The 144,179-nt window shown below is 40.9% G+C and overlaps 5 protein-coding genes and 2 long non-coding RNA genes across 13 annotated transcripts; 4 read left to right on the top strand and 3 right to left on the bottom strand.

Moving 5' to 3' along the window:
* Positions 1-30,184: 30,184 nt before the first annotated feature.
* On the bottom strand, positions 30,185-39,977 carry LOC112843546 (uncharacterized). Of its 2 annotated transcripts, none has more exons than XR_003215968.1 (2): positions 38,556-39,977; positions 30,185-34,304 (listed from the first exon to the last, which is right to left on the bottom strand). It is a non-coding gene; the product is annotated as an uncharacterized LOC112843546 (long non-coding RNA). The 2 variants fall into 2 exon arrangements; XR_003215969.1 differs by having other exon boundaries at positions 30,185-33,886.
* A 2,666-nt stretch (positions 39,978-42,643) lies between these two features.
* Positions 42,644-43,219, top strand: LOC109196446 (GTPase activating protein 1-like). The gene has a single exon (XM_019350443.2). The coding sequence runs from the start codon at positions 42,696-42,698 to the stop codon at positions 43,080-43,082; it is 387 nt and encodes a 128-aa protein (XP_019205988.1). The 5' UTR covers positions 42,644-42,695; the 3' UTR covers positions 43,083-43,219.
* A 16,910-nt stretch (positions 43,220-60,129) lies between these two features.
* mfsd2ab (MFSD2 lysolipid transporter A, lysophospholipid b) lies at positions 60,130-74,791 on the top strand. 2 transcript variants are annotated; one of them, XM_025902348.1, is made up of 15 exons: positions 60,130-60,397; positions 63,238-63,487; positions 63,595-63,717; positions 64,680-64,804; positions 68,698-68,821; positions 69,154-69,232; positions 69,316-69,491; positions 69,611-69,701; positions 70,058-70,176; positions 70,401-70,484; positions 72,027-72,110; positions 72,247-72,359; positions 72,461-72,604; positions 72,833-73,009; positions 73,102-74,791. In XM_025902348.1, exons 4-15 carry the CDS (start codon positions 64,794-64,796, stop codon positions 73,154-73,156), a joined length of 1,257 nt encoding a protein of 418 aa, XP_025758133.1. In that variant the 5' UTR covers positions 60,130-60,397; positions 63,238-63,487; positions 63,595-63,717; positions 64,680-64,793; the 3' UTR covers positions 73,157-74,791. The 2 variants fall into 2 exon arrangements, with proteins under 2 accessions (XP_025758133.1, XP_003458535.1); XM_003458487.5 differs by lacking the exon at positions 63,238-63,487 and having other exon boundaries at positions 60,131-60,397.
* Positions 74,792-76,971: 2,180 nt separating this feature from the next.
* LOC100702946 (SOSS complex subunit C) lies at positions 76,972-78,221 on the top strand. Its single transcript, XM_005463559.4, has one exon. It carries the CDS (start codon positions 77,188-77,190, stop codon positions 77,497-77,499), a length of 312 nt encoding a protein of 103 aa, XP_005463616.1. The 5' UTR covers positions 76,972-77,187; the 3' UTR covers positions 77,500-78,221.
* A 770-nt stretch (positions 78,222-78,991) lies between these two features.
* Positions 78,992-84,573, bottom strand: LOC112843471 (uncharacterized). The gene is made up of 3 exons (XR_003215828.1): positions 84,559-84,573; positions 83,018-84,488; positions 78,992-80,845 (listed from the first exon to the last, which is right to left on the bottom strand). It is a non-coding gene; the product is annotated as an uncharacterized LOC112843471 (long non-coding RNA).
* Positions 84,574-84,875: 302 nt separating this feature from the next.
* yars1 (tyrosyl-tRNA synthetase 1) lies at positions 84,876-90,387 on the top strand. The gene is made up of 14 exons (XM_003458484.5): positions 84,876-84,981; positions 85,592-85,665; positions 85,748-85,894; positions 85,983-86,158; positions 86,276-86,405; positions 86,548-86,628; positions 88,049-88,141; positions 88,259-88,394; positions 88,501-88,586; positions 88,675-88,810; positions 88,891-89,009; positions 89,099-89,292; positions 89,391-89,532; positions 89,648-90,387. Exons 2-14 carry the CDS (start codon positions 85,609-85,611, stop codon positions 89,756-89,758), a joined length of 1,608 nt encoding a protein of 535 aa, XP_003458532.1. The 5' UTR covers positions 84,876-84,981; positions 85,592-85,608; the 3' UTR covers positions 89,759-90,387.
* Positions 90,388-90,449: 62 nt separating this feature from the next.
* Positions 90,450-133,377, bottom strand: nhsl3 (NHS like 3). 5 transcript variants are annotated; one of them, XM_005463556.4, is made up of 11 exons: positions 133,041-133,377; positions 132,046-132,451; positions 131,112-131,159; positions 99,231-99,389; positions 98,985-99,028; positions 98,740-98,875; positions 96,445-96,552; positions 96,194-96,357; positions 95,913-96,083; positions 92,360-95,780; positions 90,450-91,964 (listed from the first exon to the last, which is right to left on the bottom strand). In XM_005463556.4, exons 2-11 carry the CDS (start codon positions 132,275-132,277, stop codon positions 91,924-91,926), a joined length of 4,524 nt encoding a protein of 1,507 aa, XP_005463613.1. In that variant the 5' UTR covers positions 132,278-132,451; positions 133,041-133,377; the 3' UTR covers positions 90,450-91,923. The 5 variants fall into 5 exon arrangements, with proteins under 5 accessions (XP_005463613.1, XP_005463614.1, XP_005463615.1 ...); XM_005463557.4 differs by lacking the exon at positions 131,112-131,159 and having other exon boundaries at positions 133,041-133,376; XM_005463558.4 differs by lacking the exons at positions 131,112-131,159; positions 132,046-132,451; positions 133,041-133,377 and adding an exon at positions 121,134-121,659.
* Between the last annotated feature and the right edge of the window lie 10,802 nt (positions 133,378-144,179).

Raw genomic sequence — 144,179 nt, 5'->3', positions numbered from 1 at the left:
TCTCTTTCAGCGAGCAGCCCGAGGAAAATCCAATTTTCTCTTTCGGTAATGGCAGCTGATCATTGAGAGGAGAGCCCTTTTTTCTCTCTTTTCTCTCCAACAAAATAACCGTGGCGTGAGTGTGATGGTAGTCCCCACAGTCAGTGGGAGAAGGTGTGCTGAGGGCAAGAACATTGTGTAGTTGAAACAGTAGCATATATACACAACAGCATATACTGTAATATTTGTGATGCTTTTAAAAAATATACCACTCTTGATAAAAAGTGGAATATTTGGGGAGATTTTCTTCATTGTCCAACATTTGGCTTAAAGCATCTTCTGAATGACACACTGTTCAGTCTTCTGTTTATATTCATTGAACCTGTTTGGCTCTTTACTTGTCTGCTCATCCTTCAACCCCCCAAACCCTCCTCCACTCCCCCAGTTTGCAACCCCAGAAGCAGCAATTGTCTCCCCCCCGTCATCCCTGCTGAGGAAGACACAATAGTTAACATTAACAATACCTCCTCCAGGCAGCTCCTTCTACAATGTAACCAGGCAGCCACTCTGTGTGTGTGTGAATGTGTTTGTATCCTTGGCTCATTGTGTGTGGGGAGCATATGGCCTTCTGACATCACAGGCAGAAGGTCAGTGGCTCAAAGGAATTCAAATCATTCTGGGAATCTTCCTTTTTTCTTTTTCCTTTAACAAATTTAAAGTGCCCGTACTTGAAAGCGCGGGCACACAAGGGCACACAAGGGCACACAAGGCCATTCATTCAGATGGGCTTTTTTTGTTTGTTTGATGCACTAAGGTTTTAGCCATGTTAGCCTTCCCTCTCCTTTTAGCTTTGTTTTGTTCTCCAGTAAAATGAGAAAACAGCTGGAAATGCTACATTATGTGTACCATCTGTGCAGCTCAACCACAGGAAACTGGAAATATCACACATAAGAGGTGCGACACTGAGCCTGATTAAATATGACTAAAAATCAAAACAAAGGCATGAAATATAAGTCAGTCTGAAATATGCTCTCAGACTGTGGGAAACCCCAAAGTTAAAATATAATGTGAATCATTGCAGCTTGTGGACACAGGCTATTTCCATTTTCTGATACTTTATACTTGGCCATATTTTATCCATATTTTCTTTCGTTAGTAGATTTTATTGTGAGCCAGCTTCGTGGTAATAGTGCTTAAAAGGACATGTATGGTGCTCACTTTTATTTGGTGCTTTTCCAGTTTCTGCTGATGACTCAAGGTGCTTTTAACTGCAAGTCACATTTTCTAACCATACATTCATACTTTATTCTGTACACTTCAGGCACTTTATCTACCTCACATTCACGGCCAGTTCAGAAGTACCAATTAATCTAACACGCATGTCTTTGCAAGATAGCCCGAGTTCCAGGCTCCAGCTGACTCAAACAGAAGCCTTCTTGATGTGAGGCGACAATTTTATCCACACCACCAGCTTTATCTTTGCACAATTCAAAGAGTTTAACTCTTTACCCCGTCATGTTTTAGACCTGCCTATAGAGCAAAATGATTGGTTTTGCATCAGAAGTTACTGAGAGTGGTCTCCTTTGGAAAAACCCGGAACGTGTACTAACGGTCGTCAAACTACGTCTTTATTGAGGTGTCAAAATTTGTCGTTAAGTGTAGAAGGGAGGTCGTCGAATGTCGTGTTTATGGGGGGAAAGAAAGAGTTAAAATAATTGTTATCTTATGGTGGAACTAGCGTTAGCTCCAAGCTGTTTTAGCTCCTCTCCCTTTAAGGTAGCCTTTCTTCTGATTCGCAGACAGCAGGGTGTAGGTGTGTGCATGACACAACCATATTACACATTAAGTGCTTACATTTTTGCATAATGCTTTCTTTATTTGCTAACATAAAGCATCGTGTGTTCTATGATGTGCTGTAATAGACGCAGAGATGCACAGAAATTTGTTTTAATAAATACAACATTAGTTCAAATCTACTTGCTAAAACATAAAAAGCAGCCTTGACTTTGTTGAGCTCGAGCGGTGAGAAGCGTGGAGACTGTGCGAGCCTCTGTAGGCATGCTTTTTATTAAACTCATCAGGTTTAATTAAGTGGGAGGCATGTGTTACATCTTAACTGGAAAGATAGAAAAATTCTAATGTTTTTGGCCAAATATACATGTATCTGTGAAAATGTGACTGATGAGCAGAAACAAGTGAAAAGGCGGCAATAAAGAAATTCAGCAAGCTGGGAAAAAAGGAGACAAAGATAGATCAAAAGTGCTGAGTTTGGATAAAGTGACTAATGGGGGCAGGGGTCATCAGGCCCCCAGGGAGAGGCTCTCTGATGGTGGGCTCTCAGGTGGCAGGCTCTCGCCTCGGGGCTCTGGGTGGGATTCCATGTGTCAGTCCTAGCTAGTGACAGATGCTGCTCTCTGTCTCTGAAACAGGAAAACTAAAGCCACTAAGCATCAGGCGATACTGTAACAGCAGGAGGAGGGGCGTTTACAACAGGAAGGAGAGATGAAAAGCCAGAAGTGTGTAGGGGGGTGGGCCATTGTTGTTGTTGTTGTTGCAAATTTTAATTTTTTTCTAAAAAAACCCGTTTGAGGCTATCATTTTTATCCGTGCACATGTTTGGATGTGTTGATGGTAAATCCAGCATTGCAGTTTATGTGGTTTCCCTTGAGTTCTCTTTAGCAATTCCACTCCCTTCTACTGACATGGAGCAACTATGGTCAGACTGTGCTGCTGACATAAAGAGATGTGTGTTTGTGTGTGTGTGTGTGTGATGGCAGTAAATCCATCCACGATCAGGTTGTTATCATCCAGCCTGTACCTGGGAATATTTTTCCAGCCTTGACACTTTCTCAGCGAGCAGTTGGAGGGGGAAATGATAATCATGGGTGGATCTGTGAGATTACAGCAGTTTGCTTGCATGTGCCTGAGTCTCTTTCTGTGCACTTTTCCATGTCAGGTGCATGTTTTTAAGCCAGCGCATGCACGCCTGTGTGTAACTGTTCGGTTTTGTCTATGCGAGGTTCCCGAGTGTGTGTCCCTGTTTGCATGTTTATGCCTCCCGCCTGACTTTGGTTGATGTAGTATCCTCCGGGGAGGCAGGTCCTCAGATCGCGCCTGCCAATCACGGAGATTGATCGGTCTCGCGCCCCTCCCTCTCTCATTCCAATCCGATCTCCCTCGCCCTCTCCGCCCACTGTGAGCCCCCCTGGTGATTAATCACTCACTCACTCAGACAGGTAGCAGTGACATCATCCAATACTTCCCCCTCCTCTGCTGAAAGAAACACAGTGAGGCCCGGTGGTCAGCTCAGCGATGAAAGGAGATCAGATAAAATAATCCTCTGCAGCGGTGCATGAAGAAGTTGCACGTACTTTCTCTTGCATTCATTTTGCAATATTGAATTCAATTTTAATTAAAAAGCACCACATCACAACAACACCTCAAGGCACTTTATATTATGAGGTAAATGCTCCACAATAATGCAGAGAAACCCCAACAATCACAGGACCCCCTATGAGCAAGCACGTGGTGACAGTGAGAAGAAAAAACTCCCTTTTAAATGAAGAAATCTCCAGTATAACCAGGCTCAGGGATGGGTGGCCATCTGCCGTGGCCGGCTCGGGGTGAGGGGAGTGGTGTATGAACACATAGTGAGTGAAAAAGCAACACAGTCCATCATGGGAAGCCTTTCAAGACATAACTAAGGGAGGACAAAGGAGTTTACCAAGGTTTTAAAGGCATAATTTGCGTTGTGGGCTGGGAATAAGGTAGATGAACAAGATCATTCTCCATATTGTCCTGAACATGAACAAAAAAAGTACTTAAAGAGCAATCCAAAACAACACTTATCACATCTTGGCCATTTTATTCTTGTAAAATACAAACATTCTTTACATCAGAACACAGACTAATTAAATAAATAATGATTAAAACCACCCTAATAAATAAAAACTGCTTTACATGCTTGTACACTAAAGCTTAGCCCTGAAAATATCTCACAAACTTATGGTGACCTTTTCATACTTCAGCTCTGGTTTCGGGCTCAATTTTATATTTAACATAAAATCTTAAAATGTGACTCTCTGAGACCCGAATCTATAGAAATAGGTGCCTATATGGTCACTGTCCATGAGAAAGTCATCTGGTGGTCAGCTGAGTGCCTGTGTAATACATAGAAAAGGAAGATAAGGGAAAAAGTGTATCTGACTGGGTATTATATCAGTAACATTCACAAAATTAATGCCCACTTGTGTGATTTTTGCAGTATTAGGGTTGTCTGTTGCATATAGGTTGTTTCCTATTGATGACTATTTGTGGGCCTTTCATTTGTTTTCAGTCTGGACTATCTGGAGAAGGATGTTTATCTTGTATAGTCTCTGATTAACTGAAACAGACGCCTATCACCACAACACAGACCTTTACTGCTCCCTACTGGCCGTGCTGTCTCCCTGCACACATGATCAGTCAACAAGTATCACTGCAGTGTTCAGTGATTTATAGGCTCATCGAACATTCATTAGTTACAGCTGTCGAAACACGAATACCTAATCAGCTAATCACATAGAAACAGCCCAGTACATTTGGGCCTGTAGACGACCTGTTGAAGTTCAACCTGAGCATCAGAATAAGGAAGTAAGATGATTTAAGTGACTTTGAACACATCACGGTTGTGGTTGGTTTTAATGAGGAAACCATCAACAAGCTCTGTGTGAGTTAATCCAGACTGAACTGATTTGTTCTTGTACTGTGGTTCCATGCTGCATTCACAGAACCTGTCATTGGACAAATACTCCAGTTGGCGGAACAAAAATGGAGACTGTGAGGAAACACTTCACTCTGACAGCATCCATCCACTGGTGTTTAACAATTAGAAGTTTTAAAACAGACTGAGGTGACACGTTTTACGGTAAAACAATATTTCATATAAAGAAGAAACTATTTAAGCTGGGGTTTATTGTGTTCAGTGCTGAGATCCAGCACATCTTTTCTGACTCGGCAGCTTAGATAGATTTGAAGTACGAACAAGGTTATCAAAAAATAAGGTAACAAGGTTATTAGGTAACAATTAGGTAACAAGGTTACCTAATTTTTTGACTTCAAAGTAGCAGAAGCTGATGCAATTCAGTGATTCAACGTAGTGATGCTTCACCTTTTGGGATGATTCACAAATATTCCAGCAGGTGGTAGCAAAGAGGCAAAAAGCTAAAGAGTGAGGAAAAAATTTCACCCAGTGTAAAGATGTTCCACTGCACATTTAATCCCTGTCATATCTCAGTACAAGAAAAAGAAGCACAATTTCAACAGGACCTCTCAGTTTTACTACATGATAAACAAATGCTGCTGTAGTAAATGAAAGAAACCTGTCAGTGCGACTCTTTGGGCTTAAACTGAAAGAAATAAATGTGTAAAATCACAGAAAAAGTTCTGGCAGCTCCAAGTACCCAGACTGCCCTGTAATTATAAAGGAGAAAGTGTTTTGTTTTTTTTTTAATTTACAAAAAGAATTTTGTTTTGTTTTTTAAGGTTGTGGAACCACTGTGAAAAAAAAGAAGAAGAATTTACCTGCTTATCTGTTACTTTATTACTTTGGTGTAGTATGAATGACCATGAGGGAGGTTTATATCAGGAAGAAACAAAACAAACACAGTCAAAAGTCCAAAATGTATCTCTTCCTTCATATTTTGTCCAGTGAACCAGATTGGAGTCATTGGCAGGCCGATTTTGGCCCCCGGGCCTTATGTTTTGACACCCCTGGTCAAGAATACATTGCTCTGTACTACTACACTAAGCAGATTTTGAACAGTGGCTAACAACTTTAGATGGCAGGCGCTTTTACAGTCACATGTTCGTAAAGTCTGTAGCAGTGTTAAAAGGCAGTGAGAGAGCGTTTTACTCCAGAATGATTGAACCTCTCCAGACGACCAGGAAATCAGAAAAATAAATAAATGTAAAAACAGCAAATCATGACTCATACATTCTTTATTCCTGTTAACAGTCCTGGAGAATGTATCCATAGATAATCATTCTAACATTTTAAAGATATGTAGAATCTTTAGATCATCCCACAACTGCTCATTTAATCCATTAGCTGTGTTCACTCCCACTCACTCACTGACTCTCTGCCTCTAACTGATGGCTGCACTTTACAGATGCTGGCTTCAGAAACGCTGCTCCAGAGAAGATATATGGTCTTGTAGAGCAGGAAGTAATGGCTGAAATATCTCTAGAGTGATTAAAGAGTTAATGGCTAATGATTTGAGATAATGCTTTTCTACTGGAGATAAGAAATACAGAGGTGTGTTCAAGGCCCTTTTGGAATTAAACCCAGTAACAACAAACAGGTGATTAGTGACCTGTGTAGGGTTTGAGTTCTGTTAATATGTACGTTTTTCTATACACACAAACGCAGAGTGCATTTACCTGCACTAAAAAACGAAATTGGGTGGTTGTTACATTTACTAGAGTCTAACTTGTAATTTGAACAAAATAATTTCATGGTTCCATGGTGAATGTAATTAAATCTTGTATGAAATTCAACAAATTAATTTAATCTTGTTGACATGACCTGATACAATCTAGCAAGAGTGGTTAGTTGCCTGGACTCACCAAATTCCCAAGACCACACGAGCTTTCAAACCACAGGAAAATCACTGGGGTTATAAGAGGCAGAAAAGCATGAGTTCAAATCCAAAGACGTGTCTATATGTTACTTGGTGATTCTACACATATGTATGAATGCTTGTCTGTCTCTGGCTACGTTCACACTGCAGGTCTTAATGCTCAATTCTGATTTTTTGATCAAATCAGATTTTTTTGTCTGCTTGTTCACTGTACAAATAAAATGTGACGTTCACGATGTCTTCTCGGGCGCTTCTCCGGCGCTGATAATTGGCGTCTGTCTTGTGTCAGTGACGTAAAACACGGATTTAATGCCACATGACCGTTCAAACAGCAGTCGCTTTCTGAAACATCAGATATGCATCGGATTCAGTACCACATACGAAAGTGACCTAGATCGGATTTGAAAATATCGGATTTGTGCTGTTCACACTGTCATACCATGATCGGATATGGGTTGCATAGGGTCAAAAAAGTTAGATTTGATGTGCTTTCGCCTGCAGTGTGAACGTAGCCTTAGTTAGCCCTGCGACAGACTGGCGACCACGTGTCCAGGGTGTAGCCTGCCTCTGGCCCTGTGACATCTGGGATACGATCCCCCACCCTGATGAAGATAAGAGGATGACAACTATGTGAAAGTTGTTATGAATCCATTAAACTTTTATGTTAACCAGACTCAATACTTTGTTGAACACTCCATAGAAATAATTCTTTAAATCAACTTAAAATGATCGTGGAAAGGATTTCCACATTAATAAATTGCTTTCTATTAAAGTAAAAATCTGTGACTTCAGATCAGGTTTGTTATGTTTCAATTAGGAATGGTTTTTTCAGTGTTGTTCTATTACTGTTACTATGCTATTTTTTCTCAAGGATGGTTTCTATGGTGGGATGGTCTCCTGGAGATGGGCGAGTAAGATGTACTGCCAACACAAACACAGTGGCATCACCCAACTAGGTTAAATTTCATGTTGTAATTAAGGCCATTCTATCTTGACAACAGTGAGTAAAGTTCAGTCTTCTGTTGCTTCATTCAAAACATTTTCAGCTATCGTGTTTACAGACAGAAGGACACGCATGTGTGCAAATGCTACCAAAAACACGGCCTCCTTGGTGGCGGTAATTAAACCATCAGCAATCCTGTGTTATCCCAAAATGTCAAATGTCCCATTAAAGACATATTTGTCTGTGTGTGTGTTTTTATTCTTCAGCTTTACAAATTAGCTGACTTTCCACTTCATAGTGTACTAATCTCAGTCATTAACAGATTCTGCGTATGAATGTGTACGGACTGTGCAAAAGTCTTGAGCCTTCCCTCATTCTTTCCCAAACGGAGTATGTCATCAGTTCTGTTTGTTTGTTAGCAGTTAATGCCGCAGTTTTCAAGATATCATGTTCAAATTTTGTGTGACGGTAGATCCCAATAACTGCTCAAGTTGAGTTAATTTTGGTGAAAATCAGTAAAAACTTTATATTACCCACAATTTAAACTTTACATCAATATAGTAGACATTGTGAACGTGAATGAATAATGGCATTGTAAAGCGCTTTGGGTGCCTTGAAAAGCGCTATATAAATCCAATCCATCATTATTATTATTATTATTATTGTAAGTGTCCAAACTCAAAGCTGACCTTGAAAAAAAATTCAAGAAACCATATCAAGTAACATATCATATGAAAAGGCATGTATAGGGCTGTACAACGCACTTGCTATTTTTTCAATACAAGGTCACAATGATGCCATAACAGGTTGATGTCAGCATGTTGTGATAAAAACATCATAAGACATCGAAGTTTTAGTATAAGCCTTGGACTTTTTGGGTGCGCTCTCTGAGTGCTCATCTTTCTCTATACAAGTTTTTTTTTTTTTTAGCTATTTACTGAAACATATTCCAATTATAGTTATATAATGGACATGGACATAATTGTAGACTCTCAGGTTTCATTTGAGGGTATCCACTTTTCAATTGGATGAAGGGTTTATGAGTTTCAGCTCTTTAACATGTGCCAGCCTACTTTTAAAGAGATTGACTCAAAAGCTTTTTCATGGGCAGGTGTGGGCATTTCCTTCGTTATGTCATTATCAATTAAGCAGATAGAAGGCCTGGAGTTCATTGGAAGTGTGGTGCTTGTATTTGGAAGATTTTGCTGTGAATAGACAACATGGAGCTCTACATGCAGGTGAAACAAGCCCTGCTTAAGCTGTGAAAACAGAAAAAACCCATCTGAGAAAATGCTACAATATTAGGAGTGAAAAACTCCAGTTTGGTAAATCATAAGAAAGAAAGACAGCACCGGTAAACTCATCAACTCAAAGAGACCTGGACTACCATGCAAGACAACAGTGGTGGATGATCACAGATTTATTTCCATGGTGAAGACAAACCTGTTCACAGCAGCCAACCAAGTGAACAACAGTCTCCAGGAGGTAGACATATCGATATCCAAGTCTACCGTAAAGGGGAATGCACAAAACCAATTACAGAGGGTTCACTGCAAGGTGCAAGCCACTCATAAGGCTAAAAAATAGTAAGGATAGATTGGACTTTGCTAAAAATAACAACAACAAAAAACCCCAACAACAACTAAAAAAATTCAGCACAGTTCTGGAAAAACATTCTTTGGACAGAAGAAACCAAGTTCAACCTCTACCAGAATGATGGCAAGGAAAAAGTATGGAGAAGCCGTGGGACACCTCATGATCAAAGCATAGAACCACATCGGCTGTAAAACACGAGACTGTGATGGTTTGAGCATGCATGGCTGCCAGTGGCACTGGGACACTAGTGTTTATTGATGATGTGACTCAGGACAGAAGCAGCCGAATGAATTCTGAGGTGTTCAGAGACAAACTGTCTGCTCAAATCCAGCTAGATACAATCAAAGTGATTGGGCAGAGTTTCATAATACAGATGGAAAAGTGACCCACAACATACAGCCAAAGCAACGCAGGAGTTTATTAAAGCAAAGAAGTGCAATAGTCTTGAATGGGTAAGTCAGTCGCCTGATCTTAACCCAAGTGAGCATGCGTTTCAGTTGTTGAAGAATAAACCTCAGACATAAGGGCTCACAAAACAGCAACTGAACCCCACTGCAGTAAAGGCCCAGCAGAGTATGTCCATGAGTGTTGTTCATGTGTTAATGGAACAGATTTGAGCCCTAAGAAAAGGTCCCGTTCATTCAGATTATTATGACTATTACTATGCTGTTTCTTTTCTCTGTGTTGGTGGGATGGTCTCCTGGAAATGGGCGAGTAAGATGTACTGCCAACACAAACACAGTGGCATCCCCCAACTAGGTTAAATTTCATGTTGTAATTAAGGCCATTCTATCCTGACAACAGTGAGTAAAGTTCAGTCTTCTGTTGCTTCATTCAAAACATTTTCAGCTATCGTGTTTACAGACAGAAGGACACGCATGCATGCACATGCCACCAAAAACACGGCCTCCTTGGTGGCAGTAATTAAACCATCAGCATGAAATCCCATGTGTGTATATAAATATATATAAACACAAAACAAGTTCATTATGAATCTGTTTAGAACTTTTGCCAGTTTGGTGCATTGAAAGTGGACATAACAAGTGACGGATGGATTGTGCTGTTAAGACCCAGAGATTTTTAACTAATGACCAAACCTCAGATTATGCTCCTTTCTGACCATAATTTAATAAATGAACTTTATCTTGTATTCAGTTCAGTGTGACTTTGAAACAAGAGAATAAGCCCATGAAGTAATCAGGAAAGTGTTTAGTGAGGCCACAGAAAAAAGGGACTGATGGACATTTTTCTATAGATATTAACGCAATAAGAAGTCTTGTTCTCTTGAACCAATGGCTTCACATTTCAGATTGCTAAGCCATGTCTAGCTTTCTGTGGTTTGCCTGTTCACTATAACTCTTGCATTTGATTTAGCGACACATTCACATCCACCCTTCTTACCTGAAAACCATTCTGTCAGACTTGGAGGAACTGCTTTCCAGCTATTTAACACTCAACTGCAATCCACCTCAATGCTGCTCGAGGTCTATGAAGCTTTTTTATGTTTATTTGCATAAGTAAAAGATGGGTTAGTATGTTGTGTGAACTACGCCACGGACGACAGGATTTATAGACTTTGTTCATTTGCAATGCCCATATCAGATGGACATGTTAAGTGCACCTAGAATACAGACAAACACACACTCAACAATAAATACAGACTGCAAAGTAAAGTAGACAGAGTATTACACTGAGCAGCATATCATAACTGATCCTTCTTCATTCAGGCGTGCATAGAAAAGCAGCCCACAGGCAATAATTTGTTTCTTTATACAAGGTTACTACATTTGATGAAGGTCAAACTTTGTCTGTCGATTGTGTAAGGATGAGGCTGAGCAAGCCGTGCGTCAGCAAATATTTCATTTATTTATTTATCCATCTGATACGTGCTCTGCTGGTCTATAAAAACAAGGAGCGTGAGACAAGGAGTGCAGAAGCAAGGTGTCTAGACACAGGTAAGCCTTCACGTCTAACTTCAATAATTTTTCATTTCTTTAAATCAGTCTTGTTCTCAAATTACTGATGAATCTGCATTTTTACAGCATGCTCGTATAATAATACTAGCAGTAAATAATACTAATTTCAGCAAATGATACTAATAATGCTGCTAATCCTGATACTAACACAAGTAGCAGTATCAATAACAAGTACTACTTGTAGAGCTACTGCCATAGAAACTCTTGCTGCCACTTATACTGTCTGGCTGCAGACAGAATCACAGAGATGTATCTCAACACTACGGCGGTCTGAGGGGATAGAGACGTCATTATCTACTTAATCACTTTCTATATAATAAAATAAATGTTTAAAAAACAAATAAAATAATAAAATTTAAAAACAATAAAAATACTAAGCTAGCTGTTTTTTCTCTCCACAGCCTTCTATGAAGTCATGGCCTCCAGACTTTGTCTCCTCCTGCTGATCTTGTGCGGTCCGAATGTCGCCCAGTGTGGCCTGAGGGTGTACAATGTGTATGCCAGAGGTATTCGCCCTGACCCGGGCAATAATAATGGAGATGGATACGTCAGGATGTCCTGTGGCCCTGTATCCACGACAACACATGTTGTCTTCAACACCCCAAACCCAAATTGGCATGAAGAGTTACACTATTATGGAGCTTCACCAGGTAACTACCTGGAGCTTAGAGTTTATGACAAAGATGTGATGTTTGACGACCTGCTGGGAATCTGTGCTACAAATATACAGAGGGGAACTCGTAAGCAATACTGCAGTCTCTCAAAAGGTGGATATCTCTATTTCACCTACACCCTCAGCTAAGAAAGTCATTGTGCTTTTTCTGATGTCTCCATCTATCAAATTGGAGAAGGGTTCCTTTGCCTTTGTGTACTATTGGCCGTTTTACTCAGCTTCTAACTGTCAGTACAACAATGAAATAAACTTTACTGCAACAACCAGACGTTCTTGTTCTTTCATTAACATTAATCACACAGATAATCCACAAACCAATGAGCAGCAGACAATGACTATATGAATGATCATTTTTCATTCTTCTACTAAGTACAAGTTTTATTAAAAATGTATTTTTAGGGATAGAGCAGAGGAGAGCAGGCAGAAAAACAGAGAAAGAGAACAGCGGGAATGACACGAAGGAGATGCTCCAGGGCGGAGCTGAACTTTGGCCCCTGAAGCTTTTTTGGCAATACGGGCATCCGCAAGTAGACCTATGTTGGGGAGGGAGAAACGTTTCGTCACTCATCCAAGGGACTTCTTGAGTCTCAGCTGACTGCAGGTTTCCCCAACCTTATAAACAGGGAAGGAACATAACCGTTGATCAGTCGTCTTTGATCAATGGTCATGAGAATTTACATATTAATGATCAAGGAACTGCCCTCCCAGCCCACTGTTCCTTCAGTGGTGCTAGTTTCAGTCATTATGCAAATGTACTGTTTATAAGGTTGGGGAAACCTGCAGTCAGCTGAGACTGAGGCCAGGTCCACACTAATACGTTTTCGTTTGGAAACGATTCTTTTCTCTCCATTTCGGCCTTCCGTCCACACTGAGACGGCGTTTTTGGTCAAGGAAAATGCAGCGTTTTGAAAACGCTCTCCAAAGCGGATAGATTTGAAAACGCCGTTTTCCCATTGCAGTGTGGACAGCGAACCCGGAGCCTTTTCGAAAACGATGACACATTTTAGTCATGTGATGCAGTCATGTGACCAACTAAACTAAGATAGTGGAGGGCATTATACAACAGTTGTTTTGTTTGCACTCAATTTTACAGCCCTATTAAAGATTAATATCCGTCTGTACATGCTCCAGATAGCTTTTCTTCAAATTCTTTAGTTCTCAATCATACAAACTTTGTACATTTGTGTTATTTGCAGCAACTCCACCTCACTGTTAGTAAATTTAAAAAACTCGGTGCTTTTCCTTGACATTAGCCGCGATGTCTCAAAGAGCTGGAAAGTAAATGCATGCGCAGTACTACAACGTAAGCGTTTTTGGCCGTTTCAGTGTGGACACACAACTCTTTGAAAACAACTGAAAGCGATAGTGTGGACGCGGAGTGTGTCAGACGAAAACGCTGTTTTCAAATTTATCCAGGCCAGTGTAAACATAGCCTGAAGAAGTGACTTCACAAAACGTTTCTCCCACTGAAAACGCTACGTCCAGATGAACAGAATCAACCTTTGGGATTTACTTACCAGGATGATTGAGCATGCATCAAAAAGAGTGGTAGCAGTTGCCTGGACTCGTGATATCACAAGAGATTTCAAACCACAGGAAAATGGATTTGCTTAGAGTAAACGACACATTTACATTGATCACATGTCCAGAAGGCAAACGCACAGTGGAGGCCAAGTGGGTTCATACAATTAAAGAAAACTCAGAGGGGACTAAAACACATAAGGCTTGATATGATGCAAAAGGCTACAGCCGAGTGGCAGGAACAGACTATAAGGAGACTTTTTGCCACTGTGAATATGACGTCAGTCCGGAGCTTAATGCAACTGACTGCCCAGTATGACTTGGAGCTCCACCTGATGTTAAAACAGCTTATTTGCATGCTCCAATAGACTGCAAGGTTATGTGGTACATAACCACGATACTGGATTGAAATGTCTGACTGCAAGGGTAGATCAGCTCCATGTGAACAAAAGCCAGACTTTGATGGTGATGGAGAATCTGCTGATTCAAAGAAATATCGTGAGATTGTCAGCAAACTATCACAATACCTATCTGACCCAAAAGAACAACACTGGATAACAGCTAAATATGTGTTGAGGTGCTTAAAGGGAATTATGAAACATGGATTGTGTTACAAGAAAAGGCAAGAAAAAGCGAGCAACTTTGACCTATGTGATGCATGAGTGCGGACGTGTCTAATAAAGTGGCGTCTTTTTCAGTGTTTCACCAACAACTGAGTCCACGCGTTATCATTCCTCCGTGAAATGTGTTTATTAGACCAGTATTCCTTCCTGCACTGACTGCACCGACACGTACAATCTGCAGTAAATTGTGAATCACAGACTTTAATTAACATTTGTGTGATTCATTTAAATATTCTTCTCCCAAAGGTGAAATGCTTACAAATACATACGCCGTAAGGCCAGCCGCAACAACACAACTTTCAGTCACACAACTGACTCTGTGCCTCTTTTACAAAAGCTGCAGATTTTAAGGGTCAAAAGAAGGCTTTCTACTAAAACTGACCCTAAAGCACACGTTTATGTGCTGTGTTCAAGATCAGCGTCACAGACACAAATTTTCCAGCAGGTGGAAGCAAAGTGGCAAAAATGTAAGGAACTCACCCCCAGTCAGTCTACTGGGATGTCAACCATTACATTGTGAGCCACATGCACTCATAAAAACTGCCCTTTCTGTCAGTGTGAAGAGGTTTCATTGCACATTTAATCCCTGTCATATCTCAGTACAAGAAAAAGAAGCACAATTTCAACAGGACCTCTCAGTTTTACTACATGATAAACAAATGCTGCTGTAGTAAATGAAAGAAACCTGTCAGTGCGACTCTTTGGGCTTAAACTGAAAGAAATAAATGTGTAAAATCACAGAAAAAGGTCCACTGGAACCATTGTAAAAACGGAAAAAAAGAAGAAAAAAACAGTTTCTCAAGTATGCAGTGAAAAAATGGGAACTTTGCTCTCATTTACCTGCTCATCTGTTACTTTATTACTTTGGTGTAGTATGAATGACCATGAGGGAGGTTTATATCAGGAAGAAACAAAACAAACACAGTCAAAAGTCCAAAATGTATCTCTTCCTTCATATTTTGTCCAGTGAACCAGATTGGAGTCATTGGCAGGCCGATTTTGGCCCCCGGGCCTTATGTTTTGACACTCCTGGTCAAGAATACATTGCTCTGTACTACTACACTAAGCAGATTTTGAACAGTGGCTAACAACTTTAGATGGCAGGCGCTTTTACAGTCACATGCTCGTAAAGTCTGTAGCAGTGTTAAAAGGCAGTGAGAGAGCGTTTTACTCCAGAATGATTGAACCTCTCCAGACGACCAGGAAATCAGAAAAATAAATAAATGTAAAAACAGCAAATCATGACTCATACATTCTTTATTCCTGTTAACAGTCCTGGAGAATGTATCCATAGATAATCATTCTAACATTTTAAAGATATGTAGAATCTTTAGATCATCCCACAACTGCTCATTTAATCCATTAGCTGTGTTCACTCCCACTCACTCACTCACTCTCTGCCTCTAACTGATGGCTGCACTTTACAGATGCTGGCTTCAGAAACGCTGCTCCAGAGAAGATATATGGGGCGTTTATCAATATGCGTACTTGTGCGTACTTGCGTTCTCGTGTACTCGTGATACGTCATCAGTCGGAGACCAAGTACTGTTCCAATTCGAAGTACGCATCAAGCCGAGAACGCGAAAAAGTCCCGGATGTGTTCTCGCTCCGCCCGTTTTATCGAGCATGCATCGGTGTGGACTTGGGACAGCTATATATCCCAGAATGCATTTCGTCCAAAACTCAACAGCGGACTCCCGGCACATCGTTTTCACCCCCCCGTCCGCCCGCCCGCGGTCTTTTTACTACTCAGGTTAAAGAAACCCCAGCAGCTGTCTATAGTATTGAGTGTCCACTAAAATAAAAATAAAAGCGTTCTAACATCTCACCTGCTTGTTTTTATTAAGGTATGTACACGTATGTACATGTACACTATTTTTATTAATAGAGATTTCACTACTGAGGTTAATAATGATATATAAGTCACTTAGATCACTTCTAAATGTTAATGTTTGGTTTATTTCAGTGTTTTATTTGTTCCTGAGTAAACCGGTTTGGCTGTGATTAAAGTTAAGCTTCATAATATGTTACTCACAGTTAAATTAAGAGGGGACGGCAGTAAAAACTCCGGACCTGTGACATCATCACGTACGCAGGTGTTCCAATTGTACATGTCGCGAGTCCGTGCTCGCGTTCTCGGCGGGTACGTACTCCCGTGCGTTCTCAGCGGGTACGTACTCACCGAGAACGCGAGTACGTACTCGCGTACTTGGGCATTGATAAACAGCCATGGTCTTGGAGAGCAGGAAGTAATGGCTGAAATATCTCTAGAGTGATTAAAGAGATAATGGCTAATGATTTGAGATAATGCTTTTCTACTGGAGATAAGAAATACAGAGGTGTGTTCAAGGCCCTTTTGGAGTCAAATTGTTAAATGTTGCCACTATTTTCCTTAAATTTGGTTCAAACTATGTGATCAAAGACATTCCCTTGTTTCTGACCCCCTCCCCAGCCTGTTGAATGGTGGGAGAGGCTATAGTGTTTTATTATAGGGACACATCCTATGTGAGGGTTCTGTTTTCTTGTTTAGTAAACTTCCTGCCTTTATAACCCTTTTGGTGAGCAGGAGGTCACACAAACGCATCCCCAAACACAAACACACATACAAACATGCACCTACACACACACACACACACACACATTCTCGCACATGCATACACACACATACAGTGCCTGACACAATAGGGGGAGGGGGGTTACAATGGATGTTTGTGTAAACTGTGTGTCACGGGAATAAAAGGCTGCAGGGGAAGCTGGTTCTTTGGACTCGTTTGACACCGAGGGCAGAGGATTGCTGCCGGCCGGCTCCCCTTGCTAGCAAGTAAAATCAATCGATTGCTGTTTGTTCCCCTTTGTTTCTGGAGGCTGTAGTGTTTTATGATACGGACACATGGAAATAGGACCCAAATGCAAACTCACGGGAAAACAGGACTGAACTCAAAATACAGCTTTATTGCTGACAAAAGATGACCAAAGATAACAGCGATACAAAATAACATGAAACTAACCTGGGAAGTACTAAGGAACAGACTTACGAGGAAACACACGAAGGGGCACACAGTCATGAGGGAGAACGCGACACTGACACAGAGAAACACAGGGCTTAAATACACTGGGAAATAACGAGGGGAATGAGACACAGAAGGGGAGCACAGCTGGGAGAAACCAGAACTGACGAGACGAGGGAGCAAAGTAGGAAACACTCACATGAGACATGGACCTTCAAAGTAAAACAGGAAGTAGCACAGACACGAACTAGACTAGGGGAGACGGAGCAACTAAGAAACACAGAGAACAACAACAAAAAGACAGAGGGCAGCTACTAAATACTCAGAGAACTAAAGAGAATACAAGAAAGCCAAACTAAGACACTGGACTAAAAAATAAGCTGGGGGAACAAAGGGAACTAAGATCATAATACAAAAAACTCAGACACAAGAAACTAAAAACACTGGGTCACCGACTCAGGACCGTGACACACATCCTATGTGAAGGTTCTGTTTTCTTGTTTAGTAAACTTCCTGCCTTTATGACCCTTTTGGTGAGCAGTAAGTCACACAAACGCACCCCCAAACAAACACACACACACTCACTCACGTGCATATACACACACAGATCCTTCCCATGCTAGCATGTGAAAAACCGGTTGAGCTGTTCGTCTTGCTTCGTTAAGTCTGTAAACCAGCAGGGCCTGTGGAAGCACAGACCCAACATTTATTTGGTCCTTCTAAGCTGGATACCAACACATCGCGTCCACCGAGGAGGGGGAGACGAAACGCTGAAGTCTGCTAGCAGCCAGGACGTCCGGGACGCCTGATGAAAGCCCTGGTACTTAATTTTGTGGCCAGGCCGGTGAGTTAGCGTCTGACCTCCCCTCGGGTTGGATGGCGATTGACAGGATCCAGAGACTCTTCCCGTGAACGCGAAGCAACACAAACACTAAGTAGAGAAGGCCTTATGCGTCCCCGTGACTGTGCGTGTAAACGCAAGTCCGGGGGAGCGCTGGTCGCGCGGGTGCACGCGGACCTAAAACAATAGAGAGCTGCTACGTGACTGTGCGGATTTACGCAGGTATGGGAGTGCGCCAGCTGTGCGGGAAGGACAAAGGCTATTAAAGAAAAGAAACGGCCCCGTAGCTGCGTGGTTTCACGCAAGCACGGTACTGCGTCGGTTGCGCGGATCCACGCGAACCTAGAGAAAAGCGGCTCTGTAACTGTGCGGGCAGGACGCAGGTCCAGGAGCGCGCTAGCTGTGTGTGCAGACGCAAGCTATAGGTCTATTTTGTGTGGGTGTGCGCGCGTGTGAGTGAGTACGGACCAGACGTGGTCTGTGTGTGGCCGATTGTTGTCTTGTAATGGGGAATAAACTGAGTAAGTCTGCCTTGAATCGGGATGGAATACATTGCAAAGTATTCACCGGGGAGCACGTAGTATGTAGATCGTTGAAGAAAGGCTCAAAGTAGAAAAAGTGAGTGTGAATGTGTCTGACGTCACTGTGTGTGTGCGCGTTCCAGAAGAGTGTGTGCGAAGCAGTCTCCAACTGGGGAAGAGGTGATTCTGCAGGTCACCAACTAAACCAGTGGACACGAAAATAGTTGCGTTGTTATTTAAAAAATAGTAACAATAATATGAAGAGTGTTTGGTGTTTCTCAGCCTAAAACAACTACAATCTCACTTTCTGTTTTTAAGAAAGGAGAGTTCAAAAACCAGAGAGAGGAGATGTGCGTTGTTTAAGTAGTGATGAGAATGATGAAAATGTCTCAGTGTGTCACTTGCAGGTGAAGAGCAGACCTGGATCAATTTTCCACATGCAGCAGTTGGAGGAAAATTATAGGTTAAACATCATCAGGAAACACTCAGGCCGAGTTTAGGCTGAATTGTTTTACAGCTTCACTTCTGTGTTCCTCATCCTGAAAAAGCAAGCCTTATGGAAGCTAACCTCTGCCTGAAGACAAGGAGTGCAGTTCCAGAAGCACAGGCATGAACATCAACAGTTGACAGCAGGCCAAAGCCAAGAGACAACAGCAGTGTCCTGAGTGAGAGACCCAGCAGCAGCAGTGTGTGCAAACGGCATCAGAGAGAGAGAAAATCCATCACCTGGATGGATGGAGATGCGTTTCCAGCAAGCTGCAACTTCACTGTGTGTGAACATGACTTTTGAGGAGGCTGTCTGAGTGACATTTGCCACTTTTGGAGTAAAATGGCGAGAACACAGGACAAAGCTGAAGGGAACTGACTGCCATTGGACTGCAAAGTGGGAGAGGAGAACGGAGTGGAGGAAGCAGGTGAGAACACAGAGGAATGCTGTTATTTAGTGTGGGAAATGAAAATTTGGGTTAGCAATCCTGGGAAAAAGGAAACTGACTGCTTTAACCTTCCTCTTGTGTTAGCTTTTTGTTATCATCTCTTATGTTAACGGGTCGGTTTTGACCCGTGAATTAAATCAGCTATAAAATACACTAAAAACAATAAGTTATCATCCAATTTGTTTCTCCTCTCTTGGTTACCTTGTTAGGCTTCCTTATCCATGAAAATGTTGGTTTTAATACCTTTGGTGTGGGCCTCTGGGTCTTTTTTTTGTCACAATACCCCTCGATTTCAATTACAAAAAAATTGTAAAATTAACCTCAAGTAAATCATATTAATAAATAAAAGGTTTTTGTGTTACCTGACTATTACTGAGGAGTATAGGACACATCTCTTAAATAAATCTGTTTTATAGATTTTTTCATTTTAAGATTAATAACCAAAATGACATCTATGGTGTTACGGGTCAATTGCGACCCATAGATATTTACATCAAGAAAAGACAAAAAATGTTTTTTTTCAGCAATAGACCTTTAATATAAACTGAAAAAAAGAAAAAGTCCACTCCTCCTTTGTTTTGGTTATAGTCGTGGGTAATTGTGGGCTTTTTATCACTTCGTGATGATACAGCTGTGTCTTTGTGAAGTTTCCTTTGTGAAGTTCCTGTCCAAGGTCATATCTGGTAAAAAATAAATAAATAAATAAAATAAAATATCACAACTGATATTGTGATCCTGCAGTCCACTGCTCATATTGAGGACCACGCATTTTCACTGGTTCTTCTCAGGGATGCCACTCACAGCTTCGACTGTGAAAATCTGTACATTCCAGGCATAGTTGGTTTTTGCATCACAGGCTGCCCAGATTTTTCTGCCGTATTTCCCTGGCTTACTGGGTCTGTATTGCCGGAAGGGGCATTTTCCTCGAAAAGTGGACAACACGTTTATCCACTGTGACCTCTGGTCCTGGGATGAACATCAGCGGAAGAAGCTGCACCCATCTCTCCCAGACATCCCTGATTGGAGCAAGCTTGTCAGACCTCGGTCTGGTCTCTCTGTTGTCAAACCCAAGGTCTCTTGAATCAAAGAGATATCAAATGTGTGAAGTGACATCGTTGCCCAGAAAATATTTCTGCCTGCCGATGTGTCCCATAGACTATCAGTGGCCTCATTGCAGCATCTGTACACTCCAGCAAGAAGAAGAACACATCCAGGTATTCCTCATCAATATCTTTCCACATGTCGCCATGGACTTTTTTTCCTTCAAAGGTTTATCATAGTAATGATGATTCCTTTTAGTGACAATGGCATAAATTGCTCAAAACATCTCTTGATGTCACTGACTTTGGTCAGAGCAAAGCTTGTGATTCCAGGGGTCATTTTGATGACATTTGCAGCAGCTGCCCTGCTCATGAGGTATTGAGCTCCAAAAGATCTTACCATTTTTGGACTTGAATCTTTCAGCAGGAGTAGCTTCAGCACCAGCGACCTCCACCTCTGATCAGATGTGTCTGTGTCTTCTGGATGATACTCCACATTGTCTTCCTCCTTAGAAACCTGCCCATCTGAATCGCTGTGCTGCTCTGTGTCCTCTCCTTCATTTTCACCAACAATATGATCCAGAACTTGGCTCACTGTAAATCTTCTTCTCATTTTTGTATGCTGTAAATGTGCACTCTGGAAGTCAAATGGCCACTCAAATGAGTCAATTCACCTCACATGTCTTGACATGCCATCTTTATTTTGTTTTGTTTTTGTTCAGGTATACTGGGAAAACACGCAAAATAAGAATCCCCTAAAGCTCATATGATTAGGAGATGAGCTTGGTGTCAGTGTTTTAGCTGATAGTTCACTTATGATTTCAGTTTTGGCTTTAATTATTGCTTTATACTCATAATATTATACCTGGGTCGAAACCGACCCTAACAACACAAAGGTCATAATTTCAACTAGGGCATTTTATAATTTAGTGAAAAGATTTTTTTTTGTTTTATTTTGTAGAAATAGAGGTTCCTGACAAAGTCAAAAACCCTTGATACAATAAACAAATGTATGTGTTTTTCTTATGCATTTGAAATTTAAAATGGGTCGGTGCCGACCCTAACACAAGAGGAGGGTTAAGTTGGAAACTTGAGAACGAGTCTGGACCCCAAAATGAGAGAGGTACACAAAAACACACACAAACAGAAAATGCATTAACCATACTAACCCCACACATTACAATGAAACTCATGAAGACCAGACAGCATCTAAGCAGCTGTTTGTCATCTTGTCCAAGTCACTTAGTAAGATGAAAAGTGATACATAGACTAGTGGACGATGCTGATGAGTTGTCTTTTGTTACAAAGTTGAACCTGCCAATTAGGTTTGGTATGATTTACCCTCCTGATATGGAGAACATGTGTCATAACTTAACAAGGCCTTCTTTTTTCCTTTTTATTTTGTTATTTTCACAGTGCACTGAAAGCTTGGTTGCTAACATCTCTGTCATTTAAGCAGATCTGAACAATTTGAAGAGGAAGAGCTACACAACATGTTGTTGGGAACGGTCGCAAAGTGAGTTTCTCCAAAATTAAAATGGGCTCAGGAGAAAGTCGCTTATTTGGGACAATCAGAAAGCGAGTTTAAAAGGATGTTTAGAAGGATTCAGAGAGATAATCCAGTCTAAATTCTTTTTCTTTTTGAAATGGCGTCATATTGCTGGCACTAGAAACTTAATGTGACGAGAGATTCTACTATCAGCAATGAATGAATGAATGAATGAATGAATGAATGAATAAGCAATGAATGAAAAATAGGGAACTGACTGGAGTGGTAAAAGCTGACAAGAGTTGACTGACTTGACTGATTTGACACCACTATGCAAGGTTAACCCCCACTCAGATGTATCTCTGTGTGTGTCTTTTGTTGCAGGAGCAGGAGGAGACCAGAGGAGGAACTCTGTGAACTCTGCAAATTTAACCTTTTAGCTGTAATTTTTCTGGGTTTTTGTGTGACGGAAACTGTGTTTACAGGTTGTGTGTTGATTATGCTATTACACTGTGTTGTTGAGAAAATGGTGGATATTACAGGGGAAATGTGAATAAAGTGTGAGACATACTGTGTTTGAAACCAGTGTTACTTCTTTTTGCAGCAGATTGTTAACTTTATGGCCTTTTTACAGCACCTCTGGAATCTGGTGACCTAGGCCTGACCTCCAGGATGCTACTGCTAATATTTGTTTCTCTTTAAGAGGATTCAGCACAGACACTCACATCCTGGGCCATCTGACCTCAGGAAATCACATGATGGGGTGGGGCTAGGTTTCACAATGAGCTCACCCGAAACCTTGTCTGATTGTGACCCACACCCGTGTTCATGCCTTGGCTCATGTGATTAGGTAGAGGATCATCAGGGGGTCCTTTTGTCCCTATTTGGAGAGACACTCCCACCACAGGGTTTAAATCTGGGACTCTCCGCCATTTGACCTTAGAACTGAAGAAGCGTCTCGGATGAGAGATGAAACGTCTTCAAGCAACTTAAAGATGTAGCTTAGAACCTAACCCCGGATGGGTCCCCCATGACTTGACAAGTGTTAACAGGTGGTACAAGTGTTGAAGATTTATCATTTGAAGACCTTCTTAAACGAACTTGTACATGAAAAGAACTCACAAGGCAAAGGGCTGGCAATGACCTTGTGACCTCCAGTTTCCTGTGTCTGTCCTTGTCTATTTTTTCCAGAGGGACAGAGAAGCAAAAGTGCCACTGGAGTGGTGCAGCACACACACACTCCCACCCAGGGAGAGACACACACCCGTCATAATTTCCATGCTAAACACAGATAAACTCTGAGGTTCTTAGAGCACAGTTATACACAGTAAGCTGTATGAGGTCTGTTGGGTCTGTGCTTCCACAGGCTCAGCTGGTTTAGACTTCTTCCCGTTAACGAAGCAAGACGAACAGCAATCGATCGATTTTACTTGCTAGCAAGGGGAGCCGGACGGCAGCAGTCCTCTGTGTCAAACGAGTCCAAAGAACCAGCTTCCCCTGCAGCCTTTTATTCCCGTGACACACAGTTTACTCAAACACCCATTGTAACCCCCCCCCCCCCCCCCCCCATAGTGTCAGGCACTGTATGTGTGTGTGTGCATGTGCGAGAATGTGTGTGTGTGTGTGTGTGTGTGTGTAGGTGCATGTTGGTATGTGTGTTTGTGTTTGGGGATGCGTTTGTGTGACCTCCTGCTCACTAAAAGGGTTATAAAGGCAGGAAGTTTACTAAACAAGAAAACAGAACCCTCACATAGGATGTGTCCCTATAATAAAACACTATAGCCTCCCCCACCATTCAACAGGCTGGGGAGGGGGTCAGAAACAAAGGAATGTCTTTGATCACATAGTTTGAACCAAGACTTACAAATTTAAGTACAATAAAAACAATTTGACTCCAATAGTCCCCCTTTTTGTCATTTCTGTACTTACATTTCCACTTATGCACCCTTGTGTTTGACAGTTTCAGTGTCGGCTTCATTCACACACAGCTCCTCACGTCATTCACCTCCTATCGCTGCAAAAGTTCACACTTGATACATGTACTAAATGTGCTAGCAATTATCTTACTTCTCATTCATCTCATACACAGTAAACTGCATCCTGCAAGTAAACAAATGAATGTCAACAGTCAAAACACTAATCAGCATTTTCAAAAGAATTCCAGCTTTGTGGTGCATTTCTCAGTGTATCATTGTCCATATGACCAGAGCCCAAATGTCTGCAGAATAGATCAAGATCAAGATCAAGTTGTTTATGATCTTCTCCCCCCTTTTTGAGTCATGTCCACGCCCATGGCTCAAAACTTCAGCTGTTCATGATGCAAATGTAAACAAAAGCCCCTCTCTGCAGAGTATCAAAGTCTGCATGGCAAAATGACACACTTTAGGTGATCTTCATGGGAAAGTGCTGTCAGTAATTTCCCAGTCTCCTGGCATCTGTGCTGTTCACAGAATCACAATTCCATCGCTGAACTTCCTTTTTCCGCCGTCGAATGGAGCTTGGCATGCTCCCTCATCCTTCTGCTTCCCTGTTCCAACGCCGCTGAAGATTTAGTGTAGAGCAAGTCTTACACCCTAGTTGTCTTCCTCAACGTCAACGTCGAATCTCTTTCACTCCTTCTGGTTGTTTGCTGTTCAAAGTCTCCTCATGACGATCTTCTGGAAGCCCAGTAGCACAGCTCTCTGCGGGATGTCTGCTGTGCTGAAGATGATCTCTGCTCCTTACTGATCCTCCTGAAGCCTCTCTCCTGGCCTCAGCTTCCATCTTGTGGACGATCTTCTTCAGTTACTCCTTCACATGGTACCTGCAATTTAAAAATTGACACCCCTCTTTTGCCACACGGCCCTTGCCATGTGTCAACTCCACACAACTAGACATGGACAAGAATGTTGCACATTGCCTCTGAAAAATTCCCCAGGGCTTCTCCCTTGGAGCAGCTCCACTCCAAACCTGTAACCCTGTGTCAAAGAAAAACATTAGCCAGTGGTTAAATGTTAAGCTTGTTTAACTCCCAGCTCCACCTGGAGCCTGTTTCCTTGCCTGTAGGACAAAACCTGTAAGTTGAAACAAACTTCACATTTGCAAACAGCTGTAGCTCATAAGAGCAATAAAGTACTCAGCATCACAGAGACAAGTATCATGTGCAGGTTTATTCTAAATCATTAAACCCACTACTTTTTGCCATAATTTGCTCCAAATCATATATCGTCCCAATTTATTCCACATTATAATCAGTGACTTTCCTTAAGTTTGTCACTCACTCATTTCAGCACTATGAGCTCAATAGTGGTCAGATAATGAGCCCCATGTAACTATTCTATAATCACTGCACATCTGTTCAGTTGTCACTTGTCTGTCTGTGCTGAATCCTTTACAAACAGTCTTAAAGAGAAACAAATATTAGCAGTAGCATCCTGGAGGTCAGGCCTAGGTCACCAGGATCCAGAGGTGCTGTAAAAGACCATTAAGTTAACAATCTGCTGTAAAACAAGTAACACTGGTTTCAAAGACAGTGTGTCTCACACTGTATTCACATTTTCCCCTGTAATATCCACCATTTTCTCAACAACACAGTGTAATAGCATAACCAACACACAACCTGTAAACACAGTTTCCGTCACACAAAAACCCAGAAATCCTGTAAAAAAAATATTAACCAATTGTGTGTCCTGCTATAAATCACATGATTAACCCTCTGCTGTAGAAAAGTAATGTAAATGTTAGCGCTGTGCAGGTGTATACACATTTTCACTGTGAGCAATACTCGGTCATGAATAACACACTGCTGGTAAATTCACTGACACCCAGAAAAATTACAGCTAAAAGGTTAAATTTGCAGAGTTCACACTCTGTCATGTGACCCAAAGTTTCCTCCTCTGGTCTCCTCCTGCTCCTGCAACAAAAGACACACACACATCCATACATCTACCCCTTTGTCACATTTGGGTGGGGGTTTACCTTTCATAGTGGTGTTAACCCTCATAATGTCCTCCCGATTTCCATACACCTGTTGTCCTCAGGGGTCACAAATGACCCCAATTCATTTGAGTGTTTTTTAAAGGACAAAGTATAAATTGTCAATCAATTCAGTGTTACACCTTAGTTTAACTTAAGACCAACACATGACCACAAAATTTACACCTCATTTTGCAATTTAGGGCCACCAGACCTTGTTTACATAAAGTATAGTCTGTTTTCAAGTGAAAATGAAATGAAACATTGAATTAATTTGAATTTGTGTTATTTTGAATATTTGACTTATCACAGAGTAGTATATATCAAAATTTAGTGAGGTTGTTGTTTTTGAATCATTTGAATTTTTTAATGGCAGCAAATAATCCCACCTGTGGTCCTCAGGGGTCAAAAATGACCCCAGTTCATTTCACTGTTTTTTAAAGCACAAAGTAAAAATTGTCAATCAATTCAGTGTTACACCTTAGTTTTACTTAAGATTAACACATTAACACAAAATTTACCTTTCATTTTGTAATTTAGGGCCACCAGACCTTGTTTACATAAAGTATAGTCTGTTTTTGAGCGAAAATAAAATGAGACAATAAAATATTTAAATGTTTAGATTATTTTGACTATTACAAAAATGACCCCATCTGGTTTAATTGATACTTAATTAATATGAAGTGGATTTTTCACCCACTTTTAATTAAAAATTAATTCAAACATTTCGACACTGTTTATTTATTCCATTTCAAATTTAAGTCTGGTAAAACCTCATTTAAATGAACTTTTTCTTTGTTTTGGGGTAAAAAAAATAAGTTAAATGATCAGTTATTGTGATTATCGTTTCACAACCAGAGTCGGTTTCTTTAACAGATTATCACAGATGGGTATATGTCAAAGTTAATTTAGAAAGCTGTTTTTAATCTACAAGTTTTTTACTGGCAGCGAATAATCACATCTGTTGTCCTTTGGGCTCAAAAATGACCCCGTCTGGTTTGACTATTTATAAAGGAAAGGGTACCACTTTACAGTAAGACTCCCCTTATAGATGGCTAATAAATAGTTTATAGCTATATTATTAATTAATCTGTAAATGCTTTATAAACCGTTATTAATGGTTTATTATGCATTAGTTAAGGGTGAGAAAGAAAAAAACCTGACCGGTTTCTTGCCAAATAGTGAGCCAAATGTGTTCACCTATATATTTCATCTAGAGTTGCTATATTAAACATTTCAGACTAAGTTACTATCTTGTAAGCACAATCAGCATGTGTAAACATATTTTTTACCATATAAAATTGTACTTTATAAATGCATTATAAATATCCACAACTATCAATCGGAGCTTTGTTGTAAAGTGTAAAGCATAAAACCATTTATTAATGAAAAATAAACATTTATAAATAACAAAAGTGAGTCTTAAATGTATAATGTCACCATTTATAACACTTAGACCTAAATTACAATCAGTGCTTGAAATAACATTTGACTACTGTCAAAAATGGCAATGTAGAGCCTTGTTGTAAAGTTTAAAACGTGTCAACATTTATTTATGACCAACAAACATTTCTGAGTGTTACTGGGCATTACTATAAAAAGTATAAAGCACCAACAGTTATTTAGCATTGCTAAACTTATATACAAGCCTTTCAAAGACAGCTAAAACTATATTAAGGAAACAAACCCCATCCCTAAATTCACCACTGGCATAAAACAAAGGAAAATTATAATAATTATAATATAATAAATTATTATACCTTAACTGAAACTGCACAGCTGTATTATTTAATCTACAAACATTTATACAAATCAAAACATAAAAAACCCAATAAAATAAACTACCAGGTAAATCTCTGAGTTGTGTGGAAACTCAACACATATGTGAACAGATCTTTGAAAAATGGGTGATTTTGCAGATCTTTTCTTCACTTCAATATGCTCAAAACAAACAAAACCACTTAACACAAATTAGGGTTTCAGACAGATTTCCCTCTTCGAATTGGAAGCAAAGTACCAGCCGCCTTCATACTTTCTATTTTGTTTTTTACTTTATCACTGCCTTGAATTGCAGCCTCACATCGCTTAGCAAAAGCTAGTACCGTCTCTCCTCTAGGCCTGTTGGACAGTAGCTCCTGGTAAACATTGGGGACCGCAATAGCAAGCTCCCCAACTAATGAAGTGGACACAACAGTGTTCCTGTCGAGCCCATGCTTCTGAAAAGCTTTGGTCATGGTCTTCGTCTTTGGAAATATCCTACAGAAATGTCCTACAGAAATGTCCTACAGGTTTCGTCCCTGTAGGACAAAACATGTAAGTTGAAACAAACTTCACATTTGCAAACAGCTGTAGCTCATAAGAGCAATAAAGTATTCAGCATCACAGAGACAAGTATCATGTGCAGGTTTATTCTAAATCATTAAACCCACTACTTTTTGCCATAATTTGCTCCAAATCATATATCATCCCAATTTATTCCACATTATAATCAGTGACTTTCCTTAAGTTTGTCACTCACTCATTTCAGCACTATGAGCTCAATAGTGGTCAGATAATGAGCCCCATGTAACTATTCTATAATCACTGCACATCTGTTCAGTTGTCACTTGTCTGTCTGTGCTGAATCCTTTACAAACAGTCTTAAAGAGAAACAAATATTAGCAGTAGCATCCTGGAGGTCAGGCCTAGGTCACCAGGATCCAGAGGTGCTGTAAAAGACCATTAAGTTAACAATCTGCTGTAAAACAAGTAACACTGGTTTCAAAGACAGTGTGTCTCACACTGTATTCACATTTTCCCCTGTAATATCCACCATTTTCTCAACAACACAGTGTAATAGCATAACCAACACACAACCTGTAAACACAGTTTCCGTCACACAAAAACCCAGAAATCCTGTAAAAAAATATTAACCAATTGTGTGTCCTGCTATAAATCACATGATTAACCCTCTGCTGTAGAAAAGTAATGTAAATGTTAGCGCTGTGCAGGTGTATACACATTTTCACTGTGAGCAATACTCGGTCATGAATAACACACTGCTGGTAAATTCACTGACACCCAGAAAAATTACAGCTAAAAGGTTAAATTTGCAGAGTTCACACTCTGTCATGTGACCCAAAGTTTCCTCCTCTGGTCTCCTCCTGCTCCTGCAACAAAAGACACACACACATCCATACATCTACCCCTTTGTCACATTTGGGTGGGGGTTTACCTTTCATAGTGGTGTTAACCCTCGTAATGTCCTCCCGATTTCCATACACCTGTTGTCCTCAGGGGTCACAAATGACCCCAATTCATTTGAGTGTTTTTTAAAGGACAAATTGTCAATCAATTCAGTGTTACACCTTAGTTTAACTTAAGACCAACACATTACCACAAAATTTACACCTCATTTTGCAATTTAGGGCCACCAGACCTTGTTTACATAAAGTATAGTCTGTTTTTGAGCGAAAATAAAATGAGACAATAAAATATTTAAATGTTTAGATTATTTTGACTATTACAAAAATGACCCCATCTGGTTTAATTGATACTTAATTAATATGAAGTGGATTTTTCACCCACTTTTAATTAAAAATTAATTCAAACATTTCGACACTATTTCTTTATTCCATTTCAAATTTAAGTCTGGTAAAACCTCATTTAAATGAACTTTTTCTTTGTTTTGGGGTAAAAAAAATAAGTTAAATGATCAGTTATTGTGATTATCGTTTCACAACCAGAGTCGGTTTCTTTAACAGATTATCACAGATGGGTATATGTCAAAGTTAATTTAGAAAGCTGTTTTTAATCTACAAGTTTTTTACTGGCAGCGAATAATCACATCTGTTGTCCTTTGGGCTCAAAAATGACCCCGTCTGGTTTGACTATTTATAAAGGAAAGGGTACCACTTTACAGTAAGACTCCCCTTATAGATGGCTAATAAATAGTTTATAGCTATAGTATTAATTAATCTGTAAATGCTTTATAAACCGTTATTAATGGTTTATTATGCATTAGTTAAGGGTGAGAAAGAAAAAAACCTGACCGGTTTCTTGCCAAATAGTGAGCCAAATGTGTTCACCTATATATTTCATCTAGAGTTGCTATATTAAACATTTCAGACTAAGTTACTATCTTGTAAGCACAATCAGCATGTGTAAACATATTTTTTACCATATAAAATTGTACTTTATAAATGCATTATAAATATCCACAACTATCAATCCGAGCTTTGTTGTAAAGTGTAAAGCATAAAACCATTTATTAATGACTAATAAACATTTATAAATAAGAAAAGAGAGCCTTGTTGTAAAGTTTAAAACATGTCAACATTTATTAATGAAAAATAAACATTTATAAATAACAAAAGTGAGTCTTAAATGTATAATGTCACCATTTATAACACTTAGACCTAAATTACAATCAGTGCTTGAAATAACATTTAACTACTGTCAAAAATGGCAATGTAGAGCCTTGTTGTAAAGTTTAAAACATGTCAACATTTATTTATGACCAACAAACATTTCTGAGTGTTACTGGGCATTACTATAAAAAGTATAAAGCACCAACAGTTATTTAGCATTGCTAAACTTATATACAAGCCTTTCAAAGATAGCTAAAACTATATTAAGGAAACAAACCCCATCCCTAAATTCACCACTGGCATAAAACAAAGGAAAATTATAATAATTATAATATAATAAATTATTATACCTTAACTGAAACTGCACAGCTGTATTATTTAATCTACAAACATTTATACAAATCAAAACATAAAAAACCCAATAAAATAAACCAGCAGGTAAATCTCTGAGTTGTGTGGAAACTCAACACATATGTGAACAGATCTTTGAAAAATGGGTGATTTTGCAGATCTTTTCTTCACTTCAATATGCTCAAAACAAACAAAACCACTTAACACAAATTAGGGTTTCAGACAGATTTCCCTCTTCGAATTGGAAGCAAAGTACCAGCCGCCTTCATACTTTCTATTTTGTTTTTTACTTTATCACTGCCTTGAATTGCAGCCTCACATCGCTTAGCAAAAGCTAGTACCGTCTCTCCTCTAGGCCTGTTGGACAGTAGCTCCTGGTAAACATTGGGGACCGCAATAGCAAGCTCCCCAACTAATGAAGTGGACACAACAGTGTTCCTGTCGAGCCCATGCTTCTGAAAAGCTTTGGTCATGGTCTTCGTCTTTGGAAATATCCTACAGAAATGTCCTACAGGTTTTGTCCCTGTAGGACAAAACCTGTAAGTTGAAACAAACTTCACATTTGCAAACAGCTGTAGCTCATAAGAGCAATAAAGTATTCAGCATCACAGAGACAAGTATCATGTGCAGGTTTATTCTAAATCATTAAACCCACTACTTTTTGCCATAATTTGCTCCAAATCATATATCATCCCAATTTATTCCACATTATAATCAGTGACTTTCCTTAAGTTTGTCACTCACTCATTTCAGCACTATGAGCTCAATAGTGGTCAGATAATGAGCCCCATGTAACTATTCTATAATCACTGCACATCTGTTCAGTTGTCACTTGTCTGTCTGTGCTGAATCCTTTACAAACAGTCTTAAAGAGAAACAAATATTAGCAGTAGCATCCTGGAGGTCAGGCCTAGGTCACCAGGATCCAGAGGTGCTGTAAAAGACCATTAAGTTAACAATCTGCTGTAAAACAAGTAACACTGGTTTCAAACACAGTATGTCTCACACTGTATTCACATTTTCCCCTGTAATATCCACCATTTTCTCAACAACACAGTGTAATAGCATAACCAACACACAACCTGTAAACACAGTTTCCGTCACACAAAAACCCAGAAATCCTGTAAAAAAATATTAACCAATTGTGTGTCCTGCTATAAATCACATGATTAACCCTCTGCTGTAGAAAAGTAATTTAAATGTTAGCGCTGTGCAGGTGTATACACATTTTCACTGTGAGCAATACTCGGTCATGAATAACACACTGCTGGTAAATTCACTGACACCCAGAAAAATTACAGCTAAAAGGTTAAATTTGCAGAGTTCACACTCTGTCATGTGACCCAAAGTTTCCTCCTCTGGTCTCCTCCTGCTCCTGCAACAAAAGACACACACACATCCATACATCTACCCCTTTGTCACATTTGGGTGGGGGTTTACCTTTCATAGTGGTGTTAACCCTCGTAATGTCCTCCCGATTTCCATACACCTGTTGTCCTCAGGGGTCACAAATGACCCCAATTCATTTGAGTGTTTTTTAAAGGACAAATTGTCAATCAATTCAGTGTTACACCTTAGTTTAACTTAAGACCAACACATTACCACAAAATTTACACCTCATTTTGCAATTTAGGGCCACCAGACCATGTTTACATAAAGTATAGTCTGTTTTTGAGCGAAAATAAAATGAGACAATAAAATATTTAAATGTTTAGATTATTTTGACTATTACAAAAATGACCCCATCTGGTTTAATTGATACTTAATTAATATGAAGTGGATTTTTCACCCACTTTTAATTAAAAATTAATTCAAACATTTCGACACTATTTCTTTATTCCATTTCAAATTTAAGTCTGGTAAAACCTCATTTAAATGAACTTTTTCTTTGTTTTGGGGTAAAAAAAATAAGTTAAATGATCAGTTATTGTGATTATCGTTTCACAACCAGAGTCGGTTTCTTTAACAGATTATCACAGATGGGTATATGTCAAAGTTAATTTAGAAAGCTGTTTTTAATCTACAAGTTTTTTACTGGCAGCGAATAATCACATCTGTTGTCCTTTGGGCTCAAAAATGACCCCGTCTGGTTTGACTATTTATAAAGGAAAGGGTACCACTTTACAGTAAGACTCCCCTTATAGATGGCTAATAAATAGTTTATAGCTATATTATTAATTAATCTGTAAATGCTTTATAAACCGTTATTAATGGTTTATTATGCATTAGTTAAGGGTGAGAAAGAAAAAAACCTGACCGGTTTCTTGCCAAATAGTGAGCCAAATGTGTTCACCTATATATTTCATCTAGAGTTGCTATATTAAACATTTCAGACTAAGTTACTATCTTGTAAGCACAATCAGCATGTGTAAACATATTTTTTACCATATAAAATTGTACTTTATAAATGCATTATAAATATCCACAACTATCAATCCGAGCTTTGTTGTAAAGTGTAAAGCATAAAACCATTTATTAATGACTAATAAACATTTATAAATAAGAAAAGAGAGCCTTGTTGTAAAGTTTAAAACATGTCAACATTTATTAATGAAAAATAAACATTTATAAATAACAAAAGTGAGTCTTAAATGTATAATGTCACCATTTATAACACTTAGACCTAAATTACAATCAGTGCTTGAAATAACATTTGACTACTGTCAAAAATGGCAATGTAGAGCCTTGTTGTAAAGTTTAAAACGTGTCAACATTTATTTATGACCAACAAACATTTCTGAGTGTTACTGGGCATTACTATAAAAAGTATAAAGCACCAACAGTTATTTAGCATTGCTAAACTTATATACAAGCCTTTCAAAGACAGCTAAAACTATATTAAGGAAACAAACCCCATCCCTAAATTCACCACTGGCATAAAACAAAGGAAAATTATAATAATTATAATATAATAAATTATTATACCTTAACTGAAACTGCACAGCTGTATTATTTAATCTACAAACATTTATACAAATCAAAACATAAAAAACCCAATAAAATAAACTACCAGGTAAATCTCTGAGTTGTGTGGAAACTCAACACATATGTGAACAGATCTTTGAAAAATGGGTGATTTTGCAGATCTTTTCTTCACTTCAATATGCTCAAAACAAACAAAACCACTTAACACAAATTAGGGTTCCAGACAGATTTCCCTCTTCAAATTGGAAGCAAAGTACCAGCCGCCTTCATACTTTCTATTTTGTTTTTTACTTTATCACTGCCTTGAATTGCAGCCTCACATCGCTTAGCAAAAGCTAGTACCGTCTCTCCTCTAGGCCTGTTGGACAGTAGCTCCTGGTAAACATTGGGGACCGCAATAGCAAGCTCCCCAACTAATGAAGTGGACACAACAGTGTTCCTGTCGAGCCCATGCTTCTGAAAAGCTTTGGTCATGGTCTTCGTCTTTGGAAATGTCTTGAGGAGGGATTTGTATTGCTGCACAATGTCATTTTGCGTTTGAACTAAAAATGAAAACAAAGCAAATAATTAGAAAAGCAAATATTCAAAGCATACTAATGTATATATATATACACACACATATAGACAGATAGATAGATATGTATATATGACATAGCAAACACAGAGTAGTTTTTAGAACAAATTAAAATCATAATCTTTTATGTCACATTTATAGTATCCTCTTCTGTACAATCGTCTCTTCCAAAATCTTTTGATCACCACGCTGCCGGAGCTTCCTCTGCTCCTTCTTGGGTTTCTTGGCTCTTGAATGCTTTTTCTTGTATTTGTGCTTTCGCTTCTTCAGGGATGAAGATGAGGATGACCACACAGACGATACAGATGAAGATGCGGAAGATGAATCTGAGTTTTCAGAAGCCTTAGAGAAAAATCGATCATTGAATGGTTCGTCTTTAGGTTGCTCTGCAGGATGCAACCAACAAAATGGCTGGTTTTAGAAACAAGATATTTTACACCACTCAGATTACACTGAGTGACAAAATTGTGCAGAGTAGCTGCTACTTCAAAGTCCCCCTGTTTTTCAGTTACACAATTGATGATTTAGTCAGCTTATGTGCTTAAAGAGAATGAGGATTTTGTTAAAGAAAATCATCATGTGGATAAAGTATATATATATATATATATATATATGTATATATATATATATATATATATATATATATATATATATATATATGAGACCTGTATTAATTCTGATTTTAAGGCTGCTACATTACTAGTTCAAGTTGGAGCTATGATCTTATGAACTGTGAAAATGAATCAATCAAGTTAGACCTGGCTGAAATGAATTTGGAATCAGATCTCTTTAGGAATGAACTGGCACAACACTTAAAGTTAACTGACTAAAATCTTTTAATCAACACAATGACAATAAGGGAACTTCACTGGGGTTGAAAAATTATCTAATGAAGACTGTAAAATAAAAACAATGCTTATGGAACAAGTCTAGTTTCATACTTGTAAGGGATGATAGCTGACTTTGGAGAAAATCTCAATCCTCATTTTTGCATGTGACTATTTTTGATTATAGGGCTGGTTTTATATAGCATGTGAAGTTCTTTAACTCTGAACCGATTTGCACTAGACTCCCATGGAGTATTTTACGGTGTTTCGAGGTGATAATAACATAAATTACTCATTTTTTCCACCAGAATGTCTTTGGGAATGAGATTGCGCGCCAGAATAGAAGGAAAACAAACTAAATATAAGGCACTGAGGCTCATTAAATGGCTGCAGAAGAAACACCTGCTAAAAAAGAAGCTTAGATGTCCTGTTTGTCACCATAAGATGAAAATGATTTCCGTGGTGAAGAAAGACCAATATATGTGGTATGTATAATGCATGATAATGTAGTGCATGTAGTAAATATAGCAAAAATATTTCTGTTATCAATGCAAGAGGCAGCATTAACCCCTTTTCATTATTATTTTCTTCATACTTAATTTTGTGATTATCTTTTCAATTAATGCTCTTGTTTAAGGGTCCATTTCTTTACTTAACTCACTGGTATGTTCTCAGGTGCTGCAAAAGAGCAAGTCATAGGAAAGTTTGCAGAACAATTAGAACTGGCTCCCTCTTTGAGAAATCAAAAACATCTCTTTTCAGTTGGATGAAGTTCATTTACAGGTATATGTAGATTTAGACATTAATAGCAATGCACCTTTCATAATTGAACACCAATACAAGACTTGTGAAATACAATTAGGGCCTCAGTAAATAATAATTGTCTCAATTTCTATCACAGATTTTCACAAGGGCTCAGGCTCAGACAAATAGATATGATTGATGATGAAGTGGCTGGCAGCTCCAGAACACTAAGTAGCATGGCAAGACACATTCGACATGTTTGTATACGTGCAATTAAAAGACACAGAATAAACAATGGACACCGTCTTGGTGGTGACAGAGAGTTTGTGGTTATAGATGAAAGCTGTCTCCGTCATCAGCGAAAGGTTGGTAAACTCTCAGACAGGTTTGTTAGAATCAATGCAGATCTGAACGTGTCCTCTAAACATGGAAACCTTTACCATTACAAGTAAAAAAATTAGTTTTCAATGTAGTAACTATATTATTAGTGCAACAAATAAAATAAAAAATCAGTTAATAAATATATATTTACTGTAATAATTACTATAATTACTTAAATATTTTAACATTTGAGGAAGAATTAAAATATTTCAACAAAAACATACTTTTAATCCCAAAAGGAAATTAAAATACAGAAAACAGGTATTCAACCAAGATCTTGGCCATCCTGTTAGGTAGTGAAGTTAAAATCCATTTTACTTTAATAACAGGATTATGACTGAAATTTTAAGAAGCAACCATCTTTTTGAATGTTTCTTTGTAGATATTCTGTTTGATTTTATTCTTCTTGTTTTCAGTATGCACGTGGACGCTTTGGAAATGCATGGAAAAGGAAGAAATGGGTATTTGGACTGATGGGAATTAAAGACAAAAGGTGAAGGCTCGTGTTAAAACTTGTTGAAAAACGATCAAGGCGCCACCTTGTTCCTCTGATCAGACAGCATGTTAGGTTGGGTAGTGCTATTATCAGTGATGAGTGGAGAGCCTACAAGAATGTTTTGACAAACATGGGGTACAGACATTACACTGTAAATCACAGCAGTTGGTTTGTAGATCCTCAATCTGGCAGTCATACACAACATATCGAAAGGGCTTGGATGACCATCAAAGCACATGTCCGTAGACTAAGAGGAAATCGTACTGAGAAGTTGCTGGAGGAACACCTCATGGTTCTTGAGTGGTCATCTTGGCTTGGTTCGCGACACCCTGATGGACCACTGGGACGCTTATTCAAGGACATACAAAAAATATTTCCAGTTTGAACCAGTCTGGCATGAACTTTTTTTGGAGGGGGTGACTATTTGGTGTTTTAAAAAACACATTGTTACATGTGTTACTCTTACAATACATTGCCATTTTTGACTGTTCACGTATGTGTTGAGTTTCCACACAACTCAGAGATTTACCTGGTAGTTTATTTTATTGGGGTTTTTTTATGTTTTGATTTGTATAAATGTGTGTAGAGTAAATAATACAGCTGTGCTGTTTCAGTTAAGGTATAATAATTTATTATATTATAATTATTGTAATTTTCCTTTGTTTTACGCCAGTGGTGAATTTAGGGATGGGGTTTGTTTCCTTAATATAGTTTTAGCTATCTTTGAAAGGCTTGTATATAAGTTTAGCAATGCTAAATAACTGTTGGTGCTTTATACTTTTTATAGTAATGCCCAGTAACACTCAGAAATGTTTGTTGGTCATAAATAAATGTTGACATGTTTTAAACTTTACAACAAGGCTCTACATTGCCATTTTTGACAGTAGTTAAATGTTATTTCAAGCACTGATTGTAATTTAGGTCTGAGTGTTATAAATGGTGACATTATACATTTAAGACTCACTTTTATCATTTATAAATGTTTATTAGTCATTAATAAATGGTGTAATGCTTTACACTTTACAATAAGGCTCCCATTTGGCATTTATAAATGTTTATTAGTCATTAACAAATGGTTTTATGCTTTACACTTTACAACAAAGCTCCGATTGATAGTTGTGGATATTTATAATGCATTTATAAAGTACAATTTTATATGGTAAAAAATATGTTTACACATGCTGATTGTGCTTACAAGATAGTAACTTAGTCTGAAATGTTTAATATAGCAACTCTAGATGATATATATAGGTGAACACATTTGGCTCACTATTTGGCAAGAAACCGGTCAGGTTTTTCTCTTTCTCACCCTTAACTAATGCATAATAAACCATTAATAACGGTTTATAAAGCATTTACAGATTAATTAATAATATAGCTATAAACTATTTATTACCCATCTATAAGGGGAGTCTTATTGTAAAGTGGTACCAAGGAGGGGTATAAAATGTCATCCATCTCTGTTTTTTTTTAAGGTTTTATTCAACTTTATTCCAACTCATTACCTGACATTTTTCTATGTTTTGGCATGGTAGGACACCAGGGCATGGGTTTTAGTGAAGGCAAACTTTCATGAGAACAAAGGCCTGTCTATATTTGACACAAGTGCAGAAGGAAGCTCAGGTTTATTCCTCTGTACTGGTCCCATCATGGACAGCTTTCTTTTCTGCAGTTGCAGGCCAAGGGCATATGAAGTAAACAAGTTGTTACAGGTGATTGTTTTCTTTTGGAAACCTTCCGTAATGTTAGGGACAACTTGCGTGCCCTGACTGCAGGCCAGATAGTTTGCCATCGTACTCTAGCATGTTCCATGTACAGCTGTACCTGGCATCACATACTGCCCATGTTTTTATCTCATAGTTCCTCAGTTTACTTGGGATGCTCTGTTGGAATGGACAGAGTCCTCTGAAGGGGACTAGGTGCTCATACACAGTCAAATCAGTATCTGGATCTTACATCACAGCAGGAGAAACACCCACTTGTTCCATACACCTCATGGGAGCACGTTTGTGTCATGAACGACGATCTTCTATTGTGTCTTTATCATGAAATGATATCACTTTTGGGATTCTATGATTAATCCTGTGTTAGGCACGGTAGCATGAAAACTGCCCTACCAGACTCAGAATGTCATAAACTGGCCGTAGCGACTTTACTGGATAGATGCACAGCAGTAAGAATCAACATACCCACATATGCCTACAGCTGCATTCGATCCATTATTCTTCATCTGTTGTTGTCCCTCCTTGTTTGTCATTGAGTTGGCTGTAGAGCAGGTCATCTACTAATTGGATGGTTGTTGGTTCAATCTCTGTGTGCTCTGGTCTGGAGTTCTTACCAAGGTGTTCATGGGCAAGTTACTGAACTCCAACTTGGTCTCTGATGCATCCATTGGCATGTGAAAGTTAAAAAGCATAATACAAGCATAATACATGGTGTATAATGCTTTCAGTGCTCAAGTAGACAATCAATCGAAGGAGTATGGGACCTGGCATATGTGCTTGGACCGTGGTAGATTGTCTTTCTCTGTGACGCATGAGAGAGTCATGCATCGTCTGTCACTCGGAAGGATAGAAGACCAGATCAATGTTTCCTCACATTACTGCAAATATTTGTATGTCTCAGCTGACTCCTCTTTCTTGCTTGATTCTTTGTCTTCATCATAATTGAAATGGAAGATGTGTAGTCCTCTGACACATCTTCTATTTCAGTTTCACATTCTGAAAATTCAAGAAACTTCAAGAAGCCCAGTCACTTTCTTTCCAAGCTCCTTAGACTACCATGTCCTGGATGCCTGAGAACCTACTTGAACATAGTTCACATTCACACACACAAAATTGGCCTATGATCTTACTTACAGCAGAGTCACCAACGAGAGCTCTATCCTCCTTACATATTGGTGGTGAAACCAAACACTCAACGCCCTCAGCGGGGGAGAAAAAACCTCCTTTTGGTGGAGAAACCATCCTTAAAAACTAAGCGTCCGTAATGGCGAAGAACCCTCCTTAAAAAACTGGGGAGAAACCAGACCTCCTTAAAAACTGGCGGAGAAACCAGACCTCCTTAAAAACTTACAGAGAAACCAGACCTCCTTGAAAACTGGTGGAGAAAACAAGAGGACCTTGAAAAACTGGTGGAGAAACCAGGTAGCTTGCGTCTGCATGCACAGGTAGCGCGCTCCCTTACCTGCGTTTAACTGCATGGTCAAGGTGACGAATAAGGCCCTCTCTCTTTACTTACTGTTGTGCTGCTTCTCGTTCACGGGGAAAGTCTCTGGATCCCGTCAATCGCCATCCAACCCGAGGGGAGGTCAGACGCTAACTCACCGGCCTGGCCACAAATTAAGTCTATCATCAGGCGTCCCGGATGTCCTGGCTGCTAGCAGACTGCGGCGTCGAGGTCTCTCCCTCCTCGGTGGACGCAATGTGTTGGGCTCCGGCTCGGAAGGACCAAATAAATGTTGGCTCTGCGCTTCCACAGGCTCAGCTGGTTTAGACTTATTCCCGTTAACGAACCAAGTTGAACAGCAATCGATCAATTTTACTTGCTAGCAAGGGGAGCCGGACGGCAGCAATCCTCTGCCCTCGGTGTCAAACGAGTCCAAACAACCAGCTTCCCCTGCAGCCTTTTATTCCCGTGACACACAGTTTACACAAACACCCATTGTAAACCCCCATCTATTGTGTCAGCCACTGTATGTGTGTGTGTGCATGTGCGAGAATGTGTGTGTGTGTAGGTGCACGTGAGTATGTGTGTTTGTGTTTGGGGATGCGTTTGTGTGACCTCCTGCTCACCAAAAGGGTTATAAAGGCAGGAAGTTTACTAAACAAGAAAACAGAACCCTCACATAGGATGTGTCCCTATAATAAAACACTATAGCCTCCCCCACCATTCAACAGGCTGGGGAGGGGGTCAGAAACCAAGGAATGTCTTTGATCACATAGTTTGAACCAAGACTTACAAATTTAAGTACAATAATGGCAACATTTAACAATTTGACTCCAACAAGGTCTATTATGAAACCCTAGCTGCTCTTGTTCGCAAGCTGTACAAAGTCACATGATGATGTGTTTTTGAATAATTTAATAAAGTCTTTTCACCAGCTAACACCAGCACATCATCTGATGGATCACCAGACAAGTCTGAGGCTGATATTCGACTATGAATCAATGTGTCAGGTGACACTTGACCGATACCATACTGATATCCATTTTCTGACCTGCAGTACTATAAGTATTCAAGTGTCAAAATTACTTTCAGCAACCTGAGGTGACCTCTAGATAAATCATTACACAATCATACCAAAGTGTCTACGTGGCACTAACAGATCTGACCTATTATTTGTGCCGGCAGAAATAGAGCCAAGAACCAATGATTTGGGCTGTGCAGGTATAAAGTTTGAGTTTATTGATATAATGGCTTAGTTTTATTGCCTCTGAAGACTGTAATGAAAATTAAAATGACCGTAAACTTTTGTTTTTTAGGCGCAACACCAGCTTTTTGATTATGTCTGTGTTTATGAAGTTATGATGTATAACGCCTGAGTGCTCTGCAGCTGTGTTTGTTTCTCTGTATATGAATTTATGTTCCTGGAAATCAGTGACAATAGGCAATAATTTGTTTCTTTATACAAGGTTACTACATTTTTTGAAGGTCAAACCTTGTCTGTCGATTGTTTAAGGATGAGGCTGGGTCAGCAAATATTTCATTTATTTATTTATCCATCTGATACGTGCTCCACTGGTCTATAAAAACAAGGAGCATGAGACAAGGAGTGCAGAAGCAAGGTGTCTAGACACAGGTAAGCCTTCACATCTAGCTTTGAACATTTTTCATTTCTTTAAATCGATCTTGTTCTCAGATTACTACTGAATCTGCATTTTTACAGCATTTTTGCTACCACACCGCATTCCAAATTATTATGCAAATTGTTTTTAAGTGTCATAAAGATTAAATAAGTTGTTTGTCAATTAAACCCGTGGATGGAATTGTGTCTTTGGATCACTGAAATCAGTCCATAATATTAAGAGATTTGTGGCTGAGTCAGAGCACACATGGGTTCGTGCAGATAAAGGCACAATGATGAAGGTTTCTGCCAGACAAATACATCAGATTAAGAGAGCAGCTGCTAAAAGGCCATTACAAAGCAACAGATATTTGAAGCTGCTGGTGCCTCTGGAGCCCTGCGAACATCAAGGTGTAGGATCCTCCAGAGACTTGCAGTTGTGCATAAACATTATATTTGGCCACCCCTAACCAATGCTCACAAGCAGAAACAGCTGCAGTGGGCCCAGAACTACATGAAGACTAATTTTCAAACAGTCTCGTTCACTGATGAGTGCATTGCAACCCTGGATGGTCCAGATGGATGCAGTGGTGGATGGTTGGTGGACAGCCACCATATCCCAGCAAGGCTGCGTTGTCAGCAAGAAGGTGGTGGTGTCATGTTTTGAGCTGGAATCACAGGGAGAGACCTGGTCAGGCCCTTTAGGCTCCATGAAGGTGTGAAAATGACCTCTGCAAAGTATGTGGAGTTTCTGACTGACCACTCTCTTCCATGGTAGAAAGAGAAGAACTGTGCCTTCTGCAACAAAACCATCTTCATGCAAGACAATGCACCATCTTATGCTACAAGGAACACCTCTGCATCATTGGCTGCTATCGGCATAAAAGGAGAGAAACTCATGGTGTGGCCCCCATTTTTCCCTGACCTCAATCCTATTGTGAACCTTTGGAGAATCCTCAAACAAAAAAATATGAGGGTGGGAAACAGTTCACATCCAAACAGCAGCTCTGGGGAGGCTATTCTGACCTCCTGCAAAGACCTTCAAGTAGAAACTTTCCAAAAACTCACAAGTTCCATGGATGCAAGAATTGTAAAACTGCTATCAAATAAGGGGTCCTATGTTAATATGTAACTTGATCTGTTAAGATGTTTTTTGATTGAAATAGCTGTTGATTTCAGTAAAATTGATCTACTAATGCTGCAAATTCAACAAATGACCATTTTCAATTCTCTACAACCTATAAAACGTTTTGAAACTCTGTGTGTGTAATAATTTGGAACAGTGCATTTTAAGGTTTTTATTTTTGAAAAACATACTGTTTTCATTGGCAGTTTTGTTGAGTAACATTTGAATTATACTCTAATGGTTGATGACTCGAAAATTATGCTGACAGTGGTCTGAGGGGATATAGACGTCATTATCTACTTAATCACTTTCTATATAATAAAATAAATGTTTAAAAAACAAATAAAATAATAAAATTTAAAAACAATAAAAATACTAAGCTAGCTGTTTTTCCTCTCCACAGCCTTCTATGAAGTCATGGCCTCCAGACTTTGTCTCCTCCTGCTGATCTTGTGCGGTCCGAATGTCGCCCAGTGTGGCCTGAGGGTGTACAATGTGTATGCCAGAGGTATTCGCCCTGACCCGGGCAATAATAATGGAGATGGATACGTCAGGATGTCCTGTGGCCGTGTATCCACGACAACACATGTTGTCTTCAACACCCCAAACCCAAAATGGCATGAAGAGTTACACTATTATGGAGCTTCACCAGGTAACCGCCTGGAGCTTAGAGTTTATGACAAAGATGTGATCTTTGACGACCTGCTGGGAATCTGTGCTACAAATATACGCAGGGGAACTCGTCAGAATACCTGCCGTCTCTCAAAAGGTGGATATCTCTATTTCACCTACACCCTCAGCTAAGAAAGTCATTGTGCTTTTTCTGATGTCTCCATCTATCAAATTGGAGAAGGGTTCCTTTGCCTTTGTGTACTATTGGCCGTTTTACTCAGCTTCTAACTGTCAGTACAACAATGAAATAAACTTTACTGCAGCAACCATATGTTCTTGTTCTTTCATTAACATTAATCACACAGATAATCCACAAACCAATGAGCAGCAGACAATGACTATATGAATGATCATTTTTCATTCTTCTACTAAGTACAAGTTTTATTAAAAAATGTATTTTTAGGGATAGAGCAGAGGAGAGCAGGCAGGAAAACAGAAAGAGAACAGCGGGAATGACACGAAGGAGATGCTCCAGGGCGGAGCTGAACTTTGGCCTCTGAAGCTTTTTTGGCAGCTCACACAACCCTAAATTTCATCATAGCACCAGTAAAAATAAATATGATAATGGTAGTAATAGGAACTTATTTTAGTATTACTGTTGGGTACATAACTTGGACTGGGAGGACTGTAAGGTGCTAGTTCAGATTTGCAGCTACCACTCCACGGAGTGTTGGCCAGAACACTGCTCAGGGCCCGGATGAATGTTCAGAAGGGAGACAATGAAGACACCGAGGATAGTGCAGACTCTTGTATTGACTTCATACAGGTGGGAGTAACAGTGGTATTGTCATAGGAGCAGGTATGCATACAGGGTTAGGTGCATGGGGTGTGTGTGTGTGTGTGTGTGTGTGTGTGTGTGTGTGTGTGTGTGTGTGGTCTCTAGAAGGAACAGAATAAAAATACTACATTACTAAGGTGTTCACATCAATAACTCAAGAGTACATCAACATAAACACAGGTGGGAAATAAACTAACATCCCCTTCAACACTATAGGTCAGGGGTCTGCAACCTTTAACACCCAAAGAGCCACTTGGACCCGGTTTCCACGCAAAAAAAAAACACTGGGAGCCGCAAATACTTTTTGAAATCTAAAATGAAGATAACACTGTATATATTGTTTTTTACCTTTGTGCTTTGTGCGAACATCTAAAGTAAGTAAGTAAAGTTTATTTATTAAGCGCTTTTCACAGACAGGCAGTCACAAAGCGCTGTACACAAATATTAAAATAAACAATACAATCAATAGACATTATACACAATGTAAAAGATCAAATGTAAATAATGTAAAGAATATAAAATACGTAGATCAACAAAAGGCTTGTTTGAACATAGAGCTGGGCGATAGAACGATAACGATATGTATTGCGAAATAACTTTTTCTCGATAGAAAAATTAAACTATTGCGATAGGCCTCATCTCTCTTGTCCTCTTAAAAAAAAAAAAGAACAGCCAATCCAAATTAAGTAGCGCAGAGCCGAACCAATCACAGCCGCAGCATCACGTCACGTGACTTGTTACATACAGCACAAGCGCCAAGGCGCACATGTGTATTTGTTTTTGCAGCCGTGCAGCCCGGGTAATGAAGGAAATGAGTTTGCCGACTAGAGAAAAATCAACCGAGAGCGTGAGCGAAGGTTACCAAAGAAAAAACAGATGATGGTTCCAATGCCGGAGAGCTTATCGAACGGAAGGGCCACAGAAGTTCCGTAGTGTGAAGGTATTTCGGCTATTTCAAGTCTGACAAAAAACAGAGTAGCGCGCACTGTAAATTGTGCCGAAAGCGAGTCTGGAAATACAATAAAGCGGTGCATGCTCAATCTCTGACTGAAAGCGCTAATTCGTCATTCGGCTTTTGTCAGACTAAAGTAACTGTTAAAACTGTTTGAAAAGCTAAGCTATACAACAAGGAGAGATTGAGAATTTCCTTTTAGTTCTCAGTTTATTTGATATTGACAAAAGTTAGTCAATTTTGTCTGTTCTTCTGTAAAACAAACTAAGATTTATTTTTAGAATTAATATTTTGTTTCTAAGTGGAATTGACAATTTAGTGGTCTGTTTTGTTTGTTCTATTTTGAAACTTAAACGCTTTAGCGGCTGCCTTTTGTGTAGTTTGCAATATTTGCCTTTATTTATCTGAAACTGAAGTCTAATGTTCCTTAAGTACATCTGCCCTGTTGAACTTATTATGGGAAATAAATATTTTAATTAAAACAAGCTGCTAATTATTTCACATTTTACTTGTGAGCAACGGCCCATTTAAATCTTACAAATATAGTTATTTGGCTTATATCATGAAATATATCGTTATCGCCTGAAATGAAAAAAACATATCGTGATATGAAAAAATCTTATATCGCCCAGCTCTATTTGAACAGAAAGATTTTTAACTGCTTTTTAAAAGAATCCACAGAGCAACTAAGGTGTGTTGCTTATGAAATCCATGAAGTACTACAGAGAAAATTACATTTTATTTATGTAATTAACACATTTTGAACTCTTAAAGAAATATAACAAAAGGAAAGACACCCAGCTGAACTAAAATGATCCATGTAGCAAACAAAAACTGTTGTCAGCCGCCACCCTTTTCAGGTCAAGGCTTTTGGAGCCTTGACCTGACTTTTAAAAAGTAATTGGAAAAAAAAGCACTATGCTGCTGAAAAAAAAACAGATATTTGCAAAATTCTGCCTAAATATCTATTTTACCTTGTTAATGTGTGTGGCAGGGCGTGGTCTGCAGTGCCGCTGCAGGGGAGTCGGACGCACCTGAGCGGCACCCGCAATCGTGCCTCGCTGCCTTAAAGCCTGTGCTCTCTCTGCTGTTGTGTTGTCGGGCTGTGAGCTGAAAAGCTACAGCCGGCTGTATGCGTACAGCAACCGTGTGTGAAAAGTGGTCAATAAAGAGATGCTGAAAAGCATGTTCATGCAAACATCGTCGGGGTCTGCCGTGGTATGTTTACAATGAGACTTCTGGTCCCAAACCTCGGCGCACAGCGTCTGCAAATCGGGGCTTTCATCTTTACGCAGGACTGTAAGCTGTCATCTGTGAGGCGGGAGCGGTGTTTGTTTTTAACATAGTTCACGGTGGAGAACAGCTGCCGACGTAATGTGGATCCGAAGATCCATAATTGGCCTACCTGGGGTTGAAAGTCTCGATAAATGCACACCGTTTCAGCGGGTACACCGGCTTCCGCGAGTGTGACGCTTATTTTGAGCGATGAAAAAAATAATAAGATATAATTTTATTTTTATATTTCAAAATCACAATAATCTAACAATTTAGAACTACAAGTTAAAAAAAGAACTAAACACAAATAAAATGCACTTCAGCGAAATACTTCTTCTATTTTCCCAAACCACCCGCAGCTGCAAAATAAGGACTAAAGAGCCGCATGCGGCTCCGGAGCCGCGGGTTGCCGACCCCTGACTTATACTTACAGATCACAAACTTACGTTGCTCATTAACGCACACTTCTCAAGGAATGACCAATTCTCTGCCGGTAATCTGGAGCAGAAAAGCTCAGGTGCCTTGCCCACGTTTTTCCCTGCCCGTAGTCTCTCTCATACATAGCGGTGGGGTGACCTCTACTGGCCACTCTAAAAAACTACTGGTGAAACTAACAACTGAACAGCGATAAACCGTAACTACGGGGCCTTTTGTACAATTATTTTCTGACATTGTCTTCTCATGTTATATTTGGCTAACTCATCTACACTCAAAAAAGTGAAACTGGATGGTTGTTACATTTACGAGAGTCTAACTTTTAATTTTAAGAAAATAGTTTGATGTTTCTATGGTGAACGTAATTAAATCATGTACGATCTGCATGAAATTCAACAACTTAACACTTGTTAAATTTATTCTTGTTGAGATTAAGTGATATAATGGTAGTATCCCCAAAAGTTGAATCTGTTCATCTGGACGTAGCGTTTTCAGAGGGAGAAACGTTTCGTCACTCATCCAAGTGATTTCTTGAGTCTCAGCTGACTGCAGGTTTCCCCAACCTTATAAACAGGGAAGGAACATGACCGTTGATCAGTCGTCTTTGATTAATGGTCATGAGAATTTACATATTAATGATCACGGAACTGACCTCCGTGATCATTAATTTCAGTCATTATGCAAATGTACTGTTTATAAGGTTGGGGAAACCTGCAGTCAGCTGAGACTGAGGCCATCTCCACACTAATACGTTTTCGTTTGAAAACGCATCTTTTTCTCTCCATTTCGGCCTTCCGTCCACACTGAGACGGCATTTTCAGTCAAGGAAAATGCAGCGTTTTGAAAACGCTCTCCAAAGCGGATACATTTGAAAACGCCGTTTTCACATTGCAGTGTGGACAGCGAACCCGGAGCCCTTTCGAACACGTTGACACATTTTAGTCATGTGATGCAGTCATGTGACCAACTAAACTAAGATAGTGGAGGGCATTATACAACAGTTGTTTTGTTTGCACTCAATTTTACAGCCCTATTAAAGATTAATATCCGTCTGTACATGCTCCAGATAGCTTTTCTTCAAATTCTTTAATTCTCACTCGCTTTTGCAACTTTGTACTTTTGTGTTACTTGCAGCAGCAACTCCACCTCACTGTTAGTCCATTTAAAAAAACTTGGCTTTTCCTTGACATTTTGCTGCGACGTTTCAAAGAGCTGGAAAGTAAATGCATGCGCAGTACTGCAACGTAAGCGTTTTTGGCCGTTTCAGTGTGGACACACAACTCTTTGAAAACAACTGAAAGCGATAGTGTGGACGCGGAGTGTGTCAGACGAAAACGCTGTTTTCAAATTTATCCAGGCCAGTGTAAACATAGCCTGAAGAAGTGACTTCACAAAACGTTTCTCCCACTGAAAACGCTACGTCCAGATGAACAGAATCAACCTTTGGGATTTACTTACCAGGATGATTGAGCATGCATCAAAAAGAGTGGTAGCAGTTGCCTGGACTCGTGATATCACAAGAGATTTCAAACCACAGGAAAATGGATTTGCTTAGAGTAAACGACACATTTACATTGATCACATGTCCAGAAGGCAAACGCACAGTGGAGGCCAAGTGGGTTCATACAATTAAAGAAAACTCAGAGGGGACTAAAACACATAAGGCTAGATATGTTGCAAAAGGCTACAGCCGAGTGGCAGGAACAGACTATAAGGAGACTTTTTGCCACTGTGAATATGACGTCAGTCCGGAGCTTAATGCAACTGACTGCCCAGTATGACTTGGAGCTCCACCTGATGTTAAAACAGCTTATCTGCATGCTCCAATAGACTGCAAGGTTATGTGGTACATAACCACGATACTGGATTGAAATGTCTGACTGCAAGGGTAGATCAGCTCCATGTGAACAAAAGCCAGACTTTGATGGTGATGGAGAATCTGCTGATTCAAAGAAATATCGTGAGATTGTCAGCAAACTATCACAATACCTATCTGACCCAAAAGAACAACACTGGATAACAGCTAAATATGTGTTGAGGTGCTTAAAGGGAATTATGAAACATGGATTGTGTTACAAGAAAAGGCAAGAAAAAGCAAGCAACTTTGACCTATGTGATGTATGAGTGTGGACGTGTCTAATAAAGTGGCGTCTTTTTCAGTGTTTCACCAACAACAGAGTCCACGTGTTATTATTCCTCCGTGAAATGTGTTTATTAGACCAGTATTCCTTCCTGCACTGACTGCACCGACACGTACAATCTGCAGTAAATTGTGAATCACAGACTTTAATTAACATTTGTGTGATTCATTTAAATATTCTTCTCCCAAAGGTGAAATGCTTACAAATACATACGCCGTAAGGCCAGCCGCAACAACACAACTTTCAGTCACACAACTGACTCTGTGCCTCTTTTACAAAAGCTGCAGATTTTAAGGGTCAAAAGAAGGCTTTCTACTAAAACTGACCCTAAAGCACACGTTTATGTGCTGTGTTCAAGATCAGCGTCACAGACACAAATTTTCCAGCAGGTGGAAGCAAAGTGGCAAAAATGTAAGGAACTCACCCCCAGTCAGTCTACTGGGATGTCAACCATTACATTGTGAGCCACATGCACTCATAAAAACTGCCCTTTCTGTCAGTGTGAAGAGGTTTCATTGCACATTTAATCCCTGTCATATCTCAGTACAAGAAAAAGAAGCACAATTTCAACAGGACCTCTCAGTTTTACTACATGATAAACAAATGCTGCTGTAGTAAATGAAAGAAACCTGTCAGTGCGACTCTTTGGGCTTAAACTGAAAGAAATAAATGTGTAAAATCACAGAAAAAGTTCCACTGGAACCATTGTAAAAACGGAAAAAAAGAAGAAAAAAACAGTTTCTCAAGTATGCAGTGAAAAAATGGGAACTTTGCTCTCATTTACCTGCTCATCTGTTACTTTATTACTTTGGTGTAGTATGAATGACCATGAGGGAGGTTTATATCAGGAAGAAACAAAACAAACACAGTCAAAAGTCCAAAATGTATCTCTTCCTTCATATTTTGTCCAGTGAACCAGATTGGAGTCATTGGCAGGCCGATTTTGGCCCCCGGGCCTTATGTTTTGACACTCCTGGTCAAGAATACATTGCTCTGTACTACTACATTAAGCAGATTTTGAACAGTGGCTAACAACTTTAGATGGCAGGCGCTTTTACAGTCACATGTTCGTAAAGTCTGTAGCAGTGTTAAAAGGCAGTGAGAGAGCGTTTTACTCCAGAATGATTGAACCTCTCCAGACGACCAGGAAATCAGAAAAATAAATAAATGTAAAAACAGCAAATCATGACTCATACATTCTTTATTCCTGTTAACAGTCCTGGAGAATGTATCCATAGATAATCATTCTAACATTTTAAAGATATGTAGAATCTTTAGATCGTCCCACAACTGCTCATTCAATCCATTAGCTGTGTTCACTCCCACTCACTCACTGACTCTCTGCCTCTAACTGATGGCTGCATTTTACAGATGCTGGCTTCAGAAACGCTGCTCCAGAGAAGATATATGGTCTTGTAGAGCAGGAAGTAATGGCTGAAATATCTCTAGAGTGATTAAAGAGATAATGGCTAATGATTTGAGATAATGCTTTTCTGCTGGAGATAAGAAATACAGAGGTGTGTTCAAGGCCCTTTTGGAAATGAACCTGTTAACATCAGTTAGGTGTTGGCGAGCCCTGCAAGGGCTTTGATCTTGTTAATGTGCAACTCTTTTTATAGACTTTTTGCCACCCAAATCGAACTTTTATCAGAAAATTCTGCAATTCCAAAATGTATGACACTTCATTTGAAAGGTAAAGCTTTCTGGAAATAAACCTGTTTAGCATGTAGCTTAGAACCTAACCCCGGATTGGTCCCCCATGACTTGACAAGTGTTAACAGGTGGTACAAGTGTTGAAGATTTATCATTTGAAGACCTTCTTAAATGAACTTGTACATGAAAAGAACTCACAAGGCAAAGGGCTGGCAATGACCTTGTGACCTCCAGTTTCCTGTGTCTGTCCTTGTCTATTTTTTCCAGAGGGACAGAGAAGCAAAAGTGCCACTGGAGTGGTGCAGCACACACACACTCCCACCCAGGGAGAGACACACACCCGTTATAATTTCCATTCTAAACATAGATAAACTCTGAGGTTCTTAGAGCACAGTTATACAGAGTAAGCTGTATGACGTCTATTATGAAACCCTACCTCTTCTTGTTCACATGCTGTACAGAGTCACACGATGATGTGTTTCTGAATAATTTAATAAAGTCTTTTCCCCGGCTAACACCAGCACATCATCTGATGGATCACCAGACACGTCTGAGGCTGATATTCGCCTATGAATCAATGTGTCAGGTGACACTGACCGATACCATACTGATATCCATTTTCTGACCTGCAGTACTATAAGTATTCAAGAGTCAAAGTGACTTTCAGCAACCTGAGGTGACCTCTAGATAAATCATTACACAATCATATTAAATTGTCTACGTGGCACTAAGAGATCTGACCTATTATTTGTGCCGGCAGAAATAGAGCCAAGAACCAATGATTTGGCCTGTGCAGGTATAAAGTTTGAGTTTATTGATACAGTGGCTTAGTTTTATTGCCTCTGAAGACTGTAATGAAAATTAAAGTGACCGTAAACTTTTGTTTTTTAGGCGCAACACCTGAATTTCTATTCTTGTGCCCATGCAGCTGGACCTTGGCCTGTAGCTTTTTGATTATGTCTGTGTTTATGAAGTTATGATGTATAACGCCTGAGTCCTCTCCAGCAGTGTTTGTTTCTCTGTATATGAATTTATGATATGTTCCTGTAAATCAGTGTCAGAACTACAGATTAAACCAAGCACAAACACTACAGTAAGCCTGCAGTTACAATTCTAATAGCTGTTAGCTGAAATTTGAAATCACTTGTTTTTTCACAGGTGTTTAATGTCTAATCTTAGCTGTGTGTTTATGTATTTAGCTACAAACAGAAGCTACTTAGCTTAGCTTAGCGCTAATACCAAGACCTAGGGGAAACAGCTAGCCTAGCTTTTGCTACTAGCCAGTAACAACAATATGAGGACATAACGGTGAATATGAGTTCAATGCTCAAATTAAACCATGAGCATGAAGTCCTGTATTATGCCCAAATTCAAATTCTCCTATTAATTATGTACTTTTCCCCCTGTCCTATTAATGACTTATTTCTGTGTGTTTGTTTATTCTTTGCAGTTGACTTTCTAATTCAATAAAATCATAGCCTCAGTCATTATTAACACATTCTACATATGAATGTGTACAAACTTGTACAAATGTCGAGAGCTAGTGCTTATTTCTTTATATTTTGCAAGGAAAACAGCAAATAGATGCACCGATTTTCTGAAATGTATCATTCCACTGTGCATTTTTCTATCCAGGTCTGCTTTTACTGCATTGGCAGTATTTGGGGTCATTATCATACTGAAAATGAAGCAGCTGCTAATCAAACGCTTTCCACTTTCTTTGTATTCCATGGTGGATCAAAATCTGATGGTACTTTTCTGCATTTATAATCCCATCAATTTTGACAAGATCTCTATCACCACTGGCTGAAATATGGCCTAAAACCACAATAGAGCCTCCGCTGTGTTTTATAGATGGCTGTAGGTTCACTGTTGTACCTCTCCCTGACCTCCTCTGTGCGTACTGATTTGAAGCAAAAATGTGAATTTGAACTTTCAGACACTGTTCACCCGCTGTCGGTAGTATTTTAGGCCTCCCATCTTTTCTTTGAACCTCAACTTGTCCAGTTTTGTCAAATATTTTAAGAGCAGACAGCACGCAATGCTGCGATATACCAAGTAACATGCTGATTATGTTTTTATCAGTGGTATATAAAAAGTTATTTACAAATCATTTGATTAATAAATCAGCTAGCTATGCAGTGTTATTCCACTTGTACTAAATACCTTATGTTTTCCCACCATATTTGTGCTGCTGCTGTTGTCACTTTTTATTTTTGAGCTGGCTTTGGCTCCTTTTTGTGGTGTGCAGGTCAGTTTGCTGTTGCTTTTGTCTTCTTGGCTTTCTCACAGTTCTCCTCTTTGCATTCTTTCCCCTCAGAGGTCCCTGGAAATCCCTGGAGTTTCCCTGCTATCTCATATATTCATCAAAATACAGCACTGTGTGCAGACACATCACTGCTGACATTAAAAACACAACCTGTGTTACAGATATCTCCCGATGTGTGTTTTTATTATCGCTCTATGGTCTTTTATAGTATTTTGATCCCGTCGACCTTCCTTGAGAACTGTGTGGATCTCGCTGCGCAGAAAACTTACTGTAGATGATGCAAACTCTCCCGCTGATGGATGAGAACCTGATCATTCCTGAACTCACTCAGTTTGGATTGCAATATTTTGTGTATCAGTACAGTATGTGAGAGTTCAACAGGGACAGTTGAACGCTCCTTCCCCAGCTTATAGTCCCTCTTTTTCAGGTCAGTTAAAAGGCTTTAAGAAGTACAAATTCAGCATATTAGCATGCCATTATATGATCAGTGTGTGATTATACCAGTGAAGCTTTATGTAGTTCTTCCTAACACAATCGCCTCACATTAGCCAGTCTGCGGCTTATAAAATTCCCAGCTCAGAAACAAATGCAAGTCCCATTTAGCTGAGTTTCAAAGAATTCCTATCTGACCATTTCCAAAAAACAGATCCATTCAGTGTGTTTTCAGAAACAGAAATTCAGTTTTCACCATGTGGCTGATGATGAAATGCCTTTTTTTCCTTTATAAAATCCATTTTCAATGCATATAAAAATCTGTTACAATCTAGGGCAACTTTCCAGGCTTTCTGTGAATGAGGGCACTCAGACCAAAGCATTTACACACCAAGGCCAAGGTCTACCAAACCCTGCTCAAGTGCTGGAACTCACATAAATTACTGCAGCTAAACTGGCCATTGTTCAGTCAGTCTGCATAGGCCTGCATCTCATTGTATGAGGGACTTTCTAGTATAGTTTTGCTTGCTGTGAAGGAGCTGTTATCACTACAGCAACACCTGACTGTTCCCCGAATAAAAAACTGAATCAAACAGGTGCTTTATTTAATTGCTGACGGGCTGTGTGGCATTGAACATAAATGTAAATCAGCACAGTTTGACAAGACTATTAATTTAGTCTTCTCCTCGGGGCTTTCCCAGTGGTATCGTGGCAATAAACTGCATAACTGTGGCCCGTATGTGTTTACAAAGGCTAAACCGACAGGTATGCACTGTCAGGTAGAGTAGGAAGGACAGCTTTGTAATAAAACTGCACATCTGTGAATTTACATCAAATTTATTTTGCTGCCAGCGTCTGTAGGCATTTAGGCAAATGAGCTTTTGATCACAAATCTTTTCAGAGTCATTCACGCAAAGCCAGCTTCAGCTTTTCGGCATTAACTAAGACCAAGTGTGGCTGTAGACGGGCAGGATAGTCGTCCAAACACATTCAGTTAGTGGGGTTAGGTTAACTGATTATTCTGAATTGCCCATAGGTGTGAACATGAGTGTAAATAGTTGTATGTCTCTCAATGTTGGCCATGTTACAGACTGGAAACCTGTCCAGGGCGTACTCTGCCTCTCACCCTGTGGCAGCTGAACTCCACCCCCACCCCAACACTAAAAGCAAAAGAGATGGATGGATGGATGGATGGACGGATGGACGGATGGATGGACGGATGGACGGATGGACGGATGGATGGACGGATGGACGGATGGATGGACGGATGGATGGATGGATGTGTCTGTAGACTTAGGCTTATGCGAAACCAGGAATATTGGATAATATCAGAAACAGAGTTCACAAATTAAATGTCTGGATAATTTTTAACTTGGATTTACATTTAAAAGACAACACTTCCTCTTAGCCATCCTGAGTATGCCAGCAAGGAAGTGTGCCACATCATTAACTGTCCCCTGTCACGCAATCTTTGTTGCCAAACATCCAGTGGTTAAGTAAAATGGCATGAGTCAAGAATTTTTCAACATCATTACTGTCACAGAGGCTTGCACAAAGGAAGATAATTCAAGGTTTACTTAATGACCAGAAATGTAACAATGCCACATGTGTTTAACCAAAGCATGCTTTTCTGCTGGGAGTTAATGGAGTTCTGTTTGTGGACAGAAGCGGTTCAAGTACCCTGTACTTCACAACTTCTTCTGCAGAACCTGCAGCAGAAGTAGAGAGGTCTTTCAACCATACCAAATAAACAAACAGGACACAAATTAAGACGCTTTTTGTCTAAATAAACACTGGGTTTTCTGATTACCTAGACATGGCCATTGATATCATCAAGGCTTGTTTGCACATGTTGTTACAAGATTTGCATCTCTGAACCCAAAGGCAGCGCATCAGGACAGGAGTGCATCCAGGGGCATGCATCATAGATTTGTCCCTGAGGGTCACTCTGTTAATGCTGGGCTCTGCTGTAACATCATAAGGCATCCAAGGCAGAGCATTCAGTGCAAAAGACCTGACATCAGTCATGTGCCATTGTGGAAACTGTGCACCAATGTTTGCACCAATGTTTCCCAGCTCAGAGTTTGTTTACCATAATAACATAATCGTTGTCCCCAGCGGACCTACATACCAGATTTATCTCACTACAGCTTTGTTTCCTTCCCATCCACCCATCTATCAATCCATCTGTCCTGTTTCTTCCGCTTATTCCAATCCAGGGTTACAGGGGGCGAGATCAGGTAGCTGTCACTGTTGCAATGCAGTGAAGGAGATCCAGAAATGACCTTTAAGGGGAGACTGGCCAGATATAGATGAGGACGCTTATCTGCTCTGGGCAACTTTTGTAACCGTGCACATACACGACGCAAGATCGTTCAAACCTGTTTTTGGTGGCAAGACGTGGAGATGGGCAGGTAAATGCACTGCCAACGTAAACACAGTGACATCACCAAACTGGGTTAAATGTCATGTTGTTATTAAAGGCCAGTCTTCCCTGATAACAGCAAGTAAAGTTCAATGTTCTGTCGCTCTGAGCCACAGCATCAAGACAAATGGACTTTGACATGGTCACCTCAGTGTCTTTGCATACATGGATTGTGTCTGCATTAGAAGTCGGGGTCACTACAGAGACATTAGCTCACTTGTCTGTGAACTTTACTGTATGTATTGATTTCTTAAAATGAGGTAAATGCAATGCATGACATACCAAACAAACAAAAAACAGGACAAAAATTAAGATTCAGATTACCCAGACATGACCAGTGATATAACTAAGGCCTGTGCAGTCTTGCATAGGGTTAGGGTTAGGCCTACTTTACTGGCAAACAACACAATAAGTACATAATACAACAAGTACACCCCATGATTCAGTACCTTGTCAAGACAACTTTAGAAGTAATAACTTGAAGTAATTATTTTTGTATGACTGTATCCGTCTTTCACGTCATTGTGGAGGAATTTGGTCGACTCAGTGACTACAAGGTGCCCGGTAACCATGGTTGCAAAACAAGCGGAAATCATCACCCCTCCACTATGGTGTTTGACAGTTAGTATGAAGTGTTTGTCCTGATAGTCATTGTGTGGTTTCAGAGAAAAGAGGCTTTTCTCCTGACAACCCATCAAATAAACCATCCTGTCTAATTGTGCTGTCATTTTTTTCCAGTTTCTCTGAGCATTGTGTAATGTCACCTTAGGGTGATTTTGCTGGAATCTCCAGTCAGAAGATTAGCAGATGTCTTGAATGTTTTCCACTTGTGAATAATCGTTCTCACTGTACAATGATGGATGCCAAACTGTTTGAAAACGGCTTTATGACTCTTTCCAAGACTGATGAGCAACAAAACTGGATTCTTTAAGGTCGTTGCTGATGTCTTCCCTTGCTGGCAGTGCGTTAACAGAAAACTTCTGCTTTTATACATACAAGTCCATTTGATTAGCAGTGCTTGGCAGCTATTTACTCTTTTAATTCCTACCAAAGCAGTAACAGAGTGCTCAGTCTTTCAAACACTGATTTTGCATTTTGGTCTAATTTTTGTTAAATAAATAAGGAAACAGCATAATATGTCTTATGTTGTTGTTCATCTAAAGTTGTATTTAACAGATTTTAAGACCAAATTATTTTTATGAAGTCCTGGCACGTAAGGTCTGTCTGTACTATCCAAGTTCAGACATCTTAACATTGATCAAATGAGCCAATTTAATCTGCAATGAGTTTTGTATCAAAATAACAAAGCAGAGTAAACACAGAAATGTTCAGGTGTAGGTGGTAGCTTTTGATGCAAGTCACTACAGGCAAAGTATGTAATACATTTTCTCTACTACGCATATGCCTTTGAGCCTTTGAGGATTACTGATCGCAATCATAAAAATATGCTTACTGAGAAATACTAACAGTAATGTCCTTTGGCCCAAAACACTGACAACCGATTCAAAATTATTTGAAAGGGAACGACCTCTTCCTGTTAAATCTGTGGTATTTTAACCCCCCCTGCATTGGAGAGATGTACCAAACATTTGGACACAGAGCACATGACACCTACCCTTTCCCCTGCTACTCCCCTCACGTGGTTCGATGCCCAGCTCTGCCTGTGTGAGTGTACTCTCCTCCCTCCTAAGTTTCCATCCCACCTACAGCTATGCACACCCCACTGTTTGGTTGACGCATGCAAAGTTCACTGTGTTGAATGGCCTCTGAATTCACGGCAGTGCAATCAGATTTTCACGCTGTGTTTGGCAACAAACACACACACACTCATACTCTCCCCTCAGGCACACATTGCACAACACACAACACACATGGACTGATAACTACATAGTGTTTAACAACTCCATATGGGCTTTGTGCTCCAAGCGTTCATACAGCTTTTATTCTATGTATGTAATAAGTGCTTTCTAACTATCATGCACGCAATCACAAAAATGGATCAGGGGCAATTTGGGGTCCATTATCTTGCCCAAAGACACTTTGACAAACAAACTGAAGGAGCCTGAGATTGACCTTCTAATCTCATTCTACCTCTTGAACCACAGCCACTGTACCTTATCCACTCGTACACACAATAGTAATCACATGTGCCACCGTGACAGCAGCGCCAGCATCTCAGAATTCCAGTACAAAGAGTGCATTTTTTCTCACACACACACAACCATGCCCTTATAAACATATACAAACATGTGCCAAGCTACTTTGGTACGTGCGACAGTCTGGTTCAAGCTTTTCCAGTGTAACTCTGTCTCTGCTTGGACTCACTGAACAAGATTACAAACAAAGCACCCAAAGCGAAATCCAAGCATCTTCTCTTTTTTCCCCTCTCTTAAAGTACATTTAATTACTCTGGATTCTTCTTCGGTAGCTGTGCTAAAAGAAATGGTTCGAGTAAGGCAATCCATGGGAAAGTGATGTGTTGGTTACAGTTAGGTCTCCTGAGATACGAAATGCAGAGTACACTCTTTGTCTTGCTGCAACAACACACAAAACAGTGTACTTTGTAATCAGTTAGGACAGTTTGTCGTTTGTCTTAGCCCTACTTTAAGATTGGCACAATTAAACGGGAAAAGAGCGTGGGGAAAAGTTTGTGCCCAGCTAAGATGCTCAAATGACTGAAATGTTGCACATTGTGATGCAGGCGATTGAAACTCAAGAACTGTGTGAAAGCAAAGAGTCCATTAATTTCATTTGTAAGAGGAAATCGCTATTTCCATATTTAGGAATCGTCCAGTTTCACAACAAGTTTCTGCAGCAAGTGGTTGATCCTTGCAAAAGTCGTTGCATCAGATCATTTAGTGATATTGAAATGAGGTTAAGGGGAACAGCATTTTGATACCAAACAACTTTTTGAAATTTATGCGGTGTGCAAAGGGGAGGGCTTGCTAAAGTATTCTTTTCATTTCTTTCCCATAAGCATCCCATACATTTACCAGCAATCCCTATGTTTGGCCATAAATTCTTATCTAATCTGCAGCATGTTGACACATATTGATCTGCCTGCACCATTACAGATTTGCATTTCATGTGCAAACGGTCTAAACTTGACTGCACACTTGGCAAGGTTAGGGTTCAGAAACCAGAGGTTTGATCAGGCAAAGGGAGAGTCTCCTTTTAAAGGGTGTGTGCAAACAAATATTGCATAGTGCGAAGATAAAGCTACATTGCAAATGCTAGGGGAGAGGGCAAGTATTTGTGTGTGTGTGTGTGTCTGTTTGTGTATGTATGTGTGTAAAGCCATAAGCAAATATTGCAAATGTTTGTTTACATCTCCAGCAGTCCAGTGGTTCCTGCTACATAGGTGGGTATTCATACCAGTAGCAGTGTGTGTATAGCATATGTATACTGCAGGCTTTATGGAATGTATGCTCAGCTAATCTGGGAATATATACTGGAATAGAGAGGATAAAACACCTTTCAAATATAGACCTGAGAATCCGAGACCACGTCAAGCAGCTTGGGCAAGATCCGAAGGCTAAAAAGTCCTTTGAGTTCTCATTTAGAGTAGAAAACCACTAGAAGGAAAAACTGTTACTCTAAAAATTGTAGAAAAATGGTGTCTACCAGATGCTTACTCTGGATGATGTTACTTTGCCTCCAGTAACACTGTGAGGAATCTTGGAGGCATTATTGACCAAGATATGTCCTTCAGTACGCATATGAAGCAAATATGCAGCATTTCTTTCCTGTTTTTGCGTAATATCTCTAAATTTAGAAACATCCTGTCTCAGAGTGATGCTGACAAACTAATTCATGCATTGATTATGTCATGGCTGGACTATTGTAATTTGTTATTATCAGGCTGTCCTAAAAACCTCCCTGAAAAACTTTCACCTGATCCAAACTGCTGCAGCAAGAGTGGTCACAGAGACTTGAAAGAGAGAGCATATTTCTCCAGTACTGGCCAAATTTTTCTTAATTACAAGGTCTTAAATAATCAGGCCCTATCTTGTTTTATCTTGTTTCATCTTTGGACTGCAGGCTTATTAATGGTTCCTAGACTGTTTAAAAGTAGGATGGGAGGCAGAGCCTGCAGCTTCTGCCCTGATTTTTGAGGTTTTCTTTATATTATTGTAGTCTTTACCTTACAATATAAAGCTTCTGTAGTTGTGATTAGCCATATATATAAAATATTAAATTAAAACACACTACATACTCAAACTGAAAAATATAGAAACATATAGAAAAATTTTTAAAAAGTATTTGTCAGTGCAAATATACATAGATGGAAATGTAAACAAATACACTTCAAACCTATACACCATCGCAAGATATTTAGTTCGTATTTTTATACACACTTAATTAGTAAACAGCTATGTTTTGACTTCTGGGTAATAAATCCAGTACATTTTGGTTTTCATTTTTCACAGACTGACGAAAAAGAAGTCGTAGTAGTCTAATATACATATGTCCACCAGCTTTGATTTTTAGTACCTGGGGTCTTAGCCCAGGTATTTACAGCTTCCCAGCCGCCACTTAGCGCACAAGTCTTTAATATCACTCATTAACTGGACTGTTTTTGACTAAATACTATTCTGTTCTTATGTTTCAGGTACATGGGCCAGACGTGGCCATCAAAAAGGCCAGGTACTGCATTTACAGGAGCGATCAGTCACAGCTTGTTTGTAAATGTAAACACACTCTGATGAAAACGGATACAAAGAATTTCCAAGGAAAGGCTTCTGATGAAGAAACATATGACTGTGACACACCCGAGGGGGCGTGGTGTAGTAGTGTGGTGAATGGCTCACGTTAGAGGCGGGGACATCCAAAAAAAAATTACATCCAGTGGCGCTTGCTGCCAGCACCACATCTCATCAGTCCTCATTGAGTTTACACGCTATCGGACTGTATGTCTTTCTGTTAAAGGAGGGTAGTGGTTTATTTGTGTATTTATTTCTGAGGCAAATTCAACCGAGGACGAAGTTATTTCTGCCATGGCGAAAGGAGAAGGAGCTGAACAATACTCGAACGCCAGTTTGTTGAATAAACCGGGGAGCTCGGATGGCATCCAGCTCGCTAAAAGGGTGAGTAAATTCATTAATTCAAAATTTCGCTTTAGGTGCGGGTTGATTCTGGCCCGCTTTCACACGAATTCTCGAAAATAGAAAGGGCCAGGCTTTGATAGGAATGCGTGTCGACCATTTAAATGAATGGATAATACCGGCGAGCTGACACTTTAAGGGTGACTCATGTATACGTTAGCTTAAATAAGGCGCGCGCCATTCCGGGCCAACGTTTGTCTCGTTAGTAACTCGGAAACGATATAAACGGAATTTTAAAAAATGGATAAACACCTAATTTAACTAAGTATAATTATTGTTATTTGGCACGTGAATGTTATTTGAGCCACCAGAAAGCCCTTTCTCCTTCTTCTGATCCTTAATTAGACCAAGAACGCATTCTTCAAATAGTTTAAACCAAAAATCGTGGTTTTTGAGGGCTAAATCTACACAAACGGGTTTAATTCACAGTTTGTGTGTGTGGAAGGCAATGTTCTGTGCCCTCATTTCACCAGTAACGTGTAGCTACATTTGAATTAAAAATGTAATACCTCACGTCTTATCAGTTTCTCAAATTGAGGTCACGTTCGACTGATTTTTGACGTTGTTCCCTAAAGTAGCCAAGAAGCTGTAAGCCAGGGGTCCCCAATCCCAGTCCACGAGGGCCGGTGTCCCTGCAGGTTTTAGATGTGTCCTTGATCCATCACAGCTGATTTAAATGGATAAATTACCTTCTCAACATGTCTTGAAGTTCTCCAGAGGCCTGGTAATGAGCTAATCTTGTGATTCAGGTGTGTTGACCCAGGGTGAGATGTAATACAGGACCCCTGCTGTAAGCTATAGGTTTCACATTTGGGTTTTATCCTTTTCATAACGGTGGCTTTCTCTTAATTAAAGCCTTTAAAATAATTAAGCATTTTTTTAAATCACGCTGGGAATATCGATATCGCCATCCAAAAACGTCGCAGAATATAGCCTGCTAACACCAGCGTGGTTTATCTTATCCTTCATATCAGCATTCTCAGATAGATGTGTTGTGCTGAATTCACTGGGCTCTGTTAAAACCCCCACTAGCTCTGCGTTTGCAAGGAAGAAAAACTCAACGAAAAAGGGAAAGTAGCCTGTCTTTCTGAGGCTGGAATAATCCGACACGATGATTTGCATTGTAGTAACAAAAATGCGGTAGAGCTTATTTGCACGATGTTTTAAATCCCCTCACTTACTAGTGGTTTGTTAAAAAGATGCTTTAATTTTTCACTGCTTTGGATGGGCTGCTGAAGAAAATTCCCATTAAATTTACAATTTTCCCGAAAGCACTGAACGCCACAGGGAGCACCCACCAAGGCGACGTGTCAGATAATGAAAGAGCAGGCAGAGGACCTTTCCCCAAAACCCACTACAAAATGAGTGTTCGGGATTTTGTGTGTCTGCACCTTTAAACTAAGGGAGTGACACGTGAACCCAAAAAGCAGGAAAAACGTCTCACCTACGCATGTTACCGTTTACAGTAGTAACATATCATTAGTGGGAACTCTGATAGCAGAAGGTGTGGCTGTGGAAGTAATATCAGTGAAGCTAGATTCAATGTCCTGTTTATAAAACTCAGCTAGACTCCTTTCTCTTTTCTTTTTTTGCCAAAGACATCCGTCCACGTGTGGCCACAAGCTCAGTTAAGATCCATTATGGTTGTGTGTTTTAAATAGACTGCCTGACAACCATGCAAATGTGTGTGACATGAATGCACTGTCACATTAACACATTCCTGTGGCAGCTGCATGATGGTTACACTCCTGTGTCGGTACAGTCAGTGCTCTGCATTCAGGTAGAGTGGGTTCAGGGGAGTTATGTAAGGTGAGAGATGCTTGAGATTTTGCATTTGCTGCCATGGACACCAGAGCTACTGCAGCTGCTGCATTTCCAGCTATTATGGTTAAAACTGCTTCTTCTGCTGGTTTGTCCTTGCAGTGAAGAGTGTTTGACCTAAAGAAAAGCAGAGCTGGGGATATCAGCGGGACAAAGACTGGTTTATTTGCATGCAATGACAGCAATGCTTCATTTCCGTGTCCTTTTCCTGATCCTTATGAGGAGTGATGAAATATGCCTGAAGGTTACTTTAAGCAGATCGTACCTTGACATGGGTTTTCTGCTTTGCTTCTTCTGCTTGAGGTTCTCAGCAAGAGCCCTTTTCTCATTCAGCACCAGTGATTAAATTCCCCCCCACCCCTTTTTAAAAAAAAATAAAGAGAGAGGTAGGTCAGACTAAGCAGCAGGAAACTCAAGCTTTCGATTGGTCGGGGATAAGGGTGTGTGTTCGCCTTTCTTTGGGCAGCAGTGGTCAAAGCTCTGGTCAAACAGTGGCAGTCATCCACTGAGGAATTAAGCCACCTCAAACTGATGCCAAGGTGCTGTCGCCCTGGCTTTTGGGGTGAGTGACACCACCATAGTGTAGTCATACACGCGCACGGATTTGTTGCCATTAGATCTGTTTGGAGTCTGTCTGTTGAGGAAACGATTACATGTTCAGTGGAGAAACTCTTGTAGAATAAGCGCTTGTTACCGAACCAAGGGTTCCTTGTTTCCCTGGCGGCTGTCCCTAACTCCTTCCAAATACACTACACTGTGGTTAGCTTTTTGCCAGCTGAACTCACGAGCTCTTTAGACCCTCTGGCGATTAAGAATTTAGGCCACGTTCCTCGTGAGGCTCTGGAAAAAAAAAAATGTTTTATTGTTTAATGGGACTGGTGAGAAAGAAGCAAATCTGCAGAATCAAAGTCTTCAGACAGAAATTGAGCAAGTTGCCTATTTATAATCTGCTTCCTTTGTTTTTTTTGTTTTTGTTTTTTTTTTTCTTCTTCTGGGGACAGGGGCAGTGTAATTGTGTGTAGGTGTGTTGCAGTGGCTGTGCAAAGCTTAAGCTGCTCCTGGCCACTCCAGGGAAGTGACCTCTCCTGTAATTACAAGAACTTGGCCCTGCTGAAGTCCAAAAACGTTTGCAGATGGCTGCAAATACCCGAGGGCAGTTTCTCCAAAAGTTGGCTATCATTGAAGGCGTTTCTTGCCTCTTGTTAGGCGAGATCCTCCCAGATGACAAACAGGTCTCAGGCCTGCTCTTAGGTGTGCCTGTTTAACAAAATGTTTTTATCCTACTTTTGTGTTTACGATCAATGTATTTGAGCACGTTCTAAATCTGTGTTTCTGTTCATTTTATTGCCTACTTGCAGCATGAGCCGAACAGGTTATCAGTCTGCAACAAGATATGCTATGCCATCGGGGGAGCTCCGTACCAGATCACAGGATGTGCCCTGGGCTTCTTTTTGCAGATCTATCTACTGGATGTAGCCCAGGTGAGGAGGTTGAAATTGTTCCCAAACTCCAAAGAGATAAATGAAGCCACCTGGCTTCACCATCAGTGATATGTAACCTGAACCTGTGCTTTCAGAATATGTGAATGTTGATGATTAGGGGGGAAAAATACATATATGTTCAGTTTAACGCACATTAAATACTATTAAATTGTTTTCCAATAAGAAAGCCTATATGTGTCCAAAACATTAAGGGATAGGAGTAAGGTTAGACTTCACAAGGTTAAATGGGATTGAGAGCCAAGTGTGCAGTCTGTACTCTGTAATGTAGTAGTCCTGAGCCTTAAAGCCCTGCTCTTATAAACCCTCATACAGGACTTTACACAGATCAGAGCAAAGTTGTGGAAAAAGTTTCTGCCTTGTTGCCATTATTGACCTAATGATGGGGCTCCAGTGTATTAAGAGGCTTGCAGGAGCTTGTTCTGAAAAGCTGTGGGAGGGGTACAGTGGTGGTACAATATAAAGGGGGGGGAGCTCGCATTAATGAGTTCTGACAGTAATCTGATGGTCATGGCCATGATGGCAGTGATGGTCAAAGGCTTCCCAGGGTTCGGCCTTGTTCGCCTTCCAAGGCTATTAATTAACAGTCTATGGGGTGACACAGCGTGGTACAGATTGTGCATTTAGAAGTCACACATTCATCACCCTGTCCGAGTTTGTCCCCTCTGTTAACAGCCAGTTGGCAACTAATTTGTGTTAAGGGTTACCCTCTCACTGCTGTCTTTAAAAAAAGACGGTGACTAAACTTTTCCCACTGTAATACAAAGTGTAATGTCCATTTTTACAGCTTCACTGCTACTGTTTAACTATACGACCACATAACCTGTGCTCATTTAGCACTGGTTAGACTTTATAAGCTTAACATTTAATGTGGTTTTTGAGCTAATACATGCGTATAACAGCCACGTGTCGACATCTCTAATCTTTTTCTTCTGCTTTCACAGATCGATCCCTTCTATGCTTCCATCATCTTGTTTGTTGGGCGAGCTTGGGACGCCGTAACGGACCCAACAGTGGGCTTCCTGGTCTCTCGAAGCCCGTGGACGCGTTTTGGACGCATGCTGCCCTGGTGAGCTCTTACTCCCTCCTAGTTTCATGGTGCTACACAGTCCATTTGATTTGATGTACATAACAAATAGACTTCCTTAGTGAGGTCTCTGACAAACTATTTCCTTTACCTCACTGATAAAGCTGGGTTACGCAGTTCAAACACTTGTTGCGTATTTGCTGTTGGAGCATGTGATCACAGGGTCTCCCATCAGCCCTGGTGGAAGTTTTCCAACCGTATGATGTCAGTGTTTGGGGAGGGGGAGGGCGGGGCTTTGTTCTCTACTTTTGAAAAGCCAGACATCTCTCAGGAGGGTTTACCATGCGTCACGCTATTGCTGCTGTACTACTTCCTCATTGCCAGCATGTGCGGATGTGTCCATTCAAACTCTCCTTCCCTCGTCTCTCATTCACCTCCTGCTATTTAGAATAGCGTACTGAGAACTGTCTTTAGGTGAAGTGGACCATATTAACTACTACTGTTTGAACTATAAACCCCCTAAAGATGTCAAGCCATTTTTTTTTTTTTTTAAGTTAAACAAACACAGGAAGTTGCTTCAGGAGATAGTCTTGCACATAACCCACATTGTAGCTTTTGGTGACAAATACAACTCCCGCGCATTACAGGAAGCGCACAAAGAGTCTTTGGAAGTCTTCTTTGTGTGGTTATTTGACATAAAACCTTAAATATACAGAGGATAATATGAAAGCCCATCTTGTATTTAGGTTTGAATCCAGCTTGGATCTTTGTCTGTGTGTAGGAGGGCTGTGAAGCATGCCTGAAAAGGCTTGCTGATCGCTTTTCTTTTCAGATTTGACCCCCTCACCCACCAACACATTGTTCTGTCTATGGGCATCTTGCACAGGGTTATCAGCTCTAAAGTCTGAGGACTTTTAAACCGCTGTTCCCTGCACCGTCACACACCTGTGGTCTGTGTCGACGGTGATGTAATTCATATAATTCCGCTGATGTAAGAGACTACTGGGGTGTCAGCGGAGCTGCTAGTTATAGAGCTGTCAGCACAGAAGACGTTTTAGAGCCACTGTCCCTTCAGTACATGCAGTACTCTGTAGTGTGAAGAGGGTAGAAATAAGCCAGCGGAGGTTAAGGGTATCAGAGGGAGAGGATATGTCGAGAACAACATGTCACAGAGCAAAGGTATCTCTTTAATGACCACCACGGGGAGGTGTGGGGTGTGTGCTGCACCTGTGTATTTACTCCCTTGCCTCCCTGATTAAACATATAATTTCCCAAGCTGGTTAGGAAATGAGCGTTGGGTAGGAAATGGCACGAGTGGGAGGAGAGGGTCCCCTGCCTGCCCACTAGTGTCTTTCCCCGTGTTAATGCAACCTTTTGGTAAATGGTGTGAGATTAAGCAAAAGGTTATGTAAGAAGATAATCAGGATAAAATTCCTTTTTGCATTAATTTTTCCTATACAGCTCTAACTTTAGCTTGTTACAAGTAGAGCGCAGCTACTTTTGTCACCGTGTAGTTCAGCTCAGGCCTGTAGAAACGATATCTGTCTAGAGGTCATGTAATGTTTTAGAAAGAAAGTTTCTTTTCGTAATTTGATGCTCAAATGAATTCTAGTTAAACGGGCGTAGTTTTAGAGCTCATTCAAAGAAAATTTGTGGTAACTAATAATAAGTAATTGTGGCTATGATTTTTAGCTTTAATCTTGCAGCCTACGTGGGCGTGTATGTCGCAAGTAGACCTGCATGACTGATGCAGAAGAAATGCCATACTGTCGAGACTGAGGTTTGCAGAGCTGACGGTGATAGAAATGTTCCTCTCCAGTGATGAAATCGTTAATGGGAGTTCCTGTAAAGGAGTGCTGAACTTGATGATGTAAAAATTATATTAAGAGTTATTTGTTCGTCAAAAAAATTTGACTCCATTTTGGGCACATTTATCTTTGCTTGAGAAGCAAATGTGTAAGAGGGTGATGGACTTTATCTCGTTATTGTAATTACTGCTGAGATGCTGATGTTTGAATCTGAAAAGTGGGTCACAGAGGAAGGGGGGAGGGATAAAGTGCATCCTCCACTTCTCGTCAGAAATGGGGCGTGGGCTTTTGGTTGTAGCGGGGGTGGGTTTGGCATATTTAGTTATATTATGGCTCAGTTCATTTCAGACATGTGCAGAGAGCAGGCAGGAAGCTGCAGAGGCAGTCAGAGCTGCTCTGTCTTTAATGCTCGGAAGCCACAGTGGGGGGAGGGTGACCGGAGCTGAGCGAGCTTCTCATTGGTCCTGCCCACAACACACCACTAGTTTTAGCCAATGGCTGCTCAGCTTTCAGTGCCTGTATTACGTTTTAAAGATTGCCTGAGGAATCCAGGAGGTTACTGGAGTTCAAGTTCTAGCAGAATGAGTTTTCAGACCGAGGGCTTTCCTGTTGCTTATCTGATATCACTCAGTTTCTGCGGTGGGCTACAGCCAGTTTTGAAGACTTTCACCTAAAGAGTGATATTTTAAAAAAAAAAAAAAAAAAAAAAAAAAAAAATTTATTTATCTTTTTTCTGACTTTTGAAAGCACAAAATCAAAAATTAAATGTTTTAAATATATTATTGCTTCAGCCGCCAAGCCGAAAATAAGAAGATGGAGCGATAACTGTGTCACTCTCACACGCAGAAGCTCCTAAGATAGCTTTTCACTCTTACTAAACTGTTGATAGACTTTAAGCTGCCACTTGCTGAGTTAATTCACTGACAAAGTAGATGACCCTCGCTCTTGTCAGCATGCCTGTTTCAGAAGATGTTTAAATGTGATGTAGGTCAATGCCTGTATGGCCCAGTGGGCCTCTGGAGTTCTGCAAGGACGGTGCGAATCTTATCTTAGGCCTGCAGACAGTGAACACGGGCCTTAAAAAACAAACAAACCAAGCAATATAGTTTCTGGTGATTTGTGTGGATGACTTTCCTTGCATTTGTGTTAATCTCTCATGGGCTGGAGTTGATTACTGAATTAAAAAAGGAGAAAAAAAAAAGAGCAAGCATTCCTGAATGCATTGTTGCAGGTAGATGGATCATCTGTTCCAGCTTGTCCACCCTTTCTGTACACTCCCACACTGTGTTCAAACAAGGGTACAGTTAATCACGTCACATGGGCGAGAGAGCAGACAGCACGTCGCTCCGCCTGACTTTGTCTCTCGTGATTATGAATTGTTCACGGGAGCTCGAATTGATTGGCAGCGAGTTGTTCAGCTTTCCGAGCACTGTGCAGAGAAGTAGGGCCTGCTCTAGCTGTTGGACCACTCTGACTCCAGCATGACTTCACATCCTGTCCGAAAAGGGTCTTGCATAGAGTGAATGACCTGGCAGGATGCCACGAACTGTGTCATATTCCCTGTGTGTTTCTTGGAATGTGAAGCATCCACAGAGGCGTAACTGCAGGGCGAAATCTCACATCTCATTGGACTGTAGCTGTCTGACCATAGGAAGGAGGTGACTGGAGGGCATCAAGTGTGCAAAAGAATTTCACTTCTGTAGGATTTTACGCTCAGTTAAAGTTCCTGTATGTTAGATATAGGTGTGAATTCATGAAAACAAAAGGTGCCTTTTAATGTCGTTCAGCAGCATTCCCAAGTCATTCATCCTCTAGTAACCCTCAGATCAGGCCATACCTGAAGCTCAGCCTCCTCCTTCCATGTAAAGTACATAGACACATGATATTCATCAGGAGACGGTTAACTAAAGTGCAGAATCACTGAAGAAGTGTTGGCAGGAGCAGAATAGAAAACCTATGAGTAGTTATGCTATGAGAGACTTTTTAGGCCTGGAAACTGTTTACAAAATGAGATGTTCCACACTTTGAATAGATCACGTTTTACATCGACTGACGTTGTTGTTGTTGTCATGTTTTCCTGTTCCACTCCCCTCCCTCTCCCTTCCTCCTGCTTTATCTCATCTGCAGGATCGTACTGTCAACCCCTCTGGCTGTGATTTCCTACTTCCTCATATGGTACGTTCCTCCCTTTGAGAATGGCAAAGTCGTCTGGTACCTCTTCTTCTACTGCCTCTTCCAGAGCCTCCAAACTGTGAGTACCACATGTGCACGCACAAACATGCCCACTATAACCTTTCATTGTAGGGTTCTCAAAGTATGGCCTGCGGTCTAACTGTGGTCTTTGGTGATGTCGGAGGGAAAGAATGTTCCCCTCTGTATTTCCTTCTTCCGTGTGTGTATATATAATATAATATTAGTATGTAGCACCTCGGGAGACGATGGGAAGATCAAACCCAACTTCTTTAGAAGTCTGAAATATTTGGATTATTTAGAAAACGGTTTCCTGTCTTCGTGCAGTGATTGTGGTATCTAAGTGTTTGATGAAGCTGTTCTCTCACCTTCATACTCTGTGATTTCCTGCAGTGCTTCCATGTGCCATACTCAGCCCTCACCATGTTCATCAGCTCAGAGCAGAAAGAGAGAGACTCTGCGACTGCCTACAGTGAGTATCGGCATGTTAAAGCGCCGTCCTCTTAGATAAACCTCCTGGCGCCTCTTTACGATGTCTCCTTGTCTCCTCATCAGGGATGACGGTGGAGGTTTTGGGCACCGTGCTCGGTACGGCGATCCAGGGCCAGATCGTCGGCTTGGCGAACGCTCCCTGCGTCCCGGGGCCCGCCGATATCCTGGCGGAGCCAAGCAACTTCTCCACGTCCCCTGGACTTAATGAGTCTAAACCTGTCATCTCCCTGGAACACACGGTAACTGGACGCATTTATTAGTTGGCTAATTAACAAGTTCATCTAATTAGATGCAAGCTGATGACGGCGGATTGTGAAATCTTCTGAATACTAATTGCGCATTTGTTCCTCCTGTGCAGAGAGCGGCCTACATGATTGCGTCTGGTGTGATCTGCTTGATTTACATCATCTGTGCTGTTGTGCTTTTCTTCGGTGTGAAGGAACAAAAAGGTGAGCGTTTATCAGAGTCAACCATCCTTCTGTTGTTGGGTCCTTTAACAGAGTCGTTTAAGATTTTATCCAAAGCCAAAATCATTGATGTCAGATTCCCGATGGGCCGCACATGTACGCTTCTGTCGTGTGATTACAGCTCTATGATTATGGGCTGAGGAAGCACACAAAGTTTGCTCAAAGTGAAAGCCTTGTGACCTCGTAATAAGATGTCGGGCTATGTCAGGGTGAGGCTTAAAGGCAGCTGCACATGAAAAGTGTCATTTAAAGTAAAAAAGTTCAGAAACGGGACATCAGAACGTTTCAAAGTGAATTCTGCATCTTGGTTCACTCCCTCATGTTTTTTCTCTTTTCAGAGTCTTCTCGTCCCAGGTCTGAGCCCATGTCCTTCTTTCAGGGGATTAAGCTGGTGATGGGTTATGGACCATATGCCAAACTGGTCATGGGCTTCCTCTTTACCTCACTAGGTTTCATGGTGCGTACATGAAAGAGCCACACACACACTCTTTATATTTTACTGTAAATGACTTTGTGTACAGGATAACTTTCCACGTTTGCCTTTTTCAGTCACTAACTTCAGCCTGTTTAGTCTCTTGCATGTTTGCGCTCCCAGACAGTTTTCTTGGCCCCATGTGCATGTGTGCGTTTGTTTGTGTGTTCAAGCAGTACACTGAGTGACCTCTCTGTCTCATCCTGCAGCTCCTGGAGGGAAACTTTGCCCTGTTTTGCAGCTCCACACTGGGTTTCAGGAACGACTTCCAGAATATTCTGCTGGTCATCATGGTGAGTAGAGACACAGAGGAGACCGAGAGGTGGTTTATTGTGACAAACACATAGACACAGACAGCTAGGCGCACTGTTCCCATAGAAATGACTCCAGCTCCCCCTGGGAGATGAAACCCAGAGCAGCCCGTTTGTGTGGAATAAAATGAGCCATTAGCATCAGAGCGCAGACAAAAGCCTTCTCTTGTAAATTGTCTTCAATTACAAAATCCACTCTGTCAGAAAGGAAGGCTCCTGCATGGCTGTTTCCGTGATGTGTGACTGCTCGGCCTGAATGCCACCGCGTTCCCACAGACAGTAAAGAAGCCACAGTCACCTCTGCTTTCAGGTCTCTTTTATATAAACCTGTGGAAGAAGGGGGAACAAAAAGCTTTCATATCAAAGAGTCACTCAAACTTCCCTACGAGTATTAAAGCCAATTAATCCACAGATGTGCTGAGCTCACGCAACGCACAACTGGTACAGGGTGAGAAAGTGCAGGTTAGCGAGGGTGAAGAGATTAGATGCTTTGAGCCTTTACTTCACGGGAAGGATTATGTAGCCAAGGTAGTGACCATTAACCAGTACGTGCAGTCGCTGAAATGACTTTGTTTAATCAGCACTGAGAGATGATAATCCTTGATGATGTGTAAGGTTGATCTCGTATCTTATAATGGCAACGATAAGATAAACCAAATCAAATTGGCACGCGTTATAAAAGCGCATGTACCTCAGACTGGCTGTCAGTCGAAGGAGCAAAAGCAGCAAAGGTCAAAAGTAATGAAAACATGAGGGAGGAGGAGGAAGGCAGAAAAAGCCTCCTGTGTGACGTATGTTCATGTGAGGTGCTCGCTGTTTTCCAGCTTAGATGCACAGCACGTGCAGTCGTTCTTAAGGATGTTTATATGAGAATATCGTGCTGCTCAGTTTCAATGAAGTCAGTTTGTGTGAAACTCACTTCAAAGTTGGTTTAGAAGATGAAAGCTGATGCGCGATGTTGATATTTGATTTCTAAGAAAACTGGCGAGGCTCATGGGGCTGAAGGTTTGAGAGAAGTGTTTGCAGAACAGCAAGACTAATTTCAAGTGCATACATTTAAAAACAGAGTGCGCACGTAGACTAAAGTGAAACTACATGTAATAAGTCTGAAAGCTACAGATGACTGTACAGAGAGAGTGAGGTGATGGGAAGTTTGGGCCTGTAGAAGGCATTCAGAAGAAAAGGTGGGGAAATACCGAGAACACTGTGCACAATGGCCGGGTGTTCTCGCCGCCTTGGTCAAACACGCGCAGGTCAAAACCCACGATGATCCGGGGGCAGTCCCGCCTCTTCATGTCCTCTTTAGGTCAGATGACATCTGAAGTGCTTTGTGACTGCATCAGATGTCTAACATGCTTATCTTCTTTTATATAACACAGATAAAGTGTTTTTTGTTTGTTTTTTGTTTTTTCTTCCCATATTGACCTGGAACACAGAGGGGCGTTGGAGAAACTTACAGGAACTTCTCTAAATTTTGGTAAAACAGCTGGTTAACCACACTTGTTTTCTTTCCCCCTCGTTCAGCTCTCCGCTACTCTGGCCATTCCCTTCTGGCAGTGGTTTCTGACTCGTTTTGGAAAGAAGACAGCGGTTTACGTTGGCACAGTGGTAAGTCCCTGAAATCTTGTTAAAAGTATAAACAAACCGTAAAACTTAGGGGAATTTTTCTTTCTTAGGAAAACTGATGCAGTATCATTAAGAGACTTGTTTTGGGATTTAAATCTCTCACTGCTGTCATTTCCAGGCTGTGATTCCTTTCATGATCCTGGTGGTGTCCCTGAAGAGTAACCTGGCTGTCACCTACATCTGCTCCTTTGCTGCTGGCGTTGGAGTGGCTGCCGCCTTCCTGCTACCTTGGTATGCCTCTGTGCTGGCTCATATTTGATGACTTAATAGATAAAAATGTTTTTCTTATCAGGAATGCACATAAATGACCAAGCCTCACGTTGTTTGTTCAGGTCTATGCTGCCCGATGTCGTCGACGACTTCCAAGTGCAAAATCCCGACTTCACCGGCCACGAAGCTCTCTTCTATTCCTTCTATGTCTTCTTCACCAAGTTTGCTTCTGGAGTCTCTCTCGGCATCTCTACTCTTAGTTTAGAGTAAGCACTCACACCAAGTTTAAGCATTTGTAGTTATTTATTTAATTGAATTTCTCAGCACCCAAAATCCCACATCAAAGCAAGTAGTTCCTTTCCCTTCCATTAGACTACAGTGAGGCTATAGAGTGCATGTGGGTGCACATATCACATGAGTAATTTCTTACTTTTCCTTCACATCAATATCTCTGCTGCGCTAAAAGCTAATAATTTTATTTCTCTTCTTTTTAGCTTTGCGGGTTACATCAGCCGAGGCTGCTCTCAACCTAAGGAAGTGGACTTGACGTTGAAATTACTGGTTTCGGCTGCACCAATAGCTCTGATGGCGATTGGCCTGTCCATAATGTACTCTTACCCGATCAACGAGGAGAAGAGGCAAGCTAACCGCAAACTCCTACAGGACCTGAGGTAAGTGCACAGACCCAAGCGCTTCACAGTCTTCTGTGTGTGTGCTGCATCTGTGTGAGGCAATCCTCCAACCAAAGTCTCTCGTTTCACAGGGAGAACGAGGCGGACTCTGAAACGGACTCAGCAGAACTAGCCAATGTGGTCTAGCTCATTTTGCAGACAAACCAGTCGGGTGAATGAATGGCACTTTTGCACCGGACGGGACCAACAGACCCGCGCCTGTCGGATCACTGCCTTGTCCAGTAATGCTGCTGTTGTTGCTGCTGTTCCAGAAGTACTTGATTCACTCAAGTGTCATTGTTTCAGCCACCCTGAGGCCTTTTCTAAAGACAACCCTACCATCTTTGAATCTGACGTTTTCCTGGCACACTTTTCTGTTTGTTTTTCTTGAAAAAAAAAAAAGCCTTATTTTTTTAGATGTACTGTGAAAAGATCCTTTTCATTTTCTTTGTTTAGTTGGTCTTTCTCTCAGTCGAAATCACACAAGAACCATGAAAAGCATTAAGAGCATGTTTTCATCAGTATTAATGGTGCTATATACGCATGTCGAACGTTAGCAACCTCGGGAGGCTCTGAGATGTGAGCGTTTGACACGAGGAACTTGAACAGCAATACAGCCTTACTTTGTTCCCCTGTTTATGGGGTTTTAAAACGCTGATGCAAACTTCAGGGTTTTTGTTTTGGTTTGTTTTTAAAAAAAAAAAAAATACAAATTGTAATTTTACATTTTCACTTCATAGTTTACACAAACCAATCAGCCAGCCTGTTTCATCTTATTCCCATCTCACTGGCTTTTCCTGTAAAAGGTTATAAATAATGGGGATGTTTGAACTTGTGGCCAAACAGGAACACCTGCGCTCTAAAGGGCTTCTAATAGTACTCCACCGTCACACTGAAACCACTACAGGAGTGAAAGCAGTTATTTTTCAAAAACATAACTGTGATGTCTGTTTATTCAGCAGCTGCATTATTTCCATTATTTATAAGGACAGCTGCTGATGGCAGGAAAAACCTTTTCTCTCAATGCTTTAATGTTAAGTGACTACAGGCACTTGTAATTTAGTGATATCATTATTTAAATATTTATTAAATTTTTCCTTTTCAAATTCATGTTTTCTTCTTGGATTATTTAACTCTATTTAAGGCCTGTAAAGCTGTTGCCAATTGGGCAGTCAGGTTTAGCCTCCTCTGCTGTCTTTGCTTCATATGCATTTTATAAAAGGGAAGCACATCATTTTGGAGGAAGAAGGAAAAAGGAAAAAAAAGATGAGAAGGTGGAAATCAGAGCTCTTATTGATGGGTGTTTATGTTTCTGTATATATGTGTTTATTGGAGAAGCACATGTCAATCTGTCATCACGAGGATTATGTTTCGTATCTGTCGATATGGAAATGTGTACATTCAGTGTCATATGTTATACATAATGTTACATCTTTGACATTTGATTCTGACAACTGAGTTGCCAGTGTTTATTTCATTCATGCGTGTTTTCTTTATCCTCTGCTAAAGAGGATGGAGAACGTACATCCTTACACTAACCCTGTAGTAATTGTACATCCTGTAAATGCTGTCTTGTTTTAATTTGTTGTGTAGTTTTTTTTTTTCTTGTTTTTTATTATTGAGTCTTGACTGAGGCTGTAGCCAAATGTGAGCTTTAATCCCCACAAAGGCACACAGACGCCTCCTGTGCATATGTATATACTTTATGTAAACTTGTGTATATATCTTTGTTATATTTGTGTCTGCAAGTGGAATGAACCCATGTACACTGTGGTGTAGTTATTTAAGAAGAAAATACTGTGATGGAGAAAAAGATGTTAATAAATACTAATTGATAAATGTGCATTGTGCACTGTGGGGCAAAAAAAAAAATGTCTGTAGTCTTTACTTCCTCCTCATGTGGATTAAAAATAAGGAACATTTTTTTTTCCATGCACACATCCCATGTGGATGGATGAGATTCCAGGATGCATTGCTGATCAGTTGTCTCCCTCTATGATCGGAGGGGGATATTGGTCTTCATGATCCAGGCTCTGTACAGCTGAAACACGTTTACAGCTGGCATAAACACTGGATTTGGCCTCTGGTAATAATAACACCCTGATGCACTCCCAATAATGCTTCGGCATGCTCCTAATGAGATGCTGGATGGTTTTTTTTTTTAGGGGATCTCCTCCCAGACATGGATTATGGCATCAGGGAGCTCTAGGAGAGTGTGGATTTACATTTACATTGTTTGGACACAGAAGATGTGACAGAGGTTCTCACAAGGATTCAGGTCTGGGAAACATGAGGACCAGACAGTGGCATCGATAGCAATACCTTCATACAACAATTCACCATTATACCTATTTCTGTCCAAACAAAGTCATCCCAGCTGTATTGACACGATGCGTTCACATATACAAACACAATGCAGCAGTGCCATCTAGTGGTTACACAGCTCAGCAGCAGGTCAAACATGTCAAGGAGCCGTTTACCAACTCCACACAAGAAATTAGTCCCGTATTATATATAGTGGAACCCACTGGAGAAGAAAAGTCATGACTGATAACAGGTAACAGAAGAGGCACAGCATCAATCAAAATTACACTAATTTATTAACCAAATGAAACAAAAACCACCATAAACTCCATGAGAAGTGTTCGTCTGAGTGTCAGCAGCCGAATGAATGAACGTGGTTTACGGTGTTTCACAGTGCGAAGCCTAAAAATAACCAGAGCTGGGTGGATGGGCAGAGAGAAGCCTGAGGCAGCTGTGTGCAGCTTAGGTGCTCCCATAGATGCTCTGATTAACTCCACCAGCCAGGAACCTGCAAGGCAGCAGAGCTGTCACATAACAGTAAATTCACACACTACAAACTCCGAGCTTATGGCTCTGAAATGAAAGGTACATTAGTAATAACAGGAAATGAATAAGTCACATTTGCAGCAATGACGCACTGCTGAGACTCAGTCACGAATGCCACTTGCACTCCTGATGTGGCATCACACTGATGTGGTCAAATCTGTTCCTGAAATGATATAATGACCTGTTTCGATACTTGTTCAACTGTATTCTAAGCGTTTTAAGAGAGATCTGCTGAACCGTCTCGTCTTGATTAATCAGTAATGTTTAATTTCATATAATGATACACAGTTCTTTACTAACTTCTTTCAGATCAGTTTTCGAAGTAATTTCACATCAATGGGACATTCAGCTGAGAATCGTACTCGTATGATTGTGCATATTTTTAAAATAACATAGATAATTAGGCCGCCATTTGCCCCTTTTTTTGATAAATATCTATCATAAGCTTATGTCATCAGCTGTGTTGTCTGCCTGCAAGATGTGTCTTCCCGTCCTCAAACGGGGAAGCGAGCGTGCAAGTATACAAGTACAAACTGTGCGTACTTAGTATTGAGAAACACCTGCTGAAATATTTGACCAGATGAGCGTCATCCCTGTGCCCTGGCTCTAATGGGTGAGGCTGACAGATTGCACTGCAACAAAGGAACCGTGAAATAATAAAATATGTTGTCAAAAGATTAATTGACAGTTTAATCAATAATTGATGTATTTAATACACTATTTATATATTTCCAATTTTATTGAATTAGTCATCCACTTAATTAATTGCTTAATGGTGTATTTAGTGATATGATTCTGGCACTCTTTGCACTCCATCTATGACGAGAATCCTCGTCGTATTTTCAGGTGTGGCTCAATTTTCACATTCACATAGTTTATGATTCATAATGAACTGATCCCATCTAGTGTTCAGTCACGAAATTGCAATAAATGTTTGGTAAATATTGGTTTTATTTCGCACACATAAACGGTGACTTTTGTATGAATATTTTCTTCCCGGTAGAAGACATACTTTTTTTTTTTCTTACATCATTACATAAATAAACATTTAACCGTTGTCATCTGCATGTTGCCGTAAGATAAAACGATAAAAAACTGATGTCGTTTCCGTGAACTTTTATTTTGAAAGGGGAACTATTAGCCGGAAGTTGTCCAGTTCCTTTGCCCAAAGGCGGTATTTCATGTCTTATCTCTAACAGGGCGTGCTTTGTGTTTCTCCATAGCGAAGACATTCTATATAACCACATACCCTAAAGAAGCAATCCCGGCAGTCGGCTTTATGTCCTTGTGGACTCGTGAAACCGGTGTTTGCTAACTGCTTAGCTAACATGGCCGCTAACCCGCCGGGACAAGGCTTTCAGAACAAGACCCGTGTGGCCATCCTGGCGGAGCTGGACAAGGAGAAGAGGCGGCTGCTGCAGAGCCAGTCCATGAACAGCCCCGGAGCCAACATCCCGCTGTCGTCCAGACCCAGCCTGAAGGAGGTGAGGGACAGCGCTGAGCAGCAGCACATCGCAGCCCAACAGAAGGCCGCCCTGCAGCACGCTCACGTCCATTCCTCCGGGTTCTTCATCACCCAGGACTCCTCGTTTGGGAACCTCATCCTCCCGGTGCTCCCCCGGCTGGAGCCCGACTTCTGACTCTAAATACTGACCCCGACCCCTAAGCCCAGCTGGACAGAGACATTTAAACTGTTATTTTATGGTATCGTTGATCTGATGATGACTGATATTATATTTTATTCTGCCAGGGAGACTAAAACACGTCACAGACAGAATAAAATATTTGAGCGTAATGACCTGTGTTAAGGCCTCACACAGATTATTCTACTTTAATTATGCGATCATGACTGTGTTTCACTCAGATCAGTGTGAGTCAGGATGAGAAATCTGCTGCTGGCATGATAACAGCTTTTATGTGGAAGGTGCTCTCGTCTATGAGAGTCGGAAAAAATCCAAAGAAGCAACAGGATATAAAACGAGTTTCAGAAATTGTGTCTTCAAAAGGAACTGAATACTGAAGATGCAAGTCTGGATAACCAGATGGAAACAGTTACCAACGTCCTGGAAGAGCCTGAAAACCCCAAGTTTACTGCATACAGTTGCACCACCAACTCATTTTGTTGTCCCTGGTATTTTAGAGCCATTTTTTAAAAAGTGTGTTGTACTTTCATTTGTCACAGTATTATTAGCATAGCACATTTCAGCCCAGGGTTACTGACTGGTTTGTGAATATCTGGGCTCATAATTGCGATCTATGAGATCTGTGTGGGTTACAACAGTTATTTGCCCCGAATCCCTCAACAGATGTCTTATGATGGAAGCACAAACATGAGACACGTTTAAATAAACTGTTAAACATATTCTGGCATAATTCATATGTTTAATTATACTTTTTTTTTTTTTTTTTTTTTTTTTTTTTTGCATTTCCTCATTATGTTCATTCCAAAGAAATAGATTTGAAACCTTTGAATAACAACTAACACAGAAGACTATCAGGATATCCAGAAGCAAAGGACAGTGTCCAACAGGTGAAGAAGAGAAGGGAGGGTGGAGTGGGTGTGTCAGAAGGATAGCAGCAAGAGTGAAAGGGAGTGTTTACAAGATAGTAGTTAGACCTGCTGGGATGTGTGTACAGATGTACAGAGGCGGTGGTACAAAGGATGCTGAAGGTGGAGCTTCCAGGCAGGAGGAAGAGAGCAGGGCCACAGAGAAGACTGATGGAGGTGATGCAGAGGGAGAGAGGAGAGGGCGAGTGCTCACACAGCACACCTGTCAATCAAAGCAACCACCCCCCTCACTCCACTGTCACATTTTTGAGACAGCCTCAAGTGGCTTAAAGAGGAAGTGCAGTTCTCTTTTTTTTTTTTTTTTGCCGCTTCCTTGTTGGCTTCATTTTTAAGCGCCAGAGTACAGAACAACAAAAACGTAACAAGGCAACAAGTTCATTAAAAAACAGCAAAAATGTTGCATATATGACCATCTTTCCTTGTGTGCGTGAGGAAGAAATCAGTTTCATTTTTTTATGATACAAAAATGTATGCTCTGTTTGCAAATTTACATTTATAGATACAAAATTTGTCAAGGAGTAGGATTATACTGATAAGAAAAAAATGCTGCAGAGGCTTTGTCGTAATAATCAAGCAACCAAATATATTTATATAATAAAGAAAATATGGAAAAAGGCAAAAACCAAAATAGATGGAAACAAAAGCAGTACCCTTCTTTATCATTCTAGTTTACAACCCAGTCAGCCCTCTCAGGTCATCAGGTGCAGATGTTTTAACTGTTCCCAGAATTAGATCTAAGTGCAATGAGGGTGCTTGTAGTTACTGTGGGCTTGTTCTTTGGAAGGATCTATTACATCTGTGCACACGTTAAAAAACAGACCCAAAACCTCTTTATTCACACAGGCCGATACTTAAGTGTTTTGTTTTGCTGCTTTCGCTGCCTTAAGGCATCGTAAAGGTTTACACAGGTTTCTGTTTGTGTGTTCTGTGTTCAGCACGTTGAGTTTGCATGTAGTGCAGTGTGCCATAATAAACACAGAACAAGGCCTTCATCGTTTGTCTCAATCGATCAGTACTTGGGTTTGCTGGCTTTGTAGCTGATCGTTAACCCTGACTGTTATCCACTGAGTATGATGCTGTGAATCACATTACAGAGAGAGTCATTCCAGTTAACATTTTTTGATTCATAATGTTCTTAATATTTATTGACCCTATTCCTAATTTCATTTTTGAATCTGTTGATCTATTTTTATTCTTAAAAGATTTTGAAAAAATATTTTTTTAATCCTGATTTTTTTTAGATGTTTTTATTGAGTGTTGAATATTTTTGTTTTGTTTTGATAATCTGCTTTCCATTTGATTGATTGATTGATTGATTGATTGATTGATTGATTGATTGACGCACGGATGACTTGGAAATATTTATAATTCATCTTCCTTTTTTGTTATTGCCCATTAAATGATCAAACAATAAATTACTTTGTTAATGTCTAAATAGAACCATCGACATTGCCTGGGACGAAGCTGAAGCCGTTGCCGCTGACCGACATCGAGATCGGTAGAATTTGTAATTAATATTTTATTGCACAATTCATTATTAATTAATAAAATGCTTTATTTCCATGTACATGTCTCTCCTGGTTCTCCATATTGTATAAATGTGCCTCATATGATACAAACTTCCAACATCCAGTATTGATACTCATCAATAAAAACACCATATATCTCACATGCCAGAGAAAACAGGTTATTTAACTTTAACACTTATTTTTTCATATCTCAAGTACATTTTGCTGCTGCTACCTTGAATATTTAACTTGGAGTCCTCCTTTATTCTGGACTATTTTTTAGTATATCAGTTCTTTTTTCACCACTGAAAACAGCCACATATAAGATATTTTTAACAATAACTATAAAGACGACATATGGCTCAGAAAAATTATTTCCTTTAAGCCTCATCAGTCAAAGCTGTCCACAGTTATTATTTTTCCTTCTTTGTCTAAACCAGGAAACGCCTCTTTACTGCAGGGAGGACCTGGGAGATTTTGGCTGAGCAGTAAGGTCCTGACAGTGCTGCTGGACCTTCACAGCCAGACTTGGACTGGGCGCCCTGCTTAAAACCCCGGTGTTTAGCTTCTTCTTTTAAACAATTGTATTAACTGTCTCTTCTTCTTCTTCTTCTTCTTTTAACTCTTTTGAGAACATCTTTCTAATATGGCAGATGTTGTCAGCCCTGACCTTCTGTCACTTTTCTTTCTGTTATGATTTATGTAAGAAATAGCTGATGATAAATTATATATTTAGCAGTCGGTTAAACCAAGTAAAGAGAGAACAGTCTCGCTCTGTCTCAGCTGGTTGGCTCCTGCTTCTCCTCGTCTTCCTCACAAACTTCTGAATTTAGGCCGGCGTGTCATCAGGGGGATGGAAAGCCTGTTGGAACACTTCACCCTTAACCAGGTCTTCCTGATCCCGGACACCTACAAGAGAAATCAACCGTGATAGTTGACAAAATGGCAGAAATCGTCATCAAACGTTTGTTAACTTGAAGGATTTAAAAAAAATTGTGCATGCTTTGTAGTTTTTTTTTTTTGTTTTTTTGTTTTTTTGTTTAAATCATCAGATTCCCAATCTACAGAAGTAATGTGGCTTTAAAGCAAAGGTTACAGGCTCAGGTGGTTTTTCCATTCTTCTTTTAACAGCAGTCTGTAAATGTCTGGGAACGGAGGAGAGCAGCTGCTAGACCAGGGGTCGGCAACCCGCGGCTCTTTAGTCCTTATAGTGCGGCTCCGCCTGGTTTGGGCAAATAAATTAGAAGTATTTAGCTGAAGTGTACTTTATTTATGTTAGTTCTTTTTAACTCGTAGTTCTAAAATGGAAGAATATTGTGATATTGAAATATAAAAATAAAATTATATTCTATTATTTTTTCATCGCTCAAAATAAGAGTCACACTCGCGGAAGCCGGTATACCCGCCGAAACGCCGTGCATTTATCGAGACTTTGTCCCTAGGTAGGCCAATTATGGATCTTCGGATCCACATTATGTCAGCAGCTGTTCTCCACCGTGAACTATGTTAAAGACAAACACCGTTCACGCCTGACAGATGACAGCTTACAGTCCTGCGTAAACTGACTTCGTATAGCCCCGATTTGCGGACTCTGTGTGCAGAGGTTCAGGAGCAGAAGTCCCATTGTAAACATATCACGGCAGACCCGACGATGTTTCCATGAGCATGCTTTTGAGCATCTCTTTATTGAGCACTTTTCACACACGGTTGCTGTACGCATACAGCCGGCTGTAGCTTTTCAGCTCACAGCCCGACATATACCACCAACAACACAACAGCACAGATAGCACAGAGGTTAAGGCAGCGAGGCGTGATTGCGGGTGTCGCTCAGGTGCGTCCGCCTCCCCTGCAGCGGCGCTGCAAACCACGCCCCGCCGCACGCATTAACCAGGTAAAATACATATTTAGGCAGAATTTTGCAAATATCCATTTTTCAGCAGCATAGTGCTTTTTTCCAATTATTTTTTAAGAGTCAGGTCAAGGCTCCAACAGCCCAAAGGCGATATAAGGTTGGCGGCTGACAACAGTTTTTGTTTGCTACATGGATCATTTTAGTTCAGGTTGGTGTCTTTCCTTTTGTTATATTTCTTTAAGAGTTCAAAATGTGTTGATTACATAAATATAATTTAATTTTCTCTGTTGCACTTCATGGATTTCATAAGCAGCACACTTTAGTTGTTCACACAAAGCATAAAGATAAAAAACAATATATACAGTGTTATCTTCATTTTAGATGTCAAAAAGTATTTGCGGCTCCCAGTGTTTTCTTTTGCGTGGAAACCGGGTCCAAATGGCTCTTTGGGTGTAAAAGGTTGCAGACCCCTGTGCTAGACCTTTGGGCGAGGACTGTGGTCTGGTTTTATGATGCATTAAATGTCATTAAATGTCTCCACAATTTTACATTGAGGAACATTATTCTGAAATTGTTCCACAATTTATCTCCCTTTACGTCTGGAAAACTTAGCGTGTCTCCAGCTATTTCTATTACTGACCTAAATGACTTCATTGTTTTTTAACTTTGTAAATGTCATCACTTTAAACACGTGATATAATCTTGATAAATCATTGCATTCTGTTTTTGTTTACATTTTACGCGGCTTCCCAACTTTTTTTCGAACTGAGTTTGTAGTCAATATCCATAAAATGCCCACAGGATTAGATAAACGCTCTAACGTGATGAAAGGTCGACAAATCTCCACATTTAGACTTTTTTCTCAAAATAGTATTTCGAGTTTAATGTCAAAATGAAAACCAATATTTCTTTCTGAATGAGGCCCTAATACTCCATCGTACACGTGTATTAATGTAAACAATAATATAAAAGAAGAAATAAATAAATAACAAAGATTAGCTTATAGAGCCCGTCTTGGCAAAATAATGTTTGGCATAAGAGTGCATTCAGATCATGATTCTGATTACAAAAGCTGACAAGAGAGTTTTGTTTTGTTTTTTCTTTAATGAAATTAGTCATCATACTGCGCACATATCTGCTCTTCGTCCATCTCAAGACTGAAAGTGAAAGTCACTTTGTGATTAGATTGTTGTTTGCATTGTAGACTTTTTCGATAACCCAGTACTTACGTTTAAAAGTGTATTCCCCGGTCGCTTTCCTTGAGCTTTCCGTCATTTTCAGGGAGAAATATGTGACAGCAAAGTGCGCGTAATGAATCCTGGAACACGGTCGGCCTCGGAGGATACAACCAGTGTATCTTTCGCATTCTGGAAAAGAGGTGAGGATTTATGAGCCGCATTCCCACATGAGACCACGTCACCCCCTCGCTGTGATGCAGTCAGCTTTACAGCCGCAAAGATGTGACACAGGCTCGACGCTGTGATGATGAGCGAGAGTGGGTGGGAAGCTGCAGAGAGCCACAGAGTGTCATCCTAAAAGATCTGTGTTTGGCTAGTAACACAAGGCGACTGAGGTTAAGGGAAATTCTCATTGGTCAAACCAGCAAAATAACACCAGCCCAAAACGAAAAAGGAAAGGACCTGTTGGAGGATATTGAAGTTCAAGTTCAAACATTTTCACTTTCACTATAGCCGAAGAGCCAAAAGCGACAGTGACAAACTTACCTTTTATTTATGATAAAATATAGAACATTTTATATAATTGTGAAATTTCAAAGCATTATTTTAACTTTTGAAGCTTGACTTCTTGCCAGCCTGTCTGATAAGGCAGTGAAGATTTTATAGTCTGTGATTATTTGGGGTGCCATGGCATCTGTTGGTTTCGGTGCTGATTGTCCCACTGAGTTTTTATCAGGTTATCACTCAAGTTAGACAGCCATCTGCCTTAGAGCACTGCATATTTCCATCTGTTGACAAACTTATTCGCTTTTCCGGTAAGACTTGGCATGTGCAAGCAAAATGAGATGGACCCATCTCACTATTAGAGATGAGCTGAAGACTTCAGAACCACCACGGCAGTGTATGTCTAACAAAGATGTTGAATCAAAAAAACCAAAGTCACTTTTAGTGTTGTCTAGCAACATTCCCCCATTTTATCCTCTAATAACCCTCAGATCAGGTCGGAGCTCCGCCTCTTTCTTGCAGGTGAACTCCAGAAGCAGTTCACTAAAAGTCAAGGGTGACATTGGTCATACACACAACACACCGAGTGCCTTAGCCAGTGACAGCAGGGCCTGGAGCACTTTTAAAGCGCACCCAAGAAATCCTGGAGGTGACTGAAGTTCAAATTCCAACAGCAGAATGAGTTCTCAATTTTACTACAAGCACAGATCTAAAAGTGGCAGTCTGAACTCTGTAGGCCCTTTAGACTTATCTGACAACAGAAAGAACTGAGTCTAAGCAAATATTCAGATGTCCGAAACTTTAGTAGACCAGTTTTACTTGGAATGCTTCTCTGTTCATTCATATGTCTGTCTCTGTGAGTGTGTCAAAAGCTTCCTACAGTCCTAACAAGGACTGATTTTTAAAGAGAAGGAATCTTTCCGGTTCTTCTGCTACTGCCTTGGGTGTCAGCGACTCTTCTCTGGTGCATTGAACTACTGCCAGCATTGCCCCAACAATCCATCTACCTTCGGCCACCCTGGGAGAAAAAAAGAGTTCTAACAAGTGTTTGTTTGCCATTGTCTTTAAATTATTAAGATCACAATTACCTGATCACTCCCAAGATTTTCTCTGAAATGCTTGACAAGAGTAGAAGAAAAATTCGAATATAAGTGAGTACTCTACTCTGACAGGAATTAAACTTTCAGTTTATTAAAGACAACGATTAGACGATTCTTCAAAAAAACAAACAAACCCAAAACAAGTGGACAGAGCCTTTTAACACTCTGATCATTATATGAAATGTAATGATTTATCATCGTTATTTTTCAATAAATCTAATTTCCTAGTGTAAGGATGTTAGGGGGCAAAAAAGAAAAAAGTTTTACTAACCGGAAGGATCTGCACTCTGAACTCGATTACTTCCGCCTAGAGTCGATAGCAGAGCGGAGGCTGTCGCTGATGCAACACTGACAGGTCCGTTCAGCCGCTTTCTGTCACCCAGGACTCTTTGAAAGAAGAAGGGTTTTGAGGTAAGTCGGCTACTGTGCAGTGTGATTTTACAGTAGAACGACATTGCTGTGAGATAAACAAAAAATGTAGCAATTAGAAAAAAGCAGCTGAATCGATTATAACCATAGGAGCTAGGTAACGTTAGCTGCACATGGTTTTCTCGCTTAGCTCCTTCATTCATAGGTGGAAGCTGCCCGGTGAGGTAGCCAGTATTTCTCTGAGTTGGCTAAATTGTAGGCTACATGCTGAATTTTAGCAAATTTACCGGGAAAAAAATGTGCTTTTTTATTTTTATTTATTTTATTTTTTTTTGGCTAATTGCGTCTTTTTCAAAACTACCGTTATGTTTGTTGGCTAGCCTGCACAGCCTATGAAGCTGAAGCATCAAAGTGAAGTTTATTACATGAATACGGCTTATAGACAGCAAGCTGAGCTGCAGTGTTTTTAACTTTTTAAAACGCGCAAAATTAATATGCATTACTGTTTTGTTTCAATGGAAAAAATCATGGCAGTCAGACTAATGTTAGTCATACCTGTCTGTAGCCAAGATCAACAATAAACCGAAAGCGATTTACTGGGAACTCCCTTATTAAGAACCCCAGGAGGATGACCTCTGTGCTTGTGTTACAGTCGGAGCACCCAGCACCATGGCAGATCAGCTGAGTCCAGATGAGAAATTTAACCTCATCACCAGGAACCTCCAGGTGGGACACGCAGACGGCTGCTCACAGTGACTGGAGCATACAGTCACACTCACATGTTTCTGCTCGTGCGTGTGTATTACAGGAGGTCCTTGGAGAGGAGAAGGTGAAGCAGGTCCTTCAGGAGAGAGAGCTCAGGGTTTACTGGGGCACAGCGACCACTGGCAAACCCCACGTAGCTTACTTTGTCCCCATGTCTAAGATAGCAGACTTCCTCAAAGCTGGATGTGAGGTGGGTGTGACAGAGCTGACTGTGGTTTTATTTGTAGTTGCTATTAAATTAAAACAGCCTTTTTACCCCCTCTTCTACCTTTCCTTAGGTCACTGTTCTGTTTGCAGACTTGCATGCTTACCTAGACAACATGAAAGCTCCCTGGGAGCTGCTGGAGCTCAGGGTCAAATACTACGAGCAGGTCATCAAGGCCATGCTGGAGAGCATCGGTGTGCCTCTGGATAAACTCAAGTTTGTCAAAGGAACCAACTTCCAGCTCAGCAGGTCTGTTTGCTGATTCAGAGGCTGATCTGACATCCACTCCTTCAACTTTACATTCTCTTAAAACTTGCCTGTAGCTGCAGCTCATACCGAACGTGTAGGTGTTGCCATGTTTTCCAGGGAGTACACTCTGGATGTGTACCGCCTGTCCTCCATGGTAACAGAGCACGATGCTAAGAAGGCTGGAGCTGAGGTGGTGAAACAAGTGGAGCATCCTCTCCTGAGCGGTCTGCTGTACCCTGGCCTACAGGTAATAACGCTGTTCATAGAACTGAGACGCTGGTGTCATCACACTGTGACAACGCAGTAGTTGAAGTTTCTCAGATGTGTCCATCTCACAGCTTAGTATTAATCACAGTAACCGTACCTTGTGTGTTTCCTCGTGCCCTCAGGCTTTGGATGAGGAGTACCTGAAAGTGGATGCTCAGTTTGGAGGTGTTGACCAGAGGAAGATTTTCACTCTGGCAGAGAAGGTATCCTACACTTTTGCACATTTACAGAGGTTTTCCTTTAGTTTTAGCTCAAGTCCTCTGCAGCCTCACAGTAGAGCACAGCTGCTAATTACTAAAGAAATCCAGTACATTAGTGCTGTGACTTATCATGCCTTCCACAATAACACTGATATAATTTTCACACGATTACGAAAGCGTCATCTTGTGATACTGGTGATATAGTGATGCATTTCTGTTTGCTAGTGTGGGCAGCAATGGCATAAGCCCACTTATGTCTGAGTGCGAGAGCGGTGTGTGAGCTTCCAATGACGATATGTTACCTAAAAAGGGAGCAGCTGTACGCCAGTAGTGTGACAGTGGTTTGACTGTAAGAGGCAGACACTTTGCAAACTATGAAAGAAAACAGTAAACATCAAACTGGTTTCACTACTTGATGCAAAAACGCACTGAGAATATGAAGACAAAGTTAAAGGAGGAAATGCTGGAGAGATATAAAAATCTCTCTTATAATATATAAGATAAGGACAATGGTGGACAATACCTCCCACCCACTCCATGACGTGCTGGCTAGTCACAGGAGCACGATCAGCGAGAGACTGAGATTCCACAAATGCACCACTGAGTGACAAAGGAAATCATTCCTGCTTGTGGCGTATGTCCCAGTACAACTCGTCCATCTAAGGCACAGTACAAAGTCAGTAGTTACACCCTTTTTTCACATGTTCTAAAATGAAAGTAACAAATAACTAACTTTACCGGTTAGAATGAAATGTCAATCATATATATTTCATCTCTGTGATATTCTGGATATTCATAATTGAGCTATTTGTATATATTAGAGCTAAATCTCATATTTTGTAATACCTGCTTTTTTACTTGTGTTTTAATTTATGCCGTGTCACTGCTATTGCACTCTAATGCTGCCGCTGCTGTTACTGGCACCTTGTGGTGCACGCTTTGAATGAGGTAGACTGTCATAAGTGCAAGTAGCAAATTTCCTTGAATTTTCCTGACTTTTGTGGAGGCTGAGACTCATTAGGTCCTTAGCTATGCAGTCCCGTGCTCAGTATGCAGTCCTTTACATCCAGAGAGGAATGGGAAGTTCATTTACTTCCCTCTTCCTGCACTCTTGTGAATGTAGTGTGCTGTAGGGATTACTTTTTTAACCCTGAAGTTAGCCTGACTTTGATGCTTCAAAGGTCATGGTGCTCTCACAAAAAGCCAAACGAGTTTTTCTGTTATAGAAGATGTAGAACATTTATTCTGTTATTAGCAGAGAGTCAGATCCAGTTCTTTACCTTTCTGAGAATTTTAAGGTTTTCTCTCATGTCGGCTTCTATATTCGGTTACGTGTGAAAGTGTGATAACAGACTAGTACAGAATTGATAACATTCAGCTGTTTGTGCAGCTGTTCAAGATTTTAACCTGTGTTGTTCTGCAGTACCTGCCCTCTCTCGGCTACGCTAAACGTGCCCACCTGATGAACCCGATGGTGCCGGGGCTGACGGGGGCTAAGATGAGCTCTTCAGAAGAGGTAAGGTTATATAAACTTAGTTTGTTATGGAAGGAAGTGATTGGAGTTCAAGATTTCCACGGGAAATTTTCTCAACACTCCGTCTGTCTTTATTTTATTATCTGTTTTTGCTTCCAGGAATCGAAAATCGATCTCCTGGACTCCAAAGAGGATGTAAAGAAGAAGCTGAAGAAGGCTTTCTGTGAGCCAGGCAACATCCAGAACAATGGAGTTCTCTCTTTTGTCAAATATGTCCTCTTCCCTCTACGAGGAGGTAGAAACTCTTTTTCAATCTCTTCCTGCAACCTGGCTTCAGACTTCCTTTTTTTCGGCAAATCAATTTGAATAATCAAATGAGTTGATCATTTGTACTGTTTCAGGGTTCTCCATCAAGAGAGACGCAAAGTGGGGCGGAGACAAAGTTTACAGTGTGTTTGAGGAAGTAGAGAAGGACTTCGCTGCAGAGGTGAAGAACGCAATAACTGGTTTATTTGAACAATGAAGTCTTCCCTTAACACGCTCTGATTTAACCTGTGGTGAACTGCTGTTTATAGATGATCCACCCTGGAGACCTGAAGGCCTCTGTGGAGGTTGCACTAAATGAGCTACTGGAGCCAATTAGAAAGAAGTTCGAGTCTCCTGAGCTCCGTAAACTTACCAGCGAGGCCTATCCCGATCCCTCAAAGACAAGTCAGTGTCAAACCGTGTGGCTTAAAGTGGGAGTTGTCTTCATACTGAGACTTAATGCTGTCTTACTTGTGTGTTATTAGAAGCAGGAGGGAAGGGCGTTAAGGCCGGAGGAGGAGGAGGTGGTGGTGGAGGAGAGGACGATGAGCTGGCTCCATCCAGACTGGACATCAGAGTGGGCAAGATCATCAGTGTGGAGAAGGTAAGTTACTGTCATTTGATCATAATCCGAACTTTTATGTCATCGGATCATCGATGTGGAGCTGAAAATTAATTTTCCCCCCTCTGTAGCATCCAGACGCTGATTCTCTGTACCTGGAGAAGATCGATGTAGGAGAGCCGGAGCCCAGGACGGTAGTCAGCGGGTTGGTGGCCTACATTTCACAGGAGAACCTGCAGGACAGACTGGTGTTGGTGCTGTGCAATCTGAAACCCCAGAAGATGCGTGGGATTGAGTCTCAAGCCATGCTGCTGTGTGCCTCTATGTGAGTTTCATTTTTTGGGGCTGGGTTGTTTTGTTTTTTTGTACAAAGTGAAATTTAGCTTCAATTTCCAACTCTTCCGATCTCTGTTTGTTTTCCAGTGAGGGCGAGCCCAGAAAGGTGGAGCCTCTGGATCCTCCAGAAGGTTCGTCGCCAGGGGACAGGGTCTTTGTGGAAGGGTATGAGTCAGGCAAGCCAGATGATAGACTTAACCCAAAGAAGAAGGTGTGGGAGAAACTCCAGGTTTGTTTCTTTGTGAATGTCTATAACGGTAAACCGCTGTATTTTTCCCCCTCTACTAAAGATCTAACATTTAAAGTACAGATTATAAAATCATGTGTGTTATCTGGTATTTTAGGTTGACCTAAAGATATCAGACGAGTGTGTAGCTCAGTGGAAAGACAAGCAGCTGATGACCACACTGGGGCAGATCACATGTAAGACGCTCAAAGGAGGCAACATCAGTTAAACACACAAACGCTGAAGCTGCTCCCGCTCGCCACAGCAACAGTACTTTCATCGAGTCGCCATGGCAGCAGCATCAAGCTTCATCTGGATGTTTCCTGAAGAGTGACGGCACATGATGCTTTGTGTCTTACATGTTTTAAACTCTCTTAGACAAATTCTGTTATCACGCGTCAATGGAAAAAAGAGATAAAAATTATGTAATTAACAACCTGATTCATTACTTTTCCTTCCTTTGAAGTTGTTTAGTGTTACTAGTACACATATGGGGGAAGAAAGGGCCTTTTCAGTTAAAGGACTCTGGTCTTTATAGCTCATTCATGGAAGTAGCCAATGAAAAATATCTCAGGTTTCCTAAAAGGGACTTAACGTTTCCGTAGTTACCTGTTTTACTGTTTGCCTTCATGGTAAATGTAAACATCAGGGCTGTGGCCAATCTGCCAAATCTGCTTACTAAGAATAGTTTTATGGGTTCCCAACATCCTATGTATATAAAAATCAATATGCCTTGTACTATATGACGGTTGTATTTTGACTAATGTTGCACAGAAATCCAGATGTGAACATTAGTTGTTATAATCGAACCATGCATCATCATCTCTAATGTGTAATAAACGCTGGCTGAAGTCTGAATGAGAATATCATTTGTGATCAGTGAGACAGTTTTTGAACTATGAACACAGGAAACAGTTTAATACACTTAAATTTTATTTATAGAAGTAATAACTGCACATATTTCTCTATAATCAGCAATCAGTTTTTTGACCCTGTGTGAGGAGTCAGTATAATTCACTCATCAATGATTCTGAGAGGGGGAACGTTTTGTGCAAATATGTTGAGCTGTACTTTCTTTTTTCCACCATAAAAAGGCTTAGAGAGTTACAGAACATGTATTATAGTGGACCCATCGTGCTCAGTTTCAGCTGCATGTCTTTATCAATGGATGAAGAAGTCTGCATGATTCACAGTTCAAAATAATAACGCTTTTTTTTTTTTTTACCCAGGCTTTAAGTCATCCCCTCAGTTCATCAACCATCTGAAACAAGCTGTTTTTGTCTCTTTCCCCTCAGTTTAAGCAAACTTTCTCCTGATTGGCTGCTCCATAACAGGCCTGTGTACTCATAGTGCTGTGTGCCTGAGATTCCCACTCTCACATCAACATCCAAAACTAAAAAATGCCATCTGAAACTGAGGCGTGATGTCTGAGCTTTTGGCTCACAGGGATTACAATAATAGGTCCGCTTTTGAAAACACTGACATCCTGCTCCAGTGTAATGGTCCTCCAGGGCCAGTCACCCCAGTCGTAGTCCTAAAGGTGGTTTTCAGATGAAACAGATTCTTAAATATTTCATATTTGGTAGGAAAAGGTGACTGACAGTGCTACTGGTGAAAACAATCACACATAAATAAATACAATATTGATGAGCTGGCTTTGCAGACACCCAAGAATTGTTGAAGAAAAAAAAAAGCATCTACTTGACATTTCACCTACTCCTGTATTTAGATGCTTTTATTCTGTTAAGTCTGAACTGTTTATCATATGCTGTTTACAAAAGTGCATCTCGGGAAAACAAAAACACTGAATTCTTGACTATGCGGCATCCCTTTTTGACAAATGCTTTCCACACCGAAAAGCGGGAATGATGCTAAGCTCAGTAATTTCTTCACTCAGTCTAAGTAAGGAATGGATATCCTGTCCTACAGTGGATGCCTTTGTCAGACAATATTGCAATATATATAATACAAGAGGAGGGGGAAACAGACCATCTATGTACAGAAATGCTTTTTTTCGAAGACGAATCGTTTTCTCCGAGTTGAAATTACAACTACCTAATGGAACCTCTGGGAGGCGATCTAACACAAGCTAAATATTTGCAATTCAGCCAATGTACAGTGCTTCACCCTGAGGGGCCTCAGTAGGACATAAACTATATTTTTAGAAAAATACTCCAGAATAAAGCTATTTTAAGAAACTGGGAGTGATACTTTTTCTTTTTTTTTTGCATAAATATTGAGGAAGGCCAATACAGGCTAAGGCTTTTTGGAGGAAACGCACACAAACACTTAGTTAATGTCTCTTAATGTCAGTCAGTCTTTCTTGTGAGTTGTCCTTTTTCTGTTCCTCTGGTATCAGTCTGGTTCTTGTTTAATCACCAAAGAAGAAGTCTTTCAGAACAGTGTTTCAATTGTGTCCGCTGTCACTCTGGTTGCTGGAGGGGGAAGACAAGTGGTGGTTAGACATTATAGCATCACCATAACACAGTTACAGGAACACGCTTGATGAGTATTCCTTCCTAATCTAATTAAATTACTGAGACATGATCACGAGCTTCAGGTTACAGCTAATTAAAGCACATGCTTGCGCATTTAACTGGAAAAAAAGTCTGTAGGCAAACCAGCAGCATCTGTACTGGGCTTGTGCAGGAGGTGACTCTTATTCTGCAACCTCTGCTTTGCTGTTACAAACAAGGATATTGCATTCTGCTTTTTCATGGCAAGAGTTGGAAGAGTTATTTATTCATGTTGGTACAGAACAAACCTTGAAGCTGTTGCAAACTCAGCAGCAAAAACAGTAATGAAGGCACAAATATAATGATAAACTTACTTGTTGTTTCAGACAGGTTTATTCCACTCCTATGTTCTCCTCCTACTACTGCTCCATTCCCTTTGACATTGACCTCTATCTTTGACAAAGAATTCGGAAAACTCGGTGAAGAGTTGATGCTGCTCTGCGTCGGCTTCTTGGCTACAGGTGGAGGAACTTTATCACACTTCACTCCATCAAATGTGAACACAGCAGCCTTGGACTGATCGGACACTTGCATGAGCTCAGCTGCCAAGCTTTGCTTTAGATTTGCCTGAGCGTCGGGGGATGAGGCAGTCTCTATGACAACCTTTTTTGTGCTCCTAGAGAAGATAAAGCTAGCAGTAGAAGCTGGAGACTTGTGCACGTCATATCCTTCGTGTGATTTCCGTGACAAAGCTCCTGGTTCACTGACACAGCTGTATGTCGGTGATTTCACACCCAGTTTGGAGGGCAGACCATCTCTTGAAGACATTGCTGCAGTTTTCATTCGTATGGCTTCCTGTAAGCGCATTGAAGGATTGGTCGTTGTCACAGAGGATGATTTAATGGCCTGAGGGGGAGATTTCAGTGACAAAGACTTGCGGATGGGTTTTTGAGGAATGTTTTGAGATCCTTGGATTGAAACTGGGGAATTCTCCTTAACTGGTGCTTCCTCATTTGTGGACTTGTCCTCTGGCGGACTTTGCACCTGATCTTCGGTCATGTTGACTGATCTCAGGCGAACCATTTGAAGCAGGGAAGGGGTGACAAGAGGTATGTTAGCATCCTCTTTGGGAATGGGAACACTTTTGTGGCGGGAGAGGAGCTCCTTGGTCCTGGCATCTCGATTTGCTAGGCTGGAATGTCTTCTGAAATTAACTCCATGGGTTAAATTATCTGCCGGTAGAGGAGGTGCTACGGGCACTGTCAGAGCTGAAGACTGAGTACTGATGGACACAGAGGGATCTTCAATTTGCAGAGAACCTCGCTTCTGGAAACTGCCGGGAGGATCTACAGCTGTGTTTGGTACTGGGCTTTTTGCTCTTCTCATACTTGGTATAAGAGGCAATTCCACTGGTGGAGGTGAGACAGCCTCTAAAACAGATGAAGAAATCTCCTCAAAAGCTTTAGATTTTGAAATCTGCACGTCAATCACTGGTTCTGTGTCATTTATAACTGGTTGTGGAACAGTTGGGTGCAAATCCGAACTCTGTACAGTCTGCACATTAGGGTTGCCCAACTCTGTGACGCAACCAGCCATCACATCTGGTGCACTGTCGGTTATGATGGATGGAGGAGGAGGCGGAGGAAAGTCAACCTCATCCACTCCATCAAATACAGAGTCCCCTTCCAAAGGAGGTGGTGGAGGTGGCCAGGAGGACTCTACAATGTGGATCTCCTCCTGTACCCTTTGTAAATCATTTGGAGGTGTAGATACTGCTGAGGGAGGTGTTTTCCTTGATAGAGGCGGTGTTGGGTGGTATGCTGGGGGAGGGGTAGGTGGCGGAGAAACCTTATTGATTCTGGGGACCTCTATTGAAAGTGTTTGCATGGACTGGACTTCACTTCTGTCCATCTCAGTCTTGCTCTCGTCATATAAAGCTGTCACACCATTCTCTAAAGACGTGTAGTTCTCCACGGATATAGTGACCTCTGCTGTGGTACTCGTTACATTGTTCTCTTTCTCCACTGACTTCTCCGCCAAGACCATTTCCCCTTTGTGCAGTACTGTCATGGGTTTCTTCATGACAGGAGGGGGATCTTTCTTTGGCGTTGTCCCTTGACTCTCTGGCTCCTTCATTACAAAGCTACTACTCTGTTCTTGCTGCTGAACATCTACGCTTGCCTTTCTTTTGTCCTGGACTAAAGGTATTTCTTGTCCTGGATATTCCTTACCCTCCTGCACCACATGGACTCTGTCAGGATGCATTGTTGACAGTAACTCAGGCTTTGCTTGAGTTTTGGACAGTTCTATGATAGGTTTGTCTGTAGTTGTTTGGATTTGATCCAAAACCTGCATCTCTTTCCTAGTTTCAGTCTGGGTTCCTGTCTCGTTACTTGTGCTTTCCTGTACTTGTGCTGTTTTTTGTTTAACATTAGGGCAAGGCCCACAGAGGAGCTCAAAGGTGCGTCTGTTGTGGACCCATGTCTCTGGAGGAGGAGGACATGGTGCTTTGACTTTAGGAGGTGGTGGGATGTTCAATAGCTCATTTACTTCCTCTCTAAAAGTTGAGGTATTGTTCTTCAGTGCAAGGTCTTTTGTAGCAACAGTTGGTGAAGATCCCTGTGGAGGCTGATTTGAGCTACACATGGAAACTTCTGTATTGGCAAGCTCAGATGTTCCAGATGATAAAGACGTTACTGAGGATGAAGGAGATGCTGCTGAGGATGAGGCTCGCGACGCTGATCTTTCCGGCTTGACTGGTTTCTTCTTCTGCTTGTCTGGGGAGGTTGGGGAGATCCCTTTTGGAGAAAGCGTTGGAGTGCCACTCTGACTAGAGTAGCCACTAGATGGAGAAATGGTCCGTTCAAATTTCCCATCCTCTGGTGGAACTTTCTGTGGGGAGGATCTAGATTCTGGAGATACCCCAGCTTCATTAGAAGATGCGTGAGCAGAACTCAGAGGATTGGCAGAAGAATCTGGAGAGCTGGACCTAAGGAAGTTTGATACATCTTCGGGTATCTTAGTGCTATTTGTAGAAACCAACTTTGTCTCATCCTCTGGTACAATATTTTCTGTGGGATACGTCACTTCCCCAGAAGCAGAGTCATTAAGACTTTTGTTATCCACAAGAACCACCCTGGAATTACCTCTAATCTTATTACTGTGCAGAGAGTTTGATCTGCGTGGTGGTGCTGGAGGTTGCTTGGTCTTCATAACTGAAAGGCTACGTTTCTTTTTATTCTTTGCTTCTTCCACAGCAGCCACCGCCCCCGATTCACCAGATTCCGTTGCTGGTCTTGTAACAAGATTTTCACTTTTACCGCTAGGGCTGCTAATCGCATGAACTGAGCTACGGAAACTAACAAGGTCCTGATCCCCAGCAGTTTGTTTGGTTTGCCCATTTAGACATACTCTCTGTGAAGAGTTACTGCTTTGTCTGCTACCCTTGGAGGACAGTGGGGATGAGTTTGAAATAATGGTCTCAGAAGACTTTGACTCACTCCAGTTTGACCCTGAAGCTGATGTGGCCATCAGTGTGGAGTCATTGTGATAATGGTTTGTCTGGGAAGTGTCACCATCTGATCTTCTGGATAGCAAGGGGCTGACTGCCAAGTCCCCAGATGCCAGGCTGCTTTTGCTTACAGTGCGAACACTGCTGCCATGGTTGACACTGCTGCCACGAGTCCGGCTGGTACTGCGGTCAATCTCAATGAATTCAATCGATGCTGGCATTACAGCATTAGGAATTATTGTAGACAAGTAAGTGGCCTGTGGAGAGATAGACATCACTGGGCCCTGAAAGAATACAGAAAATGTTTCACATGTAAATATCACAAATCACCATTAATAAACTAGGAATTAAAAACAAAGTTCACACAACTAATTTAAAGACAGTTTTCTTATCTAACAGCTTGATTAATTTCCTACCTGGGGTTCCTGGAGGAAATTAAACATTGAAGGAGATAATGAGGTGGATGTTGTCATGCCAGGTACTGCAAGAGACTTGGGTCTTAGGTTGGAGGTGGGAAAGAGATGGGAACCAAAGTCCTGGTGGTCCTGGAGATGCTTCCTCACCAGCTCTTCATCTCTGAATGCCTGCTTAGAGTGGAGTGGAGTGGACCATTCTTGAAATATAAAAGGCATATTAAACTTATAACATATATCCAAGCTATTTACAATGAATAGGTTCTTTCTGAGTAACTCTTTACCTCCAGCTCTGAAACATGTACCCTTGCTCCCAACTTATTTGCCACTGGAGTCCCATCATCTGTAGAAATGGTGACGACACCTGATGATTGGCTGTTACTGATCTGTGTGTTGGCAGAGACCTCAGCAGAAACAAGCGGCTGAAAGGTGGAGTTTCTGTTTAGGGCTGTTAAGAACGTATATCACTGTTAGCACCATTAGTAACGTGGTAATATGGTTTTAGTTCATCATAAACAAAGAAAAATACTTTTACCAAGTTCTTTCTGGACCTGGTTGGGAATACCCATGATGGTGGTTCTCCTGGTCTTCTTCCTGCTCTTATCTTGTCTTTTGATTGGATTCAGGGGCTTGAATGTAGAACCTATAAGTAAAGAAACAAAAATTTCACATGTGCACATTTCAGGCTTCAATATTGTTGTCTGATGTTTCGCCACACATTAATAAATTGAATTCTGGATTCTTTGCTTTGCAGGTTGTGCTGTAGAACTGACAAAGCCCCATCTCATGCTCATGCTAACTGCTAATTGAAATTCTGTTGACTATCCTTTTTAGTGATTAATTGTGGTCATTATGCCAAATGTGGCAGCAAATTTCAGGTATTCCCACAACCAGGGAGAAGGAGCAAGTTTATGTTAATCCTTCCTAAGAATCTACTTTCATATTTGCAGCTCTTTAAGGCTCTACCTAAGCTAAATGTTAACATCAACATGCTAGCATGCCTATAATGATTATCCTAGCATATTAATGGGATGCAAGTATGCGGTTAAAAATCTTCTACTTTTTGGTGTAGCCAATTAGAGTGACAATTAGTACCAAACAATATGAATAAAATGGATGGAAATGTCATTAGTTTTTCAAGTAATACATAACAGATTCTGGAAAAATAAAAACAAATTTAAGAAAAATACTTAATACCTAAATATTCCGGCGCCGCTCCGAGCTGGCAGCCAATTTCAGCAGCTTATTCTAAATATGTATGCACATTTTATGATGGCACTCAAGGAAAAGTCAGTCAACAACATAAGTAGGCGCCATGAATATCTCTATAGGATTAATGGTAATGTTTCCAGTATGTACTGACATATTTAAGGGAGATGATCAATCTTACGGCCAGATTGCATGTCTAAAATAAGTTGTACACTAATTGGACACTTTAATAGTTACATCTTTTGCCTTCAGAACTGCCTTAATTCGTGCCGCAGATTCAACAAGTTGCTGGAAACAAAGATTTTGCTCAGTATTGCAAATGATATTGAAATGATAGCACCACATAGTTGCTGCAGATGTGCCATGATCGTTTGGTACCGGGCCGCGAGAGTTGAGGCTCAGGTGTGAAATGTATGGTTTTCAGGGTTTTTATCGGTTTTCAGTGTTATTTTGTTATCGTTTTTATCGTTAACTTGGCTTTCCTGGGTCTTTTCACGTGTGTTATGAATAAATCTTCTTTTTTTCGGTACCAGTACTAGTTTTATTTTGTTGTATTTATCTGCGACACCTAAAGGCCGGTCCGTGAAAATATTGTCGGGCATAAACCGGTCCGTGGCGCAAAAAAGGCTGGGGACCGCTGCTCTACTGGATTGAAATCTGGTCACTTTAGAGGCCATTTGAGTACAATGAACTCAATTTTATATTAAGGAAATCTGTTTTAAATGATTTGTGACATGGAGTTTCATCCTGCTGCAAGCAGTTGTTGGAAGAAGTGCCCATTGTGGTTATAAAGGAATGGACATGGTCAGCAACAATAATCAGCGAGGCTGTGGTACTTACACAATGATCATTTAGTACTTAGGGGGCAAGAATGTGTGCCAAGAAAATATCCAACACACCATTATACCACTGCCACCAACCTGAACCCCGCTTTCCATGTTATTTATGCCAAATTCTGACCCTACAATCCTAATATGGCTGCAGAGATTGAGCCTTGAACTTCAGCAGATCATCTTGACCATGTCTACATGCCTAAATGGAATGCTGCCATATGATTGGTTGATTAGATACTTGCTTTAACAAGCAGTTGAACAGGTGCACCCAATAAAATGGCCAGTAAGAACAGTGCTTAAATACTGGGAGCAGTGAAAGTAAAATATATTAGGCACTTTTCTTCTCTTGATAATTTTAAAGGTTTTTTTTGTAAATATATGATCAGAATACCAATTAGACTCCCTGCATGCACACACAGAATGGCACGCTTTCCCCTTCAGCTGTGATGTGTAGAGCCGCTGTGATGTCTTTAGATGTTTAGAACTCTTTGAGTTTCAGAAAAAAATCTTCAGCTGTGCATAAGAGTATGTTAGTAAGAGTGTGTGTCTGTGTATCGAGTTCCTCCTCCTTTGATTTCACACCATAACTGCAGAGGCACCAAGCAGCTGGAATGAGATCTGCATGCTAAATAAGTACCCACCTATGATTCACCATAAAGCAGTAAATTCAGGAACAAAGCTCAAACTGCTCTCATGGGCACTATGATTAGCTCCTATTCCTCTAAGATGAAGGCAATACATATCCCTCCTTTCCAAGTTCTACACACACAAGCAGAGCTGTTTCTTGCCTTGGCGGGTAAGTGCAGGTCTAGTCATCGCAGCAAAGGTTACTGTGCTATCAGTATTCTCAGCGGTGGCTATTGACTCTGGAGATGCATCTTCGTCCTTGGAGTTGATATCCTCCGGATGGAGAGTGTCTGTGGACTGCAGGGATACACACACACCGACACACACAGAGGTGTGTAGTTAGGTAGCTGTCTTTGCTTTGAGGAATAAGGAGTAAAACAATCCACAGAGCTTTTAGGGCACTTACAGCAATGCTTTCAGTGTCAGGAAAGTTCCCTCCATTCTTGTGTTCTGAGAGATCCAAACAGACAAGTTTGAAAAAACTGAAGCTCCATATACAATCACTCTTACATAGACATGTAATCATTTATGTAACCATAGATTTTTATTATTTTTTTTAAAAAGTGGGATATAGAAAAATCTTCAGTTTGGGACCTAACCAAATGTTATGTTATGTCATATTGATATCAAGAATCAAATGAATGTGTCTTACCTTCCTGCTGTTGTATCTTGAGTCCCTCTTGAGCTTCAGTGTGCAGGTCTTCCAAGTACTGAGGCCTGCTGCCCTCAATGAAAACATTCTCCTGGTAGTGCTGCGAGGCTGTATAATGGACTGTCAACCTCTTCTGGTCTTCATTCACCTTGGGACCAGCTGTTGATATAATAAGAAAAAATAGTAAAGGTCAAATCTGTTTGGTATTCTATACCTTTAAATGCCTGAAATTCACCAAAAAGAATGGTCTTAATTTTGTAACGTGCACTGAAACCTCCAGGTATATTATAAAAAACGACTTTTGCACTCCAAGCATGTCTTGCAACAACTGTGATGTCTACCCATCACTCTCCTGCTCAAGGGCACGGTCAATGGGATGGTACAGCTAACAACACAGGCACAAAACCACCGGTTTATGCCTGTTAGTGCAGGGGCTACACACCAGGGGCGATTTTAGCCCATTTTTGGGGGTGCTTCAGCACCCCCAAAATGAATCAAAGCACCCCCAAATATTTCTTACTGTTTTTTGACAATAATTGCTGTTTTTTTATACTAAACATATAAAAAGCATACAGTACTTGTTTGAGACGTAACATTTTAACAACAAAAGTATAGATAACCCCCCCCCAATGGTTTGTTCCAGCTCTCCGGCTCTCTAGTGCCGTTGCTGCCAGAGCGATGGTGGCTGAGACGCAGCGGAGCGGAGGTGGAGTGCCCGGCTTAAAACAGGACATATTAGCTGGATTTAACCTTCAGTTACTCTTTATATAGTTAGGTAGGAGTCAGACCATGTTTCTTTTAGCTGAAAAACATTACACCAGGTAACCTGCTGTGTTGAAAACGTGTTTTCCGACGATGTTTGCTACCTTACAATCCGTCCTGCTCTGTAGTAAAATCAGCGACATTTGACCGTCCTGTTGCTCCCATTGAAATGTATACAGCCTATTTAAAATGTAAAACTTAAAATTGTCCGTAACCTACTGTTGTTGCCACTGTCCTGTTTGAAATTGATACTAACTAGCTAACTGACCGAATGCCCATTAACCTTATAACTCCCGGTGTGTGTGTGTGTGTGTGTGTGTGTGTACAGAGAGACAGACAGGTTCATAATGGATATGAGGAAGTTATTTCCAAAACAAAAAAAGGAGCCACATTCAGGTAAAAGTGTAAAATCAAATGGTCCGTCTCTCAAGGATAATGTTGGATCAGTGTTTCAATATTTTATATCTTTTATTAGATGTTCATGTGGTTTGGTTATTTGCCTTTTGGTTGAAAGTAGACTGAGAGAGGACTTTTTGCTAGTGATCTTAATAGTATTTTTTCATATTAATGTAATTTTTTCATCTAATTGAATCTATTTGTGTATGATTGTCAGTCCAAAGAGGGAGAGAGGAAAGAGGGAACGTGAGGAGAAAGTACAAGGTCAGGAAGAACCAGGTAAGAAAAAAGACAGGGAACAGTGACGGGCAAAACAGAAACTATTAAACTGACAAAGAGAAAAAACCTGATTTTACTCACACAGTCTGGAAGTTGTGTTCTCCCTATATTAAAGCTGCTATACAGAATCTGCAAAACAAACTGGGTTGAAACATTTTTGACCCTCTTTAACAACATTCCAACATAACATTATCATTGATTGGGGAGATTAAAATCAATGATATATTTTTATGTGGTTCAGCCACAACTCTACTAAAACCTCAGCCAGTAATAGGTAGGCCAACTTTTGGACCGTCCAGTTGTCTGTATGACTGCCACAGTACGTGCGCCACGTTTCAGAAAGTGCCAAACAGCCCTGCTGGAGTGAGGAGCTGTAAAGAGAAGCAGAGTGCTCTGTTTATATTCTAAAAATGTTTTAAGCTGGTTTCAAAGATTCTGTACAGCAGCTTTAAATGTTTTCCAAAAACACACATACACTTATCAGTGTTTCTCAAACTTTTTACAGTGTGTACCACCTGAGAAAAATGTCAAGCTCTCCCAAGTACCACTATGAAAGCATGAAACTCATAAATCTTACAACACAATATTAGTATTATTAAATTAGTAAAATTAGTATCTGCAGTAAAGATTTTTTCATACATTGTATACATTCTACCACAGGCAAAGTTGCCTCCATTTTTATAGTTTTTTATTAATATTTTGTAATAATTTATTCTGTTTTGGGAGTGTTTTTTATGTATCTGTATTATACTGTTGAATTTTTACTCACTATTGGCGTCATTCATTCCCCCCCCTCAAGTAATTAAGGTTAGGATATGTTTTTTTTTCTTTATTACAATCCATTCTTCGTTTGCAGCATTTAAATAACCTTTATCAGATTTGATGGTTTTGTTACAGCCTTTTCAAAAAAGTGTTTTGGTTTTCTTTCACGAATGTGGGTATTCAATTGTGTTAAAATGTACAAAACAGTGATGTCATGTTTTGTGACGAGGACCCAGGCACAGAGAGACTTGATGAATTTAAGAATCTTATGATTTAGTAAAGAAATTTGCAGATTTGCACAGAGATGGTAAAATTTTGATGACTGATAACGGAGACGAAGACAACATACGATGAGGACAGGGAGGAACAGGGGTTTAAATGCACCAAGGAGACAGTCATAGAGAACTCGGGACAACTGGAGACATTTAAGGATGCAGGGACTGAAAGAGACAGGGAAGAAGTCTCAGCGTGATGTGTAAAGTTTATCTTGCCTGGCTGGGCAGCTCTCTGGGTGCTCAGCACCCCCAAAGCTCTGATCCTAGAATCGCCCCTGCTACACACTCACAGAACTGGAGTTATATCGAGTACCTACCAATTTGTTTTAGTGGAACATTTTGTTGTGGAACCCTATTGTGTGACAGAACCTTTATTCACACATATTTTAACATCAGAACTACGAATTTTGGCAACAGCATTGATCCAGAATTATTCAGAATTAAAACAATAGTGAGACATCAACTCTTTGCACTATCCCAATGAAAGCAATGGTGTTAGCATAAATACAGACATTTATCAACTTGACTGAGAACTTCTTGCACTTCCAGCTGATAAGAATGTGCGTTTATCTGTGCACCTTTAATGCAGCGCACTTATTAAATCTCCTCATCCAACTTTGGCGTGCAGACATCCCAGTCTGGCCAGGCCCTCGGCAGTAAACTATGGCCTGGCTAATCTCCTGCAGTATCTTGCTTCCTTGTAAACCCTGCAGGGATTACTGCCGATAATCTGTCCGCATGTAAGGATGCTGCAAGAAACCCTGCTGGCAGGACCTCCTGTGTGGGAACTGGACCGAGCTCGCTCTCTCCGCAGGACTGCTTTGCTCAACGTCAAAGGACAGCTAAGGAGCTGATCCCAGCTGACACTGGGTAAGAGGCACCCTGGACAGGTTGCCAGTCCATCACAAGGAAAACAAAAAGAGAGAAAAGCAATAATACAAACCTTTGGCTAACATAGAATCAACTGACCAAACATGCATGTCTTTGGCATGTGGAATAAAATTGGGGCTTCCTGCCTTCTTGGTGTAAACCACAGTGATGGCAGCTACATCTAGGTTTCTGAACCACAAATCCATGAAAACCTGCACAACTGTGTATGAACTGGGAAGTCATTTCCATGGGAAATCAGTCATGCAAGTTTGCTAAAATCTTAGCTGAGCAAGGATCAGCGTGAGGTGTTCCTTTTCCTTCCTTTATCACTCCCACTGGCTCCCAATTAGTCTGGACTACATTTAGTTTAGTCTATAAACTTCACTTGACAACTGTGAGCATCTCATGACAATTACTCACATATGTAACACTGTAACCAGTAGCTACAAATAACCGAAGAAGCAGCCCTCCCTGATACTCTGCCAGACCCCTCCAGGAGGTTTAGGGATTTGGGCTGATTAATACGATTCCCCCCAAAAAAGTCAGTAAAGAGCTTTATCTCATTAGACAGGACCTCCAAATTACCTTCAACACTAATTCTTACACATCGGTGTGTCTGTGTTTGTGAACTGTTGAGATAGATGTCAGTGGAAATTAAAAACAGTACTTGCTTTGCAGGTATATTTAGTATGATAAAAAGCTTGGTTAAACAATCAATCACAGCAAAGTTAAAGAGATTTACTGCAGCCTCCACGTGAGCCGGCACTCACCCTTCTTCTTGAAGACGGACAGCAGAGAGTGGATGCTCTTCCTCAAGTAGACAACCATGCCTACACCAGCGCCATAACAAAACCCAAACTCAGAACGCCAGAGTAAAGCAAAACAGAGTCTAACAAGTCGTCCTTCTGTCAATTTGACCTGCGATTGAGATCCGCATGCCTCGACTGCAGAGCTCGACAGCAGTGATCGCAGGTGCTTCTGCAGAGAGTTGGAGGGACTTGGGAAGGACAAGCGCACAATGAGATCTGCTTTCAGCCCAGCTGCCTTATCCCCGAGTCTGATACCCTCCTCCCTTCCCCCGCTGCTCCCTCTCTCTCTCGTGTCTATTTTGCACACACAGGCTCCCTCCATTGCTATTCCCTCCCCATTGTCAAATGATGAACCCCTCCCGCCAGCAAGACGGCTGTCAAAGTTTGGCTTTCAGGAGGCGACCAGCCCCCACTTCACTCAGTATAGATAGACACGTGCGGAGCTTTGTGCACACACTCCACCAGTGCAAACCCAGTTAAAGCTTCCTTGTGTTAATTAAAACAAAGCTACCCATGAAAAATATTCCAATATAAGAGCTAATTTCTGCATATTCTACTGAAGACTCTACAGCTTGTACTGTAGGTTTCCATATTGACTATCACAAATACAAAAGCTAAAACTACCCGCTTGGTGACTGATATAATCTAAAGTTTTGAAGCGTCTACATCCCTACTGGAAGCCTTCAGCAGTATGCATGTGTCTGACACTGTGTCTCATTATCTAAGGGCTACGGGGGCTGCATTTGACAGTAAAGGTTGTGTCCTCATGCTGAAAAGCTACGCCGTTCCAGTGTTCTGTATGTTTTATTCTCTTATGTCTCCCTGCATCACTTTTTTCCCAGTACCCTCACTCCCCTGCCTGTCTCTGCCAATCTCGCCTCCTTTACATCTTTCTATAGTTCTTCCTTCTTCCTGCCTGCCCCTTTAGCCTTATATCTAACAAAGTCTAATTTGAGTTATAAATAGCTGACAGCGCCTCAGTTCATCATCTGTCTGCGGATGAGTTCCTGCTAATGTTTCCTGACAAACTGCAGAGGGTATGAAATATAACACGGCTTCAGGACAACTCAGTTAATGTGGATTTGGTTCCAAACAAACGATCAGTACTGCATCCTGGGATTGCTTTCCTGCTGGTGAAGATGCAGCACTTTGATTCTCTTGCCCCCTGAATGGGTGTTTTTCCCCAATAACAGGGTCACAGCAGGGGGCTACAGCTGGCCTGCACCAGCTGGAGTGTAGTAATGCAATTACCTTCAATCATTCACCTGCTATCCCTCCACATACAGGAATCCTGGCACTGGTAAAATAAAAGTGGAGCTAAGAAATCTGCACCCCAGTGCCCCGGGGTCAGACTGCCCAGCCCGGGGTGCTGGCGGTGGTTCAGCCTCAGTGTGGTGAGCCGAGGCTGGAATACACAGAGGCGTTCAGGAGCTTTAAACCTGGGAGCCGTGCCAGAGGATTAACTCTGTCACCAGATTAACCTGTCCATCTCCTCACCTTGCGCTCCTGCTCACCTCACCTTTGTCATCTTGCCGTCTTACAAATTTATGCCATGTCACACTTTGCACCACATCTTTGCTCTGCATCTCATCTTCAAGTGTCTGGATGACATCACCCAGGCAACTAATTCAGTCTCATCACTGTCTAATCCATATTAATATCTTACCAATATGAGACAAGAGAGAGCTTACGGGCATATGAAAGGAGGTTTGTTGCAAGTTGCAAACGTTCCTTTTCTTCAGATATAAATCCCCTGCACACCCACTCCCCTCACCACAGACCTTTACTACATGCCAGTTTTGGGGGGTCTCTGGCCCAACATATGCACCCTCCCCCCTGTTGTTAACTAAGACCCCTCATATCAATATTCATTAGAATGCCTAAAGAGACACCATCTGGTCCTGGTGGAGAGGGCAGAGGGGGAGCGAGGGCCTTTGATTCAGTGCACACAACAAACCATTCCACTGCATAAGCTGAACAAAACAGAAAGTTGCAAAAGATGAAATAACGGACACTAAAGTCTTTCTAACTCAGGTTTACAAATCAGTTCAAGGTGTCAGTTCAAAAGATGGAAAAAAAGCCAAATATTTACTTGTAAAGTACTAAGTAGCCTACTTCCTTCAGCTCTTTTAAATCAACTGGTGTGCCTTTTAGGGGACAATCAGAGGTTGTTTTACAGCCTTGTCTTTGTGAGTCTAAAGATAATATCATAAATCACCAGTGCCAGACTGTTGGGCTTGTTTGCAGGTCAAATAGTCTGTGAAAGAATAATCAGAGCTCAGACAGCCAACAAAACCTGCTTGTTAAAAGGTCACAGGCACAAAAATACAGCCCGTGCTTCATTAGCAACAGTCACATTTAAAATAATGATAATAACTTGGGATGTTATTTTCCTTTAGCCTTCTGATTTGCATCTTGTATCAGAGCTCCAGCCAGGTGTGCGATCTGCTGAAAAGGTAAAGTGTGTGGAGTTTGGAAGAAAAATGTCTATTTGTTTATTTGAACATGCCATTTTTTGAACTAATATATTTAAATTCAATGTTTTATGGTTTTTAAGATCTCTTCTCTCACTCATTTGTCATAATAAACCTTCCTATAGGGTTTTTATTTACAGATGTTTGACTGCTGATCAAATAAAACCACACATTCAAAGTTTCTCTGTGTAACCACGTGAAGCATTTTTCATGTGTCTTGATGCATGCCCAATCATTCAGGTAAGGAAATCCCAAAAAGTTAAATCAGCTTTTTTATGTATTTAACACAAAAAACATGAAAAAGTCTTAAATACATTTTCAAACAATTAATTAAATGTGTTATTTGTTAATTTAAATTGGAAATAAATAATATTAATCAGTGAGCAGCATTAGCTAGTGAGTAACACTAGCTAACATTAGCTAGCGAGCAACACTAGCTAGCTTAGAAACAGTACTGACCACTAACATTAACAAACAATTCCAACACAAACTCTAAAGTGGCAGAAACACTGAATTACAATATGTCTTTAAATAATATTTAACTACTGATAACATTATCAAGGAAGGAAGCTAAGTTGGGCAGATAGCTGCTACATTAGCAGCTTTGTTTAGTGATGTAACAACTGATTATTTAAGAGGAAAACAATTATTAGTTCTAGTCCTGGCCAATATTATTTTCTTTTTTATCCTAGAAGTGCACAAGGCTTTCAAACTACACAGGGTTTTAGGTCAGGAACAAAATAAATAATAAATACTGACTCCTTCAATTCCCAAACTATCATTAGAGCCTCTATTTTCATAGATATTGTGTGTAAAGTCTATAATCTGAGCAGATAGATTAGCCCTAATCACAATTAAATGAAATGCATGTGTATTACAACTGTAGCACATCTTTAAATCCAAACTAATGAGATTAATTAACCCTACTCTTTATCCAAAGTTGCCTGTTTGTAATAAAAAAATCACTTCAAATATGAAAACAAACAAAACAGACAATAAATTATTAAAAATTCGAAACTGACCTACTTTACAAGCTGCAAGCATAACAATGTTACTATACACAGCTACCTTATCTCTCAGAGCAGCACACAGACATAAGCTTTTTATGGTTTCTGGTAAACATGTAACACACCCATATAACGTCTTGCTCCACTAGAGAGTGCTATATCAGCTCTGATTCTGCTTGGACTGCAAGTATGAGACTGCAAAAAAAGCAGGTCATTCGATGAGGATGTTTACAGCAGATACACATGGCCACTTTGTATTGATAGTGGCAAAAGAAAAGCAGCTGAATATAAAATATGACTCCCAGTGAGCTGACCAAGCCCAATCATGGATGCTAACACACACAGAAATAAACACCCTTGGTGGAAAATTTTATACCTTCATAGTGGTTCATCACACATCCCCGACTCACCCTCTCATTTGCTGCACACTGCAGAAATGAGGAGAAGAGAACAACATAGAGAAAAAGGGAGAGACTAAAAAGTGATAGCTGTATTGCTTTTGTCACAAACTCAAAATCCGTATCAGGTGAGCACATGGGCCACTGGACCATAACGAGGTACAGGGTTTCCACTTCATGCCTGGCTGGGTTTCAAAACTGCTTTTGTTTATTACTGGGTGTATGGTTCACTACATTAACACTGGGCTCATTAGGAAAAAAAGAGGGGGGACAGGTGACAGTGGCATGTAGAAGTAATGTTTTCCACTGGTTGTGTGTGGTTTTACAAGGCACTTTACACTGTAACGTTAAGACTTTACAATATTAGAAAGAAAATCCCAGCAATCAGAGGACCCCCTATGAGCAAGCACTTGGTGACAGTGGGAAGGAAAAAATCCTTTTTAACAGGAAGAAACCTCCTGCAGGACCAGGCTCAATGTACGCCCAAGTAAGTGCTTTTAGCCAAAAATCAGATTTGAGTCTCTAAATGCTTTCTTTCAGGCAGTTTTTTGCACTCATGGCTCTGTATGATGTCAGTACAGAAGCCCCACCCACTTTCTGTTTAACAAAAAGTAACCAGTTAGAAGACAGCTAGCTCAAAGGGCGGAGCAATGGAGTTAAAAATGGATTGTTTTAGACAGTGGATGAACTAAGGAGCTCCAAGTCCAGTCCAGGATAAATAAGGATGACTCTGCACTACGAATGATACAAAGCTACGCTAGCAGAGAACAACAACAAGAACACAAGGCTCAAAATGATCATGATAGGCTCCCTTTGAGTTACAGATACAAAACATTCATTTTTCAGCAGTAGATTGTAGCAGAGATAATCAAGCTGGAGTAAACAGAGCTTTCGTTGGAGTCTATTTTCAGTCAGATTAATATACGTTTGCTGAAGTAGTAAATATTTACAGCAGCACAGTGGTGTGTGACTTAAACTACATAGAGCCCAGCATCCAGCCAGTGCAAACACGTGGATCTGTACTTTTTCAATAAATAGTCTGTGGACAAAAACTGAAGTCTATACCACAGAGTAACACAATCAAGACTTTAGATGACACCTGCCTTGTCTTATGATTCAGCGTTTGGTGATTATCAGCAGATAGAAAGTGTAAGGTTTGCAGTCGATTGAGTCTTCCAAGGTTGATCTTTCCATCCCTGTACACACAGCAAATGAAGCTGCCACAGTACAGGAAGAGAGGGTTAAAGTGTGACCAGCAATAAACCTCCAATCACCCCAACACAGGAGCACACACACAGGTGTCATTATTCAAGCTGTGTGCTACACTCCTGATTTGTATTCAGTGGTCGCTGTGGTGGACTTGAGTTATGAGCTTCCCTCAGTTCTTAGTTGTGCAGTATTTACCAGGGCGAAGGAAAGATGAAGGCTAGCCCGACAGCCCTCACACACATATCTATTGGAATATTTCATGTATGTTGTGATAATGTGTCTGGAAACATTGCATTGTTGTATTGTGCTCATTTATTACTTTCTTTATCTGATTACCTTTGACATTCAGAGAGTACGAAAAAAAATGCAAACAGACAAAAATGAAAACCTGTACTAAAAAAATCATGGAGATGGTGTGAAGATGACAGCAGAAGAAAGAAAATAGGACTAAAAGAGGGTGGAGAGGGGCGGAGGAAATGGGAAGAGGGCAGGAGGATACGGAGAGGACATAAATCACCGTGTACGGTAAATGTCGCTACCCATGAATCACCTGCATTTCTGATTTCCTTTGGGTGGGAAACAGAGGTGGTGAGCTGAAGAGGGAACATGAAAGGAAGACAGTGGGTTGAATAGATGTGGTGAGGAGGATGAGGAGGGCAAAGGGAACACTGAAGCAAGGATCTGAAGAATTGTGATCAAAATTGTGTCACTGAAAAAGTATGACAGTTTCTAGATCACTTAACTACAGATTATTTGGTTAAGCACAAACATCAATAATGAGGCCAGTTTTTATGCCAGGCAGGCAAAAACTCCCAATTTGTCAGCATCACTGGTGACTCAGAGATATGAGATAGGTAGTTTAACGACTACCTTACAGAAAAGCATTTTTACAACCAGGTACAACAATGATTTAACTCTCTATGAAGAAGAGGTGGGTGATTTTTTTTCTGTAACATTTGGATTTTGCTAACGCTAAAAACTAGCATGTGTACCAACACAGGCAGCACTTACTGATAGCTAGGTTTGCTAGCTATCAGCTAGGTTTGCTAGCTATCATTACTTTGGTGATGTTGGTACCTAGTCGAGCATTTTTAAAGGAATTATCTGATAGATAATGGCTTGTTGTGTGGTTCTGCCTGCCACAGAAGTTTGGATTTTGGTTTTTGTACGTGAAATTCCAGTGATTTATTAGTCTGTAAGTTAGTGCTAATTGGTAGGTATCTATGTCTGTGTTGATCTTATGGCAGTTTATGGTTGGAGGTTGCTAACCAGTCTCGATGGGATTAGCTGGTAACTTTACACTTAACCAAACTTAATCAAATACAGATAACTTGAACTACAACCAGTGATCATTGCTGGAAAGACTGGTCCATAGTCCATAGTGTGCTACTGTTCAGCCAGTGCACGCCAAGGTTTTAGTTGGTAAATAGGTTTTATGTACAAAACACAATTTCACTCATAGTTGAAATATTGTAGTGAAGGTTTAGTGAGTGCCAGTAATTGAATATTTCCAGGTGCTTTCCCAGCACTGATCACTTAACAAATTAGGACTCAGGGGCCAACAATACACAAAAAAACATGTAATAAAGGTGAGATCTCAAACAAATACTAATACAGGTTCTGAAATGTAAAATGGGTTCATTCAGACCCTCTCTGCACTTAGCTTAAGCACAATTAAATTAACACGATGCCTTGTTAGCTCATGTGTCATCTTAACCCACCAGTGCCTATTTACCGGAGATAAATCCTGTATTTGTTGTACTTCCTAATCCCGACCTGAAGCAGGTGTAAACCTCAGCCGAGGTGATTGGACTCAGGACCCTCTGCGGGGTACACAAACACAGAGCCAAACTTAGCAGCCTCACCAGCTGCTGTGCTTAAAAATAGAAAGCGTCACTCTTTTTGTAATTATCCCTCTTTCCCCCCTCTGTCTCTTCTCTGTCTCTCTTAACCAGATAAGGGGATTGTGCATATATTTCTTGAAGGAGTCGTGAGCTGTTTGTGCTGCCTGTCGCTTCCATTTAAAAGCTCTTTGTGAGTCAGACTGAAAGCTCTGTAAACACATATGGATGTCTCACAGTAGAGTCACAGTTGACCCGCTATTTGCCACATTCATCTACAAACTCCAAACAAGATAATAAATCTATCTTGTTCCAACTGGTGTGTGGGAGGGAGTGCAGGGGTACCCCGGACTCCTGCAGAGCAACGCGGGCCTCCAGAGAAATCTGCCATGGGAGAAGACAAAAGGGTGCAAGTGTAAAGCATACTGCAAAAATAATGCCCAGTGTGCAGTCACAGAGGTGGATGCCAATGGACCGACAAAACCACAACTGCGCAGAAGCTAAAACCTTGGAAAATTCTTCAGCTGTTGGAAGTGGCATCTCACTTTTTTGTTTGGATCAACATTCAGTTCATGTTGAACTAAACATAAAGCGAGAGTTTCGTGTGTTGTGAAACCCAGTTTTTACTTCTAATGTACCCGAAAGAAACAGCTGGATATGAAAACGGAAACAGGTGAGGCAGATTGTTTGAGCCCGTACACCTGTAATGGTGAGGAGTCAGGACTCATCTCTGAGCACGACTGGATCATCATTTTTCAGTGTGAGGGTTTACTGTTGTGAATGGGTGCATTTTAACCCAAAGCATGACCTTTTCCTGACAGTAACCAAGCAATTGTTAATGCCTAAACCTACCCAAATCCAGCAAAGTACAGTAAAATGTGATTGCAAATGAAATAGATCAGCAAAAATACAAAACAAAAAAGTAAAACCAAGTGCACAAAGGTCCAAATCTGCAGGCTTTGCCCTAAGACACCAGAAATCCATTTGAGTGGTAAACTTAACCCGCTATCCACCTTTAGGGGGCAGTCCACCATCTTCCTGCACGATGGTATGGCCACAGATACGCAGGTTTCTAATGCATAATTCTTTTCTTTTTACTTTATCTGAATTCATGGCCTTGGCTGCACCCGTTTTATGGAATAACCTCCCCATCGCTATACGCGAGTCTGATTCCATCCATTCCTTTAAATCGCGGTTAAAAACCCACCTATTTAGCCTCGCCTTTTCTACCAGTTAGTCCTGCTTGATAGTCAGCCTAATGCTTTTCTTATCTTCGGCTTATTCTTAATTATTTTAAATTCATTTTTAATTTTGACTGTTTTATCCTTCACATTTTGTTTTGCTTTCTTTTATGCTTTTATATGCAATTCTTTTGCCTTGTGTGTTTTAATGCCATTCAATCTGCCAGCTCGTTTTGGTACCTTACCATAGTCCTCATTCTCTCTGTTATTTCATCTCACCCTTTTGAATGTTAAGCACTTTGGAACACCTCTGGTTTTTAAATGTGCTATATAAATAAAGTTTGTTGTTGTTGTTGTTGTTCATAAGCTTTACAAAGAAAACTGATTTTTGTCACAGCCCGTGCTTCATGTTCATGCTTATCTTTTTCCTCGGAACGTTCCTAAAATTCACGTGCAAAAGGAAAGCTCACAGGATAACGTGACCGCTGTCTCAGATAAGGATCCAGCCTGAAATTTCACAATAAAACTTCAGCCGAGATAAAGAGCAAACTGCTTGACGTTTAGCAGCTGTTCAAACTCCCAACCTCTTCGACCTTTTTTCTCAATGACAGCAATGCCACAAAATGTAAATGTCAAACTCTGGCTTGACTCATCGGTTGACAAAAGCTATGTCTGCACTTCTTTTCTTTTTTTCCTATTTAACCAAAATGCCATTTCTATCATTTTAGGCACTTATTTTCCTCGAGAAGTTAAAGGAGTTCTTTTTCTTCACAACAATCACCCCTTGTTTTTCTCCTCTAAATGGATCATCAGTCTGTTATGATGGATAAATGCATGAGAGTTAGCCAGTAGCTGCTGTGAGAGAGGCTGTCAAAGCTGTGGAAAGTGTCATAGCCGTGTTTCAAGTCCACTTGTGGAATATGCCAAGGCATTGTGGTATACTTTATATAAACTTGTGTGTATTGCCACCATCAAATGTGAAAAGCAGAGTTTAAATGGAGCAAAAAATAAATAAATAAGAGGATCTGCTGATATCCTGCACAGAGGGCTGCGAGGTGCAACGAGGGGGCGGACGTCTTCATTTAAGTGCACGTCATCCGAATCACACCGTTCGTATTAGGCTTGAACAGACGCAGCCTGTTTTCAGTGTACACTACAACACACATGTGATAAACACGCACGTAAATGTACCAGCAGTGAAAGCTTAGAGTGTGTGTGAGAGAAAGACATGCAGAGAATGAGTCTAGCATGTGTCTACTAACTTCTGCGAGTGACTTCTAGCCACTGAGAACAACAGCTCATTCTGCTAGCTGTGAGCCTTCATTAAAGTCTTAGAAACACTCTCTCTTGCTCATCACTCTTCCTCTGCGAAATCCCATTATGCACGGCCGATGAGCTAAGCCTCCCTTTCGTAAACAAGTCAGAACCGCTCGGACTGAATCTGCCTGAAAACACTTTTAAATGTGTGTGAAAAGGCGTTTGAGTAAACCTGCTGCCAAATGTTGGAGTAGAAAAAGAGGCTGAAGTTGGCACCGGCTCGCCGCCTTCTGCTTTGGTGTATAACGCCTGTGCCTGCGTGAATCCAAGGTCTCCTGGCCCGGGGCATTTCTAGGATTTATTTATTTTTTAATTGGGCGACCAGACGGGGGAAAATTTGATCAAAAACATGAAGACTGGATTGGTTGTGAATGAAATAAATTTAATTGTGAACATCCATCCTGCCGCCATGAACTTGCAATAAGGCAGCTTTACTGAACCCCGAGAGCTGAGCATGAAGCGATGGTGCTCACAAAAATGCTCGCATTTTAGTTACAACCGCAAATAATTCTTTTTTATTTTACCAAGTGTTGGAAGTAAAGAATGATGCCTCACACATCTTGTTTAAGTGGACAAATTTGCAAAGTGAAGGAGGCCAATAAATAACAATAAAGAATAAGCCAATGCTTCAGCTCACTGTAAGGTATCTTCCTCTCTCTTGTGCTCACGTTTATTAAAATGATCAACATAGGGATATTGTCGGGGGGGGCGGGGGGGCAAGTGCCTCCTGCCGGTCCCCCTTGGTGGCGGCCATGCTGGCAGCTGCCAGTGCTTCCCATCAGCCTGCTAGTAGGTGCAAGTTTATGGTGTAAATTTGAAAATCCTTCACAAGTTATCACATTCAAAGATCTTCAGAAAACTTGACCTCTGACCTTGACTTTGACTTCAAGGTCACTCAGATTCGAAGTTGTCTGAGATTTTTTGTAGATGCTTCTGTGGTATGAATTTCAAAATCCTACGTTGTTCTGAAGTTATCCTCATTCTCAAGTTATTTTCATTCACAAACTTGAGGGACCTCGCTGCTCACCCGTCCGCCAACACGTCCATTTACAGCCGAGGGGTAAAAACAATAAATTGTTTATCCTGACATTCTGTATATGTGGCACAGCACGGGAAAAGAGATGCATGCAGATGCAGGATCCCAACTCTCCACAATAAACAGCCAAGGAATGACACAATCACAAACAACTGTCCTTTCCAAAATTTCCAGTGTTTTTCACTGTTTGCAAATATCTCTCAAAACCATGCCTGAAAAATTGTAGTTTACTGGACAATTTCTGATGGATAAATTAAAAACAAACAGCTCACTTCTGTTCAAAATCCTCATTCAGTAAAACTCTCAGTTATCAGGGGGAAACCGACACACTCACTGCAGCCACACACACACCACAAATTAGCCAATGTACTCGCTCTTATTGAGACTGGCAACTTTTGATGATGCCGTGTGATAACTGGTTCTTGTAAACCTTGTTATGTTTTTATCAAAGGCTTAATCGTTTTTCCTTGTTGCTACAAATGAATGTTTATCTATTTGCATCATAGGCAAACCACAATAAATCAAAGACTGGACACAGTTTGACATCTTCAAGTTCAAAATTCATAGAAAATACAGAGAAACAGATGAATGACATCTGACTTTTTGCATATTAATGTAATAGTTTTCACATGCTGTCTCACATTTGTCCAACATCAGCAACATTTATATTATCAATGCTTGCCCACACTAAATTGGTTAAGGAGAAGAAATTGAAGTTTGTTTGAGCTGCTGGTGAAATTTTCTTGATGCTTTTGCAAAATAACTCCAAGTTTCTATGTTAGTCCTCTAACTCTGGACAGAACATCCATCAGCAGCAATTGTAGCAGCTTGCAAACCAGATTTATTTTATCTACATAAGAGGACAAATCTATATGAAAGAGCCCCTTTCACGGATGATTAACTTGAATTAAAGCCACTGTGGTGAAGTTGAAAATTCATCTATTGGCTCGGCAGGACCGGCTTTAATGAAACTGTCGCAAGCTTTGAATTAAAGATCGGACACAGTGATGTCAGAAAGCGAGGCTTAATGAAAGCATTAAAGGTGAGTTTGTTCTTATTTTAAAAAGGTGATCATTAAACCATCAATTCTACAATCACGTCTGAAGCAGAAACACGGACCTCTGAGTTACGATGTCTCTCGCACAAACACACTGGGTTGCATTTGACTGTGCAGATGAAGACGCTTGGACTGAATTTATGTTTTAATGCATGAACTCTTTCTGCACTGGAGACAGAGGGATCACTCAGCTGCACTGAAGCTACAAGATTTTTAGCAACCCGATGGATTGTTACTCAGAATATACGAAAAAATCCAGAGATGCAGCTCTAACCAACAATGTCAACACTGCTTTTCCTCATAACACATTGAAAGCATTGCCCTTTCTCCAAATGAAAACAACACTAATTACTCATTAATACATTACATTAATCACCACTCGTTGTTGGAATAATTGCCATTTGGCACACTCGGTGTAGATACAGTGAAGCATAAGCATTTGTTTGATGTTGTGTTTTTGGGCCGCGTGAAACACGACGCCGGTGCTGAGCAAGTTTTTGAAAAAAAAAAACAAACACCCAACAACAACAAACAGTCAGACGCTGCCTCAGGAAACTGTGTTATTTCAACTCACTTTTGCAGGTTAGACAATTATGAGAAAACTAAAACGGGCCCTGAGCAGTGAAGAACTGCAGAGCTGTGTGAAAACTCTCTGTGGGGTTGTTACTGCCGGGGCTCCTTAAGTAGAGCAATGCTAGCACGGCTGAAATGACGGCATTTAAGAGCCAATTTTGTGTCCCCCTTCTGGAAGTGAGTGTTATTGCATCAGTAATGTGCCATCCTTTACTGTAAGTAGTAGTTATGAATCTCATGAATTAGGACTGTATCTAAGGACACGTGAAACGTTATTAATGCAATGTGCAAAAATTGTGTTTAGTTTTTCTTCAACATCTTGTGATTTTTCTCTGCTACAAGCTCTGATGTTACCCTCGTTATTCAACTCGCTGCTTCAGAGAGAGTGTGACATGTCACCACAAGACAGGATTTTCAACTGTGATATACATCAGCTCTAGCCAGTGTTGATACTAATATCAGGAAGAGCATCAATCAGTTAGCAATGACTTGAATGTGCCTCAACTTCATGTAAGATTTCGAGATGATCTTCCCGTAAAACTAACTGCAGTGGTCATTATTTGTGTAGGGTATTGTCAGGACCAACAGCTGTATTTTACAGAGAGCTAGCAGCCCTGAGAATGAGCGAGTGCATAGAAAATGTGTGCTTGTCTCCCTTTACAGAGAACACTGGTATAAATAGTGTCTTTCAACTCCAGCCAAACAGTTTTACTGCAAAAACTTAACCAAACAGTGATACAAATCAAAACCAACTGCACTTCCTCTCTCTTTTTGCATGCAAAGCATTTGCAAACTGGTTCTATATCAGTTAGCATGCCTGCTTCAAACTATTCTGGAAATGGCATCTAGGGCTGGAAATGTCAGACTTGCCACAATTGTATGTTGCCGAAACTGTCCCTTCCTCCAGGGCGAGAAAACAAACGTTTCTGCCGTTATAGAGCATGGGAGGACGGGCTAAAGGAAGGAGGTAATGATCCGCTTTCATCACTTTTGTGACACTTTGTGCAACAAGTTAAAACATGATGTTACAGGTGGGAAGCTGCGCTGCTAAAATGGGCAGACACTAAAAGGAGGTAATACCTGTGAGAAAATCCTCGGTCCTCACAGGAAGGAGGAGAACAGCGATGACACACGGGGGCTTGTCTGTCTCTGCAAACTGTACTGACGTGCAGACACAAAGTTGTAGGTGGAGAGGAAAGAGATTTAAGAATGGCAATATCAGCTTGTTTCTCCCCGTTGTTTTGTCTCATAAGGTGGGAAACGTAGCTTCTGAGAGAGCAGGAAAGAAACCGAAAGGAAGCGAATAGATGTGAACTATAAATATGACCTGATGTGTGTAACTTAGCCGCATGTAAAGCAGAGGAGATGCACACAGAAGCATCAGCGCAATGTAACCGATCAGTGCTGAAGGATCAGATGGGGCGAAGGATAGAGGAGGGATAGATAGCGGAGATGAAGAGTCATCTAGTCTTTATCCAACTGTGTGTTGCTAAGCTCCCCTGCAGGGAGTCCATGACTTTGACAGTGGTGCACAGTAAATGAGATCTTCAAAGGAGGACCAGGAAGAAAGCGTCTTAGCCCCGCTTACAGAAATCAAAAGGCTTAGGCGAGCCTTACCCGGCTGGATAATGGAATATGGAATATCACAACCCGCACAAGACAGTTGTAATAAGAATGGGAGGGAAATGTACTGGCAGCCTTAGTCACGAATTTATACAATGTGTTCCTCTCTTCTTCTGTCCCAATTATATCCTCTACCAGCATAACCTTCTTTCTATTCTCCCACCCTAATTTTGTCATCCGCGTTCTTTCACTTCTCTGTCCTTTATCATCCACAACACCACGTTCTTTTCCCGTTTTGCTCAGTCCAGGGTAAATATCTGTCCTTTTGAATGCTAAGATAAATAACTCGCCAAGAGTCCAAGGTTAAGAAGATAACCAAACAGAGAGGAGTGAACTAAGATTCAGAGGAGTGGTGTGGTTCAAGGATATGTACTGATATCTGAAATTTACAGTAATACCAGTTTGTTCCATGTGTTATTTGACACTTCATCCTAGCGAAGATGAACTCAGACTTCCCCGTGATAAAAGCCAGCTGTGAGGTTCTCCCAGCACAGTGGACAGTTATTAGAAAGTAATATGAAACATCTGCAAGCCCATCAGCAGTCAGTGTGTGTGTGTGTGTGTGTGTGTATAATTTAACCTAATCCACTGTAGCCACTGCCCTACAGTTGACATCAGTGGATGTACAGTGGATGTGCCATAAATCTGCTACAACGGCTGTCTTGTAATATGTTCTGTCAGGGTTGATAATGCCAAGAAAAAAATAATTGAATTACTTAATAACAAAGACTGTATTTAAACGATGGGAGTGAAAAAAGAAACCAAAGCAAAAGTGCCTCAAACCAACAGGGTGTATTTTGGTCCTCTGGTTGCAAAAAGAAATCCAGTGGAAAGAACACTACATTTATTTTGTAAATTATAATTCCTGTTAAAACCAACAAGTCAGGTAGAGCAAGGTATGACTTAGGGTGCATGATTGACTAGTCACTACCCTGTGACTTTGCAGTATACCTCCCATTCTCAGGTCAAGACTTCACCGTGAGACTTTACTAACCAGTATACGATGCAGTGGTGGCTACATCCTCAGTTTCACACTCCTGGGCAGTGTTGTGCATGTTTGTCCCTCATGTTGAGTTCCTCTACCAGAGGCCTGGAGACTGTGGGTTCTGAACAGCATCTTAGTTGTAACTAGGACTGCGCTCTTCAGGATGGCGTCCTGGAATCTGCTGGTGCCACTCTTCCAGCTTCAGGTTTACAGCCACTAACACTCCTGCTACCACTGGGACCACTTTGGACTCTACTTTGCACCTGTGCTCCAGCTGTTCCAGCCTCGGGTACTTCTCTATTCTTCAATATATGCTGTCCCAACATGGATCTTACATCCTGCTACTATTTGTTGGACTGTCTCCAGGAAAGCTTTACAAAGTCTGTACCTCTAACCTCTCGGATGTTATAGATCCTGTCCCTGTGGATCTGGTGCTTTCTTGAAGCAACTTTATCTGTTGATAGTACAAAGGGCTTGTTCTTTCATGACGTTACTCTTCCTGTTCCTCATCACCATCTGTCTTCAGCTGCCTGAGGCCCTCTTGTAGGTGCTTTTGAGGAGTTTTGGTGTCCTGACATCAGTGACATCTATGTCCTCCTGTGGCCAGCTTATCATTCCAGCAGAGTAATCTGATGACCAGTATGGCATTTGTATTGATAACTCAAATCTTATTACCACCCTTCAGCTTGCTAGTACTTGGAGCTGTCCTGTAAGTCTGCTATTCTGCCTTCTGGTAACTCCGCCCCTTCAGTCTGGATCACCTTCCCTCTCTTTGCAACCATTCAGCCACACCTTTCCAGCCTCAGTGACATCCTTATGTCCTTGCTGCAGATCCCGGTGAGGTGGATCAGTGAATCGATGCCTTGTATGTTCCTGGTGTACAGCTTGATGTCATCCATATACAGGAGGTGGCTGATGGTCACTCGACTTGTGAATCTATATCCAGTTTTAGTAATGAGCTGGCTCAAGGGGTTGAGGGCTGTGCAGAACAGTCCATATATATTTATCTTGTGCCATGACAAAGCATTTGCCCCCTTCCTGATTGGGTGTTGCTCTTCACAGTTAATTTAACAGTATGAGGCAATTACTGTCCCACAGGCCCAGGCAGATTTGGATAGCTTTTTTTCCTTTAATAAATGAACTCATCATTTACAAATTACATTTTGTATTTATTTGGATTATTTAATTTATCTAATATTAGATTTTTTGACAATCTGAAACATGTAAGTGTGAAAAATAAGCAAAAAACTAAGAACTCAGGATAGGGGCAAATGCTTTTTCCCACATTATGTAGTCTGAGATGTTTAACAGAGTTTGACTAGCCTTGGGAACCATCACACATTCCAGTTGATGACCTTGATCAAAAATACAGAACAAGTGAGGTGGTGTAGGTGTGACATCCAGTCGTTTCTCACTCTGTCAGGTGCCAAAATCCTAGATATAAAGCTCTCAGGTGTTAGATGAAAGCGAGGCAGGGCTCTGGTTTGGAACGTACCCAGAACCACAGAGACGGAAAAATAGTTAACCAAGTTCATCTTCTGTGTGTTTCCCTTTTACAACTACAACAGTATGTGATACAATACTTGATTCCCTTTCTCTCTCTCTAAGCTGTTTTATTTTGCCTCTTTGTGTTGCAAAGGGCAGCTACAATCACCCCAGAAGCCTCATTTTGACTTGCTCTTGAAAATTGTGGGTTTGTGTGCCGGATGAGTGCTCATGCATAAGTAAATCAGCAGGAATGTAGGAATGCATTCACAGTCTTTCTGAATAAACCCCCCATGAATGAGAACAGGAGAACAGAAGACGATCACCACGCACGCTCGCAAGGACACTGACCACCCTGAGCGCAGATGTGTATGCGAGCAGTAAACCACACAGTTTGTTCAAATTTTTAAAAGCAACAAGCATGAAGACACTTTGGTTTGTTGAGAGTGGGATGTCTACAAGACTGTGAGCCAGCTGCCTTCATAAAGTGTTTTTTTAGTTTCTGATCTTACAAGGTCAGCATTGACAATTTAATCTCCCCATAATGAAAAAGACAGGCTCCAAAAGCAACTCCATCCCCCATAGACACCCATGTTAAACAGCACTAAAAAAAACATGTTTACAGTCTGAAAAAATAAATAAATAAACATATTGGTGACGAAATTGTGGAGCCAGACACCAGTCAGTGATGTCACAGTGGCTGTGTCCATCTTTTATATACAGTCTATGAAGGAGACCCAGGCTTAGTCAAAATAAAACCACGTGTGCATTTGTAACCTAACAACCTCAGATCTACTTTGTTCTTAACTTTAAAAGAAAAATACAGACACAGAGAAGAAGACAGGCTAAAGTGACCAGATTTTATCAGTCACCATTACAAACAGCAGAATAAAAATAGGACTGAAGAAAGCATGAAACACAAAGCCACTCCAGAGGAATAAAAAAAAAGATTATGTCATGGCGCCCTGGTGGAAAAACAAATCTCAGTAGCAGAGCGCTATCTGACTATCTATCTGTTTGTGTCAGGGCTGAACCTGTTTGTCGGGGTTTTTTTTCCTTTTTTTGCTTCGGGGACAGTTAACAGAGACAGCGATCAGCGTGGGACAGGCCAAGCTCTATTTTCCACAGCAGGTATAGCGGTCAGACAGTCATAAAATAATCCCCACTCTCAGCCACAAGATAACACACACACTGAGGGTGGTTCAGGATGGATGGAAGGGTGGGGTAGAGGAGCAGCGAGGAACAAAAAGAGTAAAGTTAGCGCTAAATTAAAACGCTCTGTTAACTTGATCATTTGTCAGCAGGAAAAGAAATCTCCACAACACAAATACACAACTTTACCCACACACAGCCCTCCTGTGCACACTTGTGCAATAAGCAGGAACCCTTGCAGCTGACTAAGGTGAAGTCAGCATGGGAATATTCACCCTGCACATAAAAAGCTTACTGTGGGAACTAATTTGCACAACCTCGCCTGAGTAGCCACAACTACAAGTCAGCTTCATCTCTGCTCAAACTCCTCCTTCAGTTTTAAAACGACAAAAAGCACATGACAAAACCTTACCTGTTGTCAGTTTGTCCGCGTGTCCAAACAGCCAGACGCTTTTAGGTTTCTCCCTATTGGGACTCAGGCATGAGGATGGAGAGGAAGATGAGCTTTTTTCTGTCTTCTTCTTCTTCTGGATACCGTTTCCCATTTTTTTCTTTTTTTCTGAGAGAGGGGGGCAGTCCTCTGGCCCCTAGAGTGGGTCTACCATGTTCTCCTCCTCTGACGTTACATCTGTGTCCTTACTCTTAGATCCTTTCCGCTCCAACATGAGCATACACTCTGAGTCAAAGTCAATAAAGCTCAAATCATTCCTGCTGATTCAGTCCTGCTAACACACACACACACACATGCCACAGTGTGGACTATCTTTGCTAAAGACCCACTGACACCATTCCTGTGCGACAAACAAAAAAAAAAGCTCCATAAATCATAAATGTCCACTCAAATCTGCCGTTCTCCACTGCTAGTCAAGCACAGCCACTGAAGACACACTCAGCACTGACAAGCTTCAGTTTGTGGGAGTGTACGTATGTATGCGTGGAATCGTGTGTGTGTGTGTGTGTGTGCCCCTCCCACTGTGATCGCTGTACTCCAAAGCAGAGGATACACACAAGCACCACATTAGACTTATTTCCATCATTTCGAGCTTCACATACAAACAGAAACCAAAAGCTGCCCGATGACAAGGGTGGTCTGTAGCATTTACTGCCTGGGAATGAGTAACACAGAATAAGTAATAAATACTGAAATAAAGGAAAGAGTGTGGGCTTAGAACAGCATATGGATGCTTAATAATTCAGCCGATCTTGACAGGTGAAGATATTCTGTCTGGCACTCTTTGAAATTCCCCTTCATTCCCCCCCCCCCCCCCCCCACACACACACACACACACACAAACACAAACCGAATATAAAAACTATAGTCAGAGGATCAAAGCTTGTTTTGATATGAGATCACTCCGACTACGCTTAGAGGAAATACAAATGCTGAGCCAGACAGATGAGTTACAGAAATAGGGATAATGGGGAATTCTGGGGAAACTAAATCACTTGTGTCAAGTCCAATCTTTTCCTATAACATCCTCTTCCTCGTTCCCTGTGCTCCCTTTCCCTCTGGCTCCTCCCACCTCCCCGTCTAACCCTAAAAATGAACACTGAGTGATGATTTGGCAGGTTATGTGTCTTGGAGTGATGATGTCATGACCTCTGCTGTCACCAGATAGGAATGACACCATTCCCAGAGCCTGTGGATCGATTGGAGTCGTTCAGAAGGAGGTCAGAGAGGAAGGGGTGTGGAAAGAAAGAGATGGTGATGATGATCACCACCATCACCACGTAGCACGGTGCTCCTATCAGGTGAAAATGAGATTCCGGTGAAGAAAAAATGCGCACTTCTCATGAGCGAAGCCCTGTTCATGCACAGCCCTCCAGCCCTTGCTCCTTCTGATGTATAGAGAAGAAGATAAAAAAAAGGCTCCAATAAAAGAAAAAAGCAGATTTACTGTCAGGGGGAGGGGAGGGGAGCGTGGATGGGGAGAGCTGCTGGGCAAAGAATTTACAATCCCTTCTTTTTCTACTAGAGGAATCGATTTGGCTCTGAGGAGCAGGAGGACTTACTGGGAATTTCCAAATATGAGATATGAATGCTCATGCTATATGTGTGTTAGATTGTGCCTGCATACAGAGGAAGGATAAAGGAGAGAAGTGCGCTCATGATATCAGCAAGCTTCCTGTTGCAGAGTGTAAAACGATCTTCACTAAAACACTCAGAACGATGTGCTGCCTCCTAATGCATCCCCAACACAACCACACCCAGTGCATCTGTGCTGGTAGAGTACACTGAGCTCCTCGTCTCATCCCTCATAAAACTATGAGATCTCACTCAGGTCACGCACGGGGGTGATGCTCTGTAACATGCCGTCACCTGTGAGCAGCAAAGCATAGTGGCAAACGTGCCCTAGATACATTTCAATATGAGTGTGATGAAAGCGTGTGTCAGAGTCAGGAGACAGTTGAGGATCTGACAGTTGAAGGGAACTGAAAAAAGAGAAACATGCAAAGGGGAGTCGATATGCGTGCATGTGCGTGCACGTGCGCATGCGTACATTAAAGGACATTTGTGTAGAGGAATGTAGTTGTCACGGAGACCATCACTACAGTCTCAAAACAGGACGAAGGAATCTCTCTTTAAATGTTACTGTTTACACTTTTATTGGTGTGTGTGTGTGTGTGTGTGTGCATATCTGTCCCATTAAAAGCGCCGTGCAGACAGCATCTGTTTAAAGAAGTTGCAAATTAAAAGCCTCCTTGTCGTGATACGTTGTTGCGCTGTATGACCTTGATCCTATCTCTTCACCGTGGTGTGACTATTTAGAGTTAAATCCTCACGCTCAATAAATCTGCCTACATCAGCTCAGCACTTCCATCTTGTGGCAATGCTCTGCTATCACTATTTAAACCCCTGAGGACAAACAACGCTGGTGTTGCAAAAGCACTCTGTCATTAACATTCAGCTGCAGAGCTGCAGACTAGCAAAGGTGACAGTTTCAGGTATGATCCTGAAGTTCCCGTCTAAACGGTGACATCTGCTGACTAGAAAAGCAGGTGCAACTGAAGTTTTTTTCTTTGGCATTGAGCTGATGTCGTGAGGACATTGCTCAAGAGTTCCCAACCAGTTGCTTGGGAAAGCTGTTAAGCAGCAGTTCGTGGATGTCCCTGGGTGAAATCGTTGTAAAGAAGGTGCTGCATGAAAGACTCCTGATTGTTTTGGTTGCTAGCAGATTGCCACGGTTGCCTCTACTTTTTCATGTTTGTCTTCAAACACTTGCTAACTACTAGCCAAGTAGTAGCAAAACTTGAAAAAGGGGGACACAAAGTTTGTGCAGCACTTTTCACTGTTATACTACAGCTTGGAGAGTTTTTCTTTAATTTTGTTGACAAGTCTGCCACTTCCTTTCAAAGTACAACTGCAACAATATGCTGGTGTTAGCAGTATCAGGGAGGTTTTTGCCAACTGGTTGGGAAATGCATGTTTTTCCGTTGTAACTCCCTATCTCTACCGTCTTCTCCAAATATGTCCAGCTTAGAAGATAGAAAACCGGATGGCAAGTGCCAAAATGCAAAACTCAAGCTTATGGGCAAGTGACGTAAGAAAGATCTCTATTCCCGCGTCAGCCTGCATTCCTGCAGTCATCAATCTGGTCTATTCTCAGCCTCTATTCTGTGTGTTTTAAGTCTCAGCTCTCGTCTGCCATTCTGCCTTTTACATTGACTGGAATGACTTGCCTCACTTCATTCTGGTCACCTAGAGATCCTCATTCAAATCTACACCTGCCTCATCTCCACCCCTACTAGTGTCTAGACTCGGTGGCGTTCTGACGGGACAAGCAAGGCAAGCAGTGCTGCCGTGTCAAATCTAAAAATAGACAGAATCTGAAACTTATCAAAGTAAAGCGATCTCTCTCCTTTCATCTCAGACATCACTGTCATAAAGCTCCTCGCCTGCTAGTTATTGTGTGCATGGAGCCTTGAGCTGCGCTTACGTAACAAAGACGTAACAAATTGCACGGATGACGCAAAGTGCAGCAGATCAACAAAGAGAAATGGAAACACTGTAATTTACAAGAACTGCAAATGCGTTATGGGATTTTAAGCAAACGTTCATATGCAGTGGAGACGCAACGTGAGACTGGTTCGTTCAGTCCCTCCTGTGGCCACACAAGGCTGGCTTCAAAAGCGAGTCACTCCCCATTAGCTCCCTTGTCTCAACCACGCATCCAACTGTACAGCAGAAAAAAAGATGTTTGCAACGGATTTCTACACTTAATTTACTCCTTTGAGAAAACAAATAATTTTTAATAAGCTGACATTTTTTAAGGCTTTAATGTCCTGGTGGCTTTGAGCTTGATCTGTTTATAGTATTAACTGCACAGCAAGCTACTTTTTTTTGCCTAATAATTCCATTAAGAACACTTCAAAGGGTATTTTATTTACATGTCAGCAGACATCTGTCTGATTCACCTATGCAGTTTACGTATGTACCTTGCCTATCAAGCTAGCTAGCATCAGCCAATAACCTCTTAACCAAATATGGCCAAACAACAAGACTGTGGCAACCTTGAAGCCAGACGCAAGGCTTCAAGATGTTCATCCACAAACCAGTGCTTACATTCATGTTTACTGTCATGATGCAATATTCTTCTACACTTAATTTACTCATTTGAGAAAACAAGTAGCTTCTAATAAGTTGAAAATTTTAAGGCTTTAATGTCATGGTTGCTAACTTTAACAATGAAGCATTGGACGCAGAGAGTTAACCTTAGCAAAAACAAGCCACACTCTGAAAGCCAACAGGCAGCCAGCATAGCAAGCTAAGTAGTTAGCATGTCTTAGTCAAAGTCACTGTGAAAAAGAACTAACCCCACAGTGTATTTCCAGATAAAGTGTTGTCAAGCACAAGTGCCAATGTGGGATAGCACAACCTGACAACACTCCTAAAAACTGCAGCCTGGTAAATATCTAAGCTTGAACCACAAGAGGCTGGCAGCAGCTTAGATTAGAAACAAACATTGGTGACATTAGTTATTATTCCAAGGTCTTTCATCAAGTGAAAGTTATCAGAACTTTATGGTCTTTAATTTACTCGAGGCTCGCTGAGTTCTGAGTTGCGCTATCATCGTCTTCTTCTCTTCAAGTAAAAACAGACAAAGATAACACGCAGCTGTATCCTGTAAACAGCTTTCAACAGGTGTATCTGTTACAACACATTACATAACTGGAACCACACACACACACACACACACACACACACACACACACACATATTCTTGAGGGTAAATCAGTCGTATTTCCCTGTATATACAGACGCCCACTCCCTTAGTCCCACAGTGATGTCTTCCAGCTGCTTCCCCACCACATCAAACACACTCCATGTCCTATAAAACAACCATTACCTTTTATTCCATAAACATAACCCCTGCAAACACATCGGGTAATAATCATAAGTAATTTTAGGAACCTCTTCCTACGTACATATAAATGCATTGATGTGACCTGCATGGGAATTCACAATCAATGTGAACCTCCCAAAAAAATATGAGGTACGCTTCACCTTAACCGCGACCTGAAAATGCTTAATGTTTCACGACAACATCACCCTATTATTGCTGCCACAGCAACGCGTTCCTCACAATGTCGCTGCCTAGGAGACGTTTACCTCAGCAACATGGCTTTAGGTCTGTGGTGATGGATGAGGTATCGGCTTACCCAGGTGAAATTACCACACACTCATCAAAGTGTGTGCGCATAGGTGATGAATGATGTTCGAGGGGGGACGCAGTGGGGATGCATTAAACTTTCACACCCTCTCGTTGCCCGACACTCACTGCCTTCATCGTGTCAAACTGCATTAAGCCAGCCCTGAGTTGTGGCCTGTAATAAAGCGTGGGCTGTATACAATGTTCTCAATGTAATGAGATGTTTGCTCTTCTATTACCCTGCTAGGTCTGTAATCTACAGCCCAGTTTGTGAATCTACACACCCTGACTGCGTTCTGTGATGTGGCAGCCGAACACGCACATATAAACCCGTAGCAGATCCAGAAACTCAAGTACTGAGTGGGATCCACTGCAAGCACATTTACAAGGCCACATGGAAAAAAAAGGAAAGAAAAAGAAAAAGGAAAGGCTCACACGGGGCTGTACACATGCAGAAAACAATGACTGCACACACAGACGCACACGTGTGGAATCCCGGGGATTGCGCAAAATGACCTCACTGCACAAAAAGCCAGCAACCAAAGATGGGCTGTGCTGGACAAAGCAGGTAGTTGCAGGGGGCTCGAATGTGTGTATGTGTGTGTGTGTTTCTTTGTGGAGGTGATGTAATGAATGTTGGCGCCGCCCTAAGCCCAGCAATATGCCGCTGACACACAAACACAGAGATACCCTCTGATACAGGGCAGCTCTCGGTCACACGCCCTCACACGCAGCTCAGCAGACGTCCAACTATAAACACATGCTGACTGCACAGTAACAATCAGGGAAGGCCAACACACCCACAGCGGTGCTGAAAAGAGTGTTAAGCAATCTGAGAAGTGATTAGAAGATAGAAATATTCTTTAACGAGTGTGAAAAGAGGCTGAAAAACCTAGGAGACACAGAGATGTGTGTGTCTGAGTGTATGTGTGTGTGTGTGTGTGTGTGTGTGCTGAGACGTTGCTCTAATTAAAAAAGCATTGAGAGAGTGTTCCCGAAGAGTCCTCTCAAGGCTGAATGGAGCTTTGTGATTCGTTGTAATCTCTCCTCTACATCACATAACTCTAGGCCCAATCTGGCATCCAGGCTAACACACACACACACTCACATGCAAGCTCACAGACTTTGACACACACACACACACACACACACACACACACACACACACACACACACACAATCCGCTGTGATACAGAACTCCCAGGAATTCAGCACATCAAAGACAGTTTTGTTTTTTGTTTTTTTTAAGAAGAAGAGGAGTCTCTGTAAAATGTATCCAGCAGTCGGTGCAGAGCGCTGGCTTTCAGAGGAGACGATCTGAAACAGTCATGCAAGGATGACGCAGCTAATGTAAACCAACAAAGATGTAAGTGTGCCGCACGGGGGGACGTAACAAAGATGTGCACGGATGACGCAAAGTGCAGCAGATCAACAAAGAAAAATGGAAACACTGTAATTTACAAGAACTGCAAATGCGTTATGGGATTTTAAGCAAACATTTGTATGCAGTGGAGACGCAGCGTGAGACTGGTTTGTTCAGTCCCTCCTGTGGCCACACAAGGCTGGCTTCAAAAGCGAGTCACTCCTCATCACCTCCCTTGTCTCAACCACGCATCCAACTGTACAGCAGAAAAAAAGATGTTTGCAACCGGGTTCAGGAAACTGTTTTATTCTTCTACACTTAATTTACTCCTTTGAGAAAACAAATAATTTTTAATAAGTTGACATTTTTTAAGGCTTTAATGTCCTGGTGGCTTTGAGCTTGATCTGTTTATAGTGTTCACTGCACAGCAAGCTACTTTTTTTTTGCCTAATAATTCCATTAAGAACAATTCAAAGGGTATTTTATTTACATGTCAGCAGACATCTGTCTGATTCACCTATGCAGTTTGCGTATGTACCTTGCCTATCAAGCTAGCTAGCATCAGTCGATAACCTCTTAACCAAATATGGCCAAACAACAAGATTGTGACAACCTTGAAGCCAGACGCAAGGCTTCAAGATGTTCATCCACAAACCAGTGCTTACATTCATTTTTACTGTCATAATGCACAATCTTTTCAAGGCACACTACACCAATAAAAACATGAAATGAAGTAAATGGGGGAGCAGTCTACAACTTTTCAGGAGTGGAGATATGAAGATAACTTTTATTTTTTGTGAGCTAAAGAACAAGAGCGCGACAGTAACGTGAAAACTGCGCCCAGGACAAAAACAAACCCTTTAAAAAACATCTGAACAGACAGCATGCCAGCACAAAGCCAGGGAAGAACCAGGAATGATGCTGAATGTATGTGGACCTCAGCCCTGCAGCCAGAGTTTAGTCTTAGCAGGTAAGAGAAGCAGTGAAGAGCAGTTAGGCTTCTAGCCTCCATTTTTACCTGCACTTGTTTCTTGTTTCACTTGAATTACATGTTGCATTGTGTACAGACATAAACACTAAATCAAAGACTGTATGCATGTTCATTAAGATGGCAATTTCTGTCAGTGTGTGGCACTGTAGCCTTAGTATTATATTATTAAATTAACAGGCCATGTTACGTATTATTACAAACATAATGTAACATTATTTTCCACAAGCAGTAATTAAGTAACATAATGCATAACAAAAGTAAGAAGTAATGTGTAGTATATTGATTTTATTTTATTTTATTTTATTTTATTTTACCAACCGGTCGCCGCAGATGGCCGCCCCTCCCTGAGTCTGGTTCTGTCGGAGGTTTCTTCCTGTTAAGGGAAGCTTTTCTTTCCCACTGTCGCCAAAGTGCTTGCTCATAGGGGGTCATGTGATTGTTGGGTTTTTCTCTGTATGTATTATTGTAGGGTCTACCTTATAATATAAAGCACCTTGAGGCAACTGTTGTTGTAAGTTGGCGCTGTGTAAATAAAATTGAATTGAATTGAATTTTTTTAGTAATGACCCCAACACAGGTTACTTCATCCACTCTGTGAAGTTTTTTTAGCTCCTATTTAAACCAACATTCTTCTGGTTGGCTGCTCTTCTCAAACACAGTCTGGGTGGGGTTTATATGAGACAGAAACCCACCCAAAAACTACAGTGCCTGAGATCATTATTAGGCTATCTACCCCTACAGCCACACAAAAGTATGAGTTGGAAAAACCTCAAGCCTGAACTGTTATTATTATTCATGTGCTTACACACCACTCCACTCCGCCTCTCCACTGCCGGTGGTTTCTTCCTGCTAAAAGGGAGTTTTTCCTTCCCACTGTCGCCAAGGCCTCTTAAAAGGGGATTGTTTGATTGTTGAGGTTTTCTCAATATTATTGAAGAGTTTGTACCTTATAAAATAAAGTGTCTTGAGATGAGTGTTGCTGTGATTTAGCGCTATATAAATTGAATTATTACTATTGTTGTGGCTGTTATTATTGTTAGATACATACCATACTAAGAATTAGTAGCATGGCCATCAATATAAGCCACTGTCATTGGACAAGGTCAGTATGAAAATGCATTCATGTGTCCCTTTGTGTGTGAGTGCACTTTTCTTGGTGGAGACTGATTCTTTGTTTCCTCGGGTTGAAAAAGTCACCTAGCTGGTTCTGAAAGAATGAACTGTTGTGAAAGAAAAGTAAAGGTGCAATGCACCGATTACTGACAGTTAGGAGACCAAGTGCCAAAGAAAACAAAAGCAGTTCAAGCCTAACGATGTGTTCATGCACACACAACCACAGGTGAGACAGAAAGCACTTGCAGTTCATGCTTGTGAAACAGCAGGACTGTTTTTTTTTCTTAGAATAAGATGGAAGTGCAGAGGCCTCAGACCCCCTGTGCATGGTGAATGCATGTGAACTTTGAATAGATGCTGACTAATTTAAACAGCTGCTTGAGCAATGTTTGGAGGATCAGAACAGGGAACTATGTCCTGTCAATGCTCCAATTTCTGCTTTTCAGATATCATGGATTTCTTTCAAATGAAACTTTCAGATGATAATAAACACATGTGCAGCTGCATTACGATCCCACTCTAGTCCATCTAGAGTCAAAGAGAACACAGCTAGTGAACACAAAGCTGCATCAATATGTGTGCTCATTTTCTGTTTGCAATCTGTGTCTTCTCATATTCACATTGCTCCCTTTTTAGCCTTTATAATGGAAAAAAAACATGATGCCAAAAACAGGGTTCCCACACATTCTTCGCATCAGCCTTTGACCACATCCTTTGCCCGGGAATTATTAGCACTACTACAAGTTAATCTCTGCTTTCAAATGGAGTCACTGTCTGTTACCCATCCAGTAGTCATAGTTCTCCACGGATGTGACAAAACCATAGCATGAGGCACGGTAAGGGATTGTGGAAGCCCTATTTAGGCAGAAGAAGCACAAAAACCACAAAGGAGGTGACCAAGAAAGCTTAAAAGACTCGGAATCTGGGTTTCCAAGACTTGCTACAGTAACACACAGAAGTGCAATGACAGAGGAGAAAGGGATGGGTTTAGAGGTGGAACAAAAACAGGAAATGGGAACTGTGGGTAATCTCTGTGCTGTAGAGCAAGCAAACAGTGAGTAAACAGAAGAGAGGGGATTAGACCCCAGAGTCAGACTTGTGTGTGTCGGTTTTGCCAGGTTTTAAATCTACAGATTGATGTCCCGATGATAACAAAATCTCTTGTAACTTTCCATCTTAATCTCAAAGTCAACATTCCTCAAAAACACATCATGACCATGAAGTCTGCGGTCATGACAAACAAAACAGGACAAAATTATACGGCAGACTCACCAGACAAACCAGAAGTGGCTTCAGGATGCTGAGCCTTGATTTTTCCCCCTACGTCACATAAATTCACAAAAAGGGTTATCTCAGCACACTTTAGATTACAAGGTAAAGAATTCTCTCTGACACTTTCTGGCATGTTCAGCAATGTTGAAAGGTGCTTTTGCACTAACCAATCAGCAAGCAAGGGGGTTTGTGCCTTAAGCCAACCAGACTTTGAGTGAAAACAAAAGTAAACACACAGTGAAAGAAAAAGTAACACGGACTAATATTTTGCTGGTTGGAGGCTCTGCTTCCAAACAGGGACTTTATCAGTCCTTGTAAGTTAAAACAGTCCTCTCTGCCTTTTTAGGAACAATAACACTACTTCAAATAGTAGGAACAGGGAGTTCACAAGCTAGTAGCTAACGTCTCAATCTTCAGATGGGGTTGTTTTTTTGTTTGTTTTTTGTTTGTCTCTGGGTTTTTGTATGTTTGTTTTTTTCAGAAAACAGCATGTTGCTATGGTAACAAGGGAAAGCCGTAAAAGCTGCATGCCGTAAAACCAAAACGACGAGCTAAAAGATGATAAAACGCCACCTAGATTTGAGGGGAACTGCAGAGTCTGTGTAGGTTTGTCACGACAAGCAACATCTTATAATCGAACAATAGAAATATAATCCGATCCACTGTTAGTGCGAAAATATAATTAGAGTATAAATGCTGCTTACAATCATAAACGCAAACTGTACTAGAAATAGGAAATGATTCTGATTTAAAGCTATCGATCCTCGTGTGATGAACAATTTTTATTTTATTGTCTATTTTAAACTATTTAAATGAAGTATTAAGAAAACACTTATTCAAAGTCTTTAAATGTCCCCCAGCAAACTATTTATGAGCTAGAATTTGTTTGGCGACACCTAAAAAGGTCAAAAGTTCAAAATGACTCCTCTCTCACCTTTTGCATGCTCATGGTTCTGGTGTCCCAGTTTGGCATCTGTCACAGCATTCCCATTACGGTTCAGTCCATTGCCAGCGTTCTTTTTCCGCCGGCTCCCCTTTAACCAGCTGAAAGCGCCTCCAAGGGAGCTTCCTGGCTTCCTCTGCCCACGCTGAGCCTTCGCCTCACGGGCTAAGATCTCAGTGATGTCCCTGGGCACCAGGTCACCTGTAGACCTCCTCCGGGACATCCTGGAGGTTGGTCCTGGAGGCTAAGGAGCTGTACCTCCACCTGGATCAAGGCGTCTTACTGTTTATCACAGGATCTGGGACCTCCCTGGTATGTCGGGTCTGATGAAACCTCTCGTCCCTGTTTTGCCTCTCTTAGTGTCCGTTTATCCTTTTTCCCCCCCGTCTGTCACCACCTGGGACAACAACGAGATCAGCAGGATGAGAGAAAGAGGGCAGAAGAGAAGCATATAAAAATAGGCTGGAAATGAAAGTCAGAGGGAGGACAGAGTGGCATGAGAACTCAAGAACAGAGGAACAAAGTTAAGGCTGGGTTAATGAGAATATCCAAACCCAGTCAAGATGATCAGGAATGGAATAGAAATAAAACAGAAACAGAAAAGAAGAGAAAACAAGAAAGTATAACCATGTCCCGAGAGTATTTCTACGCTGTTCTCCCAAAGTTTTCCTGTTACTCAGTCGCCCCCACTCTCCCTTTTCTATTCTCTCAGTTTTCTTGTATATGTCCTGGCCCTACGGGAGCTCCAGACCTCTGCAGCGTCTCTGTATGTGTGTGCATGCATGTGAGCCATGTGGTTCACATCAGCAGAAAAGTGCGTACGGCTGAGTTAGAGAAGAGAAAGAGGCTCAGTGGAAGAGAAAGTTTAAAAGTCAACTATTTCTTTTACTTTACAAGGAGATACACACAAACGACACACACGCACACACACAAGCTTCCTCTACGTGTTGTCAAATTAACAAACAATCAAACATTTGTAAACTTACAGCGTGAGCGTGCTGTCCTCTCCTCTGCTCCACTCCTTTCTCTCCGCCTGAGAACAGCTTTACAGAGCATGTGTGTGTGTGTGTGTGTGTGTGTGTGTTTAGCACAGTGAATGAAGCTCCATGCTCTCTGAACACTCAGTCCCTCCCTCTGTATCGGAGCCAGCCTCTCCTCCACCCTCCTACAGTGCTGGTAGGAGTGAGCCATTACAGCGCTGCTTGTTCCTCTTCATGTTCATAGCTGGGTCTCACATTTTAGCTCTCGTGTTGAGTCCTTTACTTGAAGCTGCACAGGCCAATAGCAGTTAGGTTTCTTTCTGTCTTTCCTCCCAGCCTTGTTTCTGAGGATCGGGTTCAGTCTTCTCCCTCGGGAGAGGAACCCTGGTGTGATGATCCATCATTGAAGCTTTGAAACAAAAATACACCCTTTGGAGCCGTGTAACCATAAATAGAGCGCTCTATACCACTGTGCCTCCTTCCTGGGCTTCATTTTTATTTATTTATTTGGAGAAAAGGAAAGCTCCACGGGGAGACTACTGAACAGTCACCTGTCATGGGTGAAGTGATTCAGCTGTTTCACAGGAAAGACAGGGTTGCTCTTTTTTGCCTCTTTCTGGCCAGGTAGAAACCTGACACCGCTTGTTAAATGTGACACACACACAAACACATCTACACACACACACACACACACACACACACACACACACACACACAATTAGGGCAATAAGGGAAGTCCAATGGGACCACCTTTAAGCAGCATTCAGTTGTACTCACCTCAGAAACCTGACCTGAGCTTTAAAATTCACTGTGGTGGGGAACGAGACGAGCCGACAACAGCATGTTGTTGTTGTTGTGTTGTGGGACTGGCTCGTCTGGTTTGAATGTGGAGGAGACCCAGTAGGGTAAGGAAGAGGAAGCAGAAGGTGGTGGAGGAGGTGGTGTCACAGCCTTCTGGGAACAGACTGAGGCAAGCCTGCGACTGCAGTCTCGCATGCATCTGGTTAATTGGCAACAAGGGAGTTTACTGTAATTTTGGCATTTTATACTATGGAGCACCCAAACCACCCTTTTGTATTTTGTAGCCTGTAACTCACACAAATACTCATCATCATCAAGCGTAAACATGCTGGTTAGAGCAGAGATCCAGCAAAAACATCACTTAATACATCCCATGCCAAACGCAGGTATAATTGTGATGCAGATCTTAGAAAGCTCCTCTGGTACACGTGTACACGCAAGTAGCCCAACAACACAGGATTAAAGTCTTTCTTATTCACATGGTCGGTCTCATCATGAGCTGTGGGCCACGGTCTTGATTTAGCTCCTGAGATGAGGCAGCTAAATTACCTGTCTGTTGGGATTCCTGGGTTATTTCTGGCACACGATCTAAAGATATCGCTGTCAGTCAGCTTTTTTTCTTTCAGCACATGGTTCTCATATTTTACAGCTTTAATGGCCGTCATCCCTCAAGCCGATCATGTACTGTCAGCGCTCGACAGAGGTCTTTCTCTGTCTCACATCATGGAAAAGAGCGAGCCAAAAGTAAATTCAAACATGTGGAGGGAATTTGCTTTGAGGCACCGTGTCACTTGTGTTGCAGTAAAGACAGGGCGGCAGTCGGTTAGCTGTTCTCAAAAATTCGACCTGTGTGCCGGTTATGAATGCGAGATGATTCATGATGAGGTTTTGCTTGGTGTGTGTGTGTGAGAGGGAGAGAGTGGTGGAGGGATCCATGCTGGATGTGTGTGTTGGAGTCCTGGGAGGGGTTAAAATGAGTCATCGTTTAGTTCACTCAGGCCTAACAGATTGAAATGTTTTAAGGTTTCTATGGCAATTCAGGAGAAAACAGTTACCCTCAATATGTCTGCAAGTGGGCTACGGAGCGCCTGCGCAAAATGTGCATGTGCAGTAAAAATCATTAACCACGAGAACATCATGATCCTGCTGGGTAATGTGTCACCTATCCTCCCTTATTCTGTTCCCATATGTAGCTCTCTGTGTAACAACTGCAGCTACATACGCTCCGCTATGCTTTAACAAGCATTACAAGAGGCAAGTGAAGTGATGATGGTCTTACTGGTCTTAAAAACTCCTAATGTTATGGCATTAAGGGCAAAAAAAGCTTAAGTTGAAACAATTTGTTTAAATGCAATATTTTTATAATTCATTTTACTCTTTTATATGTGCTGAAAGAGTAAAACCACTTCTGTACTCCTCCCCAGTGTTGGGAGTTAACTCGTTTGTACCTCTGCTTGCTTATTTTACTTCTTTTATTAAACTGGACATGGTGTAGGACAAAGGAGTTCCCCTCTCCATCATCATGTGTTTCCTTGCTAAAAGAATTATTAAATAACTAAATAAAATACATTTTGTTAATGTGTTAAGATGATAAATCACAAATGGCTTGCTGGTCTCTGAGTGTGGCATGCCAAAGCCATTGTTAATAGGATACAAAATCCCAACCAGTTTTCAATAGGATTGTAGTGAAGCAGAGTTAAGCCTGCTTCCTGAGACAATAGCCAATTGCCGGCCACAAGGTGGCAGTAATTTAAAGGATAGACACAGGTGAGACGGTTTCTGAAAGCAGAGATGCACTCGGCACTTTAAATAGATGTATATTTTTAGCTTTCACTGGACAAGCACTGCTTTCCTTGCTTGCCCTGAGAGAATGCTACTGGTATAGAGTTGCATCTTACTCAAAATGACTTCTAAATATGCAACTTAAGTGTAAATTATTTTGTTGAATTGTTTTGTAGAAAAGGAACACCAAGAGGAGAAGTTTAATAAACACTATAGCAGTATACAGGTATTGGAAAAAGTTTTGGAAGCTACTTTCTAATTTCACAGTTGCACAACACTTTGTGAGTGACCTGTGTGTATGTGTGTGAGTGTTTGTGTTGGACGTGACTGAAAGGAGGCTGCAGGCAGGAAATCCATACTGCCGGTTGGGATAAGCCCAGCTCTCTCGACCCGGCATTATCATTCTCGACCTGCTTTTGTCCTGCGACAGACGCATTCTTTCTGCACCGACTGTTTCTCTGTTTCTGTCCATTTCTCAAACAAGCATATGCAACATTTAAACACACAAAATAAAACCAAACACCAAAATAGGTCTCAACTATTTTGGTGTTAACATTAACATGTGTATGCATTTCCATCATCGAGGAATACATTTCTAGGAATTAATTTAGAAAAACATCAAAAAAGCCAAAATACATTCCACAGTCCAATTATTTATAACATCAACCAGCTAAGATGATGTTAAGCCATGAGGACAGAGAGAGAATTGTGATGAGTAATAATAGTTTTAGAGCATGGGGAGAGATTCCAGGTTGATACTCAGCTGTGAAGGGAGCAGAAGGGATTCCTCTGTACAGAGAAAGCTTTGTCTAACCAGTCTATGGCTATAATAGAAGTCAGAGACTCAGTTGGCAATGAGTTCAGCTTGAAAAAGGGATTTTGGAAATAGAGAAATTTAAGCTGAGAGGGGAAAAGTGCAAAGAAAAAGAAGGAGAATGTAATAAAAATGCTGGTTTTCGCTCTCCAGGGATGTCACTTTTCTTCTTGGACAACTTGCTGTTACTACCCCACTCTTATGTAGGCAAAAAAAGACTGGGTTATAAATTGTAAAAGCTAGAGGAAGCTGCCCATTTTACTGCCTTTAAATGAAAAAGGAAAGTACCAGAAATATCACTGAGTCATGTATGAGGTCTAAGTGAGACGAGGTGAACTGCATACAGGGTTGAACCTACTGAAAATGAAGCTGGAAGAGTTTATTGTGCCTCTGGGAAACACTTTTTTAGAGTTGGATGATGGAGACAGTCAGGTCAAAGAGAGGTCACTTCCAAAAACACTGAAACTGAAAGAAATCAGTTTCTCAGTGCTGCAGTGTTGATATCTGTATTGTCATTATTATAAATGACAGTCACTAAACCTGTGTGACTAAACCAAGATCAGCATTTAAAGGATTTACTTCTGTTTCAGGCCTTATAGAGATAAGGAGGTGAGAGGAGCATGTAAAGCTGACTCGTTTAAGCTGACATGACCCTTCTTGAATACACAAACATGGCCATGGGTTAAGCAAATAAAATAAATGGTAGATGGTAAAATAATAAAACACGATCCAGGCAAACACACAAAGCTCTGCGTGTCCAACGTCAGGAATAATGCTGTTTTCGTAGTTTTCAAAGTATTTCTCAGAATCTGGAAGCAGTCAGAGCCAAAGCACACTGGCTGTGTACTGAGCCATCTGGCCTGCTATTCATACAAACGCACATACAGAAAAACACACTTACATGCAGAATTTACTCAAATAATAACACCCAATTTTCAACTTTTTGTTCTATTTTTGTTTCAGTTTTACTGCCCCATGAGCACGCCACTTTAACTGAGTTACATTAGAAAGCAACGCTTTATCATTCTCCTTATTTTCTGGCATCAAGTCTTTTTAAACAAATTTTTTACTGTTATTTTTGTCCTCATTTTTTCTTGTTTTGCACGCAGAATATGGCAGCATTACCTCAATATGAAGGCTTTTTAAATGAGATATTTGCAAGGATGCACTACTCCTTTAAAAAACATGCCATGAAATATTTTTGCAGCAGGAATTCCTGAGAGGGTGTGGTCACTGCTGGGTTGTTTGGAGCTGGACAAAAACAGGCCACAGCTTTCCATCCACCTCGTTCTTTCTTTCTTTGTCTCTCTCTTTCCCCGTTTGTCTTTCTTTCCCCATCTGCCTGTTTTGAGCGTCCCCTGGGGGTCGTTCAGATGAGGCTCCGACGTCACAACAGGAAACCAGAGGTGACCTCAGTCAGCGCTAAAAAACAGCAGTCTCTCACTCTAATAAATCCATATCTAAAAATAGATTAATAGATTTGTGCACAACATCTTTATTAACCTTTGCATTGTCATGTGCATTACATATGCACCATTAAATTGTTTCGTTAAAGACTGAAAAATAATCATCTGGCCTCTACCACGTTCTAAAGGTTGTTTAAATACAACCTCGGATGAACAACAGTACATAACATATTACACTGTTCCATTAATTATTTAACAAAAACTACAAAAGTGAGAAATGAAGTACACCACATAATTCAGTACCTTGCAGAGCCACATTTAGCAGGGATAACTAAAAGGACTCATTTTCTGTGACTTTCAGTCATTGTGGAGGTATGTTGGCCTGTTTTACAGCGTTGCTTCAGTTCATTGAGGTTTGCAGGTATTCGTTTATGCACAGCTCTCTTAAGGTCTCTCCACAGGATTTCAGTCAGGTTATTCTTTGCTGCTGTGCTTGTCTTGCTGTGTGATACAATTTCAGGCAACTTTTAGCTGTTGGACCGATGGCCTCACATTTGCTTGAATACCTGCAGGGTACCCAGGTTCTGTGTCTGCAAAACAAGCCCAAATCATCACCCCTCCACCACCGTGCTTGAAAGTTGGTGTGTGTTTGGTTTTCTTCAAACATGGTGCTGTGCATTATGTCTAGAGCATATTGTTCCAGTCTTGTGGCTTGTGCAGATGCAACGTGACAAACCTAAGCTATGCTGCCATGTCGTAGAGAAAAGAGGCTTTCTCTTGGTAACACCTCCAAACAAGCCATACTTGTTCAGTCTTTTTCTAATTGTACTGTGATGGACTTTAACATTTAACACAATAACAGAGGTCTGTAGGGTCTGGGATGTAGCTCTGGGGTTTGTTGCAGTTTTTTGAGCATTGTGCGGAATGACTTTGAGGTGAGTTTGCTGGTCCCAGCAGCTGTATTAAATGTTTTCCACTTCTGAATAATCGTTCTCTCTGCAGAACGATGGACTGCTGTGATGGCCAGCAACAACTGCTTCTCTAAGGTGATTGTTGGCATCTTTTGTTTTATAGATTTGCTCACACTTGCTGATGATCAGTTACATTACAGTTGAATTTGATTAGCACAGTGTGGTTGCTACCCTCTTAATTTCAATGGACACAGTAAGGGTGTACTTAGATTTCTACACACTGTTATGCATTTCAGTTTAATTTTAACACAGTATAATATGTCATATTTCATAGTTTGTAGTCATCTAATTTTAAAACCTGCTATGGACAGATTATTTTTATTATGTCCTGTAATGTAAACCCTTTAAAAGGGGAGGGGCTTTCGTATTACAATGACTGTAGTTGTGAAAAACAGTGGCACCAATTGAGCCTCTTGTGATGAGAGCAGATGAGTGATATCCTGAGTAGTAGTTTAGTAGTGTTAGCACTAACTGCTGTTATGACACTTCAGTTCAAACAGAGGATGCTCTCACTTAGATAACATCCCCACAAGTTGTCGTTTGAAAGCTTTTTTTAAGACATGTGCCGCTGTTTTCAGCTTCAGCTATTTCACCGCTCACGGTACAAAAACACTTCCCTAAAACAAATGAGCTACAAGTCCAGTTCTTGCGACATCATCTCGTTAAGTCAGAGTATCCTCCCTCTATCGCTGATCCAGATCACTTCAAAGAAACGTCTTCTTATCAGATGAATTCCTTTGCTAAAAACTCCACGCACCTACAGCAAATGTTAAGCTGACATGCAAGCTCAAGCAGACAAACAACCTCATGAACACACAAAATCTCTAAATCTAAAAACGCAAGACCTGCGCTGAACATATCCTATAATGATTTTCTTTATTGACTCTGTTCACTCCGGTGACTGAACGCCACAGAATGATCCTGAGTGTCAACTTGAGCTTAGTTTGTCTCATCTTTCCATATCAGCTGTTTTCATCTGCAGCGCTCCTTCATGGGAACTGGTTGTGCCTGTGCAGAAGCCTACAAGGATTACACTGAACGACAGTCACAACAAGCTGATGTAATACTGAAAAATATCTGCTTTGGTTTGAAAGAGAAGTGATTGTCTTCGAAGGGAGGCTGGGGTGAGATAAATAAAGGGGTCAAACAAGCTGTGGCTGCTCTGTGCCTTTTTATAGGTAAGCATGTTCATCATCTTCAACTGGAGGAAACATGCTTAATCCAGAACAGTGGAAAAACACACTGAAAAAAGGTCACGAGGCTGCCTACTTCATCATATTAAGTGATGCTTTAAGACCATAAAAAGCCTACTGGTACAAACAGCGAGTGACTGATGATGGTAAAGAGATGGCAGATGACAATTACGTAGCAGAAGCACTCTGTTCAAAGTAAACACAACATAAGGTCACTGTCATTAAAACACACTCAGCTGCAGTAAGACACGACTGTAAGACATGACAGATGGGCAGGAACAACACGAGTCAGGAGTTTAACCTGAGGAAGCAGGAGTCGGTTGTCAACAGATAGTCTTCGCTTTAGATCTCCACATTTTTAGTGCCTTTGAAGAAGCAGTTCACTTTGACTGGATGTTCAGGAGAACACCCATGTGTGAAGGCAAGATTGGGAGAAGTGGATCCATCATTTCCTGAGTTTTCTTTGCCACAAAATAACAAATTATGCAACTTTATTTTAAGACACTGAACTAAGAGTCCGGAAAAGCAGCACCTAGTTACTCACTTCATCATTACTGGCAGTTCCTCATAAACAGTTTCTGAGTAAAAGTGTGTATGTGCATCATGTCTGGTTCTATTTTGTGCTTAAAAACACCCAAACAAAATTGTAACCACTCAAATTGTCTTCTTAATTTGATTTTTTTTCTAAATGAAACCTTGTTGAGCTACTACCGTGACTGTCACGGTTCAGCTGTGTAGTCTCACCTACCACACAGCAGTGCAGGACTCCAGAGAGAAAACTTCAAAGGTCGACACAAATGAGACAAAGAGAAGCAAAACTGAACATAACACACACGTGACAAGAGACTACCAAAGTAAAACAGGAAACATAACACAGACAGAGACGAAGACATACAAACTTGACACAGGGAAAGAGTGAATAAACATGGACACATGACTGACTGGGGAGTCACGAGTACGGCATCAAAAAGAGACACCATACAGACACAAGGACACGACTAGGAAAACAGACAGGGAAACAAAGATAAGCAAGGGCCTAAGGCAGGAAACAATAAAACCCAAAAGCATAAAGGAACAAATGATAAGACTATAAAAGACTGTAAAGAAGACTATAAAACCAAAACATATCATGAACTCACAAAAACTCAAAACCTTTGGTCAAAGCCCCAGGGAGGCTGACAGTGACACTTATAACGGCTGGTTTAGGAATACTGTCCGAAAGTCTTTTTACCCACCATTAATTTCTTCAGTTTTCCTTGGAAAATGGGAACTAGGTGCAGCGGTGTATTGAAATATGTGCTAACATAAATAGAAATATAGTATAGGAGGTAAAAACAGAGTCTAAACAGTTCTAATAAACTTTATTCTTCAACACTGCCTGAACTCCAAAGGAAAGCTTTCGTGTAATTTCTTTAAGGAGACTTCAGGAATATCTCTCCAGGCTTCTTGAAGGACATTCACAGCTCTTCTTTGGATGTTAGCTGCCTTTTGTTCCCTTCTTTGTCAAGATGATCCCACACTGCTTCAATAATGTTGAGGACCGGGCTCTGGGGAGGCCGATCCATGACTGATAGTGTTCCAGTGTGTGTTTTTCTATCCAGGCATGCTTCTACTGCACTGGACGTGTGTGTGGGATCATTATCGTGCTAAAAAATGAAGCTGTTGCCAATCAAATGCAACCAGATGATATTACACGGTGGATCAACATCTGATAGTGCTTTTCTTTTCATGACTTTTGCACAGTGCTATAGCTTTGTTTCAATCTTGACTTTACAACAAGAACAATATTAATTCCCTGTATGCCAAATGTGGTCAGACCCCCAAACACAAGCACAACCAGAAACAAATAATCCAGGACACTTCAACATGAAACACCAGGAAACATTTTCCCAAACTATTCTGATTTTTTTCCTTTTTTTTTTAAACAGTTGACAATGCACATTTAGTTTATTTAGGTGTGTTACAAAGAAGACGTTAATGCAGTTCAGGAGCAGGAATGAGAAAAGCAGGTGATCTCCACTGTGCTCGTGCCACACAGGTGGTCCTGCAGGTCTGTATGCAAGCCAAACAAACTGAACTGCTCCCTCCAAATGGCATCAGTGTTTATGAAATTGAACAAAATGTACTTCCAGAAACCCTGGAAAATAAAAAATATAACAATATAACAGCTGTTTAAGAGGTATATTTAGCTAGTTCAGCTTTCTGTTGCTAGTGACACCTTACCGTTGTTTGTGAGAAAATGACAGAGATGAAGGAAAAGAGAAACAGAAGAAAGGGGACGACACACTGACAGGATATTCTGGTGAGTTTGGAAAGTACTGCAGTTTGGAGCAGCAAGTCCAGCATATGGCCTATCTCAGTGGGACAGTGGGCTTCCAACCACCACACCCCCTTGAATATTTGGTTTCCCCCTTGCCCTACTCTACACCCACGCACACACACACACACACACTGATCACCTCTCCATCTATACTCTAATCATTTTTCAGGCAAGGAACTGAGGAGGAGAGGGAGCGCCACTAAGCCTCTCTCCCAGTGGCTGCGTGGGTGTGCATCATCCCAGTGTTAAACAATGTGTTGAAACAGATCAGCCCTGGACATAACGTCACGTAAATTACCGTCTCTTTCCCTAAGCCGGGACTTGCCAAAACACAGAGCTGAACGGTCGAGAAGGGTGAATTAGATAAACATTACATCTTCTCTTGAGCACAGGGGACATACATTTGCAATGGAAACACTGAATCACGATCTCAGAGGAACGACCGTCACTGTTTTACAGGGTGTTAACTGCACATGAAGCATATTTAGTAGACAGGGTCAAGTAAATACACATCACAGGGGGATATGCGGTAAATTAATCTTTGACAGTTTGAGTCCATCTTTTTCTTCAGGCTGTGTCGAGCAAGCTGAGATGATGTGAAACGAAAAACAGAGAAAAACCACAGTATGGTATAGTAGCAGCTGGGAGTACATTTTTGCATTTAAAGAACATAAAACAGCTGTTCCTAACATTATAGAAAATCTTAAATATTTTCTATAATGTTACCCAGTGTCATAAAAGTTAAAATTAAGCTGTGAGGCCATCTAGTGGTGTTTAGCTGTAATACGAAAGTGAGTAGATTAAAATGAAAGATATAAAATCTGACAAAATAAAACAGTATACAAAAAACTCATAAAGGGAATTAATTTTTTAAGTGGTAGATAAAAAGAAAAGGCACTCAAAGGGAATTTAAATAATAGTTTTTGGTGTAAAAAGCCACAAAACAATTTTCTTTGCTGCTTAGGTCACAGTAATATCTGCTCTTTACTGTCTTTCTCTTTATTGCATCATCACCATCATCTCATTTCTTCTTCATCTGCCTCATATTTTCCAAATAATCTGTATCCATGTCATTACCTGCTGGTTCGGTGTAGCACCTGTCCGCCAGTTGATTGTTGGGGGTCAGGAGTTTAGATGGAAACCAATCCTCCTCTGGGAAACAGCCAGAAAAATGCAGGCAGCTATTTAAAGACTTTTCGATAATGAGGTGGCACGGGTGGAATCCTGGAGCCGTGTTCTTTCATCATAAACACATGCCCACGCCTCTCAGTAGCCGTAACGGATGCATCTACACTCCCTGATATCTAAGGTCTCAAGACTAAGAGATTCCTGGGAGTTTGGTGGCCTTGTTTTTACTATACAACAACGAATAAAAAAAGGCAGATTTTTCCAAGATTATGTTGAATAATTCAAGAAAATAAAACAGCTACAACTTTAAACAAGCGTAAAATGAGACTCCACATTTCTACTTGGAAAGCCCGTTATCTGTCCGGTATGGGGTCCTAGTTGTGCCAAAATTATGTTTATATGTGCAGCCGTCCCACTGAATATTTAGGTCACTGAATACTTCAGTTGACGGATGAATGTTGATGGACTTCACAGTAGCTACCTACATCCATCTTTTATACCGTTTATGAACAAAACACTGTTTCGCATTTGTGTAAATCAAACTATACTGTTATCTTGTTGCGCTTCCTCTCATTTGGCTGTTGAGAATAATGCCCTGACATGCTGTTTGTTGTTGACTGCTAACAAATGATGCTTGATTTTTTGCACTTTGTTTGAAACTGGGTTTTGCTTTGTTTGGAGGCTATTACCGTGTAAAATTCCAGTTATTCATCTTCTTCTTCTTTTTTCA

The sequence above is a fragment of the Oreochromis niloticus genome, linkage group LG22 (genome assembly GCF_001858045.2).
Source record: "Oreochromis niloticus isolate F11D_XX linkage group LG22, O_niloticus_UMD_NMBU, whole genome shotgun sequence".
Lineage (NCBI taxonomy): Eukaryota > Metazoa > Chordata > Actinopteri > Cichliformes > Cichlidae > Oreochromis > Oreochromis niloticus.
This window is presented reverse-complemented; position numbering and strand designations above follow the sequence as displayed.

Coding starts and splice junctions, on each gene's coding strand:
- yars1 (XM_003458484.5), top strand. CDS start 85,609: ATGGCAGATCAGCTGAGTCCAGATGAGAAATTTAACCTCATCACCAGG. Junction 88,395..88,500: donor CCTCTTCCCTCTACGAGGAG/GTAGAAACTCTT, acceptor GTACTGTTTCAG/GGTTCTCCATCAAGAGAGAC. Junction 88,587..88,674: donor AGAAGGACTTCGCTGCAGAG/GTGAAGAACGCA, acceptor TGCTGTTTATAG/ATGATCCACCCTGGAGACCT.
- LOC109196446 (XM_019350443.2), top strand. CDS start 42,696: ATGGCCTCCAGACTTTGTCTCCTCCTGCTGATCTTGTGCGGTCCGAAT.
- nhsl3 (XM_019350643.2), bottom strand. CDS start 103,705: ATGGAGGGAGCCTGTGTGTGCAAAATAGACACGAGAGAGAGAGGGAGC. Junction 99,390..103,344: donor GTCCGTCTTCAAGAAGAAGG/GTGAGTGCCGGC, acceptor TTATATCAACAG/CTGGTCCCAAGGTGAATGAA. Junction 96,084..96,193: donor TACATGTTTCAGAGCTGGAG/GTAAAGAGTTAC, acceptor CTCCACTCTAAG/CAGGCATTCAGAGATGAAGA.
- LOC100702946 (XM_005463559.4), top strand. CDS start 77,188: ATGGCCGCTAACCCGCCGGGACAAGGCTTTCAGAACAAGACCCGTGTG.
- mfsd2ab (XM_003458487.5), top strand. CDS start 60,308: ATGGCGAAAGGAGAAGGAGCTGAACAATACTCGAACGCCAGTTTGTTG. Junction 68,822..69,153: donor TCTTCCAGAGCCTCCAAACT/GTGAGTACCACA, acceptor GATTTCCTGCAG/TGCTTCCATGTGCCATACTC. Junction 72,111..72,246: donor CGGTTTACGTTGGCACAGTG/GTAAGTCCCTGA, acceptor TGTCATTTCCAG/GCTGTGATTCCTTTCATGAT.